Source organism: Antechinus flavipes, chromosome 1, assembly GCF_016432865.1.
Source record: "Antechinus flavipes isolate AdamAnt ecotype Samford, QLD, Australia chromosome 1, AdamAnt_v2, whole genome shotgun sequence".
Lineage (NCBI taxonomy): Eukaryota > Metazoa > Chordata > Mammalia > Dasyuromorphia > Dasyuridae > Antechinus > Antechinus flavipes.
This window is the reverse complement of record NC_067398.1, coordinates 313,756,951-313,877,507: the sequence shown is the minus strand read 5'-3', so window position 1 is coordinate 313,877,507 and position 120,557 is coordinate 313,756,951. Positions and strand designations below refer to the sequence as shown.

General features: G+C 35.7%; 1 protein-coding gene across 1 annotated transcript; it reads right to left on the bottom strand.

The window, feature by feature from the left end:
- Positions 1 to 8,032: 8,032 nt before the first annotated feature.
- On the bottom strand, positions 8,033 to 111,078 carry GOLM1 (golgi membrane protein 1). Its single transcript, XM_051966047.1, has 10 exons — positions 110,821 to 111,078; positions 78,679 to 78,828; positions 74,033 to 74,212; positions 33,594 to 33,648; positions 30,013 to 30,115; positions 26,964 to 27,093; positions 24,914 to 25,052; positions 22,489 to 22,752; positions 16,714 to 16,827; positions 8,033 to 11,165 (listed from the first exon to the last, which is right to left on the bottom strand). The coding sequence occupies exons 2-10, from the start codon at positions 78,805 to 78,807 to the stop codon at positions 11,092 to 11,094; spliced, it is 1,188 nt and encodes a 395-aa protein (XP_051822007.1). The 5' UTR covers positions 78,808 to 78,828; positions 110,821 to 111,078; the 3' UTR covers positions 8,033 to 11,091.
- Between the last annotated feature and the right edge of the window lie 9,479 nt (positions 111,079 to 120,557).

The following is a 120,557-nucleotide window of genomic DNA, read 5'->3' as shown; positions in this document are numbered from 1 at the left end:
AAACAGAGGCCAATTTCTATCTTCCCTTGTATTGAGACGTGTTTAGAAAAAAAATAAAGCTATGCATCCCTTAAAATACTGAAGCTAGCAGGATTCTTTTCAACATGAAGAGTCTCATCTTTTGGCTTGGGCCTGTTTGCTTGCTAACATCATCTTAAGTCTTTCTTTGACCCCTTGGTTTCCATAATACACTTTTTTAGCATTCAAAAGCCTTAAGTGGGATGGCAGCCTATTTTATAGTATTTTGTCATTTGAGTTTGTTTTGAACCTATTGTCTATTGGTGTAGGGAATTCTCAATAAAGACATTAATTACCTCTACCAATGCACATTAGCATTTGCTCTACAAGTTATGATCTAAATGGGGTGGTGGCTAGTCATTTTATGTCAGAAGTAAGAATTTATTCCTTAAATCAGGAAACTTAAATGTGAGTTTTTGAACCATTAAATGAGAATTGCTTAGAGGAAGATTTCTTAATATGTTGCCAAGATGTGTCTAGAATCGGTGGATATTGTAGATTAGGACACTGCAGAGTGGCACTTCAGAGGCTTAAGCTAACCTCCATACTTTCCTGATATATTGTAGCTATTTTAAGTATGCTTGTCCATACTCACTTTTCATTATCATAGGATGATATATTTAAAGCTAGAAGAGATTTTACAAGACCAACTCCATGTTTTACAAATGAATTAAAAAACCCTTTCTTTCTCCGGCTTGGATCCAAGCCCATCAGGGTGAAGCTAACAGCTAGGAAAGGTCTGCAGCCACGTTGGAGCTCTTCCTGATTCCAGGACCAGAATTCCAGCCCCTGCACCACTAGCTTCCTCGATTTAGGAAGGCCTGAGCTGAGTGACACTTTCTGTTTAGTCATTTCAGGAAGAGCTCTGCTGATAGTACTTCTCAAAAGTCAAGAAAATGAGGAAAGTGTTCAGTCTGGTAGGTAGCTTCTCTGTTGGAATCTTTACAAAGTGTTAAGTCATTAGAGTTGATAGAGACAATAATTATCTAATTTAGAATGGTTCAGTATGATTAATCTGCTCTTACAAGGGGATGTTATGGGCCAGAACTTGAAACAAGGTACTAAGTGGAACTGATAGAAACAATGCTTGTGTTCACACTTTTAAGAGAGCTCATATAAGCAAGAAGCTCTTGGGGCCAGAGAGCACTCTGGGACAGACACAGAGCACTCTGGGAGATTGAGAGCCAGAAGCCCTCTCTTGGAGGCAAGACAGATTCATTCCATCTTCCACCTTTGTGCTGGCTGGAGGCTGAAGAAAGCAGAGGCAAAGGACAAGCTGCAACAGCTCTTGGAATCAAGGAAGGATAAGAAATAAACGTTTGGATTTTATCAGCTGACTGTATTCGGAGTGATTATTACTTGGAATTGAAACTAAGGCTGCCTCCAGAAAACCTCCCTGAGAAACCTGCTCCCACAGAGAACCCTAATATATTATAAAAAAGAAGAGAACACCACAGTTCTCTGGCGAGCCCATGGAAGGACAAGACCATGAGTTACAGGGGAAGCAAATGCTAATGAAGTTCAGGGCACTTCTAAAATGTTTACCACAGCAACTTTAGGGAATGAGTGGCACAGAAAATCAGTAATGAGAAATAAAAAGATTGCCTTTAGTGCACAGAGGATACAATTGACATTAGAGCCAGTGTCGTCAGCATGGTTATGGGCCTTTTTCAGCTCTCCTCAGTAGCACATGAGCAGATGGAATCGAGGATTAAGCATTAGCCAGGCGTGAGAGAGTGGGACAGAGGAAAACGAGGGAGTCGAGAGCACATACTAGTCAATCACACCGTCTACAGGAGGTACATTTTTTTAAAAACATGAACTTAACATGAACCCTCTCAAGACAACAGACAAAAGGACAAGTGCCTTGTTTAGCAAATATGTCAAAGTCCAGAGTAACAAAACTGCTCTGCTCATGTCTGCTTTTTAAACTTCCTTCTGGTCTTGTGTATTTTTTTTAAATGTTGCATGGATTCTTTTGCCTTTTCTTTTTTGCTGGTGGCTTTTTAGACATCATATGGACCACAAATATCCTTTAGAAATGTAAAAGCTACAAGTGTAAGAAAGTAGGGAGCCTTAAGAAGAGAAAATGAAGAGACACCCAATCATATATGAAAAGATACAAAAAAGAAGCCCCATTTCTGATCCAGTGCTAACTAAAAATGTGAAAATTTTCATTATTTAATGCAGTTGTTTTCTTTTTTGATTTTCCCCTTCCCCCACCTGTATTCCTTTGGACTACTTCATCATGCCTTTAGGAATCTAGCCTTAGTACTCATGCTTCATCAGTACCCTCTATCCTTGTGATTAGAGGGCAAAGTGAAGCCTCCAACCTTCATTTAAGGAGGATACCCAAGCCAGCTATCTCTTCATTTCTCCGGACTTCTTCCTACCTCCAAGCCAGGTACTCCCTCCCTCTTCAGCTTTTCAGTTTCCTTTTGTGTTTTGTCTAACATCATTAGTTTTCATTTTCCTTGAGGATGGGGGCTTTTTGAAATTGCCATCACCAGTGCTTAGAATAACACCTTCACATATTAGGTATCTAATAAAGGTTTAACTGATTGGATAGGTGGAGCTACTGTTTCAAAGTAGACATAGAATTAGTTTACAAAAAAGCAGGCAAAAACAGTTTGCATATAGAGACAGCTAGATGGCCATGGAGTCAAAGGGACCCAAGTTCAGATCCGGCCTCTGACATTTAATACTTCAAAACCTTAGGAACACAGATTAATCGTACTCTTAAAGCTTAAGCAGAAAGACTTCTTTCTGTCATTGCAAGCTTTTATAAATTTATAGATAGGCAGGCTTTTACTGTTCTTAAGTTTTTAAAGCTGTTACACATTCTTAAATTTCTTTAAGAAAATAAAAAAATGTTATGCACTGATGAACAAAATTTAGGATTTACTATTTTAGAATCATAGGTTTATCTAATGACATACTGTTTTTACTGCTAAAAAGTTACAGAATTCACCCTGAGGAGGCAAGAGTAGAGTCTTATCTTACCACGTTTTTACCAAATTCTAGCCAATATCTCTCAATTTATCTAGGATGGTGCTCTGAAAGTAAACTGCTAGACAAAGTAAAAGCCAAGTGATCACTGGCTGCCTGAACAGAAAGCAAGCAGATCTGTTTCCTCATAGTCTTTTATTTTTTTCCCCCAACAAAAGCCAAAAAAAAGATAGGCTGAATCAAGGAATCAAGTGACTTTAGAAAGTGATTTCTGCTACTTTGAGCTGCATAAAAAGTTAGAAATTAATGGGCAATAATAGCCATAAAAAATTTAACACCATACTAGCAAAAGGGTCAAAAACACAATCTCAAACTGAATTAAGATCAGGGATCTAAGGTCCTTAAAATTCTTAACTGAGGTGCTACTAGTCCTGAAGATGCAGTGCTTTGAACTTGAAAAATTCAAGGGGCTGTAAACTGGGGAAATAGGGTCAGTAAAAATACTGAAGTAGGCAGATGGAAACCAAACAGTAAGGAGACCACCACACCCAAGGGAGCAACAGGGAAAAGCCTAGCTGTGGCATAAAATGAGCGCTCAAGAACTAAAGCTGGAGAGATAAGATAAAACCCTCACTACTAGAAAGAATTATTGAAGGTCCTAAGATGCCCTAAAAATCCAATCTAAAAGTTGACTGATAACTTCATGCAAAGACTCTAAAGAAAAGATGAGCAAGGACTAAATGAATTTCTGTGAGAAATTCTGTAAGCAAGAGACTCTTAACAAGGGGGGAGCGGGGCTGGCATAAAGAATTAGAAGTAGTTTAGAAAAGTGGTAAACCTTACCCATGTAACTCCTAAAACTAATGACTCCATGCAACATCAAGAAATATTAGAAAATCCAAAAAATGGAAATAGAAGAGAATACCTAAAATAAAAAATTACCTGAAACACATCAAAGAGAACTTAATAATTATTGAAGGGAATGGAGCCATGACAGCAGAGGAAAGTGCCTGAGCTCTCCCAAATTCTCCTCCAAACATCACAAAATGAATTCTGAAGTGGCAGAACTAAGATACAGAACAATTTTCCCACCCATTACAACTTAGAAGGTTGCTAAGATCTATTACTGTAGGGTGAGGTGATGTGCAGTTGGGCACATGTAATGCCCCACTAATCTCCAGCATGACTTGGGGGCTGAATTGGGAACTGCAACTTCTGGGACTCTTAGCCCATAGACAGTAAGGGGTTGGACATCTGGTTAGAAGGAGATAATAGGGTCTCTTTGCCGGTCCTGGATACAGGACTCCATTGCATGATTCCAGGTTGCAGCACTAGAACACCAGAGCTTATACAATCCTAAGGGAACAGGACACTGGTCACAGTTCCAAAGTGGCAAAGAGCTTGTGGCTTCTTACAAGCTAGGAGAGTTGCAGACATCTCTTTTTAAACAATACCACTTTGAAGACTGCACCCCTTTCCTTTTCCTGCCTCTATCAAGAATTAGTTTTTAAAATGGCTACACAAAATATCCAAGGCTTGGAATAGTGCTCCCTCCATCAGAAGCAGAGCCCGACTTTGTTAGTTAAAAGTCAAATAGCCCGAAAAAAAAAAAAAAAGAACAAACAATATAAAAAAAACTTGACCATATAAAGTTGCTATAGTGACAGGAAAATATCAAAACACAAACTCAAATGAAGACAACAAAGTCAAAGCTGCTACATCCAAAGCCTCAAAGAAAAATGTAAATCCCATAATGTTGTAAAAAAAATTACCCTGGCATGGATTCTGTCAATATAAAGTTACTTAAAAATAAAATAAAATATTAAAAAAAAAAAAAAAGGACAACCACAAGTGAAAAAAAAAAAAAGAAAGAAAAATGTAAATCCCAAAAGAAGTCCTGGAAGAGCTCAAAAAAGATTTTAAAAATGAGAGTAGAGGAAAAATTGAGAAAAGAAATGAGAGGAATGCAAGAAAATCATGAAAAAAGTCAACAGCTTTACAAAGGAGACACCTTTAAAAAAAAGCATAACTAGCCAAATGGAAAAGGACGAAGGTTCTAAAACTCAGTGAAGAAAGTAATTCCTTAAAAGTTAGGATTGGGCAAAGACAAACTAATTCTGGAGGACAAAGGACCTAGAATTTGCCACCAAGAATCACCTACCCAGCAAAACTCAGTGTATAAATCCTTCAGGGTAAAAAATGGACACTTAATGTAATCGAAGATTTTCAAACATTCATGATGAAAAGATCAAAATTGAACAAAGTTTAACTTTCAATACAGACCCAAGCATAAAAGTGTAAACTGGAAAGTTACATCCCTACATGAGAATATGATACTTGTAACTCCTAACAACTTAATCATTATTAGAATAATTTTGTAAGTATATATAGACAAAGGGCACAGGATGACATCTTAAAAAATAAAATGAAGGAATGAGGAAATGGATAGAAGAAAGAAGTAAATTGGGATAACTATCTTACAAAAGAGGCTTGAAATAATTTTGACAGTATGTGTGTGGGGGAAGTGAATGAATCTTTTTTTTTTTTTAATAACTTTTTACTGACAGAACCCATGCCAGGGTAATTTTTTACAGCATTATCCCTTGCACTCACTTCTGTTCTGATTTTTCCCTTCCCTCCCTCACCTCCCTCCCCCAGATGGCAAGCAGTTTTATACATGTCAAATAGGTTACAGTATATCCTAGATACAATATAAGTGTGCAGAACTGAACAGTTCTCTTGTTGCACAGGGAGAATTGGATTCAGAAGGTATAAATAACCTGGGAAGAAAAACAAAAATGCGAGCAGTTTATGGACCTTACTTTCAACAGAATTTGCTCAAAGACAGAATAACATACACTCATCTGGATATAAAAATGTATCTTACCCTATGGAAAGTAGAGGAAAGCAATGAAAAGGAAAAGGAAACTGATAAAAGGAAGGGTATACTGGGAGAGGTTGTAATTAGAAACAAAACACTTTCAAAATACTTGAGGCTGGACAAGAAGAAAGAGAAATATGAGAAAATAGTATGGAAGGAGTCATAAGTGAAAAAATGTGTGGTAAACAAATTTCTCTGAAAAAAGCTTTATTTTTTAAATGTAGAGAACTAAATCAAATTCATAAGAATGTTATTCCCAAATTAATAATCAGAGGATATCAACAGGCACTTTTCAAATGAAGTAAAGCTATCTATAGTTATATGAAAAAATGCTCTAAAGCACTATTGAATCACTATATGCAAAATGAAACCACTCTGAAGTACTATGTCACATCTATCAGATTGACTAATATGACCAGGAAATGACAAATGTTGGAAGGATGTGGGAAAATTGAAACACTAGTGCACTATTGGGAGCTATGAACTAATTCAAATGTTCTAGGAAACCTTTTGGAACTATACCCAAAGGGTATATACCGCTCCTAGGTCTACATTCCAAAGAGATCAAAAAGAGACTTCTATGTACAAATGATATTTATAGCAACTTTTTTGTGGCAAAGAATTGGTGTCCAACTGGGGAGTAGCTGAACTAATTGTGGTACATAAATGTGCAAATATTGTACAGTTAAGAAATGTTGAAAGAAACCTTTTTGGAGAATCCAGGTAAGTAAAACTGAAGTATAATGAAATGAGCAGAACCAGAACAATTTCTACAGCTTTATTGTAAAGAAAACCTTCTAAAATTTTAAGAAGGCTGATCAATGCATTCTATATCAATATCTCTAGAAGATCTCAAATAAAACATGTCACCTTCTAAAAGGAGCGACAGAATCAAGGTATAGAAAAAGATACCTATTTTGAGACATGGCCACTGTATAAATTTGTTCTGCTCAACTATGCTTATTTGTTACAAGAGGGTTTTTCCTCCCTCTTTAAATGGAAGATGAAGAGGAGAGCAATTGGTAACAATGATGCTACAGAAAATAGAGCCATTTAAGTTTGTTTTTGTATTTAAGACTAAAGCGAACAGAAGGAAACAGACAAGCACAACAGTTTTGAAAGTAACACGATGGCCAGGTATGATGGTACATGTATGTAATGCCCATTGCTGAAGAAGCTGAGGTTGGCGAATTACTTCCGCATAAGATTTTAAAGCTACAGTAGACTATATCAATCAAGTTTTATTATTAAATTGAGAACCAATGTGTGGTGGGCTCCAGAGATTGGGTGGGGTTAAGGAGAAAGCAGCAGGATCTCTAAGGAGTGGTGAACCAGCCCAGTTTGGAAACATTAGGTAAGACTTCCATAGTGATTAATTGTGATATCAAGTCTATAAGTGGCCACTGTACTTCAAGCCTAGAAAAAATAGGGAAATCTGATTTAAAAAAAAAAAAAAGATTAACATGATAAACTTTATTACTTTGAAGATAACGCCTTATTTAATAACTTAAGAAAATTAGAAAGCAGTCTAGCAGAAAGGCAATGACCAACATCTTAGACCATTTTCCATGAAAAATTCAAAAGGATAAGCAACCTAAATATTAAAGATATGAAAGAAAACAAGATCACATGCCATGGGTATAACATGAATTTTATCCAAACAGATAAAGGTATTAATTATAAAAGATAAAATCATTTTGAACACACAAGATTAAAACATTGCACCAATAAAATGTGCATACTGAATAAGGTAAGTAGTCAAATGAGGGGGAGAAAACCTTTCTATGAAATTTGACAGCTGTCTAATAGCCAAGATATATAGAGAATAAATATTTAATAGTATATTACTTGGGGGTAGCTAGATAGTGCAGTGGATAGAGCATCAGCCCTGAAGTCAAGAGGATCTGAGTTCAAATTTGCCCTCAGACATTTAATATTTATTAGTTATGTGACCCTGGGCAAATCACTTAACCCCAATTGCCTTGCAAAACAAACTAATAAAAAAAAATACTATATTACTCACAAATCAGCATCTGCTTATCAAATGTGTAAATGTAAGTCCTGGGTTCTGGGAGGACAGGTGACAGGTCACCTGTCATACCAGTCTTTTAACTGAATACATCATCAAAAAGACACTAATGTTCTGCAATTGTTTAGCAAAATAAAATAATGCAATAACCCAAATACTGAACATAATTCATTTTTATTTTAAAGTATTAAATATTTTTCTAAAGTTAAGCAATTTCAAAGCAAACATTTAAAACAAAAATGTTAGACGAGTTTTTCCAAGTTCAGTAAACATTATCCCTTCAATTATTTCATAATATAAACTAATCTAAGACAAACACAAAGCTGTAGGAATGGCTCTAATCTACCTCAAATGACATGATTTAAAAAACAGTTCTTCACAATTTAATTTCACCATTCCAATTTTATTACAAGCAAATGATTAACAAATAGTAAGAATCACCATTGCCACCCTATTCCCCCACCTCCCAAAACCCCATAACACTAAAGGTATCTTTCCTTCAAAATGTGTAATAGTGGTAAGCTGGTGATTTACTTCAAAAGGTCAAGTCTGTCGACATCCTATCCCCTTCATTTTAGAAGGGACCTAACACAATAAAATTATTAATGGTACCCCTTGTAAAGAATTTGCTTAACAAGTCAGCACACATGGCTAAAGTTGTAAGGGGAAATTACCCTAAGATTCTCTTTTGTGAAAGACAACCCTAAGGAGACTAAACATTCTTATTGCCTTTATATTAGATGAAGCTAATATAACATATTTTGGGAAAACTGAGTTTCTTAAATTGTAGTAAAGGAGAAAAATTCCTGTGAATGACAGTGTGCTTGGGCAAGTAGTTTATTGGCTACTTAGAAAAACTACTCTTTTAACTGGTTAGCATGTGGTGCTATTGACTAGATGCCTATTTGACATTATATTGAGAGGATAATTCTCTCCACAGCTTGCTGCCTCATACATATGTGCCAATGGCCACAAGAGGGTGCAGAATTCAACGTGGATAATTCGGTCCGAACCATGACCCATCACCAAGGGCAAAAACATGTCAAATGTCCTTTTTGATGGCAGGTCAGATTCTATTATGGGCAACCAGAATGGTTTTAGTGGATGAATTGACAATGGTTGATTTTGTTTTCCAACCCCTGAATGTATCATTGCATGAGGAAGAGCAGGATGAGACTTTGTGGACACTTGCAAAGCCAGGAGAAACTTTATATGTCATCTCTATCAGTAAGTTACTAAAAGTCACAAAGAGCTTAGGCAAGGTCTTATTTTTTTTTTAGTCCATTTGTATGCCCTTCAATTGTCTTAACTGTCTACTGATTTTTTTCCCTATCATGGCAGGAGGGTGAGCCTAGTATTCAAAAGCTATATTACCCACATGGTACAAGTTCTGACAGGTTGTGCTAATAATGACAGGATCAGCCCCAGTCTCAGTCATTCTCTAGGACCAGCCTTGCTTCCAAAGTGCAATCTTTATCCCAAGGCTGGTCACCAAGGGATTAATGTCTGTAAAACCATGGAATTGTGGAAGTACTTCATCGTAAGTTCCTGGTCTTAAAAATTGGTCAGTCTTGTTAATGGAGGAATATAAAAGACTAAACAAGAAAGATTTTGTAGCATGACCGTCTGTGACATTAATCCTTACCAATGCAGTGTGGTGTAATGTAGAGAACACCGGATCACAATTCATGAGATGTGGGTTTTGTAGTAGCTCTGTGCAACGTTAGGTAAGGCTATTTAATTTCAATAAAGTTCTATTTGCTTGTGTTTCAAATTAGGGAAATGGATGAAATTATCCCTAAGGCCCCCTTCCAATTCTAAAACTATGTTTCCAACTATATCTTAAAGGCAAACTCAATTTTCTTAATTTATTATATAATGCCATGTAATATTTAGAAATTTTTATATTATGAGCATCTGCATTCAAAAAGCAATTTCATAAATAGTTTTGTTGGACGCCTCTTTCCCTAAAATATTAGGCACAAATGTCAAATCTATTACCTATGTTCACAGTCTGTGTTCTAACAAAATAGTGATTTTTAACTATTAAATTGCAAAAGAAGTGAATTCATTTCCAAAATAATTAAGTTATTCAAATCAGAAGAAATTTTGGTACATCATGAGTTATTTTTCCCCCTTACAAACTAATGTGTAAAATGTAGAATCAAAAAAAAAAGGCTCATTTTTCCTTTCTCTCTAAGCCTTCCCAAATCCAGAACAGTATATCTTCTATTAAATTTGTTTTAACCCAAGTAGGCATGGATTCACTTCAAAATCAAAGTAACTTTAGTAACAATTCTATATTTCTGTCTTTGTTTCCTGTGCTGCAAAAATGTCCATAAATATTCCAATTCCAATTGTGTTTATATGTTAAATCATATTTTCTGCTTGCAATAATGACTTACTAGAGAAGTTCCCAATTGAAAAGGAAATATACCTACATACAAAGTAAGTTACAATCATTTTAAGTGTTACATGATTTTTTTTTTAATGCACACAACCAAAACAAGAAATGTCCATTTAGTCTTGCTTTAAAATGTTGCTAGTAATGGTTTGTGTATTAACAGTCAGTATTTAAGGACTATTCTGATTATCAGAATTACCAAGAAGTACATCTGTCTCAAAGCAGGACAGCCAGTTATCCAGTCCTCAATATGTATATTGCTTACCTTGAAAACAGATTTGAGGGACAAGGGATAATAAAAGGAGAAACAGACTCCACAGCAAAAAAAAAAAAAAAAAAAAAGGAAGAACCAAGCTCTGACGGTCCCATAGAGCAGAATGGATTTTATTCTTAATGACCAGAAGAGCTGTACTTTTATCACAGTTTTTAATAACCTTTAAGAATAACTGAAGCCATGTTATCACAGTAAAAGTCATATCTGAAATATGATTTCTAGGCTATTTCAAGGACAGTCTTTTCATGGATTATCCATTTTTCCAATGAAAAAAAAAAGTGGTCCATTTTTCCTTTGTAAAAATACCCGTTTAGAAATTTTGAAGCTGATTCCAGGGAAAAAACAAACCAACCTAAATCTTGTTTGATCATTTGACATTCTTATTCCCCCCCTCTCTTATTAGCATCTTGTGTACATTTTAAATTTCCCAACACATCTCGCAGTGCACACATTAGATTGCTTCATACTTATGAGTGTTCCATTGTCACAGGGATTGTCTATTGTGAGCTCTCTCTTTAACTCTGGATTCACTTTGCTTAATTCTTGTTTTCATGTTCTTCAACTAAGTTATTATTCATGGTATCTTTGATCTTCTCATCAGTATCTGGTCCTAAGAGGAAAAAGAATTCCTTGTATTAACAGTTGAAGAAACACGACATTCATAACACCCATTTCCCATCACGATTTAAGTTCCAATAAACTGTATTATAATGTGGATGATGTAAGTGGATTATTATAATGGGAGTTAGGTTTTCTGATTAAAAATTACATGAATCCTACAGATTTAACCAACAAGTCATAACAGCTATCATGCAATATTAAGCTCTATAAGTATTAAAAACTGGCACATGCCTCCACTCCATTATCAAATGTAGTGATAGTCTCACAATGGTGTCTCAGTATTAAATTTTGGAAGCATATTGATAAGCTGCAGAGAAAATAGGAGAGGGGACCCAGGATCATAGAAGACATAATAATATACCTACATTTCTAATTCATCATGAATTTGACCTAAGACCTGTGAACTAAGACTACCTCTATCAAAAATGAATCAAACATTGTGTAATTATATTCACTAAAAAGAATTTGTCCAAATCTCTAAAAGTTTAACTGATAACTTTCACACACACACACACACACACACACACTCCCTGTAATAATTTATATTTTTTATACTGCATTAAGTTTTTAAAAACACTTTTCTCAAAATTTCCCCATGAACAGACACTGAAAATATTCCTATTTTGTAGATGGAGAAATAGGCTTTAGAGAATGGTTTGCTCATGTCCATCTAAACTGTTTCAGAGCCCTTTACTGGATCTGTTCAAAGTCTTGATGGCAGGTCCAGCATCATGACTATCGCATTGTACAATTGTTCAAAATCCTTCTGCTGCCTCAAAATATCATAGCAAGTAATCAAATACAATGTTATGTGATGATTACATTATTTCTTCTACCAAGATACATCTTTGAAAAGGCTTTTGGGTTGTTTTTTTTTCTGTTTCCTCAGTATGTATTATAGTGTCACTCTAAATAAAGACCATTGTCACACAGTGGCAGCTCTCAGAAGGAAGTTTTCAGAACCCTTCTAAAGGGGGCTATGAAATGACTGCTCCCTTTTCATAGTGGCTAGAAACTGAAAACTGAATGGATGCCCATCAATTGGAGAATGGTTGGGTAAATATATGAATGTTATGGAATATTATTGTTCTGTAAGAAATGATCAGTAGGATAATTTAGAGAGGTCTGGAGAGGCTTACAGGAACTGATGCTAAGTGAAATGAGCAACAGCAACAGCAAGATTATACGATAATCAATTTTGATGGACATGGCTCTTTTCAACAATGAAAGAATCCAAATCAGTTCCAACTGATCAGTAATGAACAGAACCAGTTACACCCAGAGAAAGAACACTGGGAAATGAGTGTGAACCACAACATAGCATTTACACTCTTTCTGTTATTGGTTGTTTGCTTTTTGTTTCCCCAGATTATTTTTACCTTATTCTAAATCTGATTCTTCTGGTGCAGCAAGGTAACTGTATAAACATGTATACATATATTGTATTTAATATATACAACATGTGCAGGACTACCTGCTACCTAGGGGAGAGAGTGAGGAGAAGGAGGGGAAAAGTTGGAACAAAAGCTTTTCCAAGGATCAATGTGGAAAAATTACCCATGTATATGTTTTTTTCAATAAAAAGGTATAATTTTTTTAAAAAGTGACTGCTAGCTCACATTTAAAGAGAGGTTCAAAAGAACTCTTGCAGAATTACTCTGATAGACATAGCACAGGATTCCAGCGTCTGGCGCAATGCTTCCTTGTGTTCTGGCAAACCACTTTAGAAAATAGGGCTATAAATGTGTTAATTAGTCAGTGAATGTGAGGCTCCCAGAACATCTATCCTGTGCCAAGAAAAGGTGGGAATGAACGGCCTAGCTTTCAAATTTCTAAGTTTCACAGGAGTAAATGCACTTTTAATAGACTTTTAATCAAAGGATAATGCAGTGAGAAGCAGATTTACAAACAGCATAGTTTGGTAAATGAGAACATGCTCTGTTATGGTTATTTTATGATCTATAAAATAATCATCATCAAAATACTAAGGCATAAAATATCCAAGTTGGAAAAGACCAATATCAGGCCATCTAGTCATAGATTTAAAGCTGGAAAGGATATATTATAGACCATGTAGTCCATCGCCTCATTTTACAGATGGTGGAAAGTGAAGCAACACAAAGTATCACAAGGAGAATTTTTATCCAGGACCTCTAATTCTTTGAACCCCCATTTTTATATCTGCAACATGTGGTCAATTAGTCTCTCCCAAAGATTCCTAGTGAGGAGGAACCCACTTTCTCCTGAGATTGCCCATCTTGGGGATACGTCTAATTGTCTGAAAGTTTTTCTTTACATCAAGCCTATAATCATCTTCTTTGCAACTTCTACCCAATGATTCTAGTTTTGCCCTGTTGGGCCAAGCAGAATGCATCCCATTTCCCTTTTACACAGCAGCCTTCAAATACTCGAAGATAGCTACTATATTTTCACTTAACACTTTTTAACTTTTAGCTAAACATTCCTAGCTCTGTCACTTCACATAAAGCATAAAATCTTTCACAATCCTGGCTATCCTCCTCTGCATTCTCTGCAGTTTATCAATACCCTCCTAAAATGTGGCACCCGAACCCAAACACCGTATTCCAGAGGCAAAGTAGAGTGAAACTATCACCTCATTCCTCAGTGCTACACCTTTTAGTGCAGCTTTACACTTTAAGCAGCATTCTTGAGACTGCCACATCACTCTCCAGCTATACTGAGTTTGCAGTCCACCAAAATCTCTACAACCTTGCTTCTCTTCAACAATGAGATGATTCAAATCAGTTCCAATTGTTCAGTAATGAAGAGTTCTCTCTCTCCCAGAGAGAGAATTATGGGAAATGAGTGTGGACCACAATATAGCATTTGCACTCTTTTTTTTGTTGTTTGCTTGCATTTTTGTTTTTCTTCCCAGGTTATTTTTACCTTCTTTCTAAATCCGACTTTTCTTGTGCAACAAGATAACTGTATAAATATGTATACATATATTGTATTTTACATACACTTTAACATATTTAACATGAATTGGACTACCTACCATCTAGGGGAGGGGATGTGGGGAAGGAGGGGAAAAATTGGAACAGAAAGTTTTACAAGGGTTAATGTTGAAATATTACCCATGCATATGTTTTGTCAATAAAAAGCTATTATAATAATTTTTTTTAATTTCTACATTTTTTTCAGGTAAACTGTCCAGCAATACCCCTCCCATTTTATTTGTTAAGCTGGTTTTATGAGCTTTTGTTCCTAATTTTTTTTGATACCCATTAAATTTATTTATCTCCATTATATTTCATTTCTTCAATTTAGTCCAATGTCAAGATCTTTTGATTGTGCTTGTAGGTATTTAGGACTATGCCTTTTATACAGGCTAAGAGACATTACTGTCCGGGAAGAAAAGACGTTGACTGATACTCAAAGATCTGGCTTCCAGCTGTGGATATGCAGATCCCAGCTCTATCATCTCTATAAATCTAAATAGGCTCTATTATCACCATGATAATTCTGAGCTTCTCAAATATACACCTGCTTGTGTGTGTATGTATGTGTGTGTGTATGTGTGTGTGTTCCTTTTATCCTTCAGGAGAAATCACCATCCACAATATCAAGAAAATTTGGGTTCAAGCCCCATCTGACAGTGGCCCAGGCAAATCTCCATAACTACTACTTGCAGAACAAGGTGCGATCAACACTGGGATAGTTTCTCCATGGAAAGTTCCCTGGAACAGTGAAAGCAGAAGTCTGGCTTTTTGTTTGAGGCATTTTTACATCAGTTCACTTTTCTGAGCTTTCTAGTTTCACAAACGAAGAAGCAATCTAATAGAGAGAATGGTCACAAAGCTGGTATGAAGGAGGAGGCTAGGATTGGGGCACAGGCTCAAACTTCTGATTGCAAATCTGATCTTTCTGTTACGGCACCACACAGGTTACAGCTATTTGGTGGGAACATTTTTTATCATGTCAGTGTATTTTTTAAAAATCCTGACTATTTTCTCAAAAGGAAAAAAAACTGTCACGGATGGAAATTACTATGACAACAAAACAAATGCTGCACAAGTTCTGGAAAATCAGTCAGTAAACTTATGAAGGACCTACTATGTGTCAGGCACTGTGCTGAACACCGAGGGGCAAATGACAGAACTCCCCTCAAGGGGCTTACAATCTAATGGAGACAATAAAAAAAAATGTACAGACAAGCTGTAAACAGGATAAATAAGAAAAAAGTTAAAAGACAAAAAGCACTAGAAATAAGAGGGGCTACAAAATCCTTCCTGTACAAGGTGAGCTATTAGTTGGAGCTTAAAGGAAACCAAGGAAATCAGTAGACAAAATTAAGGAGGGACAGCATTGAGGCAAGAACAGTCAGAAAAAAACCGCCTGGAGTTTAGAGGTAGAGTGTCTTGTTCAAGAAGCATCCAGGAGGCCAGTATCACTGGATGGGAAAGCATATGGCAGGGAGTAAGGTGAGAGAAAACTAGAAAGGTAAGAGTGGGGCAGAGGTGAGAGGACTGGGTTATGAAGGGCTTTGAATGGCAGAGGGATTTATATTCCCTGGAGTTGACAAGGAACCACTGGCATTTATTAAATATGAGGAAGTCTTCAAGACATCCTATTTGAGACATCTGAAAGGCAAGTAGAAATATAAGACCAGAGATCAAGACAAAGTTAAGGGCAGGATATAGGTAGATATGAAAATTATCAACATAGAGCTAGATATAAGCATTGTCAACATAAGATAATTAAATCCACAGAAGCTGATGAGATCATCAAATGAAATAGTATAGAAAAAGAAGATAAAAGTGCTCCAGACAAAACTCTCTATTAGAGGCTTTCCCTGACAGGAGCAGCATTTATCATGAAGATAAATATGAATACAAATATACTGAATGAATCCATCAATTATGAATGAACAACTCTAAAGAGACCTCAGCATAATATGTAATCTCCAGAAAAGTCCCTGACATGAAATTTGGTTCTGAATTCTACCTCTTAATTTTTGTAATTAATTTTTTTTAATTTAAAAATTAAATGTAATCAGTTCAACAGTATAAATAGAAAAAATTATGAGACAACTGAAACAGAATGTTGCAAAACTATAAAGAACGAGACTATGTAAACCCCAGAGAGGAGATAATGAGAAGAGATTATAAGAAGATACCTTTCCTCTCCTCTCCCCTATTGCTCCTTTGCAAAAGTCAGGGTCCACAGGTTTGGAAGACTGCATATTAATGTCAAATTGTTTGCAATGTTTTAATTGATTTTACAGAAATGTTTTTCTTCCTCTTTTTTTTAAAAGTAATTATTGTAAAGCATGAGTCTCTTAGAGAGACAAGGAGGAAGAATAATGGGAGAAATCCAGGTAATATAAAAATGAATTATATCAATACAAATCTATTTTTTTAATGTAATTGGCTTTTGCAAAGTCTTCCGAAGAAGAAAAGATAGTTCCTAAAAGTTTAAGCTTGACAAGATAATGATTTGGATTGAAATGGTAATACAGTCCTTCAAGGAAAAAAGGATAAAATAAGAAGGACCAGACCCCAAACCACACTTACCATTTAGATTGTTATTAATGTCTGTGAGAGCCACCTGCTTGTCTCTTTCAGATTCAGCTTCATTTTCATCATTGTTGTAATCTTCAGAAATTTCTGGTTTGGGTTGATTTACTCCTAGAAAGATATTAAAACAATCAAAAGCAAGTCTGATTCAATAGAGAGAGTTGTGAATTTTCCTGCTGAATTTGGAATCATGGGAGCACAGAGTTCAGATCCTAGTTTTGCTTATGTACTTTTTTTTTTTAATAATTTTTTATTGACAGAACCCATGCCAGGGTAATTTTTTACAGCATTATCCCTTGCCCTCACTTCTGTTCCGATTTTTCCCCTCCCTCCACCCCCTCCCCCAGATGGCAAGCAGTCCTTTACATGTTGAATAGGTTACAGTATATCCTAGATACAGTATATGTGTGCAGAACCGAACAGTTCTCTTGTTGCACAGGGAGAATTGAATTCAGAAGGTATAAATAACCCGGGAAGAGAAACAAAAATGCATTGCTTATGTACTATGGCACCATCTTGGACTAATCATTGAGCTTTTATTTATTTATTATCATTTAGTTTCTTCTGTAAAAAAAGAAGGAATTTAACGAGAAAGTATTCTAAAGTACTTTCCAGATATAGGCCTGTGAATTTATGTGTATGTAAGAGTACATAAATAAAATATGGGGAGGGGCAGGAGAACATATTAAAATGGAGAACCATGGAAAGACCTCATGTAGAAAATGGCTCATGAAGTAGAACTCCATTCCAAGATAGGTGAGTAGGGAGCATATTCCAGGGATGAAAGACTGAGAATCACTTGTAAGAAACAGCAAGAAACCAACTTGACCACTGAGGGCAGTAAAGCATCAAAGGGAGAATAAGGCTAGAAAGTTGGATGGGAGCCGGGCTGTGGAGGGCTGAAACCCTAAGAGCTTGTTTTTGGTTTGAGAGCTTACGAGGTGACCCAAAGTGGGAATTATTCCCTGCTGGCTCTCCTTCTGACTGGAAGGACTCTACCTCCATGACTCAGATGCCCGCCCACCCTGGAAGCTCCTGGAACTTCCACCAGGACAACCTCTTTCTCCCACTGGTTAAAGTTTCTTTTGGGCCTCCCTCCATTTCAGGGGAAATTGCTTGTGTTTGGGGGATCAGGAGGAAGAAGAACAGGACGGGAATAAGCATTTATAAGGCTCCTACTATGTGTCAGACATTATGCCAAAAACTCTTTATAAGCAGGATGAATACAGAGAGGCTTGGAGAGACTTACATCAACTGATGCTAAGTGAAATGAGCAGAACCAGAAGATCATTATATACCCCAACAACGATACTGTTTGAGGATGTATTCTGATGGAAGTGGATCTCTTCGATAAAGAGAGCTAATTCAGTTTCAGTTGATCAAGGATGGACAGAAGCAGCTACACCCAAAGAAAGAACACTGGGAAATGAATATAACCTGCTTGCAATTTTGTTTTTCTTCCCGGGTTATTTATACCTTCTGAATTCAATTCTCCCTGTGCAACAAGAGAACTGTTCGGTTCTGCACACATATGTTGTATCCAGGATATACTGTAACCTATTTAACATGTAAAGGACTGCTTGCCATCTGGGGGAGAGGGTGGAGGGAGGGGAAAAATCAGAACAGAAGTGAATGCAAGGGATAATGCTGTAAAAATTACCCTGGCATGGGTTTTGTCAATAAAAAGTTATTAAAAAAAAACTCTTTACAAATATCCCATTTGATCCTCACAACAATATGTAAGTACAAGGATTATCCCTATTTTACAGTTCAGGAAACTGAGGCAAAAGAGGTTAAGCTGACTTGTCACTAAGCTAAGAAGTGTCTGAAAGGTAGATGTGAATTTAGATCTCTTAACTCTGGATCTAATACTCTATTCAGTTTACCAGCTGGATGTATTTATATGTATATGTATGTGTGTGTATATATACATATATTTATTTCTAGAAAGAGGCTTAGCATTCTGCCTGGCACATAGTAAGCACTTAATCAATGTTTATTACCTGCCGAGTGAATAACAGACTAATTGAGTCCTCTACTTTAGGAATATCATGATGTATTACATAGAAACAGAATATTGAGAAATAAAAACTACTAACTGAATAATCTTATAACACTGTTTTTCCCTATTTTGCCAATGTTATAATAACTATATCCTGTAATAATCCATAATGCAGAGTATCCAAAAGTCTCACTGCAATTTTGTTATTAAACAATAACAAAATAACAACAACATAACAATAAAAAAATTTAAGTAGCACTAACACTTTTGGTATACCCTGTATGTGAATTTTTAATACATATCACATATACACAGGTCTTTTTACCTTTAAACCTATCATTTTTAAATCTCTCTAAGCAAAAAGTCATATTTTTTGTAGGGGATATAGTGGGAAAAAATTCAAAAATTAAATATTTTTAGGAGGAGAGTAAGTTTAAAGGAAAAGAGGCAAACACTATTTTGGGAGATATTCTATTTGGATTAGTAGTTGCCATTCTTTAGGAATAGTTCCCCACTTGCTGCTAGCAAAAGTTAATAAGTAAAATGGCCTGGAGGTTTAATTTTTTTTCAAAGAAAAAAATTTTTTTTAAGGAGGAAGATCTGTGTTGTATGGAATGATATATTCTTTCAAGATGCTTAGCATCCTTACTTCTTCAGGAGATGGAAGAATAAAAGCAACATCCAGAAACAAACTGAACAAAAGCCACATTAAAACATATACATTCAGATTGCTTATTTCCTTTAAATGTGTAATCCCTCAAACAATGCATAGTGTGAGCCAGGCAGGTCTTTTCATTCTGTGCAATCATTTACCGTCTCCTTCCATATATCATTCATCTAGAGTTTCTACCCAACAAGCTGGAGACCTTTCAATATTTAGGGATCCTAAGGCAGCATGCAGTTGTCCCATGTTCTTACTAGATGACCTGCCCTTTGATGATGTACTTCCTGGGTGATGACTTTCATTTCACTTCTTGAATGCAGGTTATCACTCACAATATGTTTGTCATCTATTTTCCCATTGCCCTTAGGGTCATCTGCAATTCTGATTCTTCAGAAATTGTGACATTCCCCAATTTACAGCCCTGTACACTCATTAGAGAAACATGTATCTTACGATAAATGCATGTGTGTGTCAAAGAGCAGTTTGAGAATATCAGAAGGACTGTAAAAACAGTCTGGACTAATCTCTCTCTCATTTCTATTCAATTCTGGTCTCTGTTCATTGGTCATCTGAAATACCTGTACAATTATTTAAATATACATAAACCTTAAAAAAATATATATACCCACTCTCCTACCTCATATTATGGCTTTGTGGCGATCACATAATCTCCAGGCTTATTCTAGTGAACTATAAGTCCCAGCTGGTCCTACCATACTGGAATGACTTCTGATAGTCAGATTATAATTATTTTGCTTTTTGTTGATTGACTTAGCTAAATTCAGACAAGCTCATTAAAGAATTAACCACCATGTGACATTTCTTGGAGACAAGCAGGGAGCGTACAAGAGTTCACAAAATGTCTAAGAAATAGAAGAAATCCACGCAACAAATATGCAACCCTGAAGTAGGTAAGATGTCAAGCTGGGGGATCCATACATGTTTCTAAATGGGGAGAAAAACAGCGTTGAAAATTTACATATATGTGGGACAGGTACTATCAAAAGTACTATCTTCATTTTTATACAGCAAAGAACTCAAGTTTAGAGAATTAGGAGACTTGCCGGTAGTCACAAAATAATTGTCACAGACGGGATCAAATCCAGGTCTTTCCTGTCTTTGAGTCAGGCTCCACTGCCAACCCAGGTCATCTGACATGTCATTAATAATGCGTGACCATCAGTGATAGTCAGTGCCAGCCCAGTCAAATGGGGAGAGAACTGGATTTTATGTTCAAGGACCCAGCTTCAAATCCCCTCTTTTTCCTCCCTGTGGATCTATCAAAAAGTCTCTTGTCTCTAGGTTTTTCCCTCTAAAAAGAAGAGATTTAAAACCAGATATTGGATTGATAAAAGGAGTCTAAGAGGTCATCAAATTCAATAGTGCTAAACTCAAATAAGAAGAGGAGGCACTAACCTATAACACAAAATCTTTGAGGGCTTTGTGCTGACTTAAAAACACACACATTAATATATATTAATATTTTTATTTATTTTGTGAAATATTTCCCAATAACTAAAATTACTACACTCAGGAGTGTAGCAGGCCATGCCTTGTATCTGACACTCCTCATGGCTCAGAAAAGGAAGATGAGGGCCCGAGTACAGGCAACATGTTCTTAAAATCTCTTCCAAATTAAAATCTGGAATCCCAGAGTAATTCAATTCAAAAACTATGTTATGTGCCTATTACATGCCAAGGTGTACTGCTATATGCTAGAAGATCAAAGATGAAAAATGATACAATCCCATCCTTCAACTGGGGAACAAAGAAGAGACAGAAGACAATCAGATAAAATACTGTAAGAAAATTGGAAGATGGAGAGATCACCTCCAACCCCAGAAGTAGAAAGGGGAGGATTTATAAAAATGAGAGGGCTTGAAATTAGGAAGATTTATCTTTATCAGTTCAAATCCAGCCTCAGACACTTACTAGCTCTGTGAACTCAGGCAAATCACTTAACACTCTTTGCCTCAGTTTCCTTATCTGTAAAACCAGATGCAGAAGGAAATGATACAATTATACCTTTGGATACAACTGAAATGACCCAACAATAACAAGCTAAATCATTCCTGAGGTCTCTCTTCTTCCATTTCTAAATCTGAGATCTTTTGAAATTCTTGTGAAAAGTTAAGAAAGAATGTTCTAAGCATGGGGGATAACCTGTGCAAATACAAAGTAGTGGCTTGGGCCTAGACACTGCAACAGCAAGTTGCAACCTTGTTGCAAGACCTGGATATATAAAATATAGGAGGAACAAGGTGAAACAAGGTAGATGGAAGACAAACTGAGGTATATTAAATGCAAATCTAAGCTGTTTTCATTTTCTCTTATAGATAATAGGGAGTTAATAAAGCTTTTGAGTAAGAGGGTGAACCAGTAAAACTGAGATTTTTAAATTGTAAATGAAATTTCAAATGGAAAATAGATTAAAATATAATAAACCAAAATTTCAAAACTAAGAATATAACTCTAACATAATAGTAGGCCCTCATACCACTCACAGGCTTGAATTACTACTTAAAAAGAGAGCTTAGAAAGCTCTGAGGAGACAGTCAAGTTCACCACATCTCTTTCATTTTACAAAAAATAACCACAAGAATTACATTCATGTTGCATGAAATGCCTCAGATCACTTCTCAATACTGGTCTATTTAATCCCTCTCCTTATGCTGTACCAGACTGAAATTCTTTTTAGGTCTTCTCTTCCTACTATATTTTCTCTCTCCCCAACCCTTTGTGGTTTTTCCCTTTTCTGATTTTTTTTTCTCTCCCAACATGATTCATAAGGAAAATGTAAAAAAATGACTGTATATGTATAAGCCTCCCCAAAAAAGTTTGCTTCAGCTTTTTAGGTCCTTTAGCCTTTTCTTCCCCATTAGACTGTAAGCTCCTTAAGGACAGGATTTTTTGGTTTAGAGCTGTATCCCGGACCTTAGTTCAGTGCCTGGCACTAAGTAAACATTCAATAAAAGCTTGCTTGCTTCTTTCCTGGGGAAACATTAAAATGTAAACACATGCTCTACAAAATTCACAGGAAGAGAAGACTCATTCCTGAGTGAAGAGGTGTCAGCCTAAATCTCACTCAGAAATCTTCTTTACTCACCGTTTTTAGCATCCTCTTGCTCACCATGTTGTTCATCTTCCCTAATGACGAGTTCATCCCTCTCTGGCTCATCAGCTTCAAGATTTTCATGGTTGACCAGAAGACCACCTGGCCCTTTCTGGGCCTGAGCAGATTCTCTGAGTTCAGGGTTCTCGTTTTGTTGGTCTTCGTGTTTAGAATTCTGCTCTGGAGGCAGCAGCTCACTTCCCTGGTTCTCCCTCTGAGCCTCCTCTTCACTGGGAGTCAAAATTTCATTGGTCTTCCCTGCAGGCAGAACAAAGTTTGCTTGAAAGACAAATATCACAAATGCTTGATAAACAAATTCCACCTCCTTCCATCTGCAGAGCCTTCCCAGTGAGCTAAGATTGGGGAACTCTTTACACGCTGAAGTCTGTCATTCCTCCATGACCAAGGGAGATAACACACCCTTTTCTGAGTCTGGGATTTTTCCAATGTTAAATTTCAGAGAACTGTTGGGTCTCCACTACTCACAGTAACTTGCCCACAAGTAAGGCCAGAGATGAACTTCTTAGCTAGTATTGTGTTTTGTTCTTTTTTTTTTCCTAATTGTTTGTAACTGAACAAATACGAGAGAGTGGTCAACTAATAATCAGTCAATTCTAGGGAATAGATTAATTTTATTAATTTTTTCTAGGGGCTCCAATTAATCTTTTTTTAAAAGTTGTTTTTAAATTTTTTTTATATATAGTAACAACATTTTACATATTACAGTTACATGTCGAAACTTTTTTGGGGAGGCTTATACATATACAGTCATTTTTTTACATTTTCCTTATGAATCATGTTGGGAGAGAAAAAAAAAATCAGAAAAGGGAAAAACCACAAGAGAAAAAAACAAAAAAAACATTAAATGCAAATCAACATATACTGTCTCCATAGTTCTTTCTCTGTATCTGGACAGCGTTTTCCATCCGAAGTTTATTGGTACTGCCTTGGATCACTGAACCACTGAGATGAAGCAAATTCATCATAGCAGATCATTGCACAATCTCGCTGTTGCTGTTCTTCTGGTTCTGCTTGTTTCACTCAGCATTAATTCATGTAAATCTTTCTAGGCCTTTCTAAAATCAGCTTATTCATCATTTTTCATAGAACATTAACATTCCATTGCTTCCATGTACTATAACTTACTCAACCTTTCCCCAATTGATGGGCATCTACTCATTTTCCAATTCTTTGATGCCACAAAAAAGAACTGCTACAAACATTTTTGCACATGTGAGTCCTTTTCCCTCTTTTTTTAGTTCTTTGGGATACAGACTACTAGTTTCTGACATATTTTCTAGTTTTCCCAGCAATTTTTGTGAAATTATGAGTTCTTATTCCAGAAGCTGAAGTTTGAGTGGTTTATCAAACACTAGATTACTATAATCATTCATTATTGTGTCATATGTATTTAATCTATTCCTCTGATCTACTCACTTCATTTCTTAGCTAGTACCATATAACTTTGATGACCACCACTTTATAATACAGTTTTAAATCTGGTACTGCTAGGCCAACATCCTTTGTATTATTTTCCCATTAATTCCCTTGATATTCTTGACCTTTTGTTTTTCCAGATGAATTTCATTATTATTTTTTCTAGCCCTATAAAATAATTTTTCAATTAACCTTTATTAAAAACTTAACAATTTTTATTGATACCCTTTTTTAAAAACACCTTCATTTCTGAATATATGTCTCTCCTCTTAAATCCTTTGGAACAAACAATGAAAAAAAAGTTGAGATGGAAAGGGGAGGAAGCAGTCTAGCAAAACTAACCAATATATAAAAAGAATCTGGGAGTATACATAATGTTCCACATCCATAGTCTCTCAGATCTACATAGAAAGATGAGAAGTGCATTTTTTCAATTATTCTCTCTGACTATGTCTGGTTATTATAATTCTATCCCGTTCAATTTCTTCTTTTATTCTTTTTACCTACAGTGTTGTGGTCATACACACCTCATTCTGTTTATTTTCCTCTGGATCAATTAATATAAGTCTTAGGTTTCTAGGAATTTTTCCTATTCACTGCTTTTTACAGAATGCAAAACTTTCTGATAATAGTTATAGACCCAATCAATGAGGCCAATCAGGCCTCATTAATCTTTGAGATCCTAATTGGAACTCATCTACTTTCTAACAAGACTTATATCCACAGTCACCTTCATTCATGTTTGTGACCTGATAAAGACACAACCTATTCCTAATCCATCTAAGGCAATTGTTCCAAAAATAAGTTGCCCTCTTTCACTGCTGATTTATGGGAAGATATGACAAAGTGTGGAGTCACTGTGTAAACCCTGGAACTGCACCTCAGAACTGTATCTAGTTTCTTTCCACTTGGCTATTGGGTCTTATATTTATTTTTAACTGAATAGGGGTGGAAGAGACCTAATTCCCTAGATCCAAATTACCTCCTTTTTCTTCTTGTTTCACATTTGGGGTCTTTTCAGAAGGAGAGATGGGGTTTTCATGAATTGGATTTTCCTTATGCTGTACCACCTTCAATTCCGATTCAGGTTGATTGGGCTCTGGCTGATGGTTGACAGTTTGCTAAAAGACAATCATATAAATTATATTTATTAATAAACATTTATTAAATTCTTACCATGTGCCAAGTACTATGTCTGAGGCACTTAAGGACACAAAGCCTTCCCTGCCCTCAAGGAATATAAAATCTATTGGGGGAAAACAAAAGAGATACAAAGTAAACACAAGGCATTTTTTGTTGGGAAGGATCCAGTAGCTAGTTTTCCATCCTCTGAATTTAAGAAAACTATAAAAAATATTCATGCTTTTAGAAAGGGTCAGACTGAGTAATAGTTAAAGTCATTTCACATGTCAAGTTAAATATAAAGCATATAATAATGTAATAACAAAAGTTGAATCAAGAACAAAGTCCTTCAGAAACAGAAAGACTAAACTGAATTCTAATACCCCCAAAGAACTGGATGGTATTAACTTGTGTATCATAAAAGAGAGAACGCTTGTAAACCAGCTATCTATGTAAGTATAATTCATATAACAAAAATCCCTTCTCACATGTAAAAATGGACCACGTATTTCAAAAGTTATTCAACACAACAAAAATTCCAATAGCACAAAAGAATTACGATGCTATCTTGGTTATTATAGGATCTGTATCAGAATTGACCAATCTACCTGGTCTTTTTGTTCTTGATTTTAAAGAGCAATTTGTCTTTCTGAGGAGTGAAAAATGAATTAAGAGAGATCTTAGCTTCCAAGATGAAATAACATCTCATGGGACAAGCTAGAATATGTTTTGAGGCCAGAAACATGAAGAGAATAAAAACAATTGAACATAGTCACATTATATGGTGGGAGGAGCTCTGATTCAAGAAATGGAGGACATGGGTTCAAATATAGCCTTTGACGGCAGATGGATGGTACTTCCCTGAAGTCAGGAGGATCTGAGTTCAAATCCAGACTCAGATGCTTAACAGCTGTGTGACCCTAGACAAGTCATGTAATCCCAATTGGCTCAATGAAAAAAAAATCACCTCTGACTTTCACTACCTAAGGGCAGATTACTTCATCTCTCTAGGCTTCATGTGCCCCATCAATAAAATGAAGGAAGGAGTTGGACTATGTCACTCCTCCATTCAGCAAACCAAAAGTATTCCCTATTACATACTCCAGGACCAAATATTAAATTGTTTGACATTTAAAGACATTTATAACCTGCTCCTTCTCCCCACAAAATTTCCAATCTTTTTTCACCTTAAATTTTGATCAATACTTGGAATCTGTAATCCAATGACCTCCTTGCTTTTCCTTGAATAAGACCTTCCATCTTCTAGTCTGTGCATTTATGTCATCTCCAATGCTTCAAATGCTTTCCCCCTACCCTATCTCCTGCTTTACCTGGCTTCCTTCAAATCTCCGCTAAAATCCCATTTTCTACAGGAAATTTTTCCTAATCTCCCTTACTGCTAGTACCTTTCTATTGTATCACTGATTTATCCTCTATGTACCTCTGTGCATAGTTGTTTGCATGCTGTCTCTGTGATTAACTATGATTTCTGTCTTCTGTCTTTTGTCTTTCTCAGCATCCCCAGCACTTAGCACAGCAGTGTCTGGAATATAGTTGATGCTTAATAAAAGTTTACTAAGTGATTTGTCCAAAGTCACACAGCCACTATATAGTCAGACATGAAGTTAAATCAAGTTCTTCTGCTTCCAAACACCAAGCTCTTTACAACTCATTATGTGGCAAACATAATAATGCATCTGTCAAGTGATAGAAACTACAAAAGTGCCCAGTGTTGCAAGTTAACCAGAATAGGCCAGAGCTAGAGTTTGGGATCTGCCAATTATTCAGAAAAGGGTAGGGACAGGACTACTGTAGTTAAAAGGGAAGCAGATAATTGAAAGGAAAAAAAAGGAAGAAAATGTCAAGAATAAGTATTGATCAATATCAGGACAGATGAAGTTCTGACTCACCTGATTTTTCAGATCACTTCTTTCACTTAGGTTTCTGGACAGTATAGCTTCATTCCCTTTTTTAGTGACTTCTTCTATCCTCTCTTCACACTGTTCCTTCAATTCTTTTATCTGATTGATGCACTGACTCCTTTAGGGGTAACAAGCCAAAAGTACAAAAACAAAAACCAACAATAAAAATAACTCTGTTATTAAGGAATAATATTAGGTGAGTTTATGTACTTCTCTATTACAACTATGAAATCCACCTCAATCAATCCACTACTGAGCCAAGATAGCATGAGAATAACCTAGAAAGCAGGTTACTTCTCACATAGACCACAAAAAAATATTTTTAAGAGAAATATGTCAAACATACATACACACACACATATCATATAACCCAATTAAAAGGATAAAAAAAAAGAGGAAAGTACAAATCAATGAAAATGCTACATAACAACTAAATAAATACTAAAAGCAACAAAAGTTAAAAAAAAAAAAAAGAAAGAAACCATGCAAGATGTGCCAAGTATGTCTTCAAATGAATAAGGAACACATTCAAAAAATCTCAGCAAGAACTGGTACTAATAAGAAAATCCCATGTTCAGTAAGAGATAAATGATAAATCTGATAAAAATCAAGCTAAAATTAAATGAAGTCAAAAAAAAAAAAAAAACCAGGGTGAGGTGGAAAATGAAAAAACTACTAAAAACTTGATAGAAATAGAGATAGAAAACAGAGAGGAACTCAAAGAAATCGCTGAATTATCCAAATTATTGGAAACTATGTAGACCCAAGTGACAGATGTGAATTGAGACATAGCAATTTCAGAATTACTCACATTCCAGAAATTTCAGAAAAACAAAAGACCTATATTATAGGAAATAAAATAAAATGTCCCCAAAGTGATCAAACAAGCCAATGAAGTATAAATTAATACAATAGGATTCAGAAAATAAAAAACTTAAAGATATATCACAACTAGATACTTTATAGCAGCATTAACTGCAAAAGGGTACAGCAATATTAATGAAGCTGCAGGAGCATGAGAACAAATATATTCAGCTCTATTCCACTGCTTCAATATTGTTAAGTAAAGACCGAGGATAATCTGCTTGGTCCAGGCACTATCTGCTAGAGATATGACATAAGTAGAAAAGAATATACTCAATAAACTCAAATAGGTAGTCTTGAAATGCTGGCTAGAGGCAGCTATGACTGACTCAAAAAAAGGTGAAGCAGACCGAAGATTATGAGCTGGATAACAAAAGAGCTATAAAAGTTTCCTTGGAAGGGAAGAAGCTGCCTCATATAATTCTGCAAAGACACAACAGTGCAATAGGAGTTGAGCACGATGCTAAGTGAAATGAGCAGAACCAGGAGATCATTATACACTTCGACAACGATATTGTATGAGGACATATTTTGATGGAAGTGGATTTCTTTGACAAAGAGACCTGAGTTTCAATTGATAAATGACGGACAAAAGCAGCTACACCCAAAGAAAGAACACTGGGAAACGACTGTAAACTATCTGCATTTTTGTTTTTCTTCCCGGATTATTTATACCTTCTGAATCCAATTCTCCCTACACAACAAGAGAACTGTTCGGTTCTGCAAACATATATTGTATCTAGGATATACTGCAACATATCCAACATATAAAGGACTGCTTGCCATCTAGGGGAGGGGGTGGAGGGAGGGAGGGGAAAAAAAAATCGGAACAGAAATGAGTGTCAATTTAATGTAATTATTAAATAAAAAATTTTTAAAAAAAAAGAGAATAAAAGAGCTAGAAGAGATTTAAAAAAAAAAAATAGGAGTTGAGCAGGAAAACAATATTTCCAATAGTAGAAATAGCGGCGGAAGCAGAGCAGCTTCCTATGTGCAGCAGTTGTAGAATCAAAGAGATGTTGTAAGAAGAGCAACTTATGGAACACAAGTTTTCCAAAGCTATAAACATTATCTCTTCTACTAGCAGCATGGGAATCATGATAGAATGTGTCCTTGTGTAGGTAAAGGAATTTTCCCTTATTATTTATCTTATTACTCTTTCATTAAAAATCTTTTACTGGATTTTACATGTCAAAGCTGCTTTCATCTATGAAAGAATATACTGGATGAAAAGCTGAAGCTACCTTAAACCCAGATGTAGCTTTTTTTAGAGTCCAGAAGTATATAACCATAAAAAGAAAAAAAATGCAAACTTCAAGAATAAATGTAATTACCAAGAAAAAGTAATCCAAGATCATAGTAGTTTTCTCAAGGCAAGAGAATCACAAAAAACTGCACTAAAAAAAGTTTCCACAACTAATAAGTATAAGCCATTAACCCAGAATTATTTACCTATCAAAACTCAATATGCTCTAATAAGGGCAAGAGAATGAGAACTGAAAGAGGGGAAAGGGGAAAGAGACAGAAAACAAAGGCAAAGGTTGTAAAACTTCAGAGAGACCTGAAGAGGTTCAAGAAAAAAGAATTTTTGTTTGTTACCTTACCAAATGCAACTTTATGAAACACTAAAATTTGTGTAATATTTTATTTTTTATCTTGTGTGTTTACAGAATTATTAGTTTTTGTTAACTGCTATTAAAATTATAATTTAAATAAAATTTTCTTTAATACACTTTGTTTTTTTCTCTTGCTTACAGGAATCTTTATATAAAGAGAACACTTAAGGTAGGTCAGTATATGTGTTTGAAACTCTTAAATGATGTTATTAAGTATGTAATTATTTCAGACTAAAAATCATTATGTTCTAAAATAAGTCAAGCCTAATTACCCAAAAACCCAAATTTTTAGAACAAAGGCCTGGTTCTGAGTTACCGATTATCTATGTGACCTTGGCAGGGCTGTATTAGTGATTTTCCAAGTTTCCTCATCATTCCTCCCATCAAAACAAATCAAACAAAAAACAATATTGTTATGCAGTCTAGCTGTGCTATAATCAAACGTGCTGATAAAATTATTATTAAAACTAAAACATTGTCTTCCTATGTCCTGTGACTTTTCAAAAAATGCTTCTGAATTTCCAACAACTGTGCTTGCATTTGATAAATACACTTACAGATCATAGGAGAATTTCCTCTCCAGGTTGGTCTGATTCTTCTGAAACTGAAGTATGTCTTGTTGGAGCTTGCCATAGTTCTTCTGCAAGTCTTTCAAATAGTCTGTGTCAAAAATTAAGAACAGTAATGACTAAAAGATCACATATCCCAGGCAGCGAACACACCAATGCACAAGAGAAGAAAAAACAGCAATATTCCAATAGGAAGATACAAGTGTGAGAGATGAAGAGGAGAGAAAAAAATTTTAAAGCAATAAAGGTATCAAGGAAAAGGAGAGCAGGTAGAGAAGACAGTCAGTTTCTGCCATCCCAGCCATCTCTACTTGTCAAATTTAATTACTGAATTCCTAAGGATTCCTGTTTTTAGAGAATAAAATCTGGCACCAACTTTTTATCCAGGTCACCTTTCAGAAATATCCAAAATTTTTTTCCTAATAGCTTTGCCAACAGCTTTTACTCCTGCCAAGTCTAAAGAATATGAGGAAACTTCACAGCAAAGCAGCTACAAAAGATGGAGAGTGAAAATGTCTTCAAGAATCTGCATCCCACATTCCCTCCCCATTCCAGACATATTCCTTAAACAGATTAGGGACTATTAGAGTAGGCAAGAGAGAAGAGCCAAGTTAAAACTTGTCTCAGACGCTTAGGAGCTATAATACCCTACAAAGAGTTTTTAAAAACTCTTTGTTTCTTCATCTGTAAAATGGGGATATTAGCACCTACTGTGCCAAAGATAATATACTTAAATCTTTGCAAACCTTAAAGCGTTATAGCAATGCCAGCAGTTGTCAAATTGCTGTTGTTCTCATTATTATTATGCCAAATAAGCATCAATCTCCAGAGAGGGGACTACCATCAGTTATGACCTAAACACTATTAAGTGATTCTCCTTTTACTTATTTAAATATTCTTATTTAAATATTCAAATATTCTCATTTAAATATCAAAAATGTTCTTATTTAAAGTTTTGATTTATTTAGATAAATCAAATAAATTTATTAAAATGCAAGTAATTCACTTTAATAATTTAAAGAAATAAATATTCTTTTATTCATTTAAATTGACTTCTAATATAGTGATATCATTTTGGTCCTCTTGGAGAACAAAGAATAACAACCAACCAAATTACTTAAATCCAGGCTTTTCTTTGGTTCTGGGCTAGCAGTCATTCATGTGATAATTTTATTTAGAAGCTGATATGTTTCCTTTAAAGAAATTGATCTGCTTTCCCCCATCCTCTAGAAGCTTTGCTTGTAACACAGCTCTTGCAGAAGAAAGTTGCTCCGTAGGGGCAACACACCAACATAAGGAGAAAAATATGAGAAACAATGGGGTTGTTAGAGCACTGGCTATAGACTCAATGAATGAAAAGAATGGTGCTGGTTGGCAAGGCATGTAACTCCTTGTAATAGGCTGAGGCTTGAGTTGATGCACTGAGGTCCCAAGCACGTGAGGCTAAATTGGACCAAACTCTATTAATATATATGCTTGGAGAAAGACTGGCCCCCGCCCACACTTTGTGCAAGTCCTGATGTGTTGTATAGGAAATGACGATTTTGGTGGGTGGAGGCAGGGGAGTGGAGAGGGAAACAGAAAGAGAGACTGCTGGCTGGCGTTTTGACTCAGCTGCCCCATATTGCTATCGCAATCCTTTTTCACCTCTTCACTTCAATAAAGATTGAAGATTTTTCCCTTAACCTGAATTCCTGACTCCAACTGATTTTAAATACACGGTCATCACAACTCCTATGGCCTCAGTTTCCCCATATGTAATGAGGGAACTTGGCTTTATGATTTTTAAAAGATCCTTCCAGCTCTAAATCTATGATCCTATATAGTCTAACAATTATCTCCTGTATGCAAGATACTAGGATGATCTTGAGAATTACAAACAAAGACAGATGAAAAATGATGCAGGATAGACAAGAGTCTTGCATTCCAGACTGAAAAGCTGGCCCTATAAAATGTTATTAAAGCTAAAAGGGATCCTTAAGGCCAACTGGTCCAAAACCTCCAATTTATGGATGAAAGAATTAAGTCCTAGAATAATGAAGCCACTTATCCCAATGCACACAGCTAACCTTGGGGAGAGAGGGAGAAGGGAGGAAGAGAAAAAAGGGGAGGGGAGGGGAAGAAAGGGGAAGAAGGAAGGAAAAGAAATGTGACCCAGGCAAGTCCCCTGCACCTCTGTTCTCTCAAAGTCTTCTACAAAATGGAGACTTTAGAATGCTTGATCCACAATCAAAGAACAGGGGTCAAACCTTACCTTTGATTCTTTCTACCTACGTGACCATGGGCACTATTATATTTGACCTCACTTTTCTCATCTGTAAAATGCAGGATTTAAATTAGATGGCTTTTAGATCTAGATCATCCCAAAATCATTAAGGTCTCTTCCAGTTCCAAATTTATAAGGCCAAATGAAGAGCAGTCAATGGCAAAAATTTCAAATAGCAATTATAAGACCTTTGATCTTTATAATTACATCAAGTGCCATAAGAAAAATTAATTACAAACAGCAGAACATAATTAAAGCAATAAAGAGATGGCCCACAAGAACAAGAAATCTTGCTGAATAAAAAGGAGGATAATTTGCGTTGAAGATATTCTACTTAAAACAAACTGTGACTAAAAAAATAGAAAGTTCATAAACAGGAAGTGTGAATTTATCTCTAAGATATATGCATACTCTTAAAAAAAATTTAGTCCTTGATTTTATTGCTAGAAGGATGTTTAGAAGCCACTATCCAAGCCCCTTAACTGTACAAATGAGGAAAATGTCAGGGAGCTTAAATGATTTGTTGTAGATCATATAGTTGGTAAAGCATTTGTTATTTTCTATCATTAATTCACAATAAATAATTAATGCCTACAGTGACCAGATTTTTCAAATCTAAAATCAGGTGATATGGACAACAAGCTTTATCTTACTGCTGTGAATGTATGAGCATTTCTAATAGCTCAAACTAGTACAAACAACATTTTATTGAATAGACACATTGCAGCCAAATTATCACCATGGCATACCTCTATGCACTTTATGGACTGGCCTGTCTCTTCACCTTAGGATTCTCTTAGTTCTAAATTTCTTGTCACATAAGGTCACAGGTTAAGACCTGGAAGAGAGCCTAAAGGCCATCTTGTCCAACCCTTTACTTCTACAGATGATAAAACTGAGTTCCAGAAAGCTTTATATCGAACAAGTGCTAAATGATTGGATTCATCTCAGTTTTCTACTGACTAAAATACTAGAATTTCTAATGTATTGGGATGATTTCTGGAGACAAAGGGACAGAACTTTTTTTTTTAATTGTGAATTTAAATATCAAATAAATTGAGAATATAACATAGTAGATCAGAAAAGGGAGACTGTGATACTATAAATCTCTGATGAGAAGATTGTTTTTCTCTTTAAAGTTCAACTGGGACAGAATATTTTAAAGGGTTTACCCCCCCAAAAAAAAAAAACCAAGCCTTATGACAGTACTAATACTCCCCAAAAAAAAGCACAAGAAGAAAGGCTGATCTTTGCTGGGAAGTCTTAATCCTAGCCCAAGGTAAACAGAAGAAGAAATAAATACCTTTCAGGTTCTTGATGAGTTTCTCACTTTCAGTGATGTTATTTACTAAAAGTGCCTGAAAAAAAAGATAAAACCAACATGAAAATTCTCCCCCACAGCAGCTTTAAGGAAAAGAACACACTGAACAGAAAAAGGGAAGACATTCATTTCTACCAGTAATTTCAAAATCATACACAAAGCAGCTGTCACTAGTACTAGGCTCACATTCAAGTAGGGACGTAATTAAAATGACAGTAGTATTTGTAGAAAAGGAGGGGAGCAGAGGGGGAGAAGGCATTTCAGGAACTACTTTCCACCTGCCATTCTTGTAAGCTGAGAAAAGGGTAAACAGAGCCTTCCCTCTCTATCATTCAAGTTTAAAGCACCCACAATTCACACATAAAAACATAAGTTCCATTTGTCTGCTGTGATCTTATAACCCCAGCAGCTGGTAAACAGACCAGCCAAGATAACTCAACAGACCAAAGTGGGGCAAGAATCCAATTATCCTAAGTCTCAGCCCAGCCCTATATTTCTTTGGCCACTGAGCCAAGTGAGGATTGTATGAACTGTGCATCCCACTCAATAAATAATAAATTACAGGAAGAAATAAAGGGAAGAAGAATAGATTAATAATTCCATTAAATGGATCATCTTAATTGATCCATATGAACATGAGAATCTTTAGTTCCAAGAAATAGGCAAATAATACTTTTTCCTTCGGTATTCCAAGAAATTGTTCATTTGTTAGCATTTAGATAGTCTCTCTATTAATGGAGATCAAAGACCCTCCATGCTGAAGAATAGTTTAATAAGTGGCAAGGTATTAATACACTAATCACAAAGATCCATGTAGTCAAAACTATGCTTTTTCCAACAGCAATATATGGCTATGAGAATTGGACTATAAGGAAAGCTGAATTCACAGAACTGATATTTTTGAATTGTACTGAAGAAAACTTTTGAGAGCCCCTCAGATAGCAAGGAAGTCAAATCAGTCAAAACTTACACAAATAATTCAGGCTATTCACTGGAAGGTCAAATACTAAAGGTGAAGCTCAGATACTTCACCCATATAATGAGAAGGCAGGACTTATTGGGAAAGGCTGAAGACTGAAGGCCAAAGGAAAGGGGGATAGCAGAGGATGAGGAGTATAGATGGTGTTGTGGAAACAACAAACTTGGACAGACTGAAAAATAATGGAGGTTAGAAGGTCACAAAGTCATGACTGAACGACTCAACAACAACATTATTCTTTGGCTCAGTTACAAAAGTGAGATATTTCCTGCTCTGGAGGAGCTTACATTCTTCTGATGAGACCCAACACATACTCAGATAAGTAAATATGACAGACAAAAATACTTTGGGAGGAAAGGCAGGCAGAGGATCAAAAGCACATAAGGCAGATGGGTCAGGCTTTAAAAAGGCTGTAGAGCGTAATATCCAGTAATGACAAATGAGCCAGTTTGGCTGGCACACAGTTTATGAAGGGGAATAAAATAAATCCACCTAGAAAGATAACCAATATGGTGAACGGTTTAAAAGCCAAACAGAGAAGTCTACAGTTTTGCATAAAGGCAGTGGGAGACACTAAATTTTCTTCAACACAGGTGTGACATGGTCAGACAAGTACTTTAGAAATGTCCATTTGGGACGTGGTCCTCTTTAACAATGAGATGAACCAAATCAGTTCCAATAAAGCAGTAATGAACTGAACCAGCTACACTCAGCGAAAGATCTCTGGGAGATGACTATGAACTGCTACATAGAATTCCCAATCCCTCTATTTTTGTCCACCTGCATTTTTGATTTCCTTCACAGGCTAATTGTATACTATTTCAGAGTCCGATTCTTTTTGTAGAGCAAAATAACTGTTTGGACATGCATACATATATTATATTTAACGTATACTTCAACATGTTTAACTTGTATCGGTCAACCTGCCATCTGGGGGAAGGGGTGGAGAGAAGGAGGAGAAAAGTTGGAACAAAAGGTCTTGCAATTGTCAACACTGAAAAATTACCCATGCATATATCTTGTAAATAAAAAGCTACTTAAAAAAAAGAAAGAAAGAAATGTCCATTTGGTGACTGTGGAGGCTAGCCTGAAAGGGGACAAGAATAAAGAGAGACTAATTGGGTAGGTATTTACTTTTAATAGTCTCAAATGAGAATCAATGATGATCTAAATTAGGGTGCTTATGGAGAAAGTACAAAGAAAGTGATGAATATAAGAGCTGTTGAGGGGCCAGAAATCTACAATTTAGCAAGTGACTGGATATGGATTTTGAGTGTTGCAAACCTCAGTGACTAATATAGACTTGACAGAAATAGAAAATTTTAGGGTTGATGCTACTGAGTTCTATGAGTTTGAAATGTCTATGGAACATCCAGGTGAAGATGTTCAGGAGAAACTGGGACTAATCTCTAGAACTAGAAGCAGCACTAGTTATGAAGATTTGGGGATCATGAATGACAATAAGAGTTTAACTCATGGGAACTGATAATACCACTAAGAAAGTACACAGAAAAAACAGGATAGAGCATAAGAGAGAGAGTTGGAGTATATTTAAATAACAGATCACAGATGACAATCCTGAAAAGAGGGCAAAGAAGAATTAGTGGGACAAGTAGGAAAATCAGTGTCACCAAAATCTAGGAAGGAGAGAGTGCCCAGAAAAAAAGAAGGGAATGACCAAGAAGTCAAATGTTGCAGAAGATAAAAGGATAAAGACTGATTTTAAAAAAAGGCATGAGAGAGCATTGGTGATACTGTATATTACAATGAGTGATGGGAAAAGAAGTCAGATATTACAAGAGGTTGATAAATAAGAAGGGTATAAAGTAAATGGGGGCAATGTAGACAGCTCTTCTTGGGAGTTACACAATAGTCTTTTTTAAGTGTTAATATATATTTAATTTTTAATATTTTTTAAATTATAACTTTTTATTGACAGAACATATGCATGGGTAATTTTTTACAACATCATCCCTTGCACTCACTTCTGTTCCAACTTTTCCCTTCCCTCCCTCCACCCTCTCCCCTAGATGGCAGACAGTTTAATACATGTTAAATATGTTATAGTATATCCTAGATACAATATATGTGTACAGAACCAAACAATTCTCTTGTTGCACAGAAAGAATTGGATTCAGAAAGTAAAAATAACCTGGAAAGAAAAACAAAAATGCAAACAGTTTACACTCATTTCCCAGTGTTCCTTCTCTGGATGTAGATGCTTCTGTCCATCATTGATCAGTTGGAACTAAATTAGATCTTCTCTTTGTCGAAGAAATCCCCTTCCATCAGAATACATCCTCATACAGTATTGTTGTTATAGTATATAATGATCTTCTGGTTCTGCTCATTTCACTCAGCATCAGTTCATGTAAGTCTCTCCAAACCTCTCTATATTCATCCTGTTGGTCATTTCTTACAAAACAATAATATTCCATGACATTCATATACCACAATTTACCCAACCATTCTCCAATTGATGGGCATCCATTCGTTTTCCAGTTTCTAGCCACCACAAAAAGGGCTGCCACAAACATTTTGGCACATACGGGTCTTTTTCCCTTTTTTAGTATCTCTTCGGGGTAAAAGCCCAGTAGTAAGTAGTACTTCTGATCAAAGGATATGCACAGTTTGATAACTTTTTGAGCATAATTCCAAATTGTTCTGCAGAATGACTGGATGTATTCACAATTCCACCAACAATGCATCAATGCATCCCCTCCAACATTCATCATTATTTTTTCTTGTCATCTTAGCCAATCTGAAAGGTGTGTAGTGGTATCTCAGAGTTGTCTTAATTTGCATTTCTCTGATCAATAGTGATTTGGAACACTCTTTCATATGAGTGGAAAGAGTTTTAATTTCATCATCTGAAAATTGTCTGTTCATATCCTTTAACCACTTATCAATTGGAGAATGGCTTGATTTCTTATAAATTAAAGTCAATTCTTTACATATTTTGGAAATGAGGCTTTTATCAGAACCTTTAACTATAAAAATGTTTTCCCAATTCTTGTTTGCATTGGTTTTGTTTGTACAAAGGCTTTTTAATTTAATGTAATCAAAATTTTCTATTTTGTGATCAATAATGATCTCTAGTTCTTCTTTGGTCACAAATTCCTTCTTCCTCCACAAGTCTGACAGATAAACTATCCTATGTTCCTCTAATTTATTTATAATCTCGTTCTTTATGCCTAGATCATGGACCCATTTTGATCTTATCTTGGTATATGGTGTTAAGTGTGGGTCCATGCCTAATTTCTGCCATATTAATTTCCAATTTTCCCAGCAGTTTTTGTCAAATAATGAATTCTTATCCCAAAAGTTAGGACCTTTGGGTTTGTCAAACAAATTTGTCCTGTGAACCTAACCTATTCCATTGATCAACTAATCTATTTCTTAGCCAATACCAAATAGTTTTGGTGACTGCTGCTTTAGGCCACCTTCATTTGTTTTTTTTTTTAAATTCCCTTGAAATTCTTGACCTTTTGTTCTTCCATATGAATTCTGTTGTTATTTTTTCTAGGACATTAAACTAGTTTCTTGGGAATCTGATTAGTATAGTACTAAATAAATAGATTAATTTAGGGAGTGTTGTCATCTTTATTATATTCGCTCGGCCTATCCTAGAGCACTTAATATTTTTCCAATTATTTAAATCTGACTTTATTTGTGTGGAAAGTGTTTTGTAATTTTGCTCGTATAATTCCTGACTTTCCTTTGATTGATAGATTCCCATATATTTTATGCTATCAACAGTTATTCTGAATGGAATTTCTCTTTGTATCTCTTGTTGTTGGATTTTGTTGGTGATGTATGAAAATGCTGAGGATTTATGAGGATTTATTTTGTATCCTGAAACTTTGCTAAAGGTGTGGATTATTTCTAATATCTTTTTAGTAGAATCTCTGGGGTTCTCTAAGTATACCATCATATTGTCTGCAAAGAGTGATAATTTGGTTTCCTCATAACTTACTCTAATTTCTTTAATCTCTTTTTCGGCTCTTATTCCTGAGGCTAGCATTTCTAATATAGTATTGAATAATAATGGTGATAGTGCCATTACTATTTAATATTGTATTAGAAATGCTAGCTTTGGCAATAAGAGTTGAGAAAGAGATTAAAGGAATAAGAATAGGCAATGAGGAAACCAAATTATCACTCTTTGCTGATGATATGGTATACTTAGAGTAGAGTCTACCCAGAGACTCTACTAAAAAGTTATTAGAAACAATCCACACCTTCAGCAAAGTTGCAGGATACAAAATAAACCCACATAAGTCATCAGCATTCTTATATATCACTAACAAAACCCAACAATTAGAGTTACAAAAAGAAATTCCATTTAAAGTAACTACTGATTGTATAAAATATTTCGGAATCTATCTGCCAAGAGAAAATCAGAAACTTTATGAGCAAAATTACAAAACACTTTCCACACAAATTAAGTCTGATCTAACCAATTGGAAAAATATTAAATGCTCTTGGATTGGGCGAGCAAATATAATAAAAGATGACAATACTACCTAAATTAATCTATTTATTTAGCGCTACACCAATCAGACTCCCAAAAAACTACTTTGATGACCTAGAAAAAATAACAACAAAGTTCATATGGAAAAACAAAAGGTCAAGAATTTCAAGGGAATTAATGAAAAAAAAAATCAAATGAAGGTGGCCTAGCTGTACCAGATCTAAAATTATATTATAAAGCAGCAGTTACTAAAACCATCTGGTTTGGCTAAGAAATAGACTAGTTGATCAATGGAATAGGTTAGGTTCAAAGGACAAAACAGCCAATAACTTTAATAATATAGTGTTTGACAAACCCCAAGACCCCAGTTTTGGGGATAAGAATGCACTATTTAACAAAAATAGCTGGGAAAATTGGAAGTTAGTATGGCAGAAACTAGGCATTGACCCACACTTAACACTGTAAGGTCAAAATGGGTTCATGACCTAAGCATAAAGAATGAGATTATAAATAAATTGGAAGAGCATAGGATAGTTTACCTCTCAGACCTGTGGAAGAGGGAGGAATTTATGACCAAAGAAGAACTAGAGATCCCTAGTGACCACAAAATAGAAAATTTTGATTATGTCAAATTGAAAAGTTTTTGTACAAACAAAACAAATGCAGACAAGATTAAAAGGGAAACAATAAACTGGGAAAACATTTTTACAATCAAAGGTTCTGATAAAGGCCTCATTTACAAAATATATAGAGAATTGATTCTAATTTATAAGAAATTAAACCATTCTCCAATTGATAAATGGTCAAAGGATATGAACAGACAATTCTCAGATGAAGAAATTGAAACTATTTATAGACATATGAAAATATGCTCCAAATCATTATTAATTAGAGAAATGCAAATTAAGACAACTCTGAGATACCACTACACACCTGTCAGATTGGCTAGAATGACAGGGAAAGATAATGTGGAATGTTGGAGGGGATGGGGGAAAACAGGGACACTGATACATTGCTGGTGGAATTGTGAACACATCCAGCCATTCTGGAGAGCAATCTGGAATTATGCCCAAAAAGTTATCAAACTGCATACCCTTTGATCCAGCAGTGTTTCTATTGGGCTTATACCCCAAAGAGATACTAAAAAAGGGAAAGGGACCTGTATGTGCCAAAATGTTTGTAGCAGCCTTGTTTGTAGTGGCTAGAAACTGGAAAATGAATGGATGCCCATCAATTGGAGAATGGCTGGGTAAATTGTGGTATATGAATGTTATGGAATATTATTGCTCTGTAAGGAATGACCAGCAGGATGAATTTGGAGAGACTTACATGGACTGATGCTAAGTGAGATGAGCAGAACCAGGAGATCATTATACACTTCGACAACGATATTGTATGAGGATGTATTCTGATGGAAGTGGATTTCTATGACAAAGAGACTTAACTGAGTTTCAATGGATAAATGATGGACAGAAACAGCTACACCCAAAGAAGGAATACTGGGAAATGAATGTGAACTATTTGCATTTTTGATTTTCTTCCCGAGTTATTTTTACCTTCTGAATCCAATTCTCCCTGTGCAGCGGGAGAACTGTTCGGTTCTGCAAATATGTATTGTATCTAGGATATACTGCAACATATTTAACATATATAGGACTGCTTGCCATCTTGGGGGGGGGGGGGGCAGGTGGAGGGAGGGAGGGGAAAAAACGAAACATAAGCAAGTGCAAGGGATAATGTTGTAAAAAAAAATTATCCTGGCATGGATTCTGTCAATACAAAGTTATTATTAAATAAAATAAAATTTAAAAAAAAATATGCACAAATAATTTTTCAATACTGATCCTTGAAAAACCTTGTTTTCCAATTTTCCCTTCTTCCCCCCATAAACTCCCCTAGACGGCTAGTAATCCAATATGTTATACGTGTTAAAATACATATTAAATCCAATATATGTAAACATGTTTGTACAATTATCTTGCTGCACAAGAAAGATCAGATCAAAAAGGAAAGAAAATGAGTAAGAAAACAAAATATGCAAATAAACAACAAAAGAGTAAGAATATTATATTATGATCCACATTCAGTTCCCACAGTCCTTTCTCTGGCTGCAGAGATCATTGAAATTGGCCTCAATCATCTCACTGTTGAAGAGAGCCACGTCCATCAGAATTGATCATGGTACAATATTATTGTTGCCGTGTACAATGATCTCTAGGTTCTCCTCATTTCATTTAGCATCACTTCATGTAAGTCTCTTCCAGCTTCTCTGAAATTACTCTGCTGATCATCTTTTTTTTTCTTTTTTTTTTATTGGTTTTTTTTTAATTTTTATTTAATAATTACTTTATATTGACACTCGTTTCTGTTCCGATTTTTTTTTCCCTCCCTCCCTCCACCCCCTCCCCTAGATGGCAAGCAGTCCTTTATATGTTGGATATGTTGCAGTATATCCTAGATACAATATATGTTTGCAGAACCAAACAGTTCTCTTGTTGCATAGGGAGAATTGGATTCAGAAGGTATAAATAACCCGGGAAGAAAAACAAAAATGCAGATAGTTCACATTCGTTTCCCAGTGTTCTTTCTTTGGGTGTAGCTGCTTTTGTCCGTCATTTATCAATTGAAACTCAGGTCTCTTTGTAAAGAAATCCACTTCCATCAAAATATGTCCTCATACAATATCGTTGTCGAAGTGTATAATGATCTCCTGGTTCTGCTCATTTCACTTAGCATCAGTTCATGTAAGTCTCGCCAGTCCTCTCTGTATTCATCCTGCTGGTCATTTCTTATAGAACAATAATATTCCATAACATTCATATACTACAATTTACTCAGCCATCCTCCAATTGATGAGATCCACTCAGTTTCCAGTTTCTTGCCATATAAAAAGGGCTGCCACAAACATTTTTGCAATGTGGATCCCTTTCTCTCCTTTAAGATCTCTTTGGGAGATAAGCCAAGTAGAAATATGACTGGATCAAAGGATATACACAATTCAATAACTTTTTGAGCATAGTTCCAAATTGCTCTCCAGAATGGCTGGATCTGTTTACAGTTCCACCAACAATGCATCACTGTCCCAGTTTTCCCACATCCCCTCCAACATTCGCCATTATCTTTTCCTGTCATCTTAGCCAATCTGAGAGTTGTGTAGTGGTATCTCAGAGTTGTCTTAATTTGCAAGGAAATAGTAATCTAATGGACAGTGAGAACCTGGATGAGACGGGAACAATCCAAACTTTTAGTCCATCTGGTCAACACATCTGTGTGACAGAAGTTGGATAAATAAATTAAGAAACATAATATCTACATCCAAATAGAGAACTGATGGATTTAAGCATACAGACTGAAGCATTTTTTTCTTTTATCTTTCATTCCTTCTTTTTGGAGGGATGGGGGAGAGAATAGCTTATGCATACATTTGTTTTGAATAATTTTATATATAGTCTTGCCTTCTCATTGGGTGGGAGAGAAGACAAAAAGAGAAAGAAAATTTGAGGGGGGGGGGGGAGAAAGGCTCTGTTCTTTAAAGAAAGAAAGGAAAGAAATGAATCAGGGTTGGGATCTGAAAAGCCAAGGACTGGACAAGTATTCAAGGAGAGAAAACAGTTCAAAGTTGATTATACAAGAATTTTGAAATTTTGAAAAGAGCAGAAAGAAGAGAAAATAGAGTTTTCGGTGAATACAGAATTTAGACTTTTCATTGAGAAGTTACTAATTTGGTTAAGGATGAGCAAAATCATGAATGTTGCAGGTTCACAATCTGCCATGACTTCCAGGGGTGGAGCCAAGATGGCGGCATGAAACCAGAAAGCTGCTCAAGCTCTCCCAGTTTCTCTCAAAAACATATCAAACCAAGCCTCTGAACAGAGTCTGATGGAATGAAACCATTCTCCAGCTCAAGATAAACTGGAAAAACTTAAGAAAGGTCAGTCTCACTGGGGTGAAAAGGCTGTTCATCCCAGGTTGGATAGACTCTGAGAAAGCTGGCGAGAGAGTCTTAATCACAGCAAATCAGTAGCTAAGACCCTGGGTCCTGGCTCAGCGGAGGAGCATAGCAGGGAGCACTCCCAGCTCAGCCTGGGGAAACCAGGCTTTTTGCTGAAAAGGGCAGGCAAAGCTACTCCTGCAAACACAATGGGGCGCTGTGCTGAAAGCCAAGGCTCAGAGGCTGCACAAGAAGCTGGGAACAGCACCCTCTATGCCCCAAGAGCAGAGTTCAATAATAAAAGTAAAAAAAGAGGAAATAGCAAAAGAAAAGGAAAGAAATGCATGAGAAACAGAAAAGAATCTTGACCCTAAAAAGCTACTATGGTGACAGAACAGACCATCAGAGGAGGGCAGAATGTCTGTGAAAGAAATCTCAAAGAGTGCTATGAATTGATCACAAGCCCAAAGAGGCTTCTTGGAAGTGTTCATAAAAGACTTTAAATAACAAATAAAAGAGAAGAAAAATGAGAGAGGAAATGAGAGATATGCATGAGAGAGTCAGAGGCTTGGAAAAAGAAGGAAAAAAATTGTCCGAAGAAAACAATTCCTTAAAAAGTAGAATTAACCAAATGGAAATAAAGATACAAAAACTTAACTGAAGAAAATAACACATTAAAAATTAGAACAGGGCAAATGGAAGCTAATGACTGTGAGACAACAAGAATCGGTCAAACTAAAAAGAATGAAAAAATGGAGGGAAATGAGAAATACCTCATTGGAAAAACAGCTAACCTGGAAAATAGATCCAGAAGAGATAATTTAAAAATTATTGGCCTACCTGAAAGCCATGACCCAAAAAAAAGCCTGGATAGCATTCAATTAGAGATCATTAAGGAAAACTGCCCCAATATTCTAGAAACAGAGGGATAAATATTCATTGAAAGAATCCATCAATTACCTTTGGAAAGAGATCCCCAAAGAAAACCCCAAGGAATATTGTTGCAAAACTCGAGAACTACAATTTCAAGAAAAAAATACTGCAAGATGCCTGACAAAAACAATCCAATTATCAAGGAACAACACTCAAAATTACCCAGGATCTAGCAACTTCTACAATAAAGAATCAGACGGTTTGGAATACCATATTCCAGAAGGCAGAGACCCTGGGGTTACAACCAAGAATTAACTACCCAGAGATATTCAGAATCACATTTCAGAGAAGGCAATGGAACTTCAGTGAAGTAAGAGACTTTCAATCATTTCTACTGGAAAAAAAGAAAAAACTAAGGAGAAAATTTAATCTATAAACAGGACTCAAGAGAAGCATAGAAAGATAAACAGGGGAAAATAAATATATATTATTTAAAGGTTAAATTGTTTACATCTCTAGATGGGAAATTGATATTTGTAAGTTTTGAGAAATGTATCTGTCACTGGAGCAAACAGAGGAAGACATCACATGAACTGAGGGTGTGATTGTGAATGGATTTTGATGTGATGACAAAGAAAAAGACATCAAAGAGTGGGGAGGGAGGGGAAGCCTGTATTGGAAAAAGAGGAAAGGAGAGGTATAATGGGACAATATAGTTCACATGAAGAGGCACAAAAGACCTATTACAATTGAGGGGAAAAAAAGGAGAGGGATGAGCATTGTATGAAGCTTGATATCATCAGTTTTGGCTCTAAGAGGAATAACTTAATCATTCAGCTGGGTATAAAAATTTATCTAACCCTATAAAGAAGTAGGAGGAGAGAAAGGAAAGAAAAGGAAGGATTGGGGAGAGGGGAAAAGGTAAGAGAAGTGGGGGAGGGGTAATAGATAAGGTAGTGGGTGAGATGGGTTAAAAAAAAAACAGGACTAAGGACATGGTGGAGAGAACACAAGTATATATAGGGGACAAAATAGGATGGAGGGAAATACAGAGCTGGTAATCATAAATGTGAGTGTGAATGGAATGAATTCTCCCATAAAATGGAAATGAATAGCAAAGTAGATTAAAAAACAAAAAACTACAATATGTTGTTTCAAGAACCACATCTGACATAGAAAGATATATCCAGAGTAAAGGTAAAAGACTGGAACAGAATTTATTATGCTTCAGCTGAAGTTAAAAAAAAAAAAAGCAAGGGTAGTGATTCTGATCTCAGATAAAGCAAAACTAAAAATGGATCTTATTAAAAGAGATAAGGAAGGAAAGCACATCTTGAGAAAGGATACTGGAAACAATGAAATGGTAATCATACTAAATGGGTATGCATCAAGTGGTAGAGCAGCCAAATTCCTAGAGATTTTAAACCAGTCACAGAAAGAAATAGACAACAAGATTGTATTAGTGAGGAACTTTAACCTTTCCATCTCAGAATCAGGCAAATCTAAACACAAAATAAACAAGAAAGAAACTAGGGAGGTTAATAGACCCCTAGAAAATCTAGATATAATAAACCTTTGAAGAAAACTAAATAGGGAAAGAAAGGAATACACCTTTTCCTCAGCAGTACATAGCATCTTACAAAAATTGAACATGTATTAAGGCATAAAAATCTCATAATCAAATGCAGAAAGGAAGAAATAATAAGTGCTTCCTTTTCAGACAACAATGCATTAAAAATTACTTCAATAAAGGGCCAGGAAAAGATAAACTAAAAATCAATTGGAAATTAAATAATCTAATTCTAAAAAATGAGTGGATCAAAAAACAAATCACAGAAACAATTCATAATTTTATCCAAGAGAATGACTGAGATAATATTATGGAATGCAGCCAAAGTAATTCTAAGGGGAAATTTTATATCTCTAAATAGTTATATGATTAAAATAGAGAAAGAAATCAATGAATTGGGCATGCAAACTAAAAAAACTAGAAAAAGAACAAATTAAAAACCCCCAATTAAATACTAAATTAGAAATTCTCAAACTCAAAGGAGAGATTAATAAAACTGAAACTATGAAAACTATTAAACTAATTAATAAAACTAAGAGTTGCTTTATGGAAAAAAAAACCCCAACAAAATAAAACTTTTGGTTAATTTGATTAGAAAAAAAGAAAGAAAAAAACCAAATCACCAGCATCAAAAATGAAAAGGTGAACTTACTACCAATGACAAAAAATTTTAAGCCCATCTATTTTGCCCAACTGTAGAGCAGCAAGTCTGACAATCTAACCAAAATGGATGAATATTTATAAAAACATAAATTGCTCAGATTTATTTATTCTAGAAGAGGAAATAAATTACTAAAATAATCTCATTGTAGAAAAAGAAATTGAATGCAACCTGCCAACACAGTCAATCAATCTAGTTTTGACTAGCATAGCTACATATTCACTGGTACTAGAATCATTCTTCCCTTTGAAGATTAATGCAAAGGTAAAAAATTATTTTTAATATAAGACTTATAGGATCATGATATTTAAGGATAGAAAGAGCCTTTAAAGAATATAAATCCAATTTCATTTTATGAGGGGAATGGAAAGGCATGTGTTTCTGAAACACAATGCGCCAGACATAATGCTAAGTGTGTACAATTATAATTATATATTTATATTATAAATATAATTTCACTTGATCTACACAACACTGGGAAATAGGTGCTATCATTCTTCCTGTTTTCATTATTGTTGTTCATATTTTTCAGTTATATTTTCTTCATGGTCCCATTTGGGGTTTTCTTGGCAAAGATTCTGGAATAGTTTGCTATTCCTTCCCCAGTTAATTTTACAGATGAGTAAACTACAGATAGTTAGTGTCTGGAGACAGATCTGAACTCAGGAAGATGAGGCCTGACTCCAGGTCTAGCACTCTATGCACTATGGCACCACTTAATTGTCCCATCCCTATTTCACAGGTGAGGAAACAGACCAGTAAAATAACTTGCCCAGATTCACCCAGTTAGAAAGTATTTGAGACATGATTTGAAGGTCAACTCCATTTGATTTAAGGGTTGGGGTTATAGGAGAAGCCGGGAATTTGTAGACAAAAAACTATATTAGGAACAACAAAATACATCCAGGGAGTAGGAGAATGAGTTCAGCTGATGTTATATACTTTAAATCTATAGAAAATGAAATAAGCTCAATTTCATGATTTTCTCCACTAATACTCAGCAGCTGGAACGCGGGGAAATAGAACTCAGAGGTCCAGAGTGACCCAGAATTGAGATTCAGCAAATCTGCAGCAGTCTGAGACAGAAAAGTGGTACTTCTTAGCTTCCCAGCAGTTTGATTGAGGAGACTCATCTGATACTGTGCAAATAGATAATGACAAATACATCAAAAGAACCATGACCTTCACCCAGTCTTGTGCTTCCTCCAGTATTATCCTAATGTATTCAGTCATCAAGATCTCACTGAATAGAGAGTCTTACTTTGGGATGCCAGGAGAGTCACCTGGGATCACAGAACCTTGGATTTTAAGGCTGGCAAATATTCTTGGAGGTCATTTAATCTGATCCCCTCCTTTTATAGATAAGGAAATTGAGGCTTAAAGAGGTTTGGTCATTCACCTTAAATACAAAGTAATAAGACCCAGGAAACAAATCTAGGCCCTTGGACTCACATGCATGCAGTGTCCCCACTGGATCCCACTTTCCTGTCTTTTCAATAGAAGTTGGCTTGTAAGGCCATAGCCCAACGGATCTCCATTTCTCAAAAAATGGCAGGTTGGACCAGAGAATCTTTGAATTCCCTTCTAGGCCCAACACCTTATTATTTTAATTTGGAAGTGAACTGTTTAGACCTCAGACAGGATATCTCACTTAACTCATGTTCTATTTTGTTAAAAAAAAAACAAAGTTATCTGCCAAAATTATATTCCATATATGTAGTCTATTCTATTTTCTCTATATATAATATATTCTGTAACTTCAGCCTTATCACTTCATCATATTCTGGCTGCTCTCTTCACAGAAAAGCTAGGCTCAGAAGCAGTTTATTTACTTCATATAACTGATTGTAAAGTGAAACTGTCCAATAGTGCATTAGACAGAGGTCTACATAGGAAATGAAAGCAAGAAGATTTCAGCAACCATGTGGTTTTGTAAAACAAGATCATTTTTAGCAAGGATTAAAAAAAAAAAAAAATTACCACCTTCTGACAAGAGAAGCTTAAGTGCTACAGAAAACTAACACTTAAGAAACACTAGAAATAAAAATGAATCACATGGATGTGGATAATATTCAAGGATATTAAAAGGTAGGTAGTTTTGCTCTTTCCTCTTCTTTCCTCTTTAATTAACACACATTAACCACAAACGAATCATTGAGCCTCATCAACTTATTCTCATCTGTAAGAGGGACAAAAAGATCTAGAATACCTGCACTTTTCTTGATGGTTGTGAGGTTTAAACAAATGTTTAAAAGTGCTTTAAAGCATGATATAAATGTCAATTATTTTTATTTTAAAAACAAAATACCACTTTCAAATCACTCTCCTATATCCCATTTAACTCTTGGGATATAATCAATTAAATTGATTCAAGGTGACCAACCTTAAGCCAATTGCTTTCCTCTTACAAGTTTTCATTATGTCTAATTTCACTTCAAAACTTAAAGCTTTTCATAAAAGACAGAATCAGGAGGAAATTTGGACTGAGTGCATTTTTTGTTTACTAACTTCATTTTACTTTGTAAAATGTAATTGTAATAGTAATAGTGATGATGATGATGATGATTTACAGCAAAAGTTGATTCAGCTACCGTTTATGTGGTACCGGGCATGTATTAGTTTCTGGGGTTTGATACCCAGCACTTCCCTCATGTAGTCTAGAAGAGGGCTACGAAACATACACAGATAATCTCTAATACAAAAGGATGTGAACTCCCTGTGAAGGGGACACAGCACTTACCATGAAGGCATATAATGAAACAAAAAGGAAAAAGAGACATGCGCCACAAATAGCCCAGGCCCTGGTTTCAATTTTGTTTTTTTTCTGATCCCTTTTTCAGCTGCTTCCATCTAGGTGGGGAGTGGCTAAAAATATCCCTGCCCTTTCATTTAATTTTAATCTTAAAATCATCAGCTGTATATTTTTGGTTCTTTTTGTTATCTGAGATGTGTTCACATGTCTGGAAGGCTTTCAGGATTAAATCCTCCTGGTAAGGTCATGGCTGTGGACCTCAAAAGGGAATGTAAATAGGAACTTTTCTAGGAGAGAAAATGAAGATGCAGTATTTTGTAATTGGGTTGGTTTCTGGATAGGAGCCATACTTATTATATAATAAATAGCATTCCCTTTATATTTTTCAAATCCCCTTTCCTTAAAAGAAAAAAAGTTTTATTGATGTCTTCTGTTTTTATATCATCTTCATTTCCAAATCTCTCTCTCCATCCTCTCCTTCATAACAAAGAATAAAAAAGGAAAAGGAAAAAAAAGACAATTTAGGAGAAATCTCATCCAAATCATAATAGCTATATACAATATGCTGGCAGTGCCCACTTGCATGTCTCTGTACTTGATCTAAACTAAGTCTTTTAAGAGTAATTGGTCTTTTGCTGTTTTGTTTTATTTTGTTTTTTACCCTTACTCCTAGTGGAAAATTTATGGGAATATATGGGCAAGAATTTGTCCAGGATGAGAAAGCTGCAGAAGAATGCTGATGGAAGAAAGACTCTCACCAATAAGATGAAGCTCCCATGGAGCCAAAGGAAGGTTTCAGATAGCACAGTGATTTCATCTCATACTTTAATGTGACTAGACTCAGACATAGGATATTCTTTTTTTCCCTTTTCTCAATTTAATGCAATAGCTCTAATGTTAGAATCATCTTAGATATCTTTCTATCTGAAGTTGTTCTCATATCAGCCAAATAGATGATTACTGACGACTAGCAAATAAATGAATGTCCTAGAACAGAGGCACCCAACTCACCATCAAAAACTCCTGAGTATGAACCAGATTAAAATGTAATGAGGATGGAATGAGGGGGAGAGAGAGGCACAATGGATAGAGCTCTAGAATCAGGAGGATATGAATTCAAATCTAATCTCAGACACTTACTAGCTGTGTGACCCTGACCAAGTCACTTAACCCTGACTGCCTCAAAACATGTAACTGAGAAGTGTTTAACAAAATAAGTAAAAATACAATATAGCATAAATGGTTTTTCTAAGTCAATCTAGGGGTGGTAGGGATCTGTTTCTATTTTGAAAGCAGTGCACTGGAGAAATGTGTTCAAGGCATAAAAGAAAGGCCTTTGTGAAGAAAACCAGTTTCATATCACTGAAATATGAGATATGAGAAGCCCAAGAACAAGGGATTACACATGGTTTGTTAAGTCCCAGTACAGAGAAAGGGATTAATGCAGATAATATAGGAATGCATTGTTAGCTCACTATTTAATCATGCATTTGCTGTGTTATAAAAGAAATTCTCAGGGAGCCTAGTATTAATCTATATTATTCATTAATCTGAAAGAAGTTTCCAAGTAAAATCAAGACTTTGATCAGTTAGGAAAACTTTCATGTATGTGTTTTCCTTTCTTTTTATTCAGATCTCACTGACTTCCAGTAAGAAAACAAAGAGTACATAAGAGATTAAAGAGAACCAAAGGAATGAGAAGGCTGTGCTCTATGGCTCAAGGACATGAGTAGAAAATCCACACTTGTAGTCCACATAGCCTGCAGCCCAAGCTAAATGACCCAAAGTTGGATGAGGAATTAGGAACATTGATTTCACTTAGTGTTCTATTCCTGCCAGAAAAGAAGGCAAGTGATTAGTGTATTTATAGCCTTTCATAACATTCTGCCTTTAAAATAAATATATAAAAACAAAAATTCACTATGTCTTATACAAAGCTCTGTTTTTGTTCTCTCTAAAAGGAAATATTCATTTTTGTTCAAGTTTATAGAGTTCAAAATTATAAAAATAAAATAACCTTTTTTTTAAATGATTGCATTTTATTTTTCCAAATACGGTTTTTAACATTCACCTCTGCAAAACCTTATATTCTAAATTTTTCTCCCTCTCTCCCTCCTTCCCCAGACAATAAGCAATCACATGTTTAACCTTTATTGGATTACTTGCTATCTAGGGGAGATAGAAAGAAAAGCGTGAGGGAGAAAAATTTGCAACACAAGGTTATGCAAGGGTGAATGATGAAAACTATCTCTGCATGTATTTTGAAAATGAAAAATATTATTTTTTAAATATCAGTAAGCAATTTGATATAGGTTAAACACGTGCATTTCTTTTAAACATTATTTCCATATTCATCATGCTACACAAGAAAAATCAGATCAAACACAAGAAAAAAAATAAGCAAACACAGACCACCACCACCAAAAAAAAAAAAAAAAAAGGTGACGTTACTATGCTTTGATCCACATTCTCTCTGCATAGCACGCTCTCTTTCTCTGGATGCATATGGCACTTTTCATCACAAGTGTGTTAGCATGACTTTGAATCACCTCATTGTTGAAAAGAGCCAAGTCCATCCCAGATGATCATCACATAATCTTGCTATTGCCTTGTACAATGTTCTTTTGATTCTACTCACTTTACTCAGTATCAGTTCATGTAAGTTTCTCCAGGCCTTTCTGAAATCATCCTGCTGGTCATTTCTTACAGAACAATAATATTCCATAACATTCATATACCACAAATTATTCAGCCATTCCCCAAGTGATGGGTCTCCATTCAGTTTCCAGTTTCTTGCCATTACAAAAGAGCTACCACAAACATTTCTGCACATGTGGGTCCTTTTCCTTTTTTTAAGATCTCTTTGGGATATAAGCCTAGTAGAGACACTGCTGGATCAAAAAGTATGCAGTTTTATGGGCACAGTTCCAAATTGTTGTCCAGAATGATTGGATCACCAACAATGCAACAGTGTTCAGCTTTCAAGATAATAATCTTTTTTAAAAAAAAATAATTGTAGTTTCTTAAAGGAACAAAATTAGAAGACAGAAGATGCAGGTTTGAATCCTGGCCGCTGTCTGCTAAAAGTCTGAGTTTAGCTCAGTCACTTCAACTTCTGGGACCTCAGTTTTCTCATCTGTAACATGAGGACCAAACTAAATATTCTTTAAGACACCAAAGAAGAACTAGAGATTTTATTGATCACAAAATAGAAAATTTTGATTATATCAAATTGAAAAGTTTTTGTACAAACAAAACTAATGTAGACAAGATTAGAATGGAAACAATAAACTGGGAAAACATTTTTTACAGTCAAAGGTTCTGATAAAGGCCCCATTTCCAAAATATATAGAGAATTGACTCTAATTTATAAGAAATCAAGCCATTCTCCAATTGATAAATTGTCAAAGGATATGAACAGACAATTCTCAGATGAAGAAATTGAAACTATTTATAGACATATGAAAATGTGCTCCAAATCATTATTAATCAGAGAAATGCAAATTAAGACAACTCTGAGATACCACTATACACCTGTCAGATTGGCTAGAATGACAGGGAAAGATAATGCGGAATGTTGGAGGGGATGTGGGAGAACAAGGACACTGATATATTGTTGGTGGAATTGTGAACACACTTAACCATTCTGGAGAGTGATTTGGAACTATGCTCAAAAAGTTATCAAACTGCGTATACCCTTTGATCCAGCAGTATTACTGCTGGGCTTATATCCCAAAGAGATTTTAAAGAAGGGAAAGAGACCTGTATGTGCCAAAATGTTTGTGGCAGCCCTGTTTGTAGTGGCCAGAAACTGGAAACTAAGTGAATGCCCATCAATTGGAGAATGGCTGAATAAATTGTGGTATATGAATATTATGGAATATTATTGTTCTGTAAGAAATGACCAGCAGGATGATTTCAGAAAGGCCTGGAGAGACTTACATGAACTGATGCTGAGTGAAATGAACAGGACCAGAAGATCATTATATACTTCAACAATACTATATGATGGTCAATTCTGATGGATGTGGCCCTCTTCAACAAGGAGATGAACCAAATCAGTTCCAGTAAGAGAAGTAATGAATTGAACCAGCTACACCCAGCGAAAGAGCTCAGGGAAATGAATGTGAACCACTACATAGAATTCCCAATCCCTCTATTTTTGTCCACCTGCATTTTTGATTTCCTTCACAGGCTAATTAAACAATATTTCAAAGTCTGATTCTTTTTGTACAGTAAAATAACTGTTTGGACATGTATACATATATTGTATTTAATTTATACTTTAACATATTTAACATGTATTGGTCAACCTGACATTGGGGGAGGTGCTGGGGGCAAGGAGGGGAAAAATTAGAGCAAAAGGTCTTGCAATTATCAATGCTGTAAAATTACCCATGCATATAACTTGTAAATAAAAAGCTATTAAAAAAATAGAGACCTTCCAGGTTTGAATTTTTACTGAATGGGATAAATTGAGTAAAGACCCCCTCATAAGAAATGTAGTCCCAATCAATGCCCCAGTTATAACCTGAAGCTCTGCAATAATAAATTGTGTGTTAGCCAAATGCCACAGGTGTTAGCTTATCTTAGGCAGACATTCCACATTGGTTTTAAGTTCCTAAAGAATGTATCATTGGCTCATATTTTTAACTTATTTATTCTTTGTCTCTGAAGTAGATGTTTGAATTTAAGATCGTGAGCCTATAAATCTGAGGCAGGGGCAAGAAGGGCCAGGAGAAGGGAGGATGGGGGAGGGTTTGCATTAGGGTCTATATAATTCTGTGTTTTACACTCTCTCTGCTAACTTCATGGCAGTAGAGAGCTGTCTTTTCTCATTAGATTGTAATAATTATCTCCTACTTTGAGAATCTCTGATTTCAATTTGGGGAAGGATTGCTGTCTCACCCATTATGATCCTAAATAATTTGAGGTAAGATGCAAAACTGCCTAAATACATCCCAAATTCATTAGCAAAATCAAGAAACCAAAATTAAACAAGCATATATTGAACACCTGCTATATACCAAGCACTGTGCTAGGTGCTAGGGCTAGACAGCCATTTGGTTTTACATTCTATTGGGGTGGGGTAGAGGAACAATGCAAAGAAAAGTATCAGCATGAGAAGAGTTCTTGTAACTGAGAGGACCAGGGAAGACCTATTGAAAGGTGTGGTGCTTGTGAAGAGTCTTAAAGAGAGCTAATGAACTCCGAGACATGGTAATGAGGAGGAAGAGCATCCCAAGCAAGGGAGGAGAGCTTGTAAAAGGTGTACAACCAGGAGGAAGACTGACAATCATTTAATCTACCACTTTAAGGGCAAATCTGGAAGATCCAGCTTAAATCCTTACTAGCTACGTAACATGGGCAAGCTCCTGGACAGGAGGGATTCTTTTTAAGTACTTAATAATCATGATGATGATAGCAACTCATATTTATGTAGCACTTTAAGGATTACAAGAGGTTTTTTTGTGTTACCTCATTTGGTCCTCCCAACAACCTTATGAAATAGTGCTATTTTTAATCCCCATTTTATAGATGAAGAAATTGAGGCTGAGAAAGGTTTCCTCAAAGTGTTCAATATAGCCTTCCAAGGTTAAATTCAAAGGACAGAATGAGCAGAAAGGCTGAAGCAAGATAAAAAGCAATAAAAGTGGAATCCTTAGATATTCATTGGTTTCCAAGGTCCAGAACAATTGAATGAATAAATAAGGAAATAATGGATTAAATGAATGAATAGATAAATAATGAAAAAATATATAGATAACCCATGAATCAAAAAAGATGGAACTATAAAAAGTAAGTTTAGTGCACTCAGCACAAAAAAAAAAATACAGTCAAGAGAAACTACCCAGTAAAGTGAAGAAGAAAAGAGAAGCAGCCATTTGTCAGTCAGACATTCTAATAGATGTCTGCTGCCCTCATAGATTATTGGTTGAGAATATAAAAGAGAACCAACTAAGACTTTTCAAACGTGATGATCACTCCTCCCCATTTCTGTTGGTTCACATACAACACAGCTGTTGCAACATATAATTACCAGAAAGGACCTAGGAAGTACTATTAAGGCTTATGTTAAGTCTAGTACTGTTCATTCCTGATCGAGGAACTAAATACCATGCACCACAATGTAGAATTTTCATTTTCCCTCCTGACTGAAGTCAAAGGCTCCAAAAGACAAAAGCAAATCTAAGACATGAAGAAATAATAAAAATGATTTCTGAGAATAAATTTGGTTCAAAACCTGGAGTCCACCTACTCCAGAAGTCATGAATAGATTTAAGAGGTTATTTAATTTTTGCTAGGAAAAAACTTTATTTTCACTAATTTTTAGCTAATATTTAGCATTTCTTTCACTATGAGTTTTTTTTTTTAATTTATTCCAACAAGAAGTCTGTCTGTAAGCTTCTCACCAAACTGGCAAAGGAGTTCAGCACACATACACAAAAGTTAAGAATCCCAGACTTAGAATATAAGAATAAAATGCTATAAATACAAAAGTTATTATTAGGAGGTGTTTAACAACACCAAAAACTACAAAAAGGAAAAAATTTAAAATAGTCCACAATGTGGAAATGCTATGGAAAATTCATTGAAAAGAGAGGTTATTTCTCAATGAATACAAGGAAGATTTTGCAGAAGAGATAGCATCTGAGTGTGAAAGTACAACAATAAAGATTCAAGGTGAAAGAAGAAAATGGAGAAAGATCACTTCTCACAGACAATAGGGAAAATGCCAAGAGATGGCATTTTTATTGGGGCCTAACAAATGGATAATAAAGCAGATGAGTGAAACTGATGAGGAAGGACATTACAAACAAGAACTCTAGACTCACTGGCCAGTGACTATATCAATTTTATTCAGCTTTTTAACTGAAATTAAAAACAAAAATGCAGTCAATTTAGGATATGCAACTTTTCATGCTGCATGCCTTAAATAATATATCACTGACATGTTCCATTTAGGCTAAAGACAGGGAATGGTGAGAGTAGCCACTGGGTTATTGAGTAACCTTCAGAAGGTCCATAAATGTGAGCAGTCTGATAAAACATTCTACTCTGAACAAATTTTAGAAGCTGCTACAATAATTTATTACATTCTAATTCAATTTCTTTAAAGAGAAATACATTTGTGCTGAAGAGAATTTCTATTTATAGAGCCATAAAATGTTATACTGGAAAATGGAAGAAATATAGTCCACGGTGGCTAGTCAAATAATACGAGTCAAGGAACTGTGTCCCCATTACAAATGCAGTTACACTGATGCTCTGCATAGTTGCTGTATTTGTTATATTACATCTTTTCAAAGAAAACACAAAATCTGAACATACACTGAAGCAAGAAAGAAACCAATTTGGGTGAATTTCACAAACTGGAAGGCAGAATAGGAATTGATTTCCACTTCTTCCCCAGCTGCTGGCAAGCAAAACTTAATATAATAGCAGGAAGCAACCACAGCCTTCTTGGAGAAATGAGTCTGCTGGGGAGAGGCAAGGTTTCCTAGTCTCTCCCCAAATACTATTTTCTTATGATGCAGCTAATGCCATCCCTCATTCTTTCAGTGCACTACATTTTCTTGCTGAACTCTAGTCCAGAGGACATTTAAAATTTCATTATATTTTCAGCCTCCTGATTCAAGGATAACACAGAAGAAATGAAAAAAATAAAGTCTATGCCTCTTTGGCAGACAATAGTGTAACTCTTATTTCAGAACTCTTCCCCAATGACCACAAAAATGTTTCTGTTCAACCCTTTACTCTCTCAAAAGACTCATTAGTTGAAACATAGATATTCAGATCCTAACCATAACCATGCATGCTCACTGGATAGCAATGTATCCTGAAGGATTCAGAAATTAAAATATGGGGAGTCCCTCACCCTAATCTCTATCCCTCACTAGAATAATTTTCTCTTCATAACTGGAAATTCACTCATCTCTTCTATTCAAAAGGGCAGCTATCTTGCAATCTAATACAAATGACCAAGAGATCACTTATTAGAATCTCAGAGTCAGCAAGAACTTCCTATAGATATTTAGTCAAACCTCTACTGGAACCAGAACTCTTTCTAGAAAGGAAAGGAGAAAGGGTAATAGAGAAGGAATAAGCATTTTTACTAAACCTATTATGGGACAGATACTGTACTAAGCATTTTACAAATATTATTTCATTTGATCTTCACAAGATATGTGCTATTATCACCATTTTATAGTTGGTGAAACTGAGTCAAATAGTCAATCAATAAATCTTACTAAGTATCTACTATGTGCCAGGCACTGTGCTAAGGGCTAAGGTTAAATGTTCAGTGACTTGCCCAGTGTCTCCTTAATCTTAGTGTAAATGTCTGAGGCTGGATTATTAAAAATCCATCTCCTATCCAAGAGGGCAGCCACACTGAAATCTGATAAAAGTGACTGAAAGGAAGACCGATAGATAGCTTATCAGAATCTCAGAACTGGCAAGGAAGTTCAGTGGGCATTTAGTACAACTCATCTCAGAACAAGAACCCTTTCTAGGAAGGAGAATAAGAGAGAGAATAGCATTTATATAGCACCTGCTATGTGAAAGGGATTGTGCCAAGGACTTCATTAACATTATTCCACTTGATTCTCACAAAATGGGTACTGTTATTATCCTCATTCAGGATCAATCAATAAACATTTATTAAGTGCCTACTATGTGCCAGTCACTAAGCACGAAGGTTAAAAGTTCAGCCACTTGTCCAGCATCATCTATGTTACCTCCTTATTCTTAATATAAGTGTCTAAGGCTAGATTTGAATTCAGATTTTCCTGATCCCAGGTACATTGTTCAGGTTACCATCTAGCTGCCTCTTTTCTATACTATAATTAACAATTGGTTGTTCATATTTTGCTTCATTACTTCCAATAAGAAGTAATCCATATTTCCCAATCCTTCCATTGGACAGCTCTAATTGTTATTGGGGAATTTTTCCTTTCATTACATCTCAACTGTATCTTCCACCACTCTGCTAATTTCACCCTTCTACTTCTCCTTGTGCTTTCTGGAACAAGAACAAATCAGATCTCTCTTCATCTGAGAGTCTTTCGAATGCTTGAAGAAAAGCTGTGATGACCAAAGGATGTAGCCCAAGATTTCTCTTGTCTAGTTTTTTCAACTCATCTTCACAAGGCACTATTGCAAGGCCTTTCAGCATCCTGAACATCCTGCCCTCCTCTGGACCCCTGCCAATTTATCGACTTATATGTCCATATATAATATGTCCACAAAGTCTGCAAAGATATAAACAGATAGAACAACGACATGAAACTAAATACCATATAATTTCATTGGCTAAGCTTGACCCTAGAAGTAAAAAAAAATGTACTTCCTTCCTTTCATGGAAGGGAAAGAATTCTGTGTATAGAATGCTACAAATAATCTCCAACATATTTAATGTGCTGGCTGGTTTTGTGGGAATTTTTTAATTTAATTTTAATTTACTAAAATTCTTTAATTCACAGAATGGGGGTATATATTCGGGAATGAATGTGATCTAAAATCAAAAAGCATTAATAGATTCTTTTTAACTAAAGTTACTCAGGTACTTTTCACTAAGAAATTATTTATGATGAAAAACAGTAAAGCTTTTTATTATCTGGTTTGTAGGTTAAGTTCTAAACTTCTACTTACATACAGAAAACTCTAATTTCTCTTCCTAATAGAATGGAATAATACTAAGCATCACATGTAATGAAAAATAATCCAAATTTTTTTTCTTTGACTTCTTTTTGCATTTGTTCAAAAGTAGTTGTATTTGATGATTCAAGAATTCAAGATATCTGAAACTAAATTTGAAAATCATGCTATTTCAAACTAAATTTAAAAATCACACCATAAGATAATACTTCATATCTACCATAGTGTCTGACATACAGTAAGCTCTTAATAAAGGCTTTTTTTCTTTGATTGGCTGATTTAGGAGGAATAAGAAAGCATCCAACTTACTCAATCATAATTTTCTCCTGCTCAGAAATCTTTTCCAACCACCAGCATCTTCCACTGCTAGAAATGGATCATTACTTGTTTATAGAATCATAGATATTTTGAGTTGAGTTACTTTCTCTACTGTAAACATCAAGAGCCAATCAATTAGTGATAGTCAAGAATAGAAGAAAATGTAAAATAAAATAGATTAACTATACAATTGAAACTTTGAAGGGAAAAAAAAGGTGACCTATGCAGATGTGATAGCCTGAGAAATGAGAGAAAATAGGTTTTGGGAGGGAAGAGGCAAAGGGAGAAAGGAAAGATTGAGTCAGACTTGGATAGAAGTGTATGTAATGAAAGATGAATATTGCAGAATCCACAGTCTCAAGCTGTGGCGCTAGAGGTCTTCTGAGAATCCCTAGGTCAGCAAGAAGATCAAATGAGTCAACATTTATGAAATTAATTCATGCTATTCATTGAAAGGTGAAATACTAAAGCTGAAGCTTAAATTCTCTGGCCACATAATAAGAAGACAGAACTCAATGGGAAAGACCCTGATGTTGGAAAGACTGAAGGTAAAAGGAAAAAGGGGATGGCAGAGGAGAGATGGATAGAGGAAACGATGAACTTGGACAGTTTTTGAGAGAAAGTGGAGGACAGAAGAACCTGGGTGTGTCCATGGGATGGGGTAGAATCAAACATGACTGAACAACAATAAAAGCAAGAAATATTCCAGGACTATAAAATGCGGAGGTGAAACATTTGTAGGTAAAAAGATAAAATAAGTGTGGAAAGGTGTATAGAAAAATTGTACAAGTTTAATATATTGAATTACTTGTCTGGGGAGGGAATAGGAGAAAGAGAAGGAAAAAATTTGGAACATAAGGTTTTGCCAGGGTAAACGTTGAAAATTATCTATGCATATATTTTGAAAATAAAAAGTTTGGGACAGCTAGGTGGAGCAGTAGACAGAACACCAGCCCTGAAGTCAGGAGGACCTGAGTTCAAATGTGACCTCAGACACTTAATACTTCCTAGCTGTGTGACCCTGGGCAAGTCACTTAATCCCAATTGCTTCAGGGGAAAAAAAAGGAAAGAAAATAAAAAGTTTAAAAAAAATGTGAGATCAAAGACCCCTGTGAGTGGTGAAAGGAATGAAGGTGCAGGTTACAGATGTTGAGATGCTTGATAAAATGAGAAACAGATTATGAGATGATATCCACATGTAAACTGAAGTCCCTAAGAGTAAAGGCAAGGATAGAAATAGAAGAAGTACTGAGTAAGAGAAAGGATAAAGAATGACTAACAAGGATCTGGAAAGCTTGATTCACACGTATGGAGGAAGTTACTGAGTGATGGTTGTAGATAAAGTGGCAGCCACAAACAAAAAAGCATGACACATGCCTTCTTCACACACTTGTCAAGGGGCACGAGAGAAGGGGCATCCATTACTTCAGAGAGAGAAGCCAGAAGTTGGGGGGGACGGACATGTTTTTGTGAGAACAACAAGATGGAAGCAGCATGATAGGAAGGCAATTTGTTAACAACGGAAGGGGTTTCTAGAGGGCATAAAGGTAAGGGAGGTGAGAAGGGGACAAGGACATGGGAGGGAAAAGGCTGACAAGGAAAAATAACAAAGGAGTAAAGAACACTAAGTGCCTAGATAGCTATGACTGAAGTATAGGGATTCTCAGGAGAAAAGAAAGTCTGCTGTTCATAAGACAATAGGTTATCACTCTTCCATTAAGTCCCAATAAAAATACTATCTTTTACAGGAAATGTCCCACAATTCCTCTTGATTCTAGTTGCTGTTGTTGTTTCAGTTTTGTCTGACTCCGACATACCATTTAGGGTTTTCTTGAAAAGGATACTGGAATAGTTTGGTGTTTCCTTCTCCACTGATGTAGATAATAAGTGATTTTCAAGGGTCACACAGCAAGAAAGTGTCTAAGGCTAGAATTGAACTCTGATCTTCCTGACCCCAGACCTAATATTCTATTCACTGTGCCATTTAGCTTCCCATTAGTTCTAGTGCCTACCCTTTATTAGTTATTTCTTATATTCCTATATGTACTTTGAATGTATTTGTTTCTTGTTCTTTCCACCAGACTGTGAGTTCTTTGAGGCAGTGTCTTTTGCCTTTTTTTTTTTTTTTAATCCCTGGAGCTTAGCACATTGCATGGCACATAACAGGCACTTAATAAATATCCATTTATTGATTTACTGAGAGTAGCAATAGAAGTCAAGCTTCATGTCTTAGCTTATTGTTGAGTATAATAAAATGATAAAAGTGCTCCACTGGAAGTCAGGGGAACAGGGTTTAACTCATGGTTCTGGCACTCACTACCCGCGTAGCCTTGAGCACATCACTTCCTTTCTATAAGTCTCAGGTTCCAATATATAACTGTGTGTGTGTGTGTGTGTGTGTGTGTGTGTGTGTGTGTGTGTATATAAAAAATATGTGTATGTATAAAAAATAAGGAGGTTAGACCATGTGACCTCTGAGGACCCTTTGTCATTCTAAATTTGTGATGTAATCATTACTGAACTCAGCAGTGTGCTTAGTCCAGAGAAAAGATTCCCATGGCTACAGATTCTCAAATCATGTATTTGAGAGGAAAAAAATCAATTAAAGCAACTTTTCAAAAATTATTTGGTGCCAGGAACCGTTTCCCATTCAGACACTATATTAAGTCTCAACTGGTTAGGAGCACAATGCTCATGAGGCCATGGTTGGGTTCCATTCTCCAAGAAGACAAGTCCATTTCACTCTAGGCCCAAAGGTAGTAACAACAAGCAAGGTCTGCCCTCTGACAAACGAGGGTCCCCAGAGAGATAAAGAATTCTTTTGGCAAATATCTACTAAACACCTACTTAAGTCCACAAACTTGAAAGTTTATAAGTATATGGAAAATTTATATTATCACAGCTTGAAAAACCAAGTGATTGTCACCCTGATGAGTCATCTGAGTATTATTAATTTAATGGTCATCTTTCCCCTAAATTCATATACCTTTCTTATCTTCAAAGGAGATAACATCACTGACTTGGTTGAAATTCTTATTATGCTACTTACCTATGTATGTGATCTGGGGCAAGACTCACTAAACTTCTATTTTTTCATGATTTAAAAAAATCATGAGATTTAAAAAGATTGAAATCTTATTATCTTTTAAATCCTTTGAGCATTTACTGAGTACCTATTATGTGTGTTCCATTAAATGAGCATTTTAAATGCTTAGAATTAGGAAGACTCATCTTCACAAGTTCAAATTTGGTTGCTACTTTGGTTACCTTAGTTCCTCACTGAGCTAGAAAAGGAAATGATAAACCATTTCAATAACCTTGCCATAAAAACCCCAAATGGGATCACAAAGAGTCAGACACAAATGAAATGGCTTAGCAGCAATGAAAAAGGCACTGTGCACAAAGGCTCACAACGGTAAAATAATAATTATTAGCTGATCTCAAAAGGCCTCCATTCTACCTCAAACGAAATGTGCAGTGAGTGTTAAACCTTGTGGGGTATTTTTGTGACAAAGGGAAATCGTACTCTGTACTCCATTAAGAGTCAAATCATTTGAAAAAGAATAAACTCAAAGAAAAATGGTATGCTTGGATTTGGATATATTGATCTAATAATTAAAAGAGATAGGAAAGAGCACTGGATTTTACATACACACACACACACACACACACACACACACACACACACACACACACACATTCCTTGAATTTGAACTAGCCATGAAGTTCTATGATCCTATGCAAATTTTAAGCAAATGGAAATGTTACATCACAAAATGAATTATAGAATAAAAATCTGAAAGCTGGAAGGACCTCTAGAAGAAATCTAGTCTAATCTTTTCATTTTATGAGTGAGAAAACTAAACCACAAAGAGTTCAAATAACTTATTCAGAAAAAAAATACCCATCAACTCTCAGGTTCAGGACTCTACCAGCCAATAGTCAAAACCCTTTAGATGTAATATATATGATCTTGGTTTCATGTACCATGATGGATTTGGCTGCCATACACAACAAACCACTGTCCCAACCACCACTCTAGAGCTAGTCAAGATAACCACAGGATCTTAAATCCATAATGCATATTGTGCATATAAACACAGGACATAGTGTTTCTATCTAAATATCTATTTACATCTACATTTATGTCTATCTATACATATATACATCTAGATATATAGAGATACACATATCTCTATATATCTAGTTATATATAAAACTGTTGCTCTGTCATCACTAACTCTTCTTGACTCCATTTGGGATAAAGTTTTTCTATAAACTTTCTTTTAGAAATTGTTTTTTCTAGAAATTTTCTTCAACAAAATCTTTATCAGAAATCATCAATAGCTATGTGAATGACTGTTGCAAATCACTAATAACATGAGACATACAATTCATAATAATGTGAAGTTTCACCTCTGTTCAGGAAAGCAATTTGAAAGCATACTAAGAAAGTGCCTTAAAAGATCCACACACTTTAATCTAGCTAGGCGTACATTTCAAAGAGGTTACTGCCAAAAATAAAAGGTGTATATACACCAATATATTTATAGTAGCATTTTTGTAACAAAAAGCTGAAAGCTAAGTAGATATCTATCAGTTGCAGAATGGTGATATGATGTACAGTAAAATAGGTAAATTATAAATGAGTTAAATTATGGTACATGGAATATGGTATAATGATTGAATATATGCTGTAAAAAATAATAAATATGAAAGATTTAGAGGATCAGGGGAAAATACAGGAATTTATGCAAAATGAAGTAGCACTATGAAAATATAATGTGCACTGGGGACCATCTTTTTGTCAAAATAAAACATCACCACCAGGTGGTCCTGCTCCACTGAAGGACAAGGCAACCTAAACAGGCTTTGCCTGGCTTACCAAAAAGGTTTTTATAGATAACAGAGACCTAAACACCAAACAATCACAGTGTGCATAGAACAGAGCCAATAACTGAGGGTAATCAGATACATGTGAATAGACAATGACCCAGGGAGTATATATATATCCCAAGGGAATTATAAAGGAAGGAAAAGGACCTACATTGGCAAAAATATTTGTAGCAGCCCTTTTTGTGGCAGCAAAGAATTAGAAAATGAGTGAATGCCCATCAACTGAGGAAATGGCTGAATAAGTGATGATATATTGAAATAATGGAATATTATTGTTCTATAAAAAAAATGATGAACAAGCTGATTTTAGAAAGGCCTGGAAAGATTTATATGAATTAATGCTGAGGAAAGCAAGCAGAACCAGGAATACATTGTACACAATAACAGCAAGAATGTGCAGTGATCCACTATGAAAGACTTAGTTCTTCTCAGTGGAGTTCAGTGATCCAAGACAATTCCAATAAATTTAGAAAATACCATCTGCATCTAAAATTGATTGTAATGTAATGATTGAATGTAAATCAAAACATGCTATGTTCACTTTTTTTTTCCTGTTTGTTTGTTTTCCCCTTTCCTGTGGTTTTTCTCTTTAGTTCTGCTTTCTCTCCCAACAAGATTCATAAAGCAAAGTGTATCAAAATAAATAATTTAAGAAAAAAAAAAGGGAAAAACAAAATGACTCAGGGACCAAACAGGCCCTTAAACCAGGCACACTTCCCCATTTCCGTCTCTTGACAGGAAAGTAAAAACATTCTAACCTAATCAACAACACCAACAGCTAAATGATCTTTTCTCAAACTTCCATCTAGAACAACACAATGCTCCAGGATAGAATACTATTTCTTGTATTATATAAGTAGGATGTGCAAGGAGGCCAAAAAGGCCTCAGGAGATTCTGGGACTAGTATCAGGAAACTCCTTTCTTTAAAGTGTTTGCACTTTAACATTTAACTGAACTCTGGCAGTTTCTCAGGCTTTGTCTCCCCAGACAGCTGGTAAGTGCCTGAAGCACCGGCATCCTATCTCTCCTGTTGTGGCCCTTCTAGGATGACTCCTCAGAGTGCTGGCCAACCACAGCATGATGGCCAGGACAATTTATTCAAGCACTTTATGTACATTGGCTCATCTGATCCTCACAACAACCTTGTGAGGTACGTGCTTATTTTACAACTGAGGCGATTATGCTGAGGGAGATGAGGTGATTTGTCCAGGAATACACAGCCAATTAATGTCTAAGAAAGATTCAAACTAATGAAGGATCCTCAGTCCCAGAGATGAAGAAAGCCCTCTGTGCTCCACAAGAACTTTCCTGATCCCTCTAAATGTTAATGTTCTCTCCTCCAACCTTCTGGAATTATTATTTTTTCTGTGCACATGTTGTTTCTTGTATAGAATGCATGATTCTTGAAGGCATGGACTGTTCATTTTTGTCTATGTCCAGCACAGTCCAAAAGACTCCATACTTCTTGAATTCAAGTCTGGCCTCAAATACTCATATCCGTATGATTCTGGGCTAGTCACTTCACCCCTTCTGTCTCAGTTTCCTCATCTGTAAAATGAGCTAGATGTGGAAATGGCAAACCATCGGGATCTTTGCCAAGAAAACCCCAAATGGGGTCAGGAAGAATCAGACACAAGTGAAACAAATGAACACAGCGAGCCTATGTAAAGTACTTAATAAATGTTTGTAGAATGGACTTCAAAATGAGCAAAAGGACATATCAGGTATACCAAAATTAAAAAACAAAAACCCTACAGGCAGGCAGCAGGGAAAAACCACTGAGTAAGGAGGCAGGGCATCGAAAAAGAATGTATCCTGGTACTATTTTTATTTGCCATACCCCTGCTTCTCCATTCTGAGGTCAACTTGGAAGAAGGTTCATTAATGTAGGAACAGTCCACAGAGGAACTTGGGTTTCAGTTTTAATGGATTTTCTCTGATAAATGATTGAGCTAAGGTAATTCTGTTTCAGCTGGGAAGTTCACTTTTGTTTATGTATTTGTTCTATACTTCCTGATAAACAAACAAACAAATATGTTTGAATCTATCACACTACTAAAGAACATTAAGGTATTATCAATCTATCAAAAAGCACTTATAAAGTATAATGTGGTAGGTGCTAGTTGGAGCTTGGAGTTACAAGTATAAAGAATAAAATAGTCTTTCCTAAAATGAGTTTACATTCTACTGAGGGAAGACAAGTACAAATAAATATAAATATAGCATAAATATAAAGTTATTTTTATACACACACACAATTGTATACATACATATACAATTAAATTGAAGTTTTGGAGGAAGGGCACTAGTATTATGCTATCCTAAATTTTAAGATTTCAAATGAGAAGAAAGATAAGGGATTAGGAAAGGCTTTAATCCAGAAATTGGTGCCCAAGATGGAGCACTTTAAAGGTAGAATACACACACACACACACACACACCACACACACACACACACACACACACACACCTATAAAGGTATTGCAATATATTGCTATATACAACAATAATAATAGTCTAAAAATGACCGACTGTGACAGACCTAAATTATTCTGATCAAGACAATGATCCAAGACCATTCCAAAAGGTTCATGAGGAAAAATGTTATTCATATCCAGAGTGAAAATTGAATTCTGAAAACAGTTAAATACTCTTTCTCCCCTCTACTTGCTTTATTTTTCTTGCTTTTTTTTTTTTTTTTGGCAACATGGCTAATATGGAAATATGTATTACATGACTTCATATATAACTGGTATTATTTGGTGTTATTTTTTAGTAGTTTTCAGTAGTATCTGACTCTTTTGTGACTCTCTGTGGGGTTTTCTTGGCAAAGATCCTGGAGTGGTTTGCCATTGCCTTCTCCAGTTTGATTTACAGATGAGGAAATTGAGACAAGACAGGATTAAGGGACTTTCCCAGGGTCACACAGCTAGTAAATGTCTGAGGCTGGATTTGAACTCAGGTTTTCCTAATTTAAAAAAAAAAAAAAAAAAAGGTAGGAGACTATAAGGAATAGGTAAGAAGTTCCAAATATAAGAGAAAAGACAGTACAGAGGCATCAAAAAATGAGATGGAATGTTGTCATTAAGAAACAAAGAGACCAGTTTAGAGGGATCACAGAGTACAGGAGGATAAATAACATCCAATATGGTTTGAAAAAGCAGGCTGAGGCTGGGTCATGCAAAGCCTTAAAAGCTAAACAAAAGAGTTTCTACTCCAGAAAAATAGGAAATAGAAAGCCACTGGATTTGGATGAGCAGCAGAGTGATGTGATCAGATCAGGGCCTAATCAACTAATGAATGAACTGCAGTGGGGAGAGACTTGAGGCAGAAAGAAGAGTTAGACTATTGCAATACTCAAATGCCAACCTGACCTCTGGTTGTAGTTAATTCTATGAGTAGAAAGAAAGGGCTGAATTTGAGAGATGTTGTAGAGAGAGAAAGGTCAAGGTTCAGAAACTGACTAATCATGTAGAGTAAGGGAGAGTATAGTAGAACTGATGATAAGGCTATCTTAACTCTGAGATGTTAGAAAGATATTAGGTTCTTTGAAAATAGGAAGGTTTGGAAGAGGGGAAAGTTTAGGGAAAAGATAATACATTCAATTTTGGAAAGATATCTCTGGGTCATCTAGCTTAGACTAACCAATAACCAATTGGTGATATGGAACTAAGAATATATCTCTGTCGGACTCGCAGAGATGGAACCAAGTTGGCAGAGTAAAGCCAGAAAGCTGCTTGAGCTCTCCCAGTTTCCAAACCAAGCTTCTGAATAGAGTCTGATGAATGAAACCCCTCTCCAGCTCAACACAGACTGGGAAAAAACCCCAATACAAGGGATTGAAAAGATAGTCCCAGAGTCTAGGAAAGCCAGTAAGAGGGTCTTAATCATAGCAAGAATATACCTCTAAGTTTGCCATCTTGAAATAAAATAGCCCTAATTTAGTTTTCAAATAGGTATATCTTTTGTAATTTTTAATTAAGTCCTATTTAATTTAGAACATGGTTAGGAAAAAAAAGAACTATCTCAGGAGAAAAATATATAAACTGTCAATTGTTTTTTAATTTTTGTCATTAGATAATTGATTTTTCTGAATTTCAATACCTACCCGATAAAAATCAGTATGTCCAACATAGAAAAAAAATCTATTAAGGGAATAAAATCTTTTCAATAATCATAGTTGAAAAAACTTTGACACAAGAATTCAGAAGGAGTTGATAGAAATTTATGAAATTATTATGCAATCCCTAATCATTATGAAATTATGAAATCCCTAATAGATAAATAATTAAAGGATATCTTTCTAGAGAGGAAAAAATACATTTGTTACTAATTACTCCAAAATAATGTCTGAAACAAATAAATTATAACAGCTATGAGGTACTACCTTCTTGAATCATAGTATGTTTTATTAAAGAGAATGATGGACCTAAATTCAGGAGAGAGATTAGATTTGAGTCTAACATCTTAATAAATCAAATTCAGGGCGCCTGTTAAAAGAATGCTACCTTTTTTAGAGAGCAATCTCTGAAACAAGAGGGACACAGTTCTTTATCCCTATGAAGATCTCTAAGGACCATTTCAAATAAAATTCTACAATCAAAGCTTTATTTTAAGTGATGAAAAAGACTAGTAATAAAAATATTTTGCTAACTAAATGAAAAGAAGTTAAATGTCCAATATGACAAAGAGACTTAAGAAATTTGCCATATTGAGACTTACATGAACTGATGCTAAGTGAAATGAGCAGAACCAGGAGATCATTATATACCTCAACAATGATACTGTTTGAGGATGTATTCTGATGGAAGTGGATCTCTTCGATAAAGAGAGCTAATTCAGCTCCAATTGATCAAGGATGGACAGAAGCAGCTACACCCAAAGAAAGAACACTGGGAAATGAATATAAACTGCTTGCATTTTTGTTTTTCTTCCCGAGTTATATACCTTCTGAATCCAATTCTCCCTGAGCAACAAGAGAACTGTTCAGTTCTGCACACATATATTGTATCTAGGATATACTGTAACCTATTCAACATGTAAAGGACTGCTTGCCTTCTGGGGGAGGGGGTGGAGGAAAGGAGGGGGGAAATAGGAACAGAAGTGATTGCAAGGGATAATGCTGTAAAAAATTACCCTGGTATGGGTTCTATCAATAAAAAGTTATTTTTTAAAAAAAGAAATTTGCCATATAAATGTTCACACAACCAACTAGAAAGATCTTTCACCCAAGGCAAACCAGATAGCAACTGCTTCATCAGCATCCCCACCCCTTGAAACTCAGCAGCACCTTGTGAACCTTTAATGAAAGAAAAAATGCCACTGAAAAGAGAAACAGGATAATTTTGCCTATAATCCTTCAATAGGGGATCATATTAAAAACTTATTTTAAAACATACACAAGGTTTTTCCCCCAAAAGATCTGTTTGATAAAAGATTGGTTTTGCTATAAAAAGAAAGAATTATCAGATTTTCGGACTTTAAGAGCATTTAACAGTTTTCCAAAAAAAAAAATTTGGAGATTGTATACTTAATTAAGGAGGGGAAAAAAACACCCAATACCTTGATTAAAATAAATATACAAAAATGCCCATCAATTGGGGAATGGCTGAATAAGTTGTGGTATATGAAGGTAATGGAATATTATTGTTCTTTAAAAATTGATGAACAAGCTAATTTTAGAAAGGCCTGGAAAGATTTACATGAATTGACGCTGAGGGAAACAAGCAGAACCAGAAATACATTGTACACAATAACAAGAATATGTGATGATCAGCTGTAAAAGGCTTGTTTCTTCTCAGTAATTCAGTGATCCAAAGCAATCCCAATAGACTTTGGACAAAAAAATGCCATCTGCAACCAGAACAAGAACTAAAGAGACTGAATATAAATTAACACATGCTGTGTCACTTCTTTTTTCCGGGTTTTTTTTTCTCTTTCCCACGGTTTTTCCCTTTTGCTCTGATTTTTCTATCCCAACATGATTCATAAAGGAACGTGTACTAAAAATAAATTAAAAATTAAATTAAATTTTTAAAAAATGCAAATAAATAAATAAATAGAAATAAATGTGCAAAATCCCTATAGAGCCAACAGGAGATGCCTTCGTAAAATAAAATTGTATCTATATAACAGAAGATGGTTCATTATTAATAGTGCTTTGTTGATCTGCTTGTAGCAAATACTCTGTGCCAAATAATTCTGGACAACTAATGCCTTCTGTTCTTCCTGCCCATGTGTCCGAGTCACTCACAAGAAAGCACTGTCCACTGTTTATATGTAGAAGGGAAGAGAGGCAAAATAATTCACCGGATCTGGGAAAGAATATTAGACTGGGAGTGATTTTTAAATCCTGGCTGTGTGTAACTTTGGGCAAGATACTTAATCTCTCTGGGGCTCACTTTCCTCATCTATAAAATGATCAGGGCATGAGGGTGCAGAGTAAAAAGGATGACCTCAAAAATCCCTGCCAGTTCTAAATCCACGAACTAGAAAGTGGAGTAAGGTTTGTCTTACTACCTACACTCAAGTATGATGTAGAGAAAAGGGTTATCAACTATGAGTCAGGATACTCTCATTTAAAACTTGTGACACTCACCAGTTTTGTGATTAATGGCAAGTAACATATCCTTTCAAATCCTAAATTTTCCTCATGTTTAAAATAAAAGGGGGGAGACAGAAGATGAAAATGCTTACAATCTGTATCTTTCTGTCTCTCTCTTTTTCTCTTTCTCTCACACACACACACACACACACACACACACACACACACACACCCCTCCATTTCCAAAATGCCCACACCAAAGAAACAATAAGGAGCTTGGAAAAAGAAAAAGATGTGAACAATACAAGGAACATACCACCTCCCTCCCTTCTCTTCCTCACCTTCCTTTGGCTGCTTTCCCCTTTCCTGGTAAGATTGATTCTCTTTCCCTGCAAAGCCATAGTGACTTTGTTCTCTTCCTCCATCCTGAATGTTATTTCTAGCTATTACATTTGTCATAACTGCATTCAATTTTATTCAACACACATAACAAGTGTCTATTGTATATAAGGGACCTTGCTAGGCACTGGAGATACAATCAAAAATGAAACATTTCTCCTCAAGTTCACTGTCTCCTGGGAGTTGGGAGAAAGGGGAAAGTGGTGGATACAACTTGTCCACAGATAAGTAAATATAAAGTAATTACAAGAAAGAGAGCTTCAGGAAGGGAGGAGATGAGAAAAGATATTGTATATAGCACAGAAGCTAAGACTGGCTGCCAGATAAAAATTCTACCAAGTAGAAGTGAGGAAGAATAGTACTCTAAGGGTGGGAACCAGAAGGCTTCTACAAGTGTCGGGGGATGGGAAGTTAGGCCCTAATCTGAGAACCAAAGTCCGGTTTGGCTAGAACAAAGGAGGTCAAAGAAAATAATATGAAATAAGTCTGAAAAGGTAGGAAGGAACCAAGTTATGCAAAGCTTTAAATACCAGTCCCAGAGTTTCTAGTTTATTCTCAAGCTAATAAGTAAGAAAATCCAAATGAAATTTATTTTTCCTTTTTGGTGGCATGATAAGAACTATATCTTAGAATATGAATTTAGCAACTGTGTAAATAATATACAGGAGAAGGAAGAACCAAGGATGCTGTTACAATAGTCCAAGCCAAAGGTGACAAGATAATATTATAGGAGTCATTGTAAGAGCATTTCATTAAGTAGATTATATCCCAGGTTCCACATCACCAACTTAAGAAGAATTTCATGAATGAAAATAACAGGATTCTGTGCTCCTCACAATAGCAAGGGTTGAATTACTGGTTTCTCCAAACTATCCCACAAAAAAAGAAAGGATAGAAATACTTATGCTAGAAATTAAAAATAATTCAGAGTACTTTTGCAATGCTTCAAGGCAGCATGCCTGGCCACTTTTATTTTGCAAACTCCTCTAGCAGTCTTCTTAAAAGAGTGGTTTATGTGTTTTTCTAAATTAATTTTTTTCTCTGATCAATAGTGATTTAGAGCATCTTTTTATATGACTAGAAATGATTTTAAGTCCTTCATCTGAAAATTGTTCATAACTTTGACTATCAATTAGAGAATGGCTTGACTTCTTATAAATTTGAGTCAATTCTCTATATATTTTAGAAATGACTAAGCAGGCATTTTTAAAAGGATAAAATCAAAACTATCAACAATCCTATGAAAAAAGTCTCCAATTCACTAAAATAATTGGAGAAATATAAATTTAAAAAGTAACTCTGACTTGCTTCTTTTTATACTTATCAGACTGGTGAAAATGATCTTTGTTAGAGGAGCTCTGAAAATAAAGGCACACTAATGCATTGTTGATAGCCCTGTGAATTGGTACAGTCATTCTAGGAACAAAAGGTGGCACTATGCCCTAAAAGTTATTCAACTGTCCATATCTTTGACCCAACAATACCATGAACAGGTCTATATCCCAAAGAGATCAAAGCGTAAAAAAGGCATTTATAGCAATTCTTCTTGAAGTAATAAAGAACTGAAAACTGGGAAGGTACATAAATCAATTAGGGAATAACTAATGGAATATTATTGTTCAGCGGGATGACTTCAGAAAGGCCTGGAGATACTTACTGAATTGATGCTAAGTTAAGTGAGTAGAATCAAGAGAATGCTATATATATAGCAACAACAATATGGGAAGATCAGTTCTAATGGACTTGGCTCTTTTCAACAATGAGGTGATTTAAGGCAATTCCAACAGACTTGTGATAGAGAGAACCATCTGCATCCAGAGAGAGGACTGTGGGGATTGAGTGGGGATTACAACAAAATATTTTCACTTTTTTGTTGTTGTTTGCTTGCTTTTTTGTTTTTCTTCTAATTTTTTTTCTTTTTGATCTGATTTTTCTTATGCAGTATGATAAATGTGAGAACATAGAAGAATTGTATATGTTTAACATATATTGGATTGCTAACTCTACGGAAGGGGTTAGGGAAAGAAAATATGGAATACAAGGTTTTGCAAGGGTGAATGTTGAAAACTATCTTTGCATATATTTTCATAATAAAAGGTATTATTTAAAATTTAAAAATGGGGAACAACTGAATAAGGTATGGTATATGAATGTAGTAAAATCAGAAATAGCAAAAGGAACCATTTCAAAGAATGGTAAGAGTTACAGATAGAGTGTGAAATGAATAAAACCAGGTAAATAATTTATACAACAACATGATAAAAAAAAAAAAAAAAACAACTTGGAAAGACTTAAGAACTCTGACTGATGTAAAGCCCAACCATAATCACAGAGCACTAATGATAAAAAATGTTATCCACCCTCCTAACCCTCATCCACCAGAAGTGATGGATTCAAGATACCAAATGAGATGTCCATTTTTGGACATGGACAATGTGAGAATTTTTTTTGCTTGTTAAAAAGATCGGATCTTTTTTCCGATGATGGAATGAGTAGCAAAAGTGAAAGAAAATAAACACTTATAAAATGAAAAACAAGTAAAATTTGTACTAAAAAATAAAATCAATTAATGTTCTAAGTTAACAAGTTAATAGTTACTATAAATGCAAGCTTTGTTATATTATTTCCCTAAGCATTTGATTTTTTTTCATTTACACTCAGGTCTTTCCATAAAAATAGTATGTACTCTTATACCTAAGAACCTCGAAGAAAGCTTATCAAACACCACATTTAATTCTTTTATTGCCTTTACCTGTAATGGGAAAAAATAAAATACTATTTATATATTTTTTAAATCCAACTCTCAATTTGCAAAAAATTGAGACTTTGGTAAAAATGTCTTGAAATATCTTGACCAAGATCTAGTGACCAAAATCTAGTGATTTGTAGACCTAAAGGATTGAAGGTGCAAAAAATTTAGAATATCACTAATGTCAAAATTCCTATGGATTCAAATAATTTAATGAATGAATCGATTCCTAAACCCTTTATTAGAGCCACAAAGGAAAAGAAAAAAAATAAGATAAATTACTTGCAAGTTCAAAAGAAAACATATTTCCTCCTTGCTAAAGTATTAAATGTGTTACTTGAGGTATTATCTCCCTCTCTTCTCTTTCCCCAAAGTTTACCATGTGCACACTTCAAGATTTTCTCCAAGGGGGAAGGAAGAAAAGAATGGAAATAATGACATACTACTAATCCCAAAAAACATACAGAGGCAAGAAGTTTAAGTATGCAAATACTCTCTTGCACTCCCACAACTTATAGAATATTGAAACATTAAGAGAAATAGGGTGGGAAATATGTGAAAAGAAGCTCCACTAAAAGGGACTGAAAGCAGAAGGCATTAACAACATATCTTACCTTTTCATCCTGGAACATCCTATTGGCATTTTCCATCTGAAAGTTGTGTCTGGATTGAATTTTGTCCAACTGCTCTCGCTGTTTTTCTAATTCTCCTTGAAACTCATTCTTTTTTAATTCTACAGCACCCCTCTCTGCTGCTGCCCTTCGGACTCTTCCTTCCAACTCTAAGATCTGACTCTAAATGGGAAATAAAACATAATGGACACTCAGTCACCACTGCAAACCAGGACAACTCAAATATAACGGCAAAAGAAGAGAAATAAAATTTGCAGAACTACTTAACAGCAATAGTCAAATCATTATAAATAGGCCCACCCCTCTTTACAACTAAGTTCTAAAAGTTAATTCATAAGTCTGTAATGGAGAGCTCAGAATACATTATTCCATAGGAAACAAATGGTTAATTTTTACAGCCAGTGTTTCTGATAAAAGCTTCATTTCTAAAATATTTAGAGAATTAATTCTAACTTTTAAGAATACAAGTCATTCTCCAGTAAATGGTCAAAGAATATAAACAGAATTTTCAGATGAAGAAATTAAAGCCATCTATTAGTCATATAAAAAAAAATACTCTAAATCACTATTGATTAGAGAAATGCAAATTAAAATAACTCTGAAGTACCACCTCATACCTATCAGATTGGCTAAAATTGGAAAAGATGATATATGTTGGATGCCATGTGGGAAAACTGGGATATTAATGCATTATTGGTAGAATTGTGAATGATCTAGCCATTCTGGAGAGCAATTTGGAATTATGCCCAAAGGGCTATAAAACTGTGCACACCCTTTGATCCAGCAATGGGTCTGTATCCCAAAGAGATCATTTGAGAGAGGGGGAAAAAAATCCACAAGCGCAAAAATGTAGCCATTCTTTTTATGGTGGCAAGGAACTGAAAATTGAGTGGAATGCCAGTTGAATAACTTATGATATGTGAATATAATGAAATATTATTGTTCTATAGGAAATGATCAACAGAAAGGTTTCAGAGAAGCTTGTAAAGGCTTACATGAGCTGATAATGAATGAAATGAGCAGAACCAGGTGAACATTGTAAACATTAATAGCAGCATTGTGCAATGATCCACTTTGATAGAGTTAGCTGTTTTCATCAATAAAACGATCCAAGACAATTCTATGGAAATCTATGGAAATTATATCTGCAACCAGAGAAAGAACTATGGAGTCTGAATGCAGATCAAAAACATACTATTTTCACTTTTGTTATTTTTTTTTTCTTTCTTATGATTTTTCCCTTTGTCTGATTCTTTTTTTTTCCAAAATGACTAATATGGAAATATGTTTAAAACGATTGAACATATATAATCTAAATCACACTGCTTGCTGGCTTGGGAAAGGAGGAGGTAAAGATGGAGATAAAGGAGAGAAAGAGGGAAAAAAAAGTTGGAACTCAAAATCTTACAAAAATTAATGTTGACATTGTAATCTATATCAAATTGCTTGAATTCTTTAGGAAGGAACGGGGATAAAGGGATAAAGTTTGGAACATAAAATGTTAAAAAATTAAATTAAAAATTGTTTTTACATGTAAAAATTTAAAGTTAAAAACTATTTTTGCATGTAATTGGAAAATTTAAAATACTATTGAGGAAAATAAAATTAGATTCCTATGCCATCCCACTAAAGCCTTTCTAACCCAAAATATTTAAAGGCTCATTTCAACTATTCCTATCTACTATGATCTTTCTACAGGAAAATGCATTCTGAGCTCAGGAGCTCAAAAGTTCCATCTACCCCCCCAGGGTCTCCTCTATCTGGGGAAAGAGCTTCCAGGAGTGTTAAAGTTGATATATAATCTTGGGAAATAGTATAATATAGCTCCCATTTACAGTAACTAGTAACTTGTTAACTCGGGATATGGGCATAAAAAGAAAGTGACATTCATTTGGTAAATGAGTGCAATATAAAATGCAATGTAACAATATAGTAGTGATCTAAATGTCATCTGAAATAAGAGATTTGGGATTAAAAAAATATAAGCCTATAAAGGAATAATAATAGCATGCATTTGTATTTTATACATATATGTAGGTACATATGCATCCCATATATGTGTGTGTGTATTATATAGGTATATTAATATCTCTAAGGTGTGTTTATCAACTTAATATTTGCAACATTCTTACATTTTTTAATCTTAATTTACTTCATTTGAAAAGAAAGCTTTGAAGGTCAGGAAGCTATGTATATAATAGGTACAAACCCTACATTGACTCAAACCAGTTATGTGACTTTAGACAAGTCAATCTCTCAACAACTAAGGCCTTAACTTTCTAAGATTATAAATTGCATTAAAATTAATGATCTGCATTTATAGAGGGCATCTGCTTCACACCTAAGAAATCACAAGTCCAGACCTAACCACCCCCCCCACACACACCTGCATTAAAAGGGGGAAGGGGTAATTTAACTTTTAAATTTATTTAAATTATGATACACTAATATAAATGGAGGAATTAAAAAATGGTAATTATCTTCAATGAAACAATATAAAATCTAAAACAAAACAAAACAAAGCAGAAGTATAGCACATACTCTATGATTTAGGCAGCTAAATGGTACAGTGGTGGGAGGCTGATCCTGGAGTAAAGAAGACAAATCCAGCCTCAGACACTTACTGAATGTGTGAACTTTGGCAAGTCACTTAATCTGTTTCCTTTAGTCTCCTCAAATGTGAAAAGGGGTATGAAAAGATGCTCCAAGTCATTATTATTCAGAGAAATGCAAATTAAGACAACTCTGAGATACCACTACACATCTGTCAGATTGGCTAGAATGACAGGGAAAAATAATGTGGAATGTTGGAGGGGATGTGGGAAAACAGGGACACTGAAACATTGTTGGTGGAATTGTGAACACATCCAGTCATTCTGGAGAGCAATTTGGAACTATGCTCAAAAAGTTATCAAACTGTGCATACCCTTTGATCCAACAGTATTTCTACTGGGCTTATATCTCAGAGAAATCTTAAAGAAGGGAAAGAGACCCGTACATGCAAGAATGTTTGTGGCAGCCCTGTTTGTAGTGGCCAGAAACTGGGTAGGTGCCCATCAACTGGAGAATGGCTGAATAAATTGTGGTATATGAATGTTATGGAATATTATTGTTCTGTAAGAAATGACCAGCAGGATGATTTCAGAAAGGCCTGGAGAGACTTACACAAACTCATGCTGAGTGAAATGAGCAGGGCCAGGAGATCATTATACACTTCAGCAACAATACTATATGATGATCAGTTCTGATGGACATGGCCCTTTCTTCAACAATGAGATGAACCAAATCAGTTCCAATAGTGCAGTAATGAACTGAACCGGCCACACCCAGCAAAAGAACTCAGGGAAATAAGTGTGAACCATTACATTGAATTCCCAATCCCTCTATTTCTGTCCACCTCCATTTTTGATTTCCTTCACCGGCTAATAGTATACTATTTCAGAGTCCGATTCTTTTTGTACATAAAAATAATTGTTTGGACACGTATACATATATGGTATTTAACTTATACTTTAACATATTTAACATGTATTGGTCAACCTGCCATCTGGAGGAAGAGGTTGGGGGGAAGGAGGAGAAAAATTGGAACATGCAATTGTCAATGCTGAAAAATTACCCATGCATATATCTTGTAAATAAAAAGCTATAATTAAAAAAAAAGAAAAAAAAAGAAGCAATTAAAAAAAATGTGAAAAGGGGATGATGATAATAATAATAACAGCATCTACTCCCAGGGATATTGGAAAGATCAAATGAGAAAATATAACAAAGAAAATATAACAAGAACTATATAAATATTAGCCATTATCATTAAAGAAAAAGGAATAAAAATAAAGAATTCTAATGGGGACTTGGAGGGAAAGACTGGAAAATGGCTATGAGTCTTGGTATATTAAAATTAACTTACATGCAAACAATTAGGAAGCAACTTTGGTTGTTTATATTGATATTCAAGAGTTTCTAATAAACATTTAAATATATATGTGTGTATATATTTACCTATACTTATGTGATATATAAATATATATTTGTGTACAATGTATTAATATATATTTACACAAGTGTCATTCCAAAAAATTCCAAAATCACTCCCCAATTTATATTTAGATTTAAAGATTGAAGACTGATTTAAAGCTAGGAAAAGATGCAAAGTTGGACTGGCTTATATTCAAAACATCTTGGCAATTACTCTTGCCAATATCCACTTTACATGGCTCTCTTAAGAACTGCCAAGTGGTGGAGAAGGGTGGCAAGGGAAAAAAAATTGGGGAAGAAATCTTGAGAAGACTCACAATGAGCTGAGATGGTTGGACAAAACATATGGTTCTCCTGGAAAAGTGCTCAGGGTGGCTTGGCTTGAAAGCAAGCATGGCATAAACCATGTGTTAAGAGAGGAGAAGGGAGGGGTCTAGACAGACAGAGCCAAGACTGAACCCAATGGGGGGTAGGGAGAATTGGCACTGCAACAGGATTTTTTACAGGCCTCTACAGCTTTCTCTTAAACTGACAAAGAAAAAGCCAGAGCTTAGTGAGTGAAGCTGGTAAAACATATCAAGGCAAGAAATTAGCTGGTTTCTCACAACTGTAAGCTTTTTATGACCCCTGAAGAAAAAATCCAAGAATCCTACCTGGAGGTTCACACTACGGGAACTTGCAATCCAGTAATTGAAACCCAAGACGATAACACAGGCTAATAAAGCCGCTACCAAGAGAGGTGGTGACTTCATCCCCCGACGCCCATTTCCTAGTCCCATCATCTCAAACTCAGGTGCAGGAACCTAAGGATTCAAAAATAAATCTTTATCATTATCATCAGGGTATTAAATTACACCCTAGGTATCACTAATATTTTAAATGTCATCCAGCTCAATAGAAGACTTTGCTCTGAAATGTTTGTACAAATCAGAGAAGCTTTGCCTCTGTAGGTCTGCCCCATTTCTTCTTTTTGAAGTTTGACATTTTCTCTAAGAGCCACAAAGGATTAAAAAGGTTTGGGAGAGCAGGTAGGCAGAAAGAGGATATAAAGACAGCAATAAGGATGCTCAGGCTGATAACACATCCAGAATGGAGCTATTTCAGCATACCAGTTATAGCCCTGGAAGGAAGAAAATTCTCATTACTCCCCAGTGAAACATTTATGATTTGGTTCTTTATAAGCACAGAACAGAGCATACCCACTAACAAGCCACACACTAATTAATGGCACTTGCTTAAAATATTTTTCAAGGCAAAAGAAGAAACCATAATGTTCAAAAGCAACATGGGAATTTCACTGTGCAAATCACTGCTACTCTCTTGCTTAGACAAAGCTTTTCATCAGTCAATCTCAAATAACTTTGGAAGGAACTAGTCTCTCAGCAACGGTCCTGTCATTCAGAAGGCATAATTGTGGAAGGGAAAGGTATGTGACTTAGCTGAGGTCATAGGAAAAGTGTTTTGCATAAGAAGCAGAGAGAGAATCAAATCATTCTGGCTCTGATTATGCCTTTTAACCACCAAGCTGTATTCAATCCCTGCCAAGCTAAACGGAATAGTTAACATTCATTACTCTATCTGTAGAAGATCATACTTGTGTGCTGTGTGTGGTGTGCCTTAATTTGGGTTTATAACCCTTTGAAGGAAAATCAAACCATATTGCAAAGGTCACTTCAGATGGAGGGAAAAAGAAAGGAGAGGAGGGAATAGGGAAAAAAGAAAACAAGAGAGAGAAAAGCAAAAGGCAGGAAAGAGAGGAAAGGAAGAAAGGAAAAAGGGGAAGGAATGTTGATTTTAAAAGAATGTCGATATATTTTTTAAAAATCTGAAAATTAAGTTGGCATGAGAATTTATTTCATTTCAAGAAACATTTATTAAGTTCTACCTTTCCTAGGGATTTAAAATCATTCCTGTACTCAAGAAGCTCACACTCCATTGCAGGATACAGTATATGCATAGATAAATAAATACAAGGCAATTTTAAAACAAACACATGATCAGAAGACTTCAAAGAGGAGTAAATAAGCCACTATATTTGCAGGTTGACCACAAATGGCAGGCTATTATAGACAGCAGTTGCTTATTCTGTAAAATTAGACTGGACCAAGGCTTAAACTTTTTCCACTTGTGACTCCTTTTCACTCAAGAAATTTTTACATGACCGTAGGTACATAAAATAGGTATACAAATCAAACACTTATTGATAATGAGTCATAATTTTGAGCTCTCCATATTCAGTTACAAGACCCCATATGGGGTGGCAAACCATAATTAAGAAGATGGGAACTAGATGATAGACTTTGCTCCTTGCAAAGTTAATAAGTTAGAGCCAGGTGATATTTTGAAGCATTTGTAAGCATGTTAAAAGGAAGTTGTGATATTCTTGGAAAAGAATTTGATTTTAATTAAAAAAACAACAATAGCAAATAACCACATCCAATGTGGGTTACCTTGCAGAAAGAGAAAGAAGGCAAGAGTAGAAGAAGAATTACAAAACTGAACAAGCAATGATAGAATTTTACAACTTCTCAACTCTTTACAGGACCAACACGTTTCTTTTTTTTCCTATTGTTTATGGAACCAAGCTCAAGATAAAGTTTTAGGAACCTTGATGACTTGTCCATGGACACTACAATTAAGAAATATTGGTAAGCTTTAAAAACAAGTCCTTCCAGATTTTGAATCTTCTTCTTTCTCCAAAGTGTTATGCTATGTCACCTTTACATAAAAAGTTAACCAAAGATATGCACATTTTTAAACTATAATTTGACATTGGTTGGATTCTAATAAGATGTAAGTTCCCTAGAGACTAGAACTGTCTCATTTTAAAAAATTGTGTCCTAGTGTTTGACACACAATAAGCATCCAATAAATGCTTACTTATGCACTAGATAAAAATGTTGCTCCACAAAGATATCCAAAGATCACTTATGGAAAAAGATTTTACTCCTGAGAATTTAAAATGGGAGTCAGGGTGCTTAAGCAATCAGGTTTACACACCAAAAAATGGAATCTACTATAGTGAACTATATCCGAGTGACATGAAGTTATCATGTAGCCTTCCTGATACACAGTTGCTAACCCCATTAATAAGTCTCACAAGGTAGTTGGAAAAATTCTGGCCTTCTGGGCATAAAGCAATAGCAGAGACATGGAGAAAGGGGGTGTACATAGTGCGCGGTCTGCACAAATTAGTCACTTGAGAGTGGAAAAGACACTGCAAGGCAAACGATATTCTTTCCACTCCCCTCTACTCCTTAAGTGGGGAGGTCAGAGTTTTAGATAAAACCATGTAGGGAGAGAAATCACATTTTGGAATATATCCATCCTTGGGGTTCTTTTTATTATTTCTACCTCTAAAAATAAAGTTTATGGTGACAAAGTATCATTAAAAGTCATCCTCTTCATTAACAGAAGTAACACTATAATAACAAGGTTGAAATGAATGAAAATAAATGCCACTCTAATAAAATCACCTTACCTTCCCTCCAAAAACAATAAATTATTCAGTCCAGAGTACTGTTCCAACTATCATTTGTGGAGACTAACTGAAATGAATCGAAAATCATAAGTAAAAAAGAATGATTTTTTTTTAAATTCAATTATCAAAGTAGAGCAAATGCTAAAGGAGAGTAATGCTAAAAGATATTTTGTATTAAATGTACTAGTGAAAAAGCACTCATCGAGTACTTAGAACACATCAGTCAATGAACAAATCTATTAAGCACAATGTGCTAAGCATGTCCCAGAAACTAGGGATACATCAATGAATCAGTTCTAGCACTGCTAACTTATATTCTACCAGTAAAGACAGGCAGTATATGTGTAAACATATACATACATATACACACATATATATACACACAATGTGTGTATGCATGTGTATACACATAAGCAATAAATACAGAACACATTTAAGGTAACCCCGAATAAGAAAGTTCTAGAAGCTAAAGGGAGAAGGAAAAAACTCCTGCAAAAAGTGCTTTCAATTTTGTTAATTTCTTCCTTGGTTTTTTATTTAGGTTTTTAATTAGAAGAAGGTTAAATTTATTGCTTTTCTAATTTTTTCAGTCGCATGCCTAATTTGTTGATCAGTTCTTTCTCTTTTTTATTGATGAAAATGTTTAAAGACATAATTTTCCCCTTAAGAATGCTTAAGCTAGTTCCCCAAAACTTGTATAATATTTCATTGTTGTTGTAATATTTGATGAAATTATATTTTTATGATCTGTTCTTTGACCTTCCCATTCTTTAGGATTCTATTATATTGTTGACAATTTTCATTTCTTCAATAGCCTTTTACCAAATAATTTTTATTACACTGTGGACCATAAAAGATTTGTTTAACATTTCTCTTTTTCTGCATTTGTTTATGAGGGTTCTATGTCTTAATACATGGTCAATTTTAGCCAAGGCACTATGCAAAAGCTGAGTAATATCCCTATTCAATAATCTCTAGAGCTCTATCATAGGTAGCTTTTTAAAAAATCTATTCAGGTTCTTTTTGTTAAATGTATCTAAGTCTGAAATGGGTAAACTGAGGTAAAGTATCATAGTTTTATTTCCTCTAAGTATTTAAACTCCATAGTATTTGGTGAGTGTTATCTGTGGTTTGTGGTTATTCAGTCATTTCAGTTGTATCTGAATTTTCATAATCCCATCTGGGATTTTCTTGGCAGGGATTTTACACATGAGGAAATTGAAGCAAAAAAGGTAAAATGAGTTGTCCATGGGTACAGAGATATTAAGTGTCTGAGACTGGATATGAACTCAGGTCTTCCTTACCACAGAGCCAGGGCTCTAACCACTATGTGATTTGTTGCCCATTATCTATGGTTTCTTTCAGCAAAGTGTAGTTTTCCTCTTTATCTTTTTTAAACAATACATTCTGTCATACTTTTCTGTCTTAGATGTGAATTCATCCTTTTCACATTCAGTCATGACAATTAGTTGTATATTCCCACCTATCCTATTTTCTTATACTTTCCAATTTCTCTTGTTCCTCCCCCCTCAGTATAAGAAGATGGTAGTAAGAGGGAGTAGCATGTTCAAGAACAGTGATCTAGATCTGTATAAATCCACTTCTGCTTCCTTGCCTTTCTCTTTTCTTTTTCCATTTCTCAGAGCCCAGTAACAAGTTTGTGTCTTTTTTTTTTCTTTTAAACCCCTCTCCTCGATTCACTATCCTTAATTAAGAGTTTAGTTTGCTCTAAATCACTATTGGTTAGAGAAATGCAAATAAAGACAATTCTGAGATACCAGTACACACCTCTCAGATTGGCTAAGATAAAAGAAAAAGATAATGATAAATGTTAGAAGGGATGTGGGAAAATGGGAACATTAATGTATTGGTGGCAGAATGATCCAACCATTCTATAGAACAATTTGGAACTGTGCCCAACAGGCTATCAAAATGCACGCCCTTTAATCCAGCCATGTTTCTACTGGGTCTGTATCCCAAAGACATCATGAAAAAGGGAAAAGGAGCCACATGTACAAAAATGTTTGTGGCAGCCCTTTTTGTAGTGGCAAGGAACTGAAATAACTGAGTGGATGCCCATCAGTTAGATAAGTTATGGTATATGTATGTTATGGAATATTATTGTTCTGAAAGAAATGATCAGCAGGATGATTTCAGAAAGGCCTGGAGAGACTTACATGAACTGATGCTAAGTGAAACAAGCAGAACCAAGAGATCATTATACATGGCAACAAGAGGACTATATGACAATCAATTCTGACAGACGTGGCTCTTTTCAACAATGAGATGATTCAAGTCGGTTTCAATAGAATTGTGACAGAGAGAACAGAGCCATCTGCATCCAGAAAGAAAACTATGGGGATTAAATTCAGATTACAACACAGAATTTTCACCTTTTTTGTTGTGTACTTGCTTTTATTTTTCTTTCTCTTTTTTTTTCCATTTTGATCTGATTTTTTTGTGTAGCATGACAGATGTGTTTAGAAGAACTGCACATGTTTATCCTACATTGTATTACTTGCTGTCTAGGGAAGGAGGATGATGGGGGAAGGAAAAAAATTTGGAACACAAGGTTTTGCATGTATTTTGAAAATAAAAAGTTATTTTTAAAAGTTTATTTTGCTTAAGTCTAATCCTTCTCTTAATTTATCTTCCCTCTTATTTCCCTGTCTTCTCCCCTTTGCCTTTTGTTTCTCTATTGAATGAAATGTATTCCTGTACTCCACCGTAGTTCTTCCCTCTATTGCTCCTTTATATGAGTGAGGTTCAAGTTTCATTGCTTTCCTCATTCCTTCCTCTTTTTTGTATTGTCCTCTACTCAGAATCATAATGTCCTCACACTTCATTCCTTTTTTTTCCTCTCTAGTGAATTCCTTTCCCCCTCTTTTCTTTCTTCTTTTAAGATCACCAAAACATAGGAAAAAATAACAATCCCAGGCCCTCTGTCTTTGTCTATGACACCTCATGATAGGATACTAAGAAACATATCTATTATATCTCAATATACAATGCTCCCCTGCTCCAAGGTTTGCAAGTTCTTTGCCCTGGCCTTGAGTAGGAGCAACATATCTGTAGGTTTGCCCCTGGTTGGAATTCCAGTAGACTGCTGCTTGACTAAGACACATTCAGAGGGAAAGCTCTGCACATTTAGAGTTAGAGTTAAAAGGACTTCAGGCTCCCCTCTGGTTGGTAATTCCTGCTCAGTTATTCCAGTGTTATCTTCATATTGTGCTGATACCTGGAACTGAGACTTCATTCTCTTCCTGAAGTCAAAAACACACTGTTGCCACTTGCTTCTCACTCAGTACAGAGCCAGGGGCTCATGACAGTGCATCCCTCTATAGCATCCCTAAGGTCAGGTCTCCTCAATCTCACACTGGATCTTGGACCTAGGTAGTGAGTGTGGAGCTGCCCCATCCTACAGTCTCTACAAAGTCAGGACTGGCAGGGGGCAATTTCTTGCCCTGATGTGTAGACTCACACCACAATACTCTACCCAGACTACCCCTAGTCCCCAATGCCCACACTCTCTCTGTGTCTTTATGCTGATACTAAGTTGGAAAAATGACTATTTTTTAAAATTTCCAGATCAAAATTCAATCTAGTACATTTTCTAGATTTTTGTGTAGGAAATATGGGGGAGAGTTCTAACATACTTCTTCCAACTTTGCCATCTTGACTGGTCTATTCACTTAAGCTGAATCTTGAAGAAAGCCAAGGGCCTTAGACGTTTTTTGTTCGTTTGTTTTTTCTGAGGCAATTGGTGTTAAGTGACTTGCCCAGAGTCACACAACTAGGAAGTGTTAAGTGTCTTGAGAACAGATTTGAACTTAGGTCCTACTGACTTCAGGGCTAGTGCTCTCTCCACTGCGCCACATAGCTGTCCCTGGCCTTAGAAGTTTTAAGTGAGGAGGAAAGAAAGCACTCCAGGTATAGGAAACATCTCATACAAAAATATTGAGACTGAGGTGGATATTGTAACATGCACAAAGAACAGCAACTTAAATCAGCATGAGCTAACAGCAAATTAAGTCAGTATGAGGAAATAATATAAATATAAAAAAAAAGAAATGGTAATAACGGCTCAAGTTGTGAAAAACATTAAATGTCAAAGAGAGGAATTTGGATTTGATGCTAGAGGTAATAGGAAGCAACTGAGATTCAGTGAATAGGGGGATAATAAGGTCACATCTATTGGGCCCAGTCAGATAAAATGGTAAACAGGACACGAAAATAGAATGCTGGGCTTAGAGCCAGGAAGATCTGAGTTCAAAGTCTCAGACATCTACTAGTTATATGAAACTTACTCTATTTACTTCAGGTTTTTTATCAAAAAATGGGGACAATAATAGCATCTACTTTACATGATTGTAGTTAAGATCAAATGAGTTATTTGTAAAGCACAAAGCACAGTGCCTAGCACAAAATAGTCACTTGATAAATGCCAGTTATTATTATTGGACTCTGATGATAATAATCATAATCTATCTTTTGCTTTCTCTTTCTTTTTAAAAATATTATTATAAAATTTACAACCACATAATCATTCACTGACAAATCTATTTTTGAAAGTATAGTTTAAATGATGACCATACATAAGGTATTGTGAAATTAACACAATCTCATTTTCAAGTAACTATCAAGCTAACAAAGAAAACATACACAAATTCAAATGTTAAAAGAAATGATTTAAATGCAAAGGGGAAGGCCAAGCAATATGTTATGGAGGATTTGAGGAAGCAACTTACTTTCACAGAAGAACTCAGGAAGACAGAAGCTAAGCTGCATGTTATAGGACAAACTGGCTTCAAGAACTAGAAGGGTAAAGGGAGAGGAGACAATAGGAGAAATAAACAAAGTTACAAAGCTTTTGAAGATCTAACTGGTTCATTTTAACTGTCTTATTTAGTACTTTTCATTCTCATTGCATACACACTCAATCAGCCAGCCCCAAAATAGCAGCCCATCTAGTCTAAACATTTCAAGGGAGGAAGGAATACATTCCAATAAACTACAAAGGGCTCTACAAGTCTGGGGGTACCTCAGCTTCCTTTGGGCCTCTCAAAGTTTCTGGCTCTGACACACAATCAACCAACAAATATTTATTAAGCACCTATTAAACAGGTCTTGTGCAAGGTACTGATGATACAAATACAAAAGTGAGACAGATGACGTGTATCTATCTATATATATACATATGCATGCAAACACACAGAGCCAAATTTATGCCATGCACTGTATGAAGTGCTTTACTTATCATTATCTTATTTGATCTTCACAATAACCCTGAAAGGCAGGTACTATTATCATCCCCATTTTACAGAGGATCACAGCTAAAGATAATAGAGTATATGTAAATAAATCCAAAGTAGTAGAGGGCATTCACAACTAGGTAAATTTTAAAAAGGAAAAAAGTTTCTTGAAAGATGACACATGAACTAAGACTGAAGGAAACCACAGGTTCCCAGGAGCATAAGCATAGGGAGAGCCCACCTATCAGGAAGGTGGGACAGCCCAAACCAGTTTGAGTAGAATACAGGAGTTATGAGATGTGTAGTGTGATCATCTGGAAAGCCAGGAGACAACCAGAAAGAGAAGAGCTTATGCTCTATGGTGACATGGTCATGTCCATACTTTGGCAACCAGGTTGAGTGGGAATTGGAGATGGGAAAGACCGGTGTCCAATTAATATGATAATTGATAATGATAATATGATAGTTCTGGTGAGAGATGTGACAAAGTTCTGATTTAGGGGCCCCTGTGGTATAAATAAGAAAGGGCAGGAAGTGAGAGATGTAGAGGTGGCAGAAATTTCTTGAACTGTCTCCTTTTCTCTACCCTTTTATGTTTTTCCTCACTGTGCTCTATATTCATTTTCTACCACCTTGGACCTTTGATCCTAGATTTGGTTCACTGTTCTTCTACCCACTCCCTGGATCTCATGTCTTCATAAACTTCTGACTTTAACCTCAGAATGGCTTACCTATTACTGACTTGGATTTCAGGTTGAACTATATCTCTTCCTTGTCCCAGGATTGTCAGTCCCTACATTCCCATAGCTTCATGTCTACTATATTCGTGTTTTCTTCAACTTTTATGCTGCTTGTTTTTTCATCTGATAAAAATGCTGAAATAAAAATCTGGGACAGCATCTTAGGTCCCATTCTTGGGTTTCAGCAACCAACCAATTTACAAGTTAAATGAACTTACTATGGTCTAGTTCACATCTCTCCATCTTGTCTGTAAGGACTGTGCAACATGTTTAACTTATATTGAATTGCTTGCTGTCTTGGGGAGAAGGAAGGGAGGGAGAGAGAGAAAATTTTGGAAAACAATGTTTTGCAAAGGTGAATACTGAAAACTATCTTTGCATGTACTTGGAAAAATAAAATACTATTTAAAAAAAATAGAAAATGGGAAGGGGGGAGAGTGTATAAGATGTTTTGCCAAATGTTTCACTGAAATTCCAGTAAATCCAGGATAAAACTTTTTCAAAAATTTCTTTACATGTGATCTTCTTATTCAAGGGTTGAGACTGAATGAACCTTTTTATAATATGGTAAAATAAAAGCTTGATATTCAAAAACAGAGATTTTAGCAATACTATAAAAACTGTCAAAAATAAGTTATAAGTATTTTATTTGAACAAACAGTTTGTTCTTACGCTAGTCACTGGTAACTTAGTTACACTAAGTCAATGAAAATAGAAGCATTTAACAAACATATATTCCTGAGTTCTAGTAGATGTATTCAATTCTACTACATCTCAAGTCTAAGTTTATAATACTAATAACTGTTCTCAGCTTCAGCTTCACCACTTTTATGAAAGGAAATGAATCGGACTCAGCACATTACTTGGGAGTTGACCACATAGTCAAAAATATCTAGTGACTGGGCCATTTAAGTCTATTGTTAAATAAGCTAGATAACTAAATAAAACTCTGTGTGTGTATATGTGTATGTTTCTCTGTTTGTCTCTGTATCTCTGAGTCTCTCTCTCTTTCATGGGCCAAATTCCAGGATGAAACAGGTCTCAAGTTGTCCAGGGATCACCTTAAAGATAATTAACAGACATTCTTATCTACCAGTCTTATGATCCTACAAAAAGAGAAATTAGGTTACTATGTCCTACTATGACCTATTCTCTTTGCTTCTCCTATTTTACTGAGATTCTTTTCCTTTCTTGACAGCATTATCACTTCCCAGTGACTTATTTCTTTCATCCCCATAATGCCCTCCTTTGTAACTAATTAAGTACAGTCAAGCAAAACAAACCACCACTTTGGCCATGTCTAGAAACGTATGCCTCATTCCACACCTAAAACTCACCATCATTTGCCATGAAGCAAAAGGTTTGTTTGACCAACAAGCAATCTGTAGTCACGAATGGCTATTGTACTGAAGAGAGCTCCAAAACATGTCTTGTTCTTGGTAAAAATGACCATTTTTCTAAATACTCACAAATCACTCTCTTAATATATATAACATTTTTCCATGAATTTATATTAAAATACCTGTCTTAGAATTTGAAGACTCTATTCTTCTTTCCCTTTAAAAAAGGGGGCAAAGGGAACATTTGCCCATTTTTCTTTCCCTTCTGCCATTCTGCACAATATTCCAAAGACCAACAATTATACTTAACAAGTTTTTCTTTTTCCCATTTCTCTGAAAGGTAGCTCTTTCAGGTCTATTGACTTGAAATCACTGAAGGAGAGTAAAAGGCTTTATAACGCCAATACATTATGGTACTATGAATATAGCTATCTCAGAACTATTATAAAAAAAAAATTGTCTTTTTGTTGTTGTTCTTGTTCAATGGGTGGAGGCAGAGCTACAGGAAATGACTGTATTATAAAACAAAAGGCAATAATAAAAGTATTTAATATATTTTTAATTTACTATAGAAAGAAACTTGAGACAGAAAGACACCATACATGATGCTAGGTCTAGTTTATGATTTTTGTTATTTTTTAGTCTTTAAAGTTTCTGACCTAAAACTTGACTCAAAAATTTGCAATTTTTTCTGATAAGTTTTTCCTCAGATCCTAATTTATATATTCCTAGATACTGACAAAAGGTAAACATAAGACAAAAATTTGTCATAAGATGAAAAGGAAATTTACACTCAAAATAAGATATTCAAGAACTCATTTTTGAATAACAATGTTTAACTTTGTAGATCCAATTGAATGCATGAAAGACTCTCACTAACTTCAATACCTACCATCATTATACTGCAAAGATTTCACTGAGTCAGAAAAAGGCAACTCAACAAAGTCTCCATATTCTTTTCCACACTTTTTCTTGTGCATTGTCCACCTCCCTATCAGATAACTCAAACTGGATGTCCCATAGACATCCAAAACCCAACATGTCTTAAACTGAATACATTTTTTCCCTCAAAAGTCTTCCCTCCTAACTTTCCTTATACAGAGGGCATCACTATTCTCCCAGTCACCCAGGCTCACAATTCAGGCCTCATTCTGGACTCCTCAATGTGTCTCACATACTTCCCTCCCCTGTTCATTTCAGCTTTGCATTATCAACTTCAATAAACCCACCTTCTCTCATCTAATTAGCCTGCTGGTGGGTCTTCTTGTCTCAGGTTTCTCCCCACTCCATCCTCCATTCCATGAACAAGACAATCCATCTCTTAACTTAGGGCATTTTCTCTGGCTGTCCCCCATGCCTGGAATACTCTCCCTCTTCTACAGCGACTGTTGTCCCTGGCTTTAAGTTCCAGCTAAAATCTTACCTTCTACAGGAAGTCTTCCCCAAACCTTCTTAATTTTAGTGCCTTCCCTCTGTTAATTAATTTGTATGTATCGTTTGCATATTGTCTTCCCTATTAGCCTGCAAACTCCACGAGGGAGAGGTCTGTCTTTGCCTCTTTTTGCATCCCAAATGTTTAGCACAGTATCTAGCACACAGTAAGCTTTTGATAAATGTGTATGGATTACTTTCACCACATCCAACTCATATACCCTCCCCCTTCTCTCCTGAAACACTGCCACCATCCAGGTTCGAGTCCTTCAGCACTGCATGCCTGCACTATTGCTCCAGTCTGCTGGCTGCCAGTCTCAAGTCTCTCCCTATTCCAGTTCATTATCTACACATTTGTCTAATTGATCTTAAAATGCAGATCTGACCATGTCACCCTCCTACTCACTCAACTCCAGTGATTTCCTTTTCCCTGTAAGACAAAATATAAAATCCTCCAACTGGCTTTTAAAAACCTCTATAAGCTGGCCTTTTCCTATTTCTCCAACCTTTTTGCAAATTACTCCCCTTCAATCCTCTTGATAATACAGTAACACCATCCTTCTTTACTATTCTTCACACACAATACTGAATTCATTTTCAGACTTCAGGCATTTTTACTGGTTGTTCTCTCTGCCTCCTGAATTCCCAGATTTACTTTAAGTCACGGCTAAAATCCCACCTGCCACACAGAAGGCATTTAATACAATGCTAGTTGACTTTATTTGACCACAAGAAAGTCAGTTAAACTTTCAGTGCCTCCAAATAGCTCTCAGACTATTAATTACAAATGAGTTGCTTAGCTATTTCAGGGAGGAAGTTTACCTATCAATTTTCTAAACTGAAGAAACTACAAATCCTGCGTATTCACACCCACACCCACATTCACCCCCACCTCCTATGGGCAAACTGAACTTTTCCTCACTGGTACAAATCTAGCACATGCTCCTTAAGTAAACATAATCTGCCTACACTTTGGGACAAGAGAACAATAAACTACTGTTTTAATCATACACAGACAAACACAAATCCATAGATTCATCTAACACCACTTTAGGTTAAGACTAGTATATCATACACAACATATCCCATCAGATAAAATAGAACTGATGGGAATTGTAGCCAGCTGTGGTATGGTCTTGATTTCAAAACCAACAAACCAACAGATTGGAATTGTAATTTTTTTAATAGATGCTATAAAAGGAGTGTTAACTAACAAAATAATGTTTTCAGCTAGGACCTTACTAAAAATAAATGCTCCACCCAGAGAATATTCAGAAAAAGTCTGAAAGCACAGGAAAAGGTTTGGAAAAACTCCACTAATTGAGGGGTCTCAGGAAAGCCAACACTATCTGCATTCACCTATTTTCCCTCCTTGGATATTTTTGCAATTCTTAAAGTTCCCTTCCCAATTCTAAGGGGAAAAAAATTTACTTTAAAAACAACACATTGCTCATTGAATGAATATACTATAATTAAGAGAGACTTGTTCTTTATGGCACAGATGAAACATCTGTGATTACACTAGGGACTCCCAGCTGGGAATTACCACCAGATAGTTTAATAGTTAAATCCCGGAATTAGTTATCTGAAGCACAAAAAGGTTGACTTGCTCAGGGCTATGCAAATTGAAGGTGAGCTCATCCATTCAGATATTCCCTCCAATCATGCAAATCACATCCCAATTAATGTCTAATCTATTACAGGCAACTCTGTTCCATATCCACTCAATATTTCACTGTAGTTTCCCCCCAGTGTACTGGACTCCTTTGTCCCCTGCTCCTGACATCCCACGAATGTCATTAAGGGATGTCAGTAAAGCATTCTGATTGTCCCCTTATCAGTCCTTGCCCTGCTCACAGACTGGCATGATTCAGGGTCACATAGGGGCTAACTGTGAGAGGCTGGTTTTGAATACAAGCCTTTCTGACTCCAAGTCCAACCCTCTACAAATGCTGCCTCCAATGCACAAAGAAGAAGGCGGGGAGGGCAAGAAATGCATTTCTTCATAGACATTAAAGAAAAAGCAAAATCCATTCAACATTTATAAAGTCCCCTAATGAACAATGTGCATAATATATCACACTGAGCAGCCACAGTACAATTAAAGGTCAAATAATAATTGTTTATGTAGATATACCTTTTAAAACCTAGAATCAACTCCATAAGAGCAAACAGTTGCCCAGAAAAAGAGAATCCAAACACAAGGAAGGGAAAAATATTGGAAACTGTGGGTTACGATTAACTTTGCTTCATGACTTTGGTTCAGGAGCTGATCTTGAGAAACGAAGATGAGAAACTGTTAAGAAATGTCCAAGAATTATGAAAAATGTTGGCAGTGAACCCTAAGCTACACTTCTCAGCTATCAGATCATTAGATAATTCTCCCTTTTCCTTCCCATTTTAGTTTTAAAATCCTATCCATTCTTCACACGTAGGAGGAATTCAAATATTTATCTAGGGCTTAAGAATATATTTTAATCCTTATATACAGATAGGCCATTAATATCCAATATTTCTGGACATTTGTCAAGCAAAATACCAATAGAAACTAAACCACTATAGCTCACAGTTTCCTGAAATGAAAACAATTACATGTTATGGTTTAAAGTTCTCTTGCCAAATTAAAAAAAAAAAAGGAAAATGATCTATATTTACATAAATATTCATAATAGCTCTTTTTGTAGTGGCAAAGACTTGGAAATGGAGGGGGTGATCAACAATTGGGGAATGTGCTGTAAGAAATGACTGGCAGCTTTATGTAGTGGCTAACAGAGGTCCTCAAACTACAGCCCAAGGGCCAGATGCGGCAGCTGAGGACGTTTATCCCCCTCACCCAGGGCTATGAAGTTTCTTTATTTAAAGGCCCACAAAACAAAGGTTTTGTTTTTACTATAGTTGGGTCCTCCAACAGTCTGAGGGACAGTGAACTGCCCTCCTATTTAAAAAGTTTGAGGACCTCTGGAGAAACTGGAAATCGAGGGAATGCCCACCAATTGGAGAATGGCTGAATAAACTGTGGTATATGAATGTTATGGAATATTATTTTTCTATAAGAAATAACCAGCAGGATAATTTCAGAGAGGCTTGGAGAGACTTATATGAACTGATGCTGAGTGAAATGAGCAGAAGCAGGAAATTATTATACACTTCAACAACAATACTATATGATGATCAATTCTGATTGGACATGGCCCTCTTCAACAATGAGAGGATCCAAATCAGTTCCAATTGATCTGTAATGAACATATTTGGGACAAAAAGACCTACCCAAATTGACCACTACAGAGATCACTCATAGAAAGCAGAATTATTTATTAGAATCTCAAGAAGCGGACCCCATCCTGGTCTGCGAGCCAAATTTCACAGCAGGATAGGGCCAGAGCCTTGAAAATGCTTACAGCTTTTATACATTTCAGACAAAGAACCTCCAAAATCCCACTCTCTATATGTTGTGATTGGTCACATGAGTCTATATTCCCCTATTTGATCAGTGGAATGCACTGATTCCGCAATAGATAAAGTGATGTATAGCTTCTTTGGCCTTCTTTGGACAATGGAATGTAGTCCAAGCCTTATCTAAAATCACATGACTCCGGAGAAGCTGAAACTGAGGCCTATAGGCTTGATCTACTTTAGCTAACAGTCTCTGATCAATATGCGTTTAATCTGTAAGTTCTTCACCTTTTCACACAAACAGAATCAGCTACACCCAGAGAAAGAACACTGGGAAACGAATATGGACCACAACATAGCATTTCCACTCTTTCTGTTACTGTTTGCTTGCATTTTTGTTTTTTTCCTTTTCAGGTTATTTTTACCTACTTTCTAAATCTGATCTTTCCTGTGCAACAAGATAACTGTATAAATATGTATACATATATTGTATTTAACATGTATGGGACTGATGCTGTTTGAGTGGTCTAGATTCCTGGTGGTCTAGAGGTTAGTGGACTTATTAATTCATTAAGAATTCCCTTTAAATCGGCAGCAGGTTTTAGGAGTAAAAGAATTCATTCATTCCCAAAATATTAATTGCAAAATGAAAGTTTAGTGTTAGATAGAAATCAGTTTACCAAGAGACTGACTTCTACAGTGGCAGATCTATGGAAAATGGAGTTTTGCACTGAGAATGCAGTTCTCAGCGGACAGAAGGTCCTAGCAGTAAAGGGAGCTACCAAGGTCCAGCTGCAAAGACTTTCTTTGATGGAAGCTATTATGTGAAGTATCTTGGTGGGGGCTGGGACAGCCCAAGCAGATCAGAACCAGTGGGGGCTGGGACAGCCCAAGTTGGCTTAGACCCAGTGGGGGGCTGGGACAGGCCAGATCTACTGGAATTCAAAGAGATGTTTTTTGACCAGGATTTGTAATTAAATCAAAGGCTCTGGCATCCCAGAAAGACTTGTCTGGGGAGGATATGCCTCAGCCAGAAGGGGCTGAGAATCTGAAAGGGATCGAAGATCAGTAGGAAATACAGTTTTTTAAAGGGACCACAACCAGCTTCAGGACTACCTGCCATCTAGGGGAGGGGGTGGGAGGAAGAGGGGAAGAATTGGAACAGAAGTTTTTGCAAGAGTCAATGTTGAAAAATTGCCCATATGTTTTGGATATAAAAAGCGAAAATAAAAAATAAATTTAAAAAAAAAAAAAAAGAAATGATGGGCAGGATGGTTTCAGAATAATCTAGGAAGACTTATGTGAATTCTAGAAAAGGGAAGTGAGTAGAACTAGGAGAATATTATACACAGAGGAGTGGTAAATATGATATAGAGTTGGGACAATCTAATTTAGCAATGAATGGGACCAAGTGAAGATTTCTCAAAAAATCTGTGAGACAAGAGTGGATCAGACCTTAGGCCTGCAGGCCTGTCACATGACCCCTGTTCCCAGAGGTCTGCAAGGCAGGAAGGTCAGGCCTTAGGCCCAAGTTACAGATAGACACATGCTCTCTAGTCCTAGAATGTAGGGCAGAAAGGTGGTCAGACCCTAGGTCTAAGCTTCAGGAAGTGACGAGATCCACAGGAAGCAGACAACATTGCTGACCATTAGTCAATAATGGCTACTTCCTTTTCAATCCACCTAGTGAAAAGACTTGGGTCTTTTGCTTTTTAACCAGATTCACTATTTCCGGACTGACAGGCCAGGCACAATGCTGGGAGATGGAAGCTGAGAGGTTCTATGTCTGTTCAGGTGTGTTTGGGCTTCTCCTTGCAAGGACTGAATAAAGGCTTTCTCTTTGTATCTGAAGAGGTCTCTGAAAAGTCAGTTTGGGAAGGGGGTCTAGCACCCGCCCCACACAGCGAGGAAAGGTATTTCTAACCATTAAGGACGGAAAAGACCAAGTTCCTTAGTGGAACTCACAAGTAACCAAGAGAAAGGGAAGACCATGAGGACACCCTTAGCTAGCAGAATAAAGTTTTAAAGTAGGGTAGGCCCCCTAAAAGAGTTAGTTAGCTCTGAGATAGACACCATCAGGCATGGTGGGGTGAGAGGGGAGATATCACAAGGGGGATGAGAGATACCAGATGGCATGGGACGGGGAAAGATACCATACCACAAGGCAAAGTGTCATGGCAGATTAACCCAAAAGGAGTTTAGCAAAGATGGTGTGATCCATGAACAGACTTATAGGGGAGATATGACATAACTTGGATATCTGACTGGACAGCGTAAGGTGGGGATGCCCAAGACCTCCACAGCGGGTGGGACTATGTGGCTAAAGCGAAGACCCTCCCTGCCTGCCTCGGTGCAAGTCCATCAAAACTTCATTCTTTCTCTGCCAACTGCACTCAGTTACTGAGAACCGCAGCAAAATTTTTAAAAATAAATGTTAAAATCATTAAATACTTTTTTAAAAGTTATTTTCTTGAATTGCACGTATTTAACCTACATCAGATTGCTTGCTGTCTTGGGAAGGAGGGAAAAAGGAAGAAAAATTTGGAACATAAGAGTTTTGTATATATTTGGGAAAATAAAATACTATAATAAAAGTTCTCTTCTTCAATTATAGGTTAGGGAATTTTTTTAAAAGAACACCAGAATATAAAATCTAACAATGCAGAGCTTTTTAGGCCTAAAATGCTAAATTATGTTAATAAGACTATTTAAATTGCTAATGATAATGAACAGTTGACAACAATAAGAGAGCATATGAAAAAGCTTTAGAATAAAAAAAAATACTGAACTATAAAAACTTTTTTCTCAATTACAAAATCATATTGGCTTTTAAAAAAATAAACTTAAGCATTAACTACATGAACATTTCAATATACAAAGAAAAGATAAGGACTATATGAATTGTGAATTTCTACTCTGTACCTTTTAAAGTATATACTAAATTTAGTATAATAATAATAAAACTTGACTGAACATGACCCCTTTTAAATCTACTTTTGTTCTCTTCTGTTTTTTAATGTTTCATGGAAGTCCTTTTCTTATTTTGCCTTATTATCATTACCTATTCATTCCCTATCCCCTTCTCCTCCCTTAAAAAAAAATCTTTTTCTTGTAACATAAATACAGTATTCATATATTTGTCAGGTCTGAAAAAGTGTATCATTCTATACCTCTAGTTCAAAATCTCTCTGTCAAGAATCATGGGAAACATGATTCATCATAAGTCTTCTGGAATCTTGACTGGTCACTTCATTGACCAGCCTTTCAAAGTTGTTTTCCTTTATTCTATTGAAGTCTTTTACAAATTATTTTACTGATTGCACTCATTTCACTTTGCATTATTTCATAGTAATCTCTGAAACCAAATTTCTTTTAATTCATCCTTTTCCTCATTTTTTATGGTGCAATAATATTCCATTATCATCTTCTACTATACTTAGCTATTCTCCTATTGAAGGAAATACACTGTTTCTAATTATTTGCATATATTTGCAAACATATTAATTACTTTTGTACACTTGGATCCTTTTTCTCTCTCCTTGAATAACCTGGAATATGTAGTTAGTACTTTTATCACTGCATCAAAGGTACAGTTTAGTGATCTGGGGTGGGGTGGGGTGGGAGTGGGGGTGTTCCAGTTCCAAATGGCTGGGGGTTCAGGTTCAGAATTGTTGAACTGATTTACAACTCCAATAATATACTGTTTGTTCTTCCACAATTCCTCCAACAATTAACATGTTACTTTTTTGTAATTTTATCAATTAGATGGTAAGAGATGAAACATTAATTTATTCTTCTACATTTCAAATTTATTTCAAATTCACTAGTAATTTGAACCATTTTTTCATATTGTTGATAGCTTAATTTCCCTGAGAACTTCCCATTTCTATCTTTGATAATTCATATATTAGGTAATAGTTCTTGTTCTTATATTTTTTTGTCAATTTCCTACATATCTTGAGTATCAGATCTTCTGGGGGAAAAAATTAGTCAAGATTTTTCCAGTTAACTATTTTCCTTTTAATTACCATAAATTATTTTTGTTTGCACAGAAATTACTCAACCTTATGCTACCTTATATCTGTTTTATATACTGTAACCATCTTTTCCCCTTATTTGGTCAAAAAAAAATTTCCCATTCACAGCTATGAAAGGTATCACTTTTCCTGTTTTATTTATTTATGATATGGCTTTGTATTAAGATATGCGTCCATTATATATAGCCTGTGTATACAGTATGAAATGAGTCACTCTAAACTAAGTTCCTTCTGCATCACTTAGTTTTTGTCTAATAGTGAGTCCTTACTCTAATACAGTTATTAGAATGTAATTTTTTGAAAGGACTTAAATATACCTTATCTTATTCTACTCAGGTACCAGGTACAATGCTTAGTGTTAAAAGACTGTCCTTTCCCTTAAGATTGACTGATCTTTGAATAACTCGGCGCCATTATCACTTAAGTCAGGAAGTTATCTTCACTCTGAGGGCCTTTTCCCTTTCACATCGAGTCTCTAAGTCCTTTAGTTAGGCAACCAAGTCTCTAAGCATATGTAGACTAGAAGAAAATAAGGGATCTTAATAGCTCAAGGGAAAAAAACCAGGAGAATGGTCCACTCAATAAAGAGTATATATCTCATCTTTTTCATCCATTGTTGTATCTCCCTACAGCATCATTTTTAGAGCATACTTGTTTTCAACTTGAATTGATTTTTTACATTACTCATATTTCTCAAAATTTCAATTATTAAAGCTATTTTTTTCTCCCTCATTTTCCTACACATCATTTTTTAAAAAGAAAGAAAGAAAAACAAATCCTTATAACAATTAAACTGTCAATTAAAGCAAATTCCCGTAATAGTCACTGAGGAAAAGAGAACACCAGAATATAAAATCTAACAATGCAGAGCTTTTTAGGCCTAAAATGCTAAATTATGTTAATAATTTCTCTTATTTCATCATATTTAGTCTTTGTATTTGTATCTCTAGCACAGTGCCTAAATACATGGCAGACATTTAATAAACACTTATTTATATATGTGATTATGCTTTTTTAAAAGTCATACATCTCTTGTTTCTTTTAAAGCACCTTTCTTCTTTGACTCCAACAAGAATGATCCAGTTTATTTTAATTTCGATTTATACTGTTTCTGTCTATTCCATACTATACATTTTTAAAAGTCACACACATTCAGGCAAACAGTTCAAAGACTGCAATCACCCTCATTTGACAACATAACCATTGCAGAAATAATTCTATCTCACTGGAGAGCCGTGGGAACCAAAAAAAAAAAAAAAAAAAAAAACCTAAAATGTTAGGCAACTTTTCAAATGCCTTCAGAGAATAAATTACCTCCTAACAGAAACTAGCTCATTTCTGACAGCAATGAAACCCTAGCTATTTAAAAAGGAAATGACAAAAACATTCAAAGAGAAAAGGACATCCAACTTTTTTAAAAAGGATTTAAATATACTTTATTTAAATATGCCCTATCCCAAACATTTATAAACTACTGTATTTAAATGTCTACTCCATGAGGGTATGTATCATTCCTTTTATTTATGGCCTGTTTTATGTTTTTTGGCATAGTGCCCTACATACATATTTTTTTTCCCCCAACACTTCAAGGATTCATGGTTTTTATTGGTATGGGTACTCCCTCTCCACTTCAGTAAAGATCTTTCTTGACTTGATAAGAGTGAAAAAAGTTATCCCCTAATGGGCAGATGTCTGATGATGAGTCTCACCAAACACAGCCAGGCTGGTCCTATATATAATATAATATAATAATTATAAATTTTTTTTTACATTTTTATTTAAAGTTTTGAATTCCATATTCCACTGTGTCTCCCTGTCTCCCCGTCCTGAGACAGTAAGCAATCAGATATAAGTTATACGTGAATGATTATATAAAACATTTACATATTAGTCATTTTTACATGAAGATTTACATTTTTTTTTAAATCAAAGAAAGTGAAAAACAGTATGCTTCATTTTGTATTCAAACAATATCAGCTCTTTCTCTGGAGGCAGATAATATGCTTCATCATTAGTCTTTGGGATTGTCTTGGAATAGTGTATTTTTTCCTTTTTTTAAAAAATTTTAATACTATTTTATTTTTCCAAATACACGCAAAGATAGTTTTTAACATTCACCTTTGCCAAACCTTGTGCTCCAAATTTTTCTCCTTTTCCTTCTCCCACCTTGTTCCCCAAGACAGTGCAAAAGAAGAAAAAAATCAAATCAAAAGGGGGAAAAAACAATAGAAAGGAAAAAAAAAACCCTAACAAACAACAACAACAAAAAGTGAGAATGCTATGCTTTGATGCACATTCAGTCTCCATAGGTCTATCTCTGGATATGGAAGGCATTTTATATCAAGCCAATTAGACTTGTCTTAAATCACCACATTGTTGAGAAGATTCAAATCCATCACAGTTGATCATCACATAATCTTATTTTTACTGGGTACAATGATCTTGGTTCTGCTTACATCACTAAGCATCAATTCATATAAGTCTCTCCAGAGTTTTCTGAAATCAGCCTGCTCATCATTTGTTATAAAACACTATTCCATAACATTCGTATACCATAACTTCTTTCTCCAATTGATGGGGCATCCACTCAGTTTCCATTTTCTTGCCACTACAAAGAAGGCTGCCAGAAACATTTTTGCACATTTGGGTCCCTTTCCCTCCTTTATGATCTCTTTGGGATATAGACCTAGTAGAGACACTGTTGAATCACAGTTTGGTAGCTCTTTGAGCATAAATGGAACATTGTATTGCTGAGACTAAGTCATTCATGGTTCTTAGTAGTACAATATTCCTGTTACTGTTACATCTCCTAGTTCTATTCAATTCACCATGCATCAGTTCATACACATCTTTCCAGGTTTTACAGAAATCATACTGTTTTTCGTTTCTTATAGCACAATAATATTGAATTATAATTATATACCACAGTTTATTTAGCTATTCCCTAGTTAATGGACATCCCTTTGATTCCCAGTTCTTTGCCACCACAAAAAAAAAGCTGCTATAAATATTTTTGTATACATACATTCTTTTCTATACATCTTTTCGTTTTTGTTTCTGAGAAGCAATTGGGGTTAAGAGACTTGTCCAGGGTCACACAACTAAGTGTTAAGTGTCTGAGGAACTCCTCACTCCAGGGCCAGGGCTCTATCCATTGTGCCACGTAGCTGCCTGAATACTAGTACATCTTGATCCCAGTCCAGTGCTTGAAAAAGAGCCTGGCAAAGCTTGGTTTACTTGGGGCAACCAAAGAGTATTCAGGTTTTACCTTTATACCAGGAAGGAAAAGAACACTCATGACGTTATATATAAAGAAGCTTAATAAAGGTGTGTTTAGGTGAATTGCTGAGCTCTAGCCTAGTGTTATATTTAATCTATTACAGGTCAGTTACTTAAAAACTAATTTTCCCTCTCCCACCCCAAACACAAACAAAATTGCAAATGTCTCATTCAAAGATGATAAGATCTATTTGGAAGAACTTAAGGGGAAGAATGTGACTTTTTTTCAGAATTTATTCAAATAAAATTGGGCTTCCTACATAGTCCCAAAGAGTTGGAAAGTTCAAAGTTTCTTCCCAAATGAATCATAGTGATAAAAGGCAGGGAAATGAGATCTTCCTGTTAACTCCCCGGCCATCTTCTCATTGTTTCAACAGCCTTGTTGCCAGGCTAGAGACCATGCCTGGATGTTTTTTGTTTTTGTTTTTTCTTGAGGCAATGGGGTTAAGCGACTTGCCCAGGGTCACAGAGCTAGGAATTATTAAGTGTCTTAAACCATATTTGAACTCAGTCCTTCTGACTTCAGGGCTGGCACTCTATCTACTGCACCACCTAGCTGCATACCTGGATGTTTTAATCATTTTACCTCTTGAACTTGGGCTCTAGACACCACCACTACTACTACTACCACTATCTTCTCATTAGTTCCTGCCTCTCCTTGCTCACTGTTTCTGGAAAATCCTAGATATACTTTATTTCACTTACTTCCAAGCTATTTTCTGCCCCAATTCCCCTCTCTCCTGTTCTGGAGATTAAATAAGGTCAACCAGTGTTGCCAGAAGAGATACAACTATCTATGCCCTGGGACCCAAATGACCATCTCCTTAATTTTACTGATGAAATGGAAACATATTTGGGTATTTGCTACTAAACAGTGGGATAGGGCAGGAAGGGATTGCTATTTTCAGATATGGAAATATTTTTAATTTTTCTGAAATATTATACTATGATGATGATGGTCTCCCTACCTCACCCAGGTTCAAGTATAGGATACTCCCAAGTACATCCCATTTTGATCAACAGGAATGCTCCCTTTCCAAATCGGGTCTCATTCATCTCTTCTTAGGCTACCTGGTTCAGGAAGTGTACAAAGTGTGACAAGAGCTGAGGAAAATCCAAAGGGTCTAGACTAATACTTTTAGTATTAATATAGTATTCATCCAGTTGGATGAATGAAACATAAAAGTCTCCTGAAAGAAGTCTCCAATTCTCCCTTATATCAAAAACACTTATTAGGTACCAACCATATAAAAAGTACCAGTTACTGAAGAGGCAAAGATTTTAAAAGATAGAGAGTAATTCTAAAAAGACTCTTATTTAAAACAATATACAAATGTGCAAATTTAATATGAACTTCAAATGATCATTCTAAGGTTTTTGTCCTTTGTAATTTAACATTCAAAAAGGCTGTGAGGCCTCAGACAAACAAGAAGGAAGTTAGTCAGCGAAAGATAGTAAAGGTTTAATAGGTCCCCCTTGACTAAAGCATGTAGGATAGTATCAAGTTAACTGTCAGTGGTACAGATTTAAAATGACAAGAGTAATCAATTTCAGGCCAAGGTTCAAAAATCCCAATGATATTGAGAGATATCTAGCTTTTAAAAGTTTTCTATTCCAACAAATCATTACTGCATTATAATTCTGTCCCATTTAGGAAGTCACCAGGGCATTGCTGACATTTATATGATCTTACAAGTTTAAATTACATAAGGCAGCATGATACAAAGAGAGTCTTAGTACAGGAGTCAGAAGACCTGCTTTTAATGCTTTCTACCTGCATAACCCTGAAAGGCATAATCTCTGGACCTCAATGTCCTCATCTATAAAACTGGGGGAAAAGGGATTGTGAGCAGAGATTCTTAACCAGGGGTTGGTGAACTTGGTGGATTTTTAAAAATATTCTGATAATTATTCATTATAATGGGTTTACTCTGTAATCTTATATACTTTATTTTATGCATTTAAAAAGCTTATTTTAAGAAGAAAATCATATATTTTACCAGATTGCCACCACCCAAAAGGATAAAAAAATCCTGTAATAAAGCAATTCTGAAATCCCTTTCAGTTATAGATTGATTCATTTTTGAAGAAGATGATTCCAATAAACCTAACCCCATTCAGAAACAAAAACAGAGAAGTTAAGTGACTCACTCCCCAGTTACACAGCTCTTAAATATCCTAACATTGAGTCCTACCCAGACTTCCTTTCTCTGTAAATCCAAGTTCTTTCATCATCACAGCACTAACATGAATACTTTATTAAAAACAACTACAATGCATGTTTCCTACTAAAAACTATCAAAGGTGGTAAGCCCTCTTTAGGACCTAAAACAAAACAAAAACCACTGGATAGCATATTTAGATAATTCTAAATTGCTCTTGTAAAAAAAAAAAAAAGTTAATGTGCCATTGTAACCTGCATGTTTTAATATCCTTTTATAATGACTAAAAAGAAAAACACAATGTTTCAAAAAGGAAATTTAAATATTTTTTCTTCTAAAAGTCTTAGACAAGACTTGCTTACAGAAAAACTACCACCAGGAGAATTTCAGGAAATAATTAGGAACAAAGTTCACCAAGAATTATGAACATAAAGAAAACATATTTGGACTGCCAGAAAAAATAAGACAAACTTTTCAATCTATTGCACTGATCTCAATACTCCTTTTTAATGCCCATATTGTATTTTAAAAGGGGAAATAAAGCAGAACTAAATAATAAAAGTGAAAAGAATACCAGTTCAATTCAACAAATATCTATTAGGGTTTTAAAAGAAACAAAAACAAAAGAATAATTCCTGCCCCAGAAGTGTTTATGTTCTATTGAGATAAAACAACATATAGAAAAGTAAATAAATAAGAAATCATTTTAAGAGGTAGAAAGGTAAACTGAGAACTGGGGGTTGGTGTGGGGGGATCAGGAGAGACTTTATATAGGAAATAAATGATTCTTGAAGTGTTTCAATGTTCCATGAAGCACAGTTTGAAAAACACCAAGATAATACAACCTTCTCCTTTTACAGATGAGGTATAAAAGAAGAAAATCATTTGTCCAAGGTCAAAAGTCAAAAGAGTGAGTCAGAACTTCAATCTGAGGTTTTTGGAGACCCCATGCATCTAACATGATCAATTAACTTAATTGCTTTCTTTGTTCTGCTAGTCCTCCAGATGAAAGTAAAACTCTGTTTGACCTGAGACAGCCCTGTAAAGTTATGTAAAATCATCAATAAAATGTATATACAAACCCAAATGGTCTTGCATCCTCTGGAGACAAGATTCTCTTAGACTCATGCATAAAATGGATCTTCAGAAAATGTCTCTTTGCAGATCACTTCTTTCTTGAGAATGATACTGTCTGCCAAGGAAGTGCCTCTTGGTGTTCTCTTTAACAATAAAAGCTTCTTGCCATAGCCTTTGAGTTTGGCAAATTCCTTTACTACGAATTCGAACTCGAAACTTGGAGAACAAGGAAACCTCAACCATGCCTGCCTAACCTTTTCTTCAGTATCCTTGCCCTCACCACTCCTACAAAATAGATTACTTAATTTATATATAAAATCTCTCCCTCAAAGATGAATTAAGTCCTACTCCAATATTACATCTGACTTGGAGGATTCATGAGGATTATATCAAGAGAAATAGAATCTCTGATAGGCCCTACCAAAGAGAAAAGACTTCCTCTAAGACAATTCCAAAGGACTCAGGATAGAAAATGCTATCCACCTTTAGAGAAAGAACTGATGGAGTCTGCATACAGATCGAAGCATACAATTTTCACTTTCTTTTATTTTTTTTCCATTTTTTTCCCTTTTGTTCTATTTCTCCTTTCACAATACCAATATGGAAATTTTTTTACATGATTGCACACATATCATATCTATATCAAATTGCTTATCTTTTTAGGGAAGGGAATTAAGGAGGAAGGAGATAGAAAAGTAGGGACTCAAAATTTTCTATATAAAAAAATATTAAAAATAGTCTTATAATTGGGGAAAAATAGCATTAAAAAAGAAAGGAAAAAGGTGTAGGCAGATTAGAAGACTGTCAACTAAATTACTGAGAGGTTTGAAGTCTATGAAAGAAGTAGGGACTCCAAGGAAACTCAACAGTGGGATTGACTCGGATTTGGAATAAGCAAGACATGAAATTCAAATCCTACCTCAAACACTTGCTAATTTAGCAACCAGAATTAGCTGAACTAATTATTTAAACTTTCCCTCAGTTTCCTCAACTATAAAATGGGAATACAATAACACTTACAGCACCAAGTATCTATGAGGATCAAGTGAGTTGATGCATGTGAAGTGCTTTTCAAACATTATGGCACTATAAAAATATTGACTATTCACATCAGATCTGTCGCAAAAGTGAAATTACAACAGGAAAAAAAATTTTTATTGCCGTTTCCAGTATTAGAGAGATGGTATGATATTACTGGAGTCTTAGAAACATTAAGACTGGTTCAAATTCTGCCTGAGACATTTAACCAGGCACAAATCAATTCAATTCAACATGGATTTATAAAACTTTTATGTTCCAGAAAGTCTGCTGGGTACCAGGAACACAAAGACAAAAAGTTCTGTGTTCTGAGAGCTTACATTCTACTTAACCTCTCAAGCCTGTTTCCATCTGTAAAATAGGGATAATGCACCTGTATCTCACAAAATTTGCCTTAAAGATAACAATATAATATTATCATTAGTCAAAAGACTCTCCATACATAACATCGACATAAATTTATCCAATAACATGAGAATGAAGGTTCCAACAAGTTGTCATGCATATTTTTTAAATAAAAAAGAAGAGTTATATTATGGCAATTCAGGATTTGGTAAGTAACAGACATTATAACCAGGTTAATCTTTTGTGTTCTTTGTTTCTTTAAGTTTTCAACATTTAATTTTATAAGATTTTGATTTCTAATTTTTTCCTCCTTCCTTCCCAATCTTTCCCCTCCCCGTGACGTCAAGCAACATAATATGTTATACACGTACAATTATATTAAACATTTCCACATTACAGACAGGTTAATCTTAATGAGTTCAGATTTACTGATCAGTGCACATTGTGCAAACTGGCAAAAAGGGTAACACAATACTGCAGGCTGCAAAAATTTAGTACTTTACGAAATATCTCCACAGCGTTACCCCGGAAGTATCCAAGAAGATAAAGATATCCCAACAATCCCTTCCTTGACTCTACACAGATTATGGGGCTGCCAGGGCTTAGCTCTAACAAGGTAACCCCTACTCTTAGGGATTCTAAGAAGAAAAGATAGAGAACATCTAGGTGGAAAAAAAGAAGCAACTTAGGGGAAAGGGGAGCCACAATCCAAGTGATATAACTGAAATAGGTAGGAATAAATACGTCACCCTCCAGACTATAGTCACTGCTTTTCCCCTCCTCCCTAATATTATTCAGCAAAATGCAAGTCTTCAAAAGTTCATTTAAACATTTACTTTATCCTTTAAATCTGCAATTTTGACAAATGCTGTACATTCACAGTTATTCCTTCTACTAAAGGGGAGAGTTAGGGGCCTAATGCCCCTGCAATCTGGAAAATCCCAGTAAAAAATTTTTACCCCTTCCTTCATACCAGAGAAGGAATTGTGTATATTTATGATATTAAAATATGAAATGTGTTGAAATTTCACAATACTAGCCATATATTTTATGCATTTCTCAGTTTCTAAAGTCTTTAAAGTCAGATTTGAATTTATGGAGATGATTCTTTCTTTCTCCAGGCCCAGTGCTCTAACTACTATGACACCCCATATTACAAACCTTAAAAATAATCTTGAATATTGCACATATTTAATTTATCAGATTGCTTGCTGTCTTGGGGAGGGGGAAAGACAGGGAAGAAGAAAGAAAAATACTTAATACAAAGTCTTACAAAAATGAATGTTGAAAAGTATTTTTAGATGTATTTGGGGGAAAAAAAAATTTTTAGGAAAAAAAATTAACCTTGGAAATTCAACAATTAACCTGCATTGAAACCAACCCCCTGTTACAAACAATTACAAAGTGTTTTCCACAATCAACTGGACATAATACTGAATTATAAGCATTTATGAATATTAATAGAGAATTAATAATTAATAAACAATAATCACAATCTCCTCTTCAAACTATGTGAAACAAAAACTTTCCAAAATATATACATTTAAGCAAAAGAAATCAAAATCCCATAAAAAAAGTATCTATTTTTGTCACATTGTCTTTTCCTGTATTTGTCCCAAAGATGTTTTCAGGGAGCCTTCAAAACTTCCATTCAATTATAAAAAGTCATTATTTTATCCATCTGTGCAATAGTCTGCCAGACCATTAACTACAAAGGAATAATGGCAGGATAGCAACCTGTCCCAGAACCATTTTTATCTGAACTCTGTCAAAGAATGAGATGAATAAAAATAACATAGCTCACACTCCTTTATTAACCAACTAATGAAAAACTTCATGCTGCAAAGACAAATCTCAAAAGATCCTTGCAAACCAGAATGTCAATATAAAAATAGCATGTCCACAATCAATCTGGCATAAAAATGACCCATAAAAAAATCTAAAGACATTTTAATAGATATTTAATATACTGAATATTCATAACTTCCAGAATGAAAAACTAATCATGAAGCATTCTTAGACATTGTCTGACTGAAAGATAGATGCAAGATGCAGAGACATACACTTTCAGACAAGCCCAATGCAGAGCTTCTTTTTGTTTACTAGTTATATTTTTTTAATAAGGGCTTTTTTTTTCCTTTTTCTTTTCTAAAGAGAGGGAGGGTAGTGAAGAAGAGAAGGTAAAGGGGAGAAATCAAGGAAGGGAAAGAAGTTGAAGTATCTACTTTTAAATACACAGAATAGACCAGGAAAAATCAGACATACAGATTAGCTTTGAAAGCCATATTGAGCTTATTGTGTATCTGAAGAAAATAAAGTTGTCCATTTCAACAACACAGTGATTCAAGATACTCCTACAGACTAGAGATGGAAAATGCAATCCACATTCGGAGAGAAAACTATGGAGACAGAATGTGAATCCAATCATAGTATTTTCATCTTTGTTGTTGTTGTTGTTATTGTTGTTGGGTTTTTTTTTTCCTTTCTCATGTTTTTTCCCCCTTTTGATCTGATTTTTTTTGTACAACATGAGAAATATGGAAATGTTTAAAAGAATTATACATATTTAATCTTTATCAGATTGTTTGCTGTCTCAGGGAGAAGGAAAGTGAGGAAGAGAGGGAGAAAAATTTGGAGCACAAAGTTTTACAAAAATCAATGTTGAAAATTCTTTACATGAATTTGGAAAAATAAAATATTAGTAAAAAAAAATTTTTTTAAAAAGTTGTTCATCAGGGAGATAGTTTCATGTATAGATATCCCTTTTCTTCTGTATACTAAGTATATGGAAATATACTTTGTATCTAGAAATGCCTATTTAAATTGGTAATTTTTTAAATTATGTGGAATGAAAAGATCTCAAATTATAGAGGCTCAATGAGAAAAAAAATCAAAACAATATGTGCACAAGATGAAGAATGTTTCAACCCTATCATCCTGTCTTCTACTGGAGTTGCCCTAAAGATTCTTTCATTAAATCTACAAAGATGAATTTACATGGCAACAATTTTATTCAATTACTAGGATCCTCTCTCTCTGAATTCCTTTGCATGTGAGATTGAAATGAGAAAAATAACAAAAATTATACCACTTAACATTTATTTGATCTCCATTCTAAGCTCAAAGGGATATTAAGGAAACCAAGGAGGGGGAAAGCGAGAATGTAAATAAAGTACTTACTTTGTAAAATTTAAATCTCTATATCCTTTAAAATATTACTATAGTGACATCGCTCCTTATTACTCTTTTTTTGGAGAGCAGGGGGAAGGAGAGACCTCTATACTCACTCTTGTAAGTAACATTTAGTGAGCCTCATAAGGCTCTGATATTTTTGGCAGAAATTCAAAACTTTTAAAATTCCAGTTTCTACTTCTTATCCACGATACCCCGTATTCAATTTTTTCTCTTTAATAAATGAATAGTTATGATCTAGAAATAAACTATTCTCTCATGAGGAATTATTTTATAAAAGTCATAGAAAGACCAGGGAGAGGAGCACCAATGATGACTCCCTGAAGGAATTAAAAGGATAAGGAAGGGTATAACAATAGAGACAGTCTGGAAAAAACTTGCAAACATGTTGTTGCTATTCAGTCATGTCCAACTCTTCATGATCCCATTTAGGATTTTCTTGGCAAAGATACTGGACTGGTTTACTATTTCCTCCTCCAGCTCATTTTACTGATAAGGAAACTGAGGCAAGCAAGTTTAAGTGACTTGTCCAAGATCACCCAGCTAAAAAAGTACCTGAGGCCTGGATTTGAATTTAGGAAGGCCTCACCCTAGGCCCAGTACTCTGTACCATGAATGGCAAAAACCTAAATTAGTACCCACCTGACATCCTTAAACTAAGTGATAAAACTCCAAATAACAGTTGCTGAATAATTTCCTGATAAATGGATCTTTCAGGGATTTACCCACTCCACTTCCTCTTCAATTTTCCTTGTGTTTAACTTACAAGTTGGAAGACTTCCCTCATACACACACCAGAAGATTTTTCCAAGGGTAATGCTACAGAAAGTTTTTTACCCAAATTAGATAGGATATATTATGTCTTGTAAAAACGGGTTTTCAGTTTCCCAAAATCACAAAGCCAATTCCATCAATAATTTTAAAAAGGGCAATGAAAAGCAATGATCTTTTAAAACCTTGGTTCTTAACCACATGTTGGCTAGTAAATCAACCAAAGCACTGGTACATTAAGACATATTCCAGAAAAAAAATATATATAAAAGTGTTGTTAGAGGGAGGTTTCCACTTCCACAGCGCCAAAGTTTTGCTTCCCCCCAGCGCCAGTACACTACAGATAAGAGTAATCCATCCGGTTTCCTCCCTCGAGAAACACTCCCTGATTTAACGAAATTAGCTTAAGTGAGACCTTGGGTGCCGACCGGACACCGACGCAGACTAGTTGCCAGCAAGGTGCCTGCGGACCGCAGCAAGGCCAGGTTCATTTCCAGCGTCACCGACACCCCCTCCCCCAACGGCACCTGTCCCAAATCAGCCCCTTCTCCTGGATAACAGGAAAACAAAACAAGCTTAAGGGATACAGGAAGAGGTGAATAACTCATTCTTCTATATCAGACGAGCAAACATACGTACATAATTAGAGCAGGAACAATTTCGTTTTCCGAATGGGGATGTGTTTATTTTTTGACATTAACATTCATGACAGAACCCAAGAACAAAAAAGAATCTGTAAACCGCAAGAATGCTAATGATGAACAAGGGAGGGGGAGAGGGGGAGGAACCACCTCCATTGGAGCGAAGAATCTTTGTAAAGAATGCCAGACTCCTCCTGGGGGGAAGAATGGAAACTGGCAGGGGAGGGGGCACTAGGGCAGCGAGCAACCTTCTCTCCAGCGATATGAAATTGATGCTTTTTCTAACGTAAAAGTGAAGGCGATTCTCCCCCCAGGAAAAAAAAAAAAAAAAAGAACAAAACAAAACCCATGAACGAATCCGGTAACTCAACCGAAAATAAGACAAAACGCTTGTAAAAAACAGAAATACGTGAGGAGGGGTGTAAAGAAGGGGAGGTCTCCAAAGGAAAGCAATGTGGACCTCTCTAAGGTCTAAGTTACTCCAGCAGAAGAACGAGAAAGGAAGAGAAGGATGGGGTAGGGAATGGGGAGGGAGGGGGGAGGGGGAGATGAGCAAAAGAAAGGAGGAACGGACAGAGGGCGCCCGGGAAACCCACTGGTTCAACTCCTCACTCACCTTCTAGCCTCCGGGATCGGGCGGCTCGTGGCTCCCCGGGCCCTCTCCCTCCGAATCTAGAGCTCTGCGGGCCTCAGTACTTGGACCTTCCTCGCCCCCAGCTCCGCGACCGCTCCGTCTCCTACCAGCCTTCCTCCTCCTTCCCCTCCTTCTCCTCCTTCGCCCTCGCTTAGTCCCTAGAGCACAGCTATCACCTCCTCCTCCATCCGTCCACGCAGGAGAGAGCCTGCGCCCTTTGACTCCAACCTCAGCCTAGTGGCTGCCGCCTGAAGCAAAATCCCCGCCCTCAGGGGCTGAGCCGCGCTGCTGGCGGGACGCGTCCGCAGCCGGGAAAGGGAAAGGTGGAGCGTGGAGAAAGGGGCTGCTAAGCTTTGCGCCCAAGCTGTAACCACTAGCCGGGCTGTGCTGGCTGGGCTGGGCTATGCGGAGGGGGAGAGGGCGGGAAATGGGGAGTAGGGAGAAACTGTCACTGTGGGGGCCTGGAGGTGGAGGGAGGAGGGCGGCAAGAACGGGACACGCAGCAGCGCAGCTGGGGGCGGCAGCCAGGAACCGGCGCGTGCCCCGCGGCTGGTCTGGCTCCCTTAATTTCTCGTGTTAGGTCGGTCGCCCCTCTGCTGCCCAGCAAGACCGCTGCCCCCCTTCCGGAAAAACAAGTTTCTCATCCACCCATCCTGAACCAAGCTGAGCCCCTCCCTTCCTCTCCCCCCAAACCGCCCCACCTCCACCTCCTGCTCCCATGGAATCAGATTGCACCTAGTCCTTAGGAATTTGATTGCATCACCGCTAGGGCAGCAAATTTGGGGTTAAAAAAAGGAATAAAAGAGGCGGGGGAGTGTAGAGCTATGTGGGCAGAGTGACCTTGACCTGCACAAGGGGGCCCTATATTATACACTAGCCGCAAACCTTCGCTTTTATTGCATTTTCTCCTAGGCTGCTTTATTCTCCCTTCCAGTCAATTTAGGAAGAGGAAAAAAGTCCTGAAAGGGAGGAGGGTCAGAGACAGTGGTGGGGGGGATGGGAGGAGAGGTTGTTAAAGCATTCTTACACTTAGCAAGATTTTTCCCCCAAGGCATTTTCAGTTGGTATTAATTTTGCACTGTTGTTTTTTTCTCAAGCTGTTGGCTAAACTGTATTTTCTGGAAATGGCATACTGCCATTCAAACAGCCTTTCAAATTAAAGAGGTGCCCATAATCTCCATAAGCTTGACCTGGACTTTTAAGACCTTGTTGATCTTAACAACATGTTGGGAGAAATAAAAATGTCCCCCTCCCCTCTTGTTTCCTTAAGGCTAACATTCTTTTAACTCAGGACAAAATCTTTTTTTTTTTTTTTCCTCCAAAATTAGAGATAAGGCTTAACATAGAGATGTCCCTGAGAGAAGTAACTCAAAGTGATTCAGGCTAAATAAAATGCCTGATCGTCAGATCTGTCCCAGAGTACAGGTTTTGATGGGAGGATGCCTCAAGTAGAAACAAAAGGGAAAAGAAGAACTTTTGATTATTCACAAATTTGCCTGAGACTTGTGCCGTGATGTCTTCCTATGTAGTCTATCAGTTTTTGATTTAAAACAATTATTTAAAACATAAAAATCCTGAATGGTACCATTTGGTTTAAGTCTATTCTTTTAAAAATATTTAAATCCTAGAACAATAGAATTTCAGAGTTGGAATAGATTATAAAAGTCATATAGTCTATCCTGAATCATGAATCACCACCCATTTACCACCCACAGCCGTTTCTGGCTAAAGGATTCAATTCGACAAAACTGGGAAAATCTCAGTTCACCTTTGAATTTGTTCCTATGATGGTGGGTTTATCTGTATGAGGCATGGTCAATCTTCTGCTTGACCAGTTTTTTAAAAGAGATTTAGAGAATCAAACAAGGAAATTTGCATAATCCAGCCCAGTCGAAGTAACTAAAGAAGGGAGATAGAAAGGAACAAAGAAAGCAGGCTTGTCTCTTTAACCCCCAAGATTCAATGGGAAGAGCTGAGGCTGCTGCTGCAGCTCTCTAGGAGATGGTAGTCGACAGGCAAGGAAGTATTCACTCAATGGGCTCAGAGAGGAGTCCTTTCTCTGTATTTTCTTATGTAATAAAGCCATTGCATACAATTCTACCCTATTGATAGCTTCCTTGGGGTATGAGCCCATAATGGAGTCTCTGGTTGAAAAGGTATAGACTTTTTACTCACTGTATTTGCATAATTCCAATTTGCTTTCCAAAATGTTGTACTGTTTCATAGCTCTACCTACAATGTATTATTAGTGTGCCCAACTTTCTACAATCTCTCCCAACATTGACTATTGCTATTTTTGTCAGTTTTGTCAATTTGCTACGTGTGAAGTGAATGAAACCTTGAAATTGATTTGATTTACATTACACTTTTTATTAGTGATTTGTGATGAGGGCAGGGTACCAAAAAAGAGATGTGGCAGGAATGGGTGAGGGTTTCCTTGTTCTCCAAGGCGAAACTCAAAGGCTGTGATAAAATGCTTTTATTGTTAAAGAGACACCAAGAGAAAGACTGCCAAGAGATATTGACCGGGTAATATCATTCTCAAGAGAGAAGTGATCTGCAAAGAGACATTTTCTGAAGATCCATTTTATATATGATTCTAAGAATTGGCATTCTATGCAAGACCATTTGAGTCTGTATATGAAAAGAGACATTTTCTGAAGACTCATCTTCTTGTCTCCAGAGGATATAAGACCATTTGAGTTTGCATAACTTTTTGTTGGTGATTTTACACAACTTTATAGGGCTGTCTCAGGTCAAACAGAGTTTTACTCTCATCAATTTGGAGCATTTTTGCATGTGATTGTGAATACTTTTCATTTGAGCACAGTTTGTTCATATCTTTTGACCATTTACCTATTATTAGAACTATTAGTTGCACACACACAAGAGAAAGGGCAATTCCTAACCCTTAAGGTGTCAGTTAAAGGAGTGTAAAGCACAACTGCAAAACACAATATAAAACAGAACAGAAACCTCCCCCCATTTGATCTTTTCTCCCATTGTTTGGGGGAGTCCAGGCTTATACTCTAAACCGAAATCTATCCCAGAAACAAAGGAATAAATTGCCTTTAAAAGTATTTAAATGCTAAGAAGTGGTAGGAAACTGGAGGGGAATATTCATTCAAGACAATTCATCACCTGCAGCTTTTTAGCTATACCTTAGCTATAGCTTAACTTGTTATTGCAAAGTCTCAAGCCATAATTCAAATGTAGCTCAAAGCCACATCCTTATGAGACAGTCTTCATTCAGTTTATGCCATACACATACATGCATACACATATACATTGTGATACCAAATTCTAATCAGAGAAATTTAATACAAAGATTTTTTCCCTCATTTTACCACTTCCTTTCTCATTCTAGATAACATTAATATTGTTTGTGCTGAAGATTTTCAATTTCAAGTTCCCTCTTCTGCTATAAACACAGGATTAAATATTTTTATCACTTCCCAACTTTTTTTTTGAAGTAGTCCAGTTCTAATTGGCTATCTTCCCTGAGCCGCTCTTCTAGATTAATACTGTCTTTTATTTTTTAGGGTTTTATTAGCTTTTTTCCCTCCTGCCTTTTTTCTGGTTATATTTCTTCTTATTTTTTCCTCTCAATTAATCAAGCAGTTCACTCTTCCTTTTCTCCCCTTCATTTAGTCCTGTTCCTTAGTTGTGAAATTTTAGGGTTTTTGCATCCTCTCTATATTTCTATATTCTATATTCCTGTTGTCCATTCTCCCCTACTCCTCCAAGTTCGAGCTGCCCCCATAGATTCCAACTCAGCCTCTCCCAAAAACAAGGTGACTTTTCAAGTACCAAAGTTCCTAGGCCTAATTCAGTGTAAAGTAATCATCTCCCTTCACCAACCGTCTCTTCATTCTTTAGAGCATTAACACTCTCCCACTTCCAAAGTATAGCCTCCTTCCTTTCCTTTTCCTTTTTGATCTTTCCCCCCTCTTCCTCATCCATTTCCCTTAAACCTCTTCTCTTTCTGCAATTACAGAAGTCATTTTCCCTTCATTGCTTGCTCTTGACCTGACCCCTGCCAACCATTTACTCCTCTCTATCCTTTTCCCTCTTCCTTTGCTTATAATATATCCCCTCATGTTGAATATATTCCCACAAAAAAGAGTCCATCTGTAGCAGGCTGTCTCCAAGTTTTTTCCCATAGTTATCCCTGTCTGTCTCTTCACTGTTAAGTCTCCCAGATTCTTTGCCCTCATCCCATCTCTTCACATATATTTAGAAAGAAATCTCTTACTGGTTTCTCTGCTGTCACTGTTGCTGTATTTGCTTGCTTCATTTATTCACTCTTTTTATATTTCTATTGTTTGGGATCTTTGAGAGGCAAATAATCTCTTCAATTCTGGTTTTCTTTCTAAAAATATTTCAAATTCTTCCTCATTAACATTCATCTTTTGTCCTGCTTTCTGGAATTTATTTAGCCCAGGGCCTCCATGATATAAGATAAGGGTCAAAGGTGCCACAGGCCCCTTGCAGCTAATCACATTCCCCATTTACAACAGAAGCATATTAAATGTAATTGGGAAATAGTTGCACAATAAGTAAAAATACAATGAATAATAAATAACAATTTAAAATTAAGTCAATATGCCACTGGAGTAGAGATCCTTACATACAGATCATGTTTCTATTTACTGATCTAAAGTAAAATGACTGCTCTTCTGAAACTAATATTACTATTCTACCTTCACAGGTCTCCTTATTTATAATGTTGATGTTATTATTGAAAAAGGACCGTGAATTCAGGAAGATAATGCAATAACAGGAAAATGAATTGTATTTAAGTGAGTGTAAATAGTGCAAAGTGACCAGCCTTACTTTATCCTCCAGAGACATTTGGTAAGACATAGGTCAGAATGACTGGAGATGGCCCTGAATGTCCAGGGAGACCTCCAGTTTGACTAATACAAAGCCCAATCAGTGCTTAAAACTGGTAAGAAATGAGGCAAAGAATGGCCTCATTTACCTAGTTTAAAAAAAAATTCTGTTGATAAGGGTTGTTTCCCATGTTGAGAATGAACCCCCTCTCCTCACTGCTAACTTGTAAGTTTACTGGAGAACTTAAGGTGTTTTTTTAGCTCTTAAAGACATCAATAGGGAGTTTTTGCTCATTGATTCATTCTCTTTTAGCTTGTGCCATGGAAAAAGACTATTAGATGTTCTGAGAAGTGAAAATTAGAAAGGTAAATCAACATCTTCCTTTGCAGTAATTGGGAATCAGAGAAAGTTTTCTAGGCCTTAGAAAGGCAAGATTCTAAGGGGTTTTGATGTCAAGCATCTGAAAACCAGTTATTGGAAGGAAAATTTGGTTACAGATTCAGAAAAATAGAGTGAGTTATGAAAGCAAAGTTTAATCAGTTTTATTTATGAGATTGTGTGGGACAGCTATGACCCCTCCCCTGATTAAAATCAGAAACTTCAAGGTAGAAAAGCAAAAACTGATTTATTTTGATCTCAGGAACACATAAGGAGTGCAAAGCACAAATGCAAAACACAATATTATATAGGCCCTAATGCAAAAGCCCCCCATCTCCCCTTCTGATCTTTTTTTTTTTTCCATTGACTAGGGGAGTTCAGGTTTACATGCTAATTTAAATATCTAGAAACAAAGAATACTAGTCAATAACACATTCTTTACTGTATTAGGTACTTAAATGCTAATGAAAAGGTAAAGGGGGAGGGGGAGACAACAGAAAGGGAATGTAAGTTTAAGATAATTGAACACCTACATCTCTTAGCTACAGCACAAGTAGATATTGCAGTCTCAGGTCACAATTAGGACACAGATCCGAGACCACATTCTTAAGAAAAGTATTCACTCAATTCATTCCATTCAAGATTAGGAATAAGGTAAGTGCTAGCTCTATGGCTCCAGGTCTGTTTGTTGCCTTCCTTTGTATCCTAATAGTACAGTATTTGGCATACAGTATACACTTAATAAATGCTTAATAACTGGCTGATTAGTTAAAAGATTATTAGAGAAGTACTAAATTGTTTCTAAGTATTTATTTCTTTATAAACTGTCCTTCCTTATTATTGTTAAGGTGCTTATTGTTGGACTATTTTAATAATTATTTTTAATCTTTTTTTTAGTGGATTGATTTAATTGATTCAAAGAACTGCTGGTGAGAAAACTCCCTGGTTTCCAATTTGCACCTATTGTACAACTGGTAGTCTTAGAAAATTTTCTTAAGGAAAAAAAAAAAATTGTCTTAAGGAATTACTTAAAAATGGAAATTACCTACTTAAAAATCTGTTAAAGGCAATTTGTAATGGCTGATGCAAAGATAGCTCCCCTTCCCCAATCTGAGTTTCCTGCAAAACATGTTTCAAGTTGTATGATCTAGACACTTACCAGTACTTTGATGGCAGTGTACCTTGATTATAAGAAAGGTATAGAATATTTAGAGTCACTAGGTAACACTATAGTGCATAGAGCACTGGGCTTGTAATCAGGAAGACTGATATTCTTGAGTTCAAAGCTAAGATACTTATTAGCTATGCGATCCTTACAGCTTGCCTCATCTGTAAAATGAGCTGGAGAAGGAAATGGCAAACCACTCCAGTCTCTGCCAAGAAAACCCAGAAGGGGTCACAAAGAGTTGGACACAACTGTGTAACAGCAAAAATAGAATATTTAATTTGAAAAAACCAGAAATTACAAACTGAAAGTTACTAAATTATAGCGTTTAATTTTTTTTCAAAATTTTTTAAAGTGATAGTTTCAATGCCTGATATTTAATGACAGAGTTGAAACAGAATTGGAAAATCCTGGCAGGAAGAACTCACCTCCATGGGAGGCTTCATGACTTCTGTTGTAGTATTCCTTAGCCCTAATATGATAGAATTCAGAAAATTTGAACATAACAGTAAACCTACTCTTCTAACAATTCCTCTTTCATGTCTTCTAGTTAAGTTTTGCATTTGGGGACTGATGGACCATAACATCTATCTAATTAGCCTCTAGGTACAACTGCACTAGTATCTCTCATTTATCAGCATCCAATTAGTTGGTAGCTAAGAGAGTAATTCTTAAGTACCACATATAAAAGGTTGGTGTGCCCAACTCCTAGAGAGGGGAAGTTGGTTAGCTGCTTCTTTCTTGATGAAAAACCTTTCCTATCTTGGTCAAGGTTTTGAGAAGTGATGTGACCCAATTTGGAACTTTTATGATTAGTTAATAGTTATTATCATTTTGGGTTTGCATAAATTTAGAATCTGGAGAGAATGTCACAAATTTAGAGAGCATTGTTTCATTTTTTTTAATAAACTAGAGACTTTGTATAATCTGGTAGCATACTTAATGAGGCAAGATACTGACCTACAAGTCAGGAGATCCAGATTCTAGTTCTGGAGTTGCCAAGTACTAACTGTATGACTTTGGGTATAAAACTTAATCTCTGAATCCTAGAGAGCCTTTTGGCTGCATTCTTGACTTCCAGATCTTTTCTGCTGTTATATTCTGGAACTTCCCTAAGTGCCCAGAGCCTACTCACCTCAGAACATCCAATTATTCTTGTAACCTTTTCAAAGAGTAATATCCTTCCACGTGGTCTATCTCCTCCCAATGGTACTTTCATCTCTGCATCTCATGTCATACCAGCCACTGCTATTAAAATATAAGGTCTTTGAGGAGAGGCATTATCTTTCTTTCCATTTTTCAAAATAGCTTTTTATTTTTCCAAATATATGCAAAGATAGCTTTCAGCATTCAAATTCTAAATTCCAACTTTCCAGATTTTTCTCCCTCCCTTCTCCTCACCTTTCCCATAGACACCAAGCAATCCAATATAAATTAAACATGTGCAATTCTTCTAAACATATTTTCATAATCTTGCTGCACAAGAAAAATCAGATTGAATGTACCAGGAAACTGAGGACTTCTCAGAATAATCACTTGATAATTCCAGACCCAAATTGCAAAGGTCTGTTAATCATTAAGGCTCTGGGAAGGAGAACAAAAGACTTGCTCTTCTAGTAGAAATATCTGAGGTGATTTCCTGGACCTTTACTTAACTGCTTAAAAAAGAATCTATCCAATAGCCTGGAGATATTCTGAGAGGTCTATAAACTGGCTAATCTTTATTTGTTGATTGAGGAAGCTTGAGATAAACTGAGTCTTCATTATCCTAGCTTAATGGCTTACCTCTGAACAAATCTCCTTATTGTGGGGGATTATATGGTTTCTTATAAAATTATTAACTAAAATAGATTGAACCTATAACTTGGATTCAGTTTATCTGAAGGGTTTGGGAAAATGAAATAGGATGTTCATACTGGCTCAAGTAAAGAGTTATAAATCTTGTGAAACTGGCCACCACTTATGGATATAAGTTTAGGAAAACACACCTGCAAACAGTAAAACTGATCATATAGGCCTGACTGGAATTTGGCAAATTTGTGCCATTAAGCAGGGAAGTGAGAACTGATCAATGAGGAAAAAGGGGGTGTCGTGGATTCTTGTGTTTGTGACTATATAATCCTCTTCAACCTCTGTGGAAATTGACCTCAGCTCTCTGTGATTACAGTTAGTGTATTGTCTACTTCTTATGAGATTCTAATAAACATTTTTATTCTTCACTTGAGATACTCTGAGTATTTTTAAATTGGATTTGCCACACCACACAAGATCAAAATATAAAAGGAAAAAAAAAAAAAGCAGAAGGAAAAAAAAACAAGCAAACAAACATCAATAACAAAAAAAAGTGAAAATACTATGGTTTGATCCACATTCAGTCTCCATAGCTCTGTCTCTGGATGAAGATGACTCTTTCCATCACAAGTCTATTGCAATTGTCTTGATTCACCTCATTGTGAAAAGAACAAGGGATTATCTTTCTTTTTTTTGTTATATTTGTATCCCCAATGCTTAAAATTCAATACCTGGTGAAGTGGAAATATGAAGTAAATTTGGGAGAGCATAATGGTTAATGACATGAAACAATCAAGTTAGACATTTATCATAAGATACAAAGATTTGCCATTTTATTATGAGAAATAGCTTGTGGATTTAAATATAATTTAGCAAGGTAGAGCAAGCAATATGCTTTTGGGGGGGAATGACTTTTAAAGTCTCAGGAGATATGGGGAATGGGACCAGAGATTATGGAGTAAGGGACAGAGTGTGGGAAGAGTTGGGGACAGTCCAGGAAGAGAACAAGGAGGAGCCCAGTGTGACTGACCAGACCCAAAACTCCTCTAAAGATGTTAATCAAGACAATCTCAAAGGGTGGAAACAGGATAGACGGATTAACAATGGAACTCAGATAAAATGATTTAAAATTCCTGCTTCACATCATTCTATGATAACAAGACAGTCTGGGAGAACTGACCTTATTATAACCAGATGGACTCATTTTTTTAGTAATTTGTGGTTTAGAGTTCCTATCACCTGGCACTTAATAACACTTAATAAGTCCTTCCTTTCTTCCTTTCTTCTTCAGGTTTCTCACTTATAAAATACCAATAAGTATATGAAATCTACCTACTTCATAAAGATTTCAAATGAGATAGTGGGCAACTAGGTGATATGATGGATATAGTGTTATGCCTGCAGTCAAGAATATTCATCTTTCTTTGTGGGTTCAAATCTGGCCTTAGACATTTACCAACTGTGGGATCTTGGGCAAATCACTTAACCCTGTTTTCTTTAGTTCTTCTGTAAAATGAGCTGGAGAAGAAAATGGCAACCCACTCCAGTA

Coding starts and splice junctions, on each gene's coding strand:
- GOLM1 (XM_051966047.1), bottom strand. CDS start 78,807: ATGATGGGACTAGGAAATGGGCGTCGGGGGATGAAGTCACCACCTCTC. Junction 27,094..30,012: donor AGGAAATTCTCCTATGATCT/GTAAGTGTATTT, acceptor TTACCCCTAAAG/GAGTCAGTGCATCAATCAGA. Junction 11,166..16,713: donor CATTAATAACAATCTAAATG/GTAAGTGTGGTT, acceptor TTTTCCTCTTAG/GACCAGATACTGATGAGAAG.